General features: G+C 34.5%; 4 protein-coding genes and 1 long non-coding RNA gene across 14 annotated transcripts; 2 read left to right on the forward strand and 3 right to left on the reverse strand.

Annotated features, from left to right (window-relative positions):
* Positions 1–1,148: 1,148 nt before the first annotated feature.
* Positions 1,149–49,104, forward strand: LOC105338325 (polycystin-1). Of its 8 annotated transcripts, none has more exons than XM_066067096.1 (44): positions 1,149–1,298; positions 1,562–1,996; positions 12,837–12,908; positions 13,273–13,344; positions 13,611–13,685; positions 14,195–14,266; positions 14,362–14,433; positions 15,374–15,433; positions 18,130–18,195; positions 18,441–18,512; positions 19,169–19,338; positions 20,494–20,601; positions 24,051–24,758; positions 25,160–25,324; positions 25,554–25,745; positions 26,103–26,483; positions 26,604–26,732; positions 27,533–27,667; positions 27,824–32,994; positions 33,100–33,252; positions 33,818–34,455; positions 34,586–34,889; positions 35,042–36,075; positions 36,217–36,472; positions 36,598–36,793; positions 37,005–37,313; positions 38,430–38,764; positions 38,901–39,053; positions 39,239–39,364; positions 40,169–40,309; positions 40,665–40,780; positions 41,033–41,212; positions 41,346–41,497; positions 41,681–42,024; positions 42,327–42,571; positions 42,771–42,901; positions 43,172–43,349; positions 43,599–43,724; positions 43,874–44,051; positions 44,217–44,504; positions 44,791–44,925; positions 45,152–45,469; positions 45,558–45,740; positions 46,066–49,104. In XM_066067096.1, the coding sequence occupies exons 2-44, from the start codon at positions 1,722–1,724 to the stop codon at positions 46,474–46,476; spliced, it is 14,625 nt and encodes a 4,874-aa protein (XP_065923168.1). In that variant the 5' UTR covers positions 1,149–1,298; positions 1,562–1,721; the 3' UTR covers positions 46,477–49,104. The 8 variants fall into 8 exon arrangements, with proteins under 8 accessions (XP_065923168.1, XP_065923171.1, XP_065923175.1 ...); XM_066067099.1 differs by lacking the exon at positions 20,494–20,601 and adding an exon at positions 22,259–22,348; XM_066067097.1 differs by having other exon boundaries at positions 1,169–1,328.
* Positions 49,105–49,516: 412 nt separating this feature from the next.
* On the reverse strand, positions 49,517–56,947 carry LOC105338324 (mitochondrial dicarboxylate carrier). The gene is made up of 9 exons (XM_011443385.4): positions 56,724–56,947; positions 56,269–56,388; positions 55,199–55,359; positions 54,098–54,139; positions 53,800–53,914; positions 53,210–53,302; positions 52,551–52,631; positions 51,752–51,808; positions 49,517–51,083 (listed from the first exon to the last, which is right to left on the reverse strand). The coding sequence occupies exons 1-9, from the start codon at positions 56,817–56,819 to the stop codon at positions 50,967–50,969; spliced, it is 882 nt and encodes a 293-aa protein (XP_011441687.2). The 5' UTR covers positions 56,820–56,947; the 3' UTR covers positions 49,517–50,966.
* A 17,555-nt stretch (positions 56,948–74,502) lies between these two features.
* On the reverse strand, positions 74,503–86,767 carry LOC105333852 (uncharacterized). The gene is made up of 9 exons (XM_066066384.1): positions 86,255–86,767; positions 84,918–85,145; positions 82,957–83,085; positions 78,284–78,438; positions 78,037–78,136; positions 77,767–77,949; positions 76,383–76,510; positions 75,353–75,449; positions 74,503–75,045 (listed from the first exon to the last, which is right to left on the reverse strand). Exons 1-9 carry the CDS (start codon positions 86,691–86,693, stop codon positions 74,861–74,863), a joined length of 1,644 nt encoding a protein of 547 aa, XP_065922456.1. The 5' UTR covers positions 86,694–86,767; the 3' UTR covers positions 74,503–74,860.
* An 8,696-nt stretch (positions 86,768–95,463) lies between these two features.
* Positions 95,464–99,361, reverse strand: LOC136270190 (uncharacterized). 2 transcript variants are annotated; one of them, XR_010707931.1, is made up of 4 exons: positions 98,988–99,361; positions 98,565–98,692; positions 98,179–98,272; positions 95,464–96,308 (listed from the first exon to the last, which is right to left on the reverse strand). It is a non-coding gene; the product is annotated as an uncharacterized lncRNA (long non-coding RNA). The 2 variants fall into 2 exon arrangements; XR_010707930.1 differs by lacking the exon at positions 98,988–99,361 and having other exon boundaries at positions 98,565–98,816.
* Positions 99,362–103,587: 4,226 nt separating this feature from the next.
* Positions 103,588–123,067, forward strand: LOC105329550 (NACHT domain- and WD repeat-containing protein 1). Of its 2 annotated transcripts, XM_066065950.1 has the most exons (13): positions 103,626–103,689; positions 105,294–105,332; positions 110,917–110,960; positions 111,470–111,531; positions 111,771–111,811; positions 112,318–112,461; positions 114,961–115,163; positions 115,584–115,760; positions 116,242–116,428; positions 116,572–116,720; positions 116,880–120,627; positions 120,766–120,992; positions 121,265–123,067. In XM_066065950.1, exons 2-13 carry the CDS (start codon positions 105,320–105,322, stop codon positions 121,490–121,492), a joined length of 5,223 nt encoding a protein of 1,740 aa, XP_065922022.1. In that variant the 5' UTR covers positions 103,626–103,689; positions 105,294–105,319; the 3' UTR covers positions 121,493–123,067. The 2 variants fall into 2 exon arrangements, with proteins under 2 accessions (XP_065922023.1, XP_065922022.1); XM_066065951.1 differs by lacking the exon at positions 105,294–105,332 and having other exon boundaries at positions 103,588–103,689.
* The last annotated feature ends 1,190 nt before the right edge of the window (positions 123,068–124,257 follow it).

Genomic DNA, 124,257 nt, shown 5'->3' on the forward strand with positions numbered 1-124,257 from the left:
ATTATAGTAAGTTATTGTAATAAAACAGGAAATAATTTTATTTTTAAAAAGAAATAGTTTTAACGTCCGCCGCCTGTGGGTTTTTTTTCGTTCATCATTCAACTTTTATTCAAATACATGCTACAATTAAAGATCATTTATTTTGTAAAATCTGGCTTTTTTTCTACTTTTGATACTTGGTACGCTTTTTTACTGCAGAAAAATAGTACATAACTCATTTGTTTTTTCACCCATTGACGCGACCTTTTACACCTAAATGAACGAAAACGATACTCTTTATTTTCAAAAATATTTTTCAAACCGATTTGAATAGTGACCATATTGACGAAGAAAACGTTATTTTCGACAATTTGATTGTTAAGATTTTTTCTCTCTACAAGAAAGCCATTGACATGATAAAATAGTCGATTAGTTGTTTTTTGTTTTGTTAATAAACATTACATGACAGACTAATGCTGTAATTTGCAACTCAAGATAGGCCAAAATAAACAATTGAATAGGGTAAAGAGCATACCGCGGATAATTATTCTTCCTGTACACAGGTATACATGGAGGGACCTGCATATATCTGGGATATCGTAACAGTGTTGTTTACACATTCATGGGTTCTATCAACAAAGGGTAGATACTGACAATATCTGAACTAACAACTTTTAAGTCACCAGGGTCGAAGTAATCAAGACAGGAAACGATCAATGCGAATGAAAAGGGAGCCAAGGAATTTTACACCATTATGAAATAAACGACAGAGACAGGCCGTTAGTAGGGGATCGATACTATCAGCTTAAACATTCAAACAAAGCGTTTGCACAAACTACTGTTTGCATTGTGTTGAAATAAGTGCGCTTTGTAGCAGACACATATTCAATGTACATGCATTTTCCTTTGGTCAGAGATTTTTTTTTCTATTCTTGCAATATGTTCAGTTTCAATAGAAATCGGGTAAAGGGGGCGACAAACTGGAGGGAATATACCGGTATTCATATATATTTTTAAAGTTTGTGTATTTAGTTATAGAATTTTCTGTTAAGATATGTATGTTAAACAAACATAGGAAAAATGGCCACGTTTCAGAAAGCGAAAACTTTTAAAGACCAACGTACAAGCGTCATATGTTGCTACGCTACGCCAAGCCGAATGAGACATAGCTCTTTAATCTACCTGTGTATGGGAATAAGCCAAAGCCAACAAAGACCAGGTCACGTGATTTAAACATTTCTAATGGAGGATTGAAAAATATTTGAACATGACATTTTAAGGTTTGGATACTAGGTTGTGAACGAGGAATATGGAGAAAGGTATTCTCATTTTTTACTCAGATATTCCAGGTATATTTTCTTGTTAGCTATGATCAGATGCCGTGTGTCGCATTTGAGAGTTAAAATCAATAAACGACACCGGTAAATTTGTCGTACCTAAGTACGGGAGATATTTCTTTAAAGTTCCTCCCCGTTAATCATCTGATGTATTTATTAAATGAACTGGTTCCGGCTTGCAGTGCATGTGTGTGTATTAAGGGAAAACGAAGTTTGCCTTCAAAATATGTGTCGTATATTTTCAGGTTGATTCGTAAGAAAGAGGAACAGGTGAAAATATCCAACAACAAGTGACGGAATGGTTTAGTAAAAAAAATATTGAGAGAAAAAAAGGATATCCAAAACTATGCTGTTTTCCTTGGGAGTTTTAAGGGTATATTTCGATCCTGGTTTAATCACCATAGTATGGTAAAGTGGAATTGTTCTGAGAAGACACTGCGCTATGGTCTATCTCTGCCCTTCGTACACATCATGTTATTGCGGTTTGGAGTCTTTCTGTGCATACTTGGAGCCGTTACCCAAACGGCGGGGGCATGTGCCCCGTGCCCCAGTCTGTGTTCCTGTGCCCTCAGATCCGGCACCACCGACGAGTGCGAGGTGGACTGTCAAGGGAGGGGTCTCAAGTCGTTACCGACGGAAGCGGAACTGCCCGCTTCATCAATGTGGAAAATTGTAAAGCTGTAAGTGTCAGTATCGGTTAGTAGGGAACTATACTAATGTGTACCAGGCATCCGGTTTGATTGTAGTATACCCACAAAAAGATGCCAAAATTGTTAGCAATCAGGATTTTATAGAGGTTTGTCAGACTTCTGTATCAAACTGCCTGACAAAGATTTATTCTGAACAAAATTGTGTTTGCCAAAAGCCTTGTTCTTAAAGAGTTTGCCGTCCAGAAACGGCCACCTCTTTTGGAGCATGTATCTATGAGATAATTGCTTTGGTCTGTGTGTGTGTGGGGGGGGGGGGGGGGGGGTTTAATATCTTTTAATACTGATTTTCATTATGTATGTCTCAAATATACACGGCAGTTGCATATTTATTGAAAAAAAAAATGAAATTAAAAAAAAAAAAAAATAAATGGTCGACTAATTATCATTTCTTGTAAAGTGTCTATTCCCTCTCAAGTCGCCCTCCTAAAAATTAATATCTTTTAAACTTGAATACTCGGAATCGATAGTTAAGTTATATAAACCAAATTGTGGTTTTTTTTTTTAATGTTGTGCCATACAAATATTTATTGTTAGTCCTAAATCTATCAGGCAATTACTAGTTTGTCAATTTTGAACCCAAAAAAGTGATTGAAAAATTATTCTTTGTAAGAGTTACAAGGTATTTCTTATTTTTAATTTTTAAATTCTTTAATCGTCCACCGAAAAAACCAATATTATGTTATTTTCACTGTATACTGAAATCGATAGTTGATTTATTTGTACCACACCAGCTAGAGGTCAATACCTAGAGACCCAAACATTTTCATATATCCTTTTCTAAAATAGTCTTCATTGCTGGTTTTAATATGTATACCGTAACTATTTCAGTTTCTCTTTGGCTATCCCAGATAAATTGAAATTGTTTTGATGTACGTGTAGTATAATCCTGTATGAAACTACATGTCCAAGCTCCAACCTAAGTCTCATTATATTACATAATTATGTATTATGACCAATGAACTTTCGGTTTCTCAAGGGCTTTTTTGAGATTTCCCACAGAAAAATTAATTGATCAATGCATTTTATCAAATATGTGAATAGTCTTTTATTTGACATACTACATGTGTATATATTATTATAAACGGTTTGCCTAAATCACAAATAACGCAAATGTAGGACATGAAAGATAAAATATTTTCACTGTAAGTGGTCACACATGCGCAGAACAAACACAACTCGGTACTATAAAAATATCATTTAATTTTCATTGCCAATAAGCTTGGCTATATAGATTAAACTAATATGACTGTCATCGTTTTTACACCCCATAGAACAATCTAAATCTGCTTACTAGGACATGTAAAGAAAATGTGTCTTAGGGTTTAAAGTTTTCGAAAGTTACATAAACTCTGAACCAATTGCGAGAACCATCCGAAAGCCTTTTGGTCTTAATACAATAGCACATATAATGTAGAATAATGCAGACTACAAGAAAGTCTAGTATTCACTGGGATTAAGTAGCAAGAGTAATTCAGGTATTAACCTCGTTGTATAAATCTCTTTCATTAGTTTTTTGTTCAGCTGTTGGATACAGGATACACATTTTGTGACATGAGGCTTTTTTCAATTCTTGAGATTCACTCAAGACCAGTTCACTGGTATATGAGGCTCAACATAAGTGTATACAATTGAACACAAAAAACAGGCAATGATCGCAAGTACAGTAGTAGAAATAAAAAATTTAAAAAATAGTTAAGTTGTACAATAGGACACACGTTTTAAACAGGCTTTTTAGCTGTAAGTGGTTTTTGTTTTTCAATTTACAATCATAGTTTTCTTGAGACTGTGTATTGTTACAAAACTGTAAACATTGTCCGATAAGCTTAATTTGGTTTTGTTTAGATATGGCCAAGTGAAAGGTTTTTATTGGATGGTTAGTTTTATCTCGAGGTACATGTAATTTAAAAAAGTCTTTTTAACTGCGAACGATAATAAATTTAATTTTATTAAAAATATGGACACTACAGAAAGAAACACCATATTTTTAAGCTATGGCGGATTGTTCAAGCAGCATGGAATAGAAAAATTGACGAAAATGAAGAAAATGGAAGAGAAATCTAATTTTGCAAGACTGTCGTACGAGCACATTGAACAATGATAAATTTTGAAGAGAAAACAAGCCACATCAAGAAATTCAAAATCCTGAATTCTTTTCTCTAAATGAAATAGTGATTTTTCTCTTTTACAATATATATTAATTCGTAAGTAGGACGGTAGTAGTGAGATTGTAAGGTATTCGCTTCATCACTGACAGTTGACAATAGCTAGTCACGAAGTACTCCATTTAATATTTTTGACGGCATTATTCACTGAAATCAGTAGTGTGCACGTCTATTGAGTGCCAATCACGACACTATTTAGTCCCAATTCCGAGCTTAGTATATATCATTAATTAATTAAATTCATTCAGTACTGTTCATTCATTAAATCATCCACGCGGCCTATCTTGTAGATCTCGTTTGGTGTCGTCTGTCTCGTCAGACGTGACGTAACGCGAATACGTTTCAAAAATGGTCGAGGCGAAATTCTTCCAAAGTGTCTACAACTTATGTTACTGTTACAACTTGCATTAGTCTCGGTCCAAAACTGAAATTTTATCGTTCGAAATTTAGCATTGTTATATTGTTCGAAATTTAGCATTGTTACATTTTGTTAGAAATTTGTCTTTGCTATATTTTCAACAAAAATTGAATAATGCACCTGTTTAAGTGCAAAGAAAGTGGGGAGAAAAATAAAATCACCCGAATTCCAAATTTCTCAAAGGAAAAGAACATATTACAAAATGCAAATGAAAATAAATCTCCCAAAAGAAAATGGTGAAAACTAATGTTCATACTAATTTGACCAATATCTTTGATTATTTGTCAAAGAATGAATTCGATAGCTACTGAATTTTCAAGAATATAAACTGAACTGGGACAGTTTACGATTTATAAACCACGATGTGGTTTACAAAAAAGTATCAACTGTTCCAACAAAGTTTGCATTTGTTAAAATATAGCAATTATTAAATGTATTCCTTATTATTCAATTTTTTATCAACAAATTAAAAAATAAAGATATGCAAATTAGAAGTTCTAGGTCAACAATAAGCTTAGACAAAAATGAAATTATAGTCTCAGTCGTTAGAACAAAAGTTTATATGTATTCTCGGAATAATTTTTGAGAACACAGAGCTACTGTGTAACGGGGGAGTAAAGGTACCGAAATGAAGCACTGTACTTTTTTATGAAAATGTTCAAGAATCCAAGTGCCCGCCGTTTGCTAAAAAAAAAATATATCTTTTACTAGAGCACAACCAGGATTTAGTATTTTTAAGTGATGAATAGCAATAAGCTATTAATTTCAATTAACTTTTTTTTCGGGGAATGACTTTAAACGATCTTTTATACACGTGAAAAAAACAGTTCTCTGATATTTTGATGAAAGATTTAACAGGTACGACGACGTATACGTAAAGCAGCCCCAAAGAGACTTTGAAAAGAGGTCCATTATAATTGTATAAAGGTAATAAACATTTAGCAATATAAGTTCGAGTTTTATAACGCGTTAAATAAAAAAGTGATGTCATTAATGAAAAAAAAAGGTGAAGACTGACTCTCTCTCTCTCTCTCTCTCGTTTTTCTATCGCTATTTGGATCCCTCATTATATGAATTCTCACAAATGTCCTTATTCTAGGCCACAGAATTAATAAACTGATCTGAATTGGAAAGGAATGCCTTCAGGTGATTTTCATTACGATTTATGTATGGATTCGGTTTATATTCTGTCTTAATTTCAATTAAAGGACAAGTTGCTTTTTGACGCGATAGCTGAAATAGTTAAATGACTCAGAAGACGTCATTATTTGGTTATTTGCTTCTCAGCCAAATGCAAGAAGACTAGAAAAATTTAAAGTTGAAAATGCATTACACTATTGAATATCAATATATGTATTTCACTCTCTTGTACACTTCGTACAAATTTTTTACATTTTTACATCACCTATTTTTACATTTTTTCTTGCAAGGTTTTCCTGGCAAGTAAAATATCAAAACCGTTAAAAAGGCAAGGAAAACGTCAGATATTAAATGTATTTTGTAAATCAAAGAGGCATTTCTCCCAGTTGCAAGCTGGGAAAAAAAACACGACAGCGCTATGCCATTTGTTGTCCTGTGCGATAATTTTACATCTCATTTTCCAAGACTTTTGACTTCCGGTGAGATTAAGAAAAAGGTTCACATGAAGTCTTGTTATAAATAATCTATTGTGAATAATATTATTATACTTTAAAACGGAAAAACAGAACTCATGTGATATGGAAAGAACATTCATGCACAGTATATATGTATTTTCCAGCGTTTACTTTGAACTCGTTCATTTTTTGTCGCACTTTTTTCATTAATACCACCGCGTACGCACGTTCGAGTCTCTATGTACCCCTGTATAAGAACGGGACTGTTAATCTTATGAAGGCAAATGTACAAATTTCCAATCTTTACAAATCATCCAATGCCAGTCATGATTTATACGCGTGTTTTGGAGCTAGTTTCTAGGGTACTTCGGTAAATATGGATTTTGTTCTCTACAAAAATGTGAAATAAATGAGCATTTTATCTTGCCGTTTGGAGCATATCTTATCGGGTTGTTTGAAACTTGTAAAATGCTCCTGGACGAAGAAAGTATTTGCTATGACTCTTCAATATAGATATTACTACTTATATGGAAGGTGTCCAACAACATTGATCTCAAGGTAGTTTGGAAGTTGCTCTCCAGTTGCTCTGGTCCTGGGTCTCTTCATTTTGCAGTTGCAGTGTAAAAACGTGAAATTAAAATGCTTAAAAATTGGCGTTTTATACAATAAAATATCATCGCATACATGCCAATCTCGCGTTAAAAAGACAGGGGTACTTCGCCCTCTATAAGGATGCGGGTAGCCATTATTCCGGAATTCAGCAGTTGGCCTTACTATATTTATTACGTATGACCACGGTAACTTCCGGTTTTGAGGCAAAATGCCAGACGACACTTCACATGCTACACAGTATAGCCTCATGACAGTATATTGAATCAATGAATGTAAGTTGCGCCAAATGACAAACACTTATAATGTTCCAAATATACTTAATTAAACAATTCAAAAGAAGATGTTGTTAGAGAGAGAGAGAGAGAGAGAGAGACACTATCAGTTTTACGTGACCAAACTATCAGTATTCCCTTCAGACAGTTTAAAACGGACTGGATGAAGGCCAAACCTGTCCACTTTTCAAAAGAAGTTAATGTAGAATAGCAGTATTACATTTGGCAAATATAAACTATAAAAATATGACATGTTAGCACTCGACATTTTTATAGTTTCTTTTTATTCACCTCTTTGCACGAAGCTAAAGGAACAATTGATGTTGACATTTTCGTAGTGAGATATTTCAATTTCTTTTACTTCTTGTTTGTGTTAAATCTTTGAATAGCTATTTGGTTTCATGATTTTAACACATCTTAAATCAGACCAAGGTATATATCTTGTTCAATACATTAAAGTTTAAAACACTCAAAGGAATGATCTCAAATGCTGGACTACTGGACTAGATATGAAGGAAGCTTTTGAGTCAACATCATTATTCATCTGTAAGTCTGGTAAAGTAATGTGCCTTTTCAAAGACAGATTACTAAAATCAGCTTTTTTCCCCTCATATTTTATATTCTTTTAAAATCATGCGTTATTAAATGATCTGTATAGTGAAAACACTTGCAATTCTCTAAAAAGAATTTTTTTTTCTAAAATGATTAAAAAAAATGTTAACAACCACAAACAATTTTTGCTTAGGTGGTATGGGACACCTCCATATTGTGATGTACTTTCTATCGAAATAAACAATTAAAATAATGTATAATTTTACAAATATAATGTTTTATTTCGCAAATTAAATACCTAAGAGGGAAGTGGAAGGGGTTTGAGTGTTTACTATGAATCTGAAAGTCATGAGTTCAAATCATGCTTGGGCTTTTAATTTTTTTTACCTTTCATGAAAAAAAAATTGAAAATAATTTTTTGTCAAATATTGTAAAATTTTAAATAATATCGACAGCTGTTCTATACCCACTTTGATAAAGAATCTTGTTAATATTTATACCATTAACAGAAAGTGCAAAGGTACCCTGTAAGTATGCTACTTTCTACCTCAACTTTGGTCTATATTTTATGAAATGCGCAGGAACAAAGATAGAACTGATTAATAAAAATCTAAATCTTTAGTTGATTTTCTCACTAATATATTTGCATTAAGTCCAAAGTTTGACTCTCTCTTTAAACATGTGGGAAAGCAGAGGGTGTCAAATGTAGACCCTAGATTGCTTATCAATAAGGACTGGAGAGTGACACTCCTCTTTGACAACTAGTGCATAGAAAAAAAGCATGATATTTGTTTTGTATCATTTAGTAAAGACTTTGTTTAAATATAACTAAGTTAACTGGTAAGTTATCATGGTTGATTTCCAGTTAAATTAAGTATATTTTCTATAGTTTTGGATGACATTATCTTCATGATTTTTTATATACTGAAGTGTGAGATAACATGCAGCATATTCTGTATTAAAAGGTATCTGAAAATGAATGGCCTCACAGTAATTTCATTTGAAGTATTTGCTTAAGGAAGAATTATCATGTTAAAAAAAAAAAAACCTTATAAAACTGCTTTACCAAAATTTAGAGTCTATGTAATGGAGATGTTCAAGTTGTATCAATTTCTTAAGCAAAATCAGTGTAATATACTTTAGTTGTATTGCTCAGAGATAAATATATCTGGTGACAAAAGACCCATTATTATTTCAATATTGGAATGACATGTAAACAAATGGGTTGATTTATGGTTTAAACCAAAGCAAGATTTTTGAAGACATTGTATGCTATAGTCTAAACTTCTAGTTATCTGTGTTTTGTGTAATTCTTAAGTCAACAGTTACATGAATATTGGAATTTACCAAACATCTTTGTATATGACTGTTGGCAAACAATTCGTCAAAATGAATTTTATCACTTGCCTACATACAAAGAGCTTTTTTGTGTGTTCAATAGCATGAAGTGATAATATTTTTCAAGAACACTAAATACCCTTAATCCTCACATAAATAAAACCCAAAGACTAAGCCAAAGTGTTCAAAAAACCCAAACAAAAGGAAACTTCAATAGTTTTATGTGTATTAGCCCAGTTTTGTGAAATCGTGTATTACAAGTGTGACCTGGACATAAGATATTCTATTAAAAAAAGAACAAAATCATAGGATGATTATTAACTCATGTTACTTATGTCTACAATTTGTACGAGTTTAATTGTAATCATAACCCGTCATATCACCTTTTAATTCTGTAATGATTTTTTTTTTAAACCAATTAAATGTGTCATCAATGTACAAGATTTGTTATATGGTAGATTGATATTTGTCCTTATAATTACTTTGATTAAAACATATTTTGCAGTGTAACCTACTTTTATACAATTGGATAAATTGGCGGGGATTGCATGGACACAAGTTCTAAAGACTTGATGCAAAATTACATTGGTTTAGTAAAGTTTACTTTTGATGAATTATACTTTAATTTTATCCTGATTTACCAGTAATTTTTAGTTATATAAAAAAAATGATGTACTTTGGAAATAATTTGCAAATCTTGTAACTTTTTTAGATATCTTGAACTTTAAATTGTAATACTGGTAACATATTCTCTTTATTATTAAAAATAATACTGCATATATTTTAAGATCTGAATGAAACAATTGACTTTGCAATTTACATGATTTATGCAATTAAGTTATTGAATGGTTCTACATGTAAATTATAGTAAGTTTTAATATTCCATTTTCATACAGTTGCAACTTATGTTTTACGTAGGTGTCCATGACCCCCCTACCCTTTTTTAAAAAATTAAAATTATTATATGAAACTTCATATTTAATATACAGAGAAATGTATTATAATTCATTAAATTCATATAGTATTACCCTTAAGTTCAACACATAGGAGACATCCAAAGCTAGCTGGAAAGGCCACAGAATTAAGTTGCAATTCCAATCTCATATTTACCCGTAATCTTTACTAGCAAAAATTTATGTCACATTTTTGTACTATAGCCTTGATGTAATCTTAAAGGATATGATAGAATTATGGGTATAGATGAAGTTCTATGCTTTCTAACTTTCTTTTCTCACACATTGCAGAAACCAAAAAAGACCAGAGAAGTTGGTCTAATTTAAAGGATAAATATTATTAACTACTGTATTTGCTTTCAAGAAATGATGTTTACATTTTTCAACCTTTCACACAAAATGTGGACAGACTTTTACTTTTAATGCCTTTGATCAGCCTGAAGGCTTGTCGTATATGCTATTTGATTACTGTACTTTTCCAAGCAGTCATTCACATTTTCGGTACCATTTTAATTTTTCTCACATGCAACTGATTTGTACAAATAATTTGATGGACTGATTGTCTCCATATTTTTAATTGGAGTTTTGTATGATTATTAAAATTTTTAAAATTTAGATAGTGATGTATATTGTAAACGGAGGTTAATTTTCTTTAAAAATCTTGTTTGTTGATATTTATGGGGGTTTTTAACGACAACGGTTAAATGAATTGATTTAAAAAGGCTTTGAAAAGGTGCAGATATATTGTACTTTAACAGTCTTAAAAACGAAAATGCTTTTGAATAAGATTGCATGCAGTCATGCAGCCAATAAAAATAAAATTATTTAACATACTGAAAGTAAACTCAATAGGCTTTGATTTCAAATCATCTACTTTAGTTCAGCAATGCTTTATCTGTATAATTTATTGCTTGAGCAGATTTTTAATACCCATTTGCATTGACAAAGAGTTGCTGGACAGAACTACAAATTTCTGGTTTAACATATTAATTACTGTGTATTAACTGCTTGCGGTTCTTGTTAAATCAATGAAAGCATGCATTAACTTATTCTTTGATCTCCACAAAATTGAAATGAAATATTTTTTCCCAAATGTCACTATCATTTTATTCTGCAATAAATTCTAAATTTCCATATAACCATCTCTGAGCACCTTTGGTCAATAAATCAATGTTATCATTGAAATAATTATCAGTCAATGTGATATTTCCTTAACACTTAATGCTGGTAACCCACCACACTTTACAAAGCAAGCAATATTGACACATTTGTAATAAAGCTCCAAGGTTATAATCCTTGAGAGGGAAAGAACTGGACTGTGGTTCATTTAAAATTGGACCAGATTGAATATTCCTCAAGACTTCCTGAAAACTGCATTAGCAGAAAAAAATCATGCAATGTCATACCTGGGAGATAATTTTTAACTGACATATCCAAAAATGGGGGTATCAAACAATACTTTTTAAAGGAAAAGTTATGTCAATTGATTTTATGAAAATGAAAGACAGTAATTGAACAGTTATAAATCCTTCATTTTTTATCTGGTTTTGTATATATGGTTGGAGCTTTTAAAAGACATGTTTTAATGGTTTGGTATATTGAAGGTCAATGCATTGAAGTGATTGAAAGAAGTGGAGTAGGTTATCATTTAATGATGGGAAGATTTTTAATTGCTAAAGCTTTACTCAAAGTTGCAAAAGTGGCCATGCAATGGAATTCAGTTAATAATGAGATTTAATGGCCTCTATGATTAAGCAGTTTCTTTTTCATGTTCAAGTCACAGCTTGATTTATTTAGTAAAATATTGATTGACTTGTAGTATTCAAGTATAGTATATTATTATTTGACGTTGCAATTTATTGAAAGACATGAAATACAGAAATATATTGTGTATTTACCATTTTTCTACCTCAGTGATCAGAAATTCAAAATGATGATGTATAATAGCTGGTTTAATTTTTCGGTATATCCACGGGTTTTTTCCATGTCACAAAATTTGCAAAAATGAAGAAAACATGTTATTTTTTTTATTTGCATCAGTCAGTTTTTGCAATTTGAAAAGTTTCTGAAGGCAAATGATATCAGAAATCATTTCTGTGTAGTGCATTTTTTGTGATATGAAAGTGATTCTGAAAAAAGCAAAATTAAGTTAATCGCAAAAATAAGTGGATATACAGTATCATCATATTTACTAATACTAATTAATATCATCTGTCAATTTTCTTATTTATACTTGTTTTTAACGAGGACACATGCCAAATTGCCGTATATCATTATTTTTCTTCAATTTTTCATGAAAAGCACTATACGCAAAGTCTAAGAAAAAAGTTTTGTACATCATTCTAAGATTGATTCATAAAATAAAACAACTATTAGAGCACATGCTAAATATTTTTATGATAAAATACAGTTACTTCAAAACTTACATGCACAGGAATGGTTTAATTAACTGTATTTTCAATATAAGTATTGAAGCGAATCTGAATGTAAATGATTTGTACACTGGCTCAAACTCTGTTAACTAATCTATGTGATGGTTATAAATAATTTGAGCTAACACAAATCTCACAACGGTACTGTGACATCCCCTGCATATTTTAGCATGTTGAATTATAGCAAGGTCAGCCACATGTACTTGCATTATATATGAAATGTGTATTGATGACGTAGAACAGTTAAACATTGCGTCATAAGTGATTTTTTCATAGATTTTTGTGATTGTGATGAAATATTGAGAATTTGATGTTTGTAACAATCACTCCTATTAGGTGCGTGATATACCTGCACAAGCGAAATTGGTTTGTCCTTCTGAATATATTGTGTCAACATCATGACAATGTCATGTGTAAATGTAAATTGAAATTGCATTGGAAAAGTTTGTTTAATATGTCTGTATTTTGAATTTCAGAGTTATGACAAATAATGACATTAAGGAAGTGCCAAGGAGTAACATAAGTTTTTTGACGAACCTGCTAGACTTGTAAGTTTTAACATTTTGATTTCATAAAATGCAAATTGATATAGACAGAAAGTTGAACCTACTATGATGGTTTCTGCAAAAAAGATCTTGTTGATAATAGATAAAGAAAGCAAATGGAAATATCTTAAAATTTATTAACTTGGTATTGAGGAAAAATAATTAATTGGAAAACATAAATAATGTATATCAACATAAAGATACCCTTACAGTATTGGTATTGTACCTGTATTTCTCCTTTTATGTACTGGAAGTTTAATTTTCATATCAACACAAGTGTGTGAAACTGAAACTTTGACATGTTTGAAGTATCAAATGATATATTCTATGATATTTATAATACATTATGTATTTTGATTATTTGCAGAAGTCTGCAGGGGAATAATATTAGTTCGATAGAAGTCGGTACATTCAATGATCTTACAGACCTCATCACGCTGTAAGTATTGTTTTAAAAAGGAGCAATTGCTTTTTCTCTTGGTCATAATTAATACGTGATTGGTAGATGTATTGAATTGAACAGATTTAAATTTTATTTGATTGATGATAAACAGTCAATAGTCAAACACAAACTGAAGTTGTAAAGAATTATTGCCCTTTCTTATATGCATACTTGTGCTTAAAAATTCATAGAAGTAAAGATATTGATTTATTCTGATTTCAATATAAATATTATTATTTTTGCTATGTTCTTGTCTTTTCCAGAGATTTATCATCCAATCATATCTCTGAGTTCTCCAACAACATCTTCAAATCATCTCTTAACACCATCAAACACCTGTGAGTACTCAGTGAAATATGTTTTGTGCAGTAGTCTTTGTTTTTTATAATGTCAACTGTGATTAAGATTGACTAACGTGTACATGTCATTGAGGAGGGTGGATGGTCAACCAATTTATCATCATGCTGGTCTACCTAATATTTAAAGTTATGATTTCTTAAGCTATAAACTTTTATTTAGTAAAGAAAAAAATCAGCTATACATTTTATCTTTAAAATTTTGGTATTTATCTATATATTTCATATACTGGTAGATCTCTTCTTGTAAAGAAGACCAATATGGTCTAAAAATGGCCACAGCCATCAGCCCTCTTAAACATGTTAATAAACAAATAACAAATGCTCAATTTGTACAAATACAGAGTGTATATGTTGCAACTATTGTGGTATTTGTGATTGCTGAAAAGCAGTGTATGCCGATTAATATGATCCAGATGTCTGGCTTTAATGTTTAGTTTGTATTATGTTGAAGTGATGATGTCAGTTAACACTCATTTTGCTCATTCTAGAAACATCAGCCATTTAGAATTAACAAGTCTCAAAGAAAATTTCTTAAAAGAATTATGGCACATTGAAACAATGTAAGTATTGCAAATGATTCATGCTTGGGCTTTTTTGTTGATTTTATGTTCTAACTGCTATGATGTTATAATAATCACGTGGTGTGTGTTTTCAGTGATGTGAGTTACAACAAGATTGACACCCTCTCAACCAATATGTTCAGACAAAACATAGTTCTAAAGAAATTGTAAGTATCAAACCTCACTCAAAACTGGGTGCTTTCTATCAGTTTGAAATTGGTGTTCAAAATTAGATGCTTTGACTGTAAAGAGATTTGAAGTCCCTCTGATGTGTGTTATGTTTGTAGACAGTGATTACCATAGAGATTGTGTGCTCAATGATTTAAAAAGTTTTGTTGTTATTAGCATATCAATAATTCAAAGGTCAATTATTAAGAATAAACCAATTTCTTGAATTATGATAAGTAAGCTGTATATACTTGGATTTTTTTTTTTACTTTGAAAGTAATTTTTCATTACAATTAATTTCCAGAGTCACTGAATAGATAAAGAATATGTAATTTTTTGTGGATTTATTTTAAAACTACTGTAAATGACACTGAAGCAGACCCACTTTTCACAGCAGCAAGATATGTAGGCACATAATGTTCAGTAGGGTGTGCAGCCTTAATGATCTCTCTGCTATGATATCATCAGCTTACTGACATGCAGTAGTGTATTATATGCAAAACCACACAACAGCAATTATAGACTAGATAGAACTGCAGTACCAAAGCATACTAATTGGTGTGCAGCAAATCTTTATCATTTCTCTTGACTCCAGTGCAGTTATATAGAGAAATAACCCCCAAATTATTTTTTCTCATGTATCAAATGATTATGCAACAAAGTCATCTGCAAATTTCATATCATATTGCCTTGTGTGTGAAACTGACCTAAAAAATGTGATTCAGGGTTGCCAGTGGAGCAGATATGTCAAGTGTAAATAAAATATACTGTGTTAAGTCCAGGCATGTGCCCATTTGCACACAGTAAAGTTAGCCAAATAGCAGCAACACTGAAACTCATGCTCTTGTGCAGCAGTATACCCTTCTACCCTTCCTCCCCAAGTTATGTTCTCATTTGCCTGAACTAAGCTGTTATTTGACCATGCCATATAATTTCCAGCATAATCAGTAACAATGATTTGAGTTCACTGGATTTGGACGACCAGAGAGTATTGTATATGTAAGTAACTACACCTATTGGTCTCCCCTTTATCTTTGATTTTTTTCCTTCTCTTTTTTCATTTGCTTTGTAGATGTCTGATGTATATTTTCATTAGAATATGCATTTTCTGCTTTTTATGAATCTTATTAGCTGTTGTCATTAATTTCTGATAAGTACTGAATATTGTAGTGGAAATTGAGAAAAAGATTTATGATAGTCTTTGGAATTTTACACTCATTGCACTGGTAAATACCGGTATATATGTTGTATTTACATGTATTTAAAGAAAGAAGCCATGAAGATGGGCAGCATGAACAAACATTCAGTTGAAATGTCAGATTATGTCTCAATTTTATGATAATAATAATTTTTTTTTTTTAGAGAGAGGTGCAATTGCAATTGATATTCTGATATGTTTTAAGCTCAAAATTCACCTTGATAGTATTGGTCTAATTAATTACTACATACTAAGTGATTGGTTCTGTAATTTCTCTTACAAATTTGATGAATGAAGCACATGAAATCAGGGAAGTTTCATTTTCTATTTGCTCCTTGACCTCTTATGACCTGACACAAATATTTTCTGATATGATTGGTCTTCATTTTTACATCCATCAGCATTCACTTCAAGTTTTTGGTTTCATTATGTTTGCTAGAAGACTTCCTGTGTTTCTGTACTTTTTCATGATGGTACACACTAATTAAAAAATTAGAATTACCTTTTCATGTATCTATATGCATTTAAAATTAATTTAGAATTAATCATGAATGGGAATAGCATACATGTATGTGAAGCTTACATGTTAAAATACCAAAATAGTCTCTTTCATTTCCCTGGCCTTGATCTTTATTAAGAAAGTCAAATTACTTCATGTCCAGATATACTTTATTGTCCAGTTGTACTCTCTTCATGAGATTAATATGGAGCAATATCTACTGAACTTTTCAAATAATCTTCACTAGATATTGATGTTTTTTTTCTCCTTTGCTTTGAATGGTGTTGGAATATTTATGCTTAGGATCAAATTGTTCGTCGATATCATTATTATATGTAATTCTATTTCTTGTGTTCATTTGTATACATTCACTACTTCTTTTATTTTTTTTCTTAAGTCCACTTTGGGGGTTTAGTAATTTTATGAATTTAGACACCAATAGATAGAATATTAATTTTTAATGATTTCTTTTGATATTATAGTGTAGAGTAGAATGAATAAATTTTGTACAGTCTCATGCTGTTTTTTATATTTTAATGTTCTAATATGTATGTACAGTTGAACTTCGGTATCTCGAACACCAATATCTCGAATACCATGGATATGTCAAAGTGATTTTTAGGTCCCAAACATTTAAACTTTCAAGTATTTTACTCTTGATATCTTGAAAACTCAGAAATCTCGAAGTTTTTAACCAGTCCCATCTAGTTCGAGATAACAAGGTTTGACTGTATATGAAATGGGCAGTGAATGTTTTAAGCCAAGTAAATTGTACACGCAGTGTTTATCTGAACATCATTATGTAATTCATTAAGATCTAGCTTTGAGATTTTTTGTATTATCATGAAATTATTTAATTTTGTGGGGGCCAATTTTCAGGGATTGTGAGTTTTTTGCTTATTTGTGGGAATGTGATTTCATTGATCATTGATTGTTTTCAGTTTCATTAGGAAAGCTAAATCATTTATAATTGCTTTTCATTGAGGATGTAAATTTGTGGCTAAGTGCTGCACTTAAATACCACGAAAATTGAGCCTTCACGAAACCTAATGATTTCATAGTAATATGCTTTTTCCACTTACCATGACTTTAAGAAAATTAATAAACATGTACAATTGAATTTCCTGATGAGAGCTGTTGCATTTCTTCCACTAGTCAGAGCTGCATGCATGCATGCAATGTATTTTTTGCACACTTAAGGTAGTACAAAACACAGTTAATCTCATATCTTCTTAAAATAAATTCATATAAATTAGGAACTATATGTTCTGGGTTTTTTTGTACTCACAGAATATTTTACCAAGTTATTGATAAAATATATTACCTCTATACACAACATACTTAAACATAGCAATCATTTGTAGTATCATAAAATTGATATAACTTTTGACATTTTTGATGCCGTCTCATCAGTCTGATTATCTACCAGGGTATATCTCATACAATATGTAGGCCAAAATTATGTTCAACTTAATTTATTTATGTTACATACAAAATGAAAACAAATTTTGAAGTTAGACAAGCAAAAAATGAATATGATGATGATATTTGATTACCTGTTGTGTACTACCTTAACGCATGGCATTATACTTAAAAGATGCAGTCTGTTTTGTCTTCTTTTCAGTACATGCAGTCATTATATATTCAGAAATGGATCTATTTCAATACATGTATACAAATTTTTGCCTTTTTTACCTATTAGCTTTGGTGTATATAAATGGTTCTCTATATTACTGACTCGGATAATATGTAACATACCTGGGTGTGTGATTCAGTTTGATTAGATATTACAATTTATTTGCATTTTGTATTTCTCAGTTAAATAGTAAAAAACATATTCATATCATATAAATCAGGAATTTTTTTTTAAAATACAGATGGAAATCTATTTTGCAAAGTAAATGATGAATGCAAAGTAATGTAGTTGAAGGGGAAAGAAAGTTAATTCAACAAAATTTAGGAAATGTTAATTAACATTTTTTAATTGATTTCTTTCAGGGACCTGTCCTACAATAAACTAACCAGTGTTTCAGCTACAAACTTGGTGACTACGTTATTACAGTTGTAAGTACATGTAATAGCTTAATTAGTTTGGAACAGGTGCAAATCTGAAGTGACTTCAACTAATACCTGCATGTTTTTGAGCTTATACTGATCAAGCCCATTGTCAGTTTCTATGTTCATCACAAAACTTCACTCTTTTCTGCAAAATGAATGTTAGAGGGGTTTCTTTGAGTCTCCTATATATAGTATTATCATAACAGGGGACTATAAAATATAACAAAGCCTATAAAATGATTTTACTGCAGGGATCTGACAGGGAACCTGATAACAAGTATGGATCCTGCTGTGCTGGATCAACTGCCAAATCTCCAAAATTTGTAAGTTGTATTGGGCAAATCAATAATTATAATCTCAAGTTCTCTCTCTGTCTCTGTCTCTCTCTCTCTCTCTCTCAAAACCATTACCACAATTTACCATAATTTCAACTCATATAGGCAATAAAATAAACATTTTCATAGGTGTGTTTATCTGCTCGGATGCTAGAATTTTTTTTAAAAAAATTTTTTGGATTTTTAACCAAACAAAATATCATGTTACACAACCAGTGTATGTTTTTAAATTATTATAGTAAAAATAAGTAAAAAATAATTTTATTAAATTCTAAAGTTTTCTTTGCCTCTTTTACCTTCATTTCTCTCTAAGAATTTACAAATTAAATCTATTGATCACAGCCACTAGGTCTTAAATGATTATGAATTATTGGTTAAGGATGGTATCCAGTAAAACTGCTGAATGATTTAGAAATGGTGTGACATGGAGCACTGTAAAGCAATGTTTTTCTCACATTTGCACAAAATGCAAGATTGCTCTTTAGAAGCATGTAATGATGTAAAAGCACAAAGGTATATGGTTTAGATCAGCTTTATGAATGAATTATTGAAGTAACAGTTGTTGCTCAAGACATATCAGAGAGAATTCCTTTCTATTTTTGACAAAAATAAAATGACTGTCACATTTGCTTTACGAATTGTAGAAGTTTGGGAGGAAACCCATGGGAGTGTACCTGTAGTCTCAAAGTGTTTTACGAAAAGCTCATCGAGTTGGAGACTTCCTCTGGCCTTGTTCTAGTCGACAAAGAGAATATCAGGTGCAGCAATATGATGGATGTGCCAATGTTTAATCTGAACAGTACTGCCCATTGGTGTAAGTACTCAGCGCTGTTTGATGTATTGTATTGTACACTACACACAGAAGATCACCTAGTAACTTTACAAGAATTTGTTATTGTTCTCACAGATACAAGTCTTTTTTTTTTTTTTTTTTTTTTTTTTACTTTTTTGGATAATTTTTTATTAATGAGTTTACTATTTGCATTTTGATACTGATTTAGATAAAGATTGAGTATGGGATTCCTTGAATTATTTTCAGTCAATAAAAATTAATTTCTATATTATTGAGAATATTGATCTATATTAATTTTACAAACTATTAGACTTATACATGTATAATTAATTAGCCTATGAGTTTTATCAATCGAAAAGTACTATTGGGAAAATCTTCAATTTATTCTCCAGTTTTGATTTTCTTTGGGGATGGGATAGGAAGGGGAAAATTTCAAGGTTATCCATATTTTCAATTTTTTTTAACCTTTTTTATTTTTATTTTATGTTCTTTCTAAATGCCATACTAAAATTGCATGTTGGCATCAATTTGCCATGCTTAATCTTTCTTGGTAATTTTTGTATTTTAGAATTCATATTACACATGAATGAATATATTTTGTTTAAATTAGATATGTTTTTTTTTTAATTTCTATTTCTTTGTTTTAATTTTTTAAATAGAAATTTGCTTATCCTGAAATGCTTGATCTTTATTAGGATAGTCACTGTATATACATTAACTGAGCAATTGCAATTAATATAATTTTGTACTTTCTCATTTGAATTGTATTTGAAATTATGTAAATTTCTAGCATGTCTTTGCAAGACAAAGCAAAATCCTGCATCATGCCTGGCCAAAATTAGATTAAGACGCGCCCCTGGTAAGAAGGTGTAGGGCGGTTTTGTTCTGTGACCATTTCAACCCCTGCTGCTTTTATTTCTATCTATTTCTGATACATAAGCCCCAAGTAGAAGTTAAAACTCCATTCCTCTTGTGTGCTTTTCTCAAATTAACAGGGGTAACAAATCATCCATTTTAGTATAGATATGTATTCTCCAAAATTACTTTGATAGTCCCCATAAACTTTCACAAGGACAAAGCATTCATAGGCAGATAGAAAAGTATATTAAGTTAAAGGAAAATATACCAATATGGAAATCATAATTATTTAATCTTTATTTTCTGTACCCATTCTAGTGTCAAATTGTCAGTACACATTGCGTTATGTTCCTCAACGTCGGCGAAAATTCCGGAAAATCATCCAAAAATATTTAGTAATGCATGCTAGAAAAAAGCGTTCAAAGGGTAAGACTAAAACATGGACTAATGCAGGGACAGGAGAGGTATTGGGATTTCAATCTACCACACTTGTAATTCTTGTGTTAACACTTCCCCCTCCCCAAATATCCCAAAGTTTTGTTGTTTTTATTTTGTGTTACATCCAAACATTTCATGATTTATTTTCTAACAACTTTGTTTGTGGAAACATATGTTTAAACAGTCAATTATCAAATTTTTGCAGGAATTTGTAAAAGTACACCAATTCATGCACTGATTTATACTGAAATTGCCTGAAAATTGTATTAAACATGTCAATTTTGTTTTTATCCTGAAATTTTCTCACAGTATGAATAAATAAATATTAATGACAAGTTGAAAAGTTATTATGCAAAATAATTGAAAAGTGTGGTAGACTTGAAATGCACTAATTGACCTTTGCATGGGCACAGGTTATTGTGGCACAAAGGAGCCATTTTCACACTGATTTTAGGAGTAATAATCATGGTCCATCATGTATTAAAAAAAATCAATATTTTATTGGTGTGAAAATGGTTTTGTTAAATGTGAGGGGCAGGTCTATATACTTACATGGGTGGTTGATAAAAACCTAGGATAGTTTACAGCAGAGGTAAATATCAGCTATATTGAAACACATTGTGATTGTACATATATTTTGTGAGTGGTAAAGGAAATAAACATGTATGAGTGTTGAAATATATACGTGTTTAGCTTAAAACTTAAAAATTAAAGTGAATTTAACCTGGAAAGATAGGTATACACATTTACCAGTGTGTCTTATTGAAAAGGTGGTGGAGATCGATGTACAAATGAATTATATCTAGTATAACATAACATAAAAAATGAAATTCTTGATTCAAACAGGTTTTATAGACATATCTTTTAAGTTGATGTATAGAAAAGATTGCATGAATAGCTGTTTAAGGAATATTTTATCACTTTACTAGCAATTTAAGCAAAATGCTCAAACTACATGTATATAAATACATGTTCTGTGGTTTCATTGTTATGAAGGATGTTGTTGATGTAGAGATGATTCACGGAATATACATTCCAAATGTTCAACAAATTATGAAACATTATAAGAAATAATTGTTTTGACTATTGTCAATAAATTTCATAATTAATCTTGACACTTAAGTAAAACTAAATCCTTGAAAATATGAATGAAACCACAATGTAACTTTTGTAACAAGTCTACTGACAATTTAATGCATGTATTAATAATAATTGTGCATATTCTAACTGCAAAATTAACATTAAATATAAGCGGATTTTTTGCAAAAGCGCAGCACTGTGAAGCAATCAAATAAATTTACACAGCTTGAACTAAATCAGCGTGCGCAAATTTCAGTTCATACACTAAGAATAACATTTAATGATTTTAATATCAATTTCATTCAACTAAGCTATACATCATAAAATATGCATTTGTTATGATGCAGCTATTTTATCATCTAATACTGAAGAAAATGTATAATATCTGCATGCTTTCAATGTCTTTGTCTGTAAAGTCCAACTCCTCCCCCAGTGTCCTACTGTGGATACTAGTACATTATACATGTATCCTCCTTCCTCCCAATCAACCCTGTCACATCTGTGCTTCAACTGAAATTTCATTGTTGTCTAACCCAGTGTGCTTTTATATTTAATACGTTAACAGTGGTGGAGTGCAGACATGCTAAGTCCAAAAGAGACACCAGGAAACCTCCGTGTAGCTCCACATCACATCACCCCATCCACGGGTGTGTTGGTGAGTCTTCAGTGGAAGTAGTCGGCTAGTCAAGTGTTAATTTCCCCACCTCCCAAACAGATCCAGGAAAGTTCCTGCTGTAATTGTAGTCAAAGAGACTGTTGACTGCCCAAATAAATCAGACTCTTTTTGATTTTTTTGGTTAAGTTTTCATAGTTAGGTCAGTATTACATATATAAACAAAAAGAATGATAATATTCTACTGGACTCTGCCAAGCGATTTTTGGTATTTTTGTCCCAAGTAGATTTTTTTTTCATTTTACTATTATGGTAGATCAGATCTCTGTAATTATTCACTATACTTCATAAAAAAAATATTTTCCTTATTTAAAAAGAATTTCTGATTCATTTTCATACATACTATTTGTAAAATTGCATAAAAAACAAATAATGTTGGCAGTAAGAATCAAGTTCATGAAAAATTGTTTTTGGACTATATTGTTAATTTCCATTGGATATTCTTGTGTATGTTTTCCCCTTCATATTTGTTATTATTTTAACAGTAATTTTTAGAAGTTTTAAATTTCTAATGTAGGTTAGTTTCTATACCCGGCATGTTTCTATGATCCTGATCCCCTGGATCCCAAATCCCAGTTTTGATATTTCTAGAAAGCTTTATCAATGCTATTCCCATGAAACTTGGCTAGCATTCTTACACTGATGGCTATAGATCCATTATTTGCATCTTTATTTTGATAATCATGAAAAATTAATATCACAGTCAGCGTTGCAGTATGATGCATGAGCATGGCTTGCTTGATGCAGCTTTTTGATGCAGCTTTTTAAGTAGCGTAATGCTTTTTGTTGCTTGTAAATAATTTGATAAATATGTTGATTATTTGCATCCTTACTGGGATACATTTAATTGCCAGCTGTAAACAGTATTTGCTTTTTCACATTGCTTCAGTTGTTATTTTGATTGTTAGGGCTGAATAAACAAAATATGAAATATGATTATTAATATGATTATCGATAAATGGTGTCTGTGCATGGACAACCCTGCTGCTTAGCGCCTTTAATTACTAACAAATAACAATCACTAATTCACATTAATTGGGGTGTTCAGTTGTAGGACTAACAAACTGGGATGTTTTGGATTTAGTGAAAATGAACCTGTCGTGTTAAGGGAAAAATCTAAGTTTGCATATTATAGTGATAAACTATCTCCTTAGATAAATTTCAAAGGCAGAAATTATCAAATACTGGTATTGAATTTAAAAAATGCATGCTTCCATTTAAATTCTTGTTGAAAAAAGTCATATAGAACTATATACAGGCATTGCTTTATTGCATTTTGAAGTGAATATTATTTTATTAGTTTACCCTTTTTAAAAAAGGACTATATGATATATAATTTCAAAAATCAAGAAGTCAACATATAGATTTTATTTATAAATTTTTCAGTATTAAATTACATTTTCAGAGATCCAAGAGTTTTTATTTTCAGGAATGAAGATAGATGATGTTGTCTTTTACTTTGTTTATTATTTTCAATTTCAATTATAAATTTTAACAGTAAATCAAATTAGGTATATTTTGTTTGAATTACTGAATCAGATGCTATTTATAATATTTTATTGAAATAAAAATGATCATCAAAATTAAAATTGTAGGGAAAAGCTAAGAGAAATGATATTTTCCTGCAGTTATTTTACAAAGCATTGTTAAAAGATGTATAAATTTTCTATTGTTAATTTTATAGGTCCGGATACCTTTGCTTCCTGCTACAATGACTTGGAGGAAGATAGAAAGGTGCCTGTTTCGTTTTCATCCAGTGCTACTACATCAGTTGTTCAAGACTGCATTGAAAACTGTTTCGACAACAATGCCACTTATGGTGTAATTGCATCAGGAGTGTGTCTGTGTGGGAATGAGTTGATAGGGTATGGAGACTGTTACTGCACCTCAAAAACTTACAGCAGTAACGATAACATACAATGTTCAGGAACCTTAGGTACCATCACCAAGACTTATGCCAGCGATGTGTTCCAGGTTAAGAGTGGACTGAAATTTGATCCTGTAGGGACTATCACGGCTGGCCAGTCATACATGTTCACAGCTCGTGTGAGTCTTCGGACCATCAACTCTTACACTTGGTATTTTGGAGATACTGCCATACCCCAGACAAAGATGGTCTCCCTGCAGTATTGCTCCAATTCCTACACATACTTGTTGCCAGGAACTTACACTCTTACAGTGGGAATTCTCTCCACTCAAGGAGGGTACTCTTCTGGATCTATCACGGTGGATGTAGTCCCCCCAACAGCACTGATAACTCCCTCTATCCAGAGCCCTGCTTATGTTGACTATGAATCTAGTGCATCAGCCATTGCAGCTGTGTTTACCATGGCTCACAAACTGGAGTACAAATGGAGCAGATCTCCAGATGACAACATTACCTCCATTTCAGGTATACCGGTAGTTAAAAATAGATTGTGTTTTTTTAAATTGCTTTGAAGCATTAATATATCAAAAGTGTTTCATTTAATTGAAAATGAAAACTTTAAACCCCTGTTATATGGCTTTTGAATTAATAACAGATACCAGAAATTGATTATTTCCAAATTAACTATATACCGGTACCTGCATAGCAAAAATTATATCTAAGATGGCTAAGTTTGCAATCTATTCATCTTTAAGCTCTAATGTCAAAATAATTGAGCACTTGATAACTAATTATGAATATTTCAGATCATACCATTTTGTTTTCAAGTAAATATATTTTAATTGAAATAGTAATTGCTATCTTTTGTGGATTCAGACAAAGTTATTTTACGTTAGATTTCATTTTGCATACTTGTGTTAATGTAGGTGGTGGATGCAACAGTTTACAAGAGTACCACGGCAGGTGCTTGGCGTTGGCTACTGGTGTACACACCCATACCCAAGGTGTCTCACAGTGCTCACCAGACATGATGTTGTCCATCCATTTTCCTTCAGAACTAACTTATGCTCTCACACAGTTTGGAGGATCAGGTAAACTTTTTGAATGCATTTTATGGACTTGTTTTAAGTAGGAAAAAAGGAAATAATTTTCTGTAGATGGATTGGTAAATGGTGATTCATTTTCAGCATTAACTAAAATGTATTAATTGAAAATATACATTGTACATGTACTTGGGCAGATATTTAAATGTTAAAATGGTAAATCTTCTGTTTTATCAATCTGTACCATAAATAAAAATATATTTTTATTTTTTTACAGTAACTAATGGAATATATTTGGATGCCCAAAAATCAGGAACAGAATACTATTGGAGCTCTGGTGCAAAGGCATACTTCACTACCACAGATGTTACAAATGCAGGCTTGGGAAATTGTGTGTACATATCCAAGCTAACCAATGACCTACAAGGCACAGATTGTAGCAATACATACAATGTCATATGTCAGAGCAGTAAGTTTTGTTTCAGTTTCTAAAATCTTGACATCTAAACCTGTTTAAGTGATATTAGAAATGTACACACTGATATTGAATTATCCCTAAGTTTTTTTTTACAGTAAAACACAGTTATAGTGAACACGCTTATAAAGAATTGACGCTTAAAGCGAAATGATATTTATTCCCAGTGACTTAATTACATGTTGTAAACTTTATGGATATAACGAATTATGCTTACAACGAAGCAAATCGCCTGTCCCTGACACTTCGTAATAAACATGTTTTACTGTATTCAGGATGAATTTATGGTCAATGTTGCATGCCAAACTATTTGTATTGATGGAGGAAACTCACATTGTCTCTTAATTTCAGAACCCAAACAGTGTCACTCTGGAGGCTCTCTATACAGCAGCAATGACCATTGCTACAAGGTGCTGACCACTACCCAGAGCTGGGCCACAGCCGATGCAGCCTGTACAGCCCTTGACCCTACAGCCCACCTAGCCAAGATTGACTCGGCAGCCTTACAAAGCTTCTTGTTAACAAATGTGGTGACATCTGGAGAGGTTTGGACAGGGCTTACAGATAGGAACATGGAGGGTATGTTACAGTGGGCGGATGGTGAAATCTGGTCATCCTACCCCGTAGTAGTGGCCTCAGAGGTGGACTGCTTCAGTATGGATTCGGCTGGAAGCTGGCAATCCAAGAGTTGCACTGTTCAACTGCAAGCTGTATGTGAATACAACAGTCGAGGTAAGATTTATGCATTAGTTGTTAGGTGAAATTTCTTTTACATATTACTTTCCATGTTGTTTAGCCAGTTTTGAATGTGTACCCCTATTTTACAGTATTTCTTTTATTTTCTGTTTCAAGAAGTGGCCAGTGTTCCAACATACGTGGCAGGAACCGCCCACCTGATGACCACACCATATTCACTGACCACATTACAATCCAGTACAACCCCTCATGTGGCAGATAGAAATATCATATATCTATTTCCTGGTACGGCACAGTTTCATCACAAAGAACTGCGAACGCTTACGCCCGTTTCCCGCCTACATTTTACATCCAAATATTTCTGAATTCCTGTCAGATATTCAAAAACAAAGTTTTCTACTAAAAAGTATTATCAAATCCTAATCAATTAATATCAAAATAAAATTTGTAATCAAATTATTAATTTTTAAACAAAAGTTTTGCTAACACGGGGTCTAAAAAAATTTCATTGAAATTGGTCTCTATGAGTGAGGAAAATATTATTTAGCGGCCAATATGTGCATAAAAACTTAATAATAACATATTAATGATATATATTAAAGTAAAATTTCATATTAATTCATATCTGTTAATTAGTTTTCGAAAATTTACAAAGCAAAATTCTTTTTTTGGAATGTATTGCGGTCTGTATACATATGTTCCCCCCCATGAAACAACAAACCCTTTGGTAAAAATATGCGAAATAACAATAATTAATACCCCTCAAAAGGAATTTTTGTTTCACGGGGGGGGGGGGGGGGGGGGGGGGGGGGGAAGATGTTTTAAAAAACATTTCCGTCCGTTATTTTCTGTTATGAAATGAGCTATTTTAACCCAAAATACAAAGTTATCGTTCTTTGTTTGACCAAATCATTTATATTTAATGAAAATATACATAAATGTTTACATTACTTTAATTAGACAACTTTCAAAAAATGACTTTTAGTTAGGCGGCTAGACAATGCTTTCGTTCGCAGTCCTTTACAACTGAGTTTTAACTGATCAGTGAAATGAATGTCTTCTGTAATTTACATTGATTTTTAAAGGACTCTGGATCAATAGAGAGGGAAAGGCTAGGGCATGGAATTTCCGCACCTCTCTTGGAAGAACAGAGACCATTGCTGTTACCTTAATGGTGTTGGAACCAGTTTGTCAGTCTCCAAATTATTTCATGCCTCCAGGTATTTTGACCTTTTTTTTTTCAACTGTTCAGTCTTTCAGCAAATTTACATTGAATATTTGTTTTCAGCAGATTCTAACATGTAAGAGTTATTTTTAAGAAATAGACAAGTTATTATGCTGGCTTGATATGAAATATGAACTGTTTCTTTTGATAGGGTGCAATCAGAATGGAGGTTGGTTTGGATCATGTGTCAATACGGCAACAACTTGTTCTAAGACGTCGTCTTGTGCCAGCAATGAGGATTACTGTTTGATCTATGATTCCTGCATTCCAAAGACTGATCCCTGTACATGTAGCAACAGAGGGTCCACTTACTTACATTGTATCAATACATTTGTTGGCAGCTCTCAACCAAAGTATCGTATAAGGGGACAAACCTATGTCAATCTGCCTCCAGGAGGGGAGGTGGAGTATAGTGTGCCAGCCACAGGGTTTACTGTGTATGAAAATGATGTCTTGGCATTCGCTACAAATGCTTCTGTAGAAGTGATCAAATGCGATTCCAGCACTAGCTCGGATTGGAACCAGAACTATAACGAAATTCCTCAAACTGCTTGGCTGAATGTAAATGATGAGGTAACATTGCAATCATTTTCACCAACCTCACATGTTTGCTATTTCAATTTGATGTACACTTCTGTACAACAGGAGAGTCTGCCGACCACACTGCAGTATTTCACAAATCCTGACAATTACACTTATACTCTTAATGTTCCTACACTGAGTGGAAGCTCTCAGACAGCGACTATCAAGTCTGAGGAAGAAGTGGGAGAAATCACATGGATTAACCCTGCCATGCAGTCCTCAGCTGTCAATGTGTTGGATAACTCAGACACCTATTTTGTGTTTAGAGTAACTAAAGGTACACATCTAATGGCCAACTGGACCAAGGATGGAGTTGTTACCTCAGCTGCTTTTGAGAGTTCCTGTCCATCAGCCATTGCTACCAAGTATCCCACAGAGTGTTCCCAAGCTAACCACCGTCCATATGTCTTTTCTTCCCAGTTGTACAAGTTCCTCAGAAGCACTGGAGTCTCTCAAAATATAACAGTGTTGGTGTACAATGACTTGTCTCTGCAGAAGAGCAAACAAATTACTGTCAATGTGCTGCTACCCTTATCAGGTTTAAGTGTGTATTTGGAAACCCCAACCACTGATAATATCGTTGAAATTGGATCTCCAACCTCATTTGTTACAAACATTACAAATGGCTCACCCACCTCCTACAGCCTGAGTTACAATGGATCCACTGCTGTTTCAACTTCCAGCTCCTCTTCTATATCTTACACCTTCACAAGCAAAGCAGTTTATCAGGTTATGGTAACAGCTACTGATGGACTTACCAATGTCTCTGCAGAAATTAGAGTTAAGGCCAGATACAAAGCTGGAATTCAGGGTCTCTCATTTACAAATCTGGGGAATAATCTGGCTGCCAAATACACATACAATTTTGTGGCCACAGCAACTGCTGTGGTTGGAGCAGTAGTGTCTGTCACCTGGGAACAAGATAATACCACTCTACAGACCTCAAATACAGTCGTTGGGTCATCAGCATTCTCAGCCTCAAGAGACTTTACTTTTGCATCAGCTGGAAATTACTCTGTCTATATTATCATAACTGATGAATTTGATGTGAGTCAAAATGCATCTGTGGATGTGGAAGTAATTGATCCTATTGAAAACTTCTATCTTCAGGCAATCAATGTCTATGTTGAAACAGGAAAGAAAGCCAAGTTTTCACCTAAAATGGATTCAGCCCCACGAACACATGGATTGATCTATTACACCTATAACTATGGTGATGGCAGTGCTCTGGATGAAAATGTTACGACCACAACCAAGCAGCATACATACACTGCAGCAGGAGAATATAATGTGTCCTGTGTGGCTACCAATGGACCAAGTACTGCCTTTGATGCCGTAATTATTTATGTGCAAGACAAAATCAGCAACTTTACAGTGGATGGGGATTTATATGTTCTTCTTGATAGCCAACAAAATTACACAGCTAGTGTGACAGGGGGTACTGGCTTGACATTCATGTTTAGAATTACCAGTTTGTCGTTTGACACAGGATTTACTCCCAACAATGTTTGTTCATACACATTTACTACTGCTGGAACCTACAGCTTGTCAATATCTGCCAGAAATGACATCGACTTCCAAACTATAATATTGGAAATTCATGCAGTGTCTGCTAGCACATTGGTTATCCAATCTCTAACATATGATAGATATGTGGAACAGAACTCTGATGTCAGCTTGAACATGAGCTTGATCCATCATGATGCCAGTCAATTAAATATATCCTGGAACTATGGGGACTCTGTCATAGAGAGTGGTGTAGGTAAATTGTCGGCCACACATAATTACTCCACAGCTGGTGATTACAACATCACAGTCACTGCAACTGATACATCCATTTCCAACACAGTTTCTAAAATAGTACCAATAACAGTGGCTCGAAACATTCAAGGACTGTCAGTGGTTAACAATGGACCAGGCAAGATCAACTCCACAACCGGTGTTACCATTACCATCACTGCAAGTATAACTGATGGAACAAACCAGAAGTTTGTCTGGACATACAACAGTGTGGAATATGACACTGGTTCAACAAACTTCATCCTGCTGAATTTCACATCAGTGGGAACTTACACTGTGTCTGTCAATGTGTCCAACCCCATCAGCTCTGAAACAGCCACCACAAGCTTCAGTGTCCAGGCCATGGTTGAGGATTTGAGTCTTTCCTGTGCTACCTGTGTTGTTGATGGCAATGGTAACTACTTCTTAGAGGCAGCCATTTCTACTTCATTTACAGCTACCTATACAGGTGGTTCAGACTTGATGTTCATTTTCAACTTTGATGGAAGTCCAGCCACTGCTCAGAGTTCCTCCAGTCTCTCCCACACGTACAGAGCAGGGAACCGAACTATGTCCATTATTGCTTATAATGATGTCGACAGCAAAACCATATATGTTCCAATTGCTGCTCAATCTCGAATAACAAGTGTTCAATTTCCGTCTTCTTCTGTAATGCCAACCATTGCTCTGGTGAATGAGACCATGAATTACAGCATGATAGTCACAGGTGGTTCAGATGTGAGATATGTGTGGAAGTACTGTGCCACCTGCCCTGAAATACACACTAAGACACTCAGTATTACCAATCCTGGATACTCTACTGCTGACCACTACCAGCTGAATGGTACAGCCTATAACATGATAAGTGTCAAGTCAGCAACAGTCCAGATCACAGTTGTCAATCAACTGACTAGTGTTGTCTTAGTTTCAGACCTAATAGCAGACAAGTATGCCATCACAGGAACTGCATATACTTTTTATGCACTCCCAAACGTAAACCAACCGCCAAGTTCCAATTCTTACAAGCACTATGTGACTCTTCAAAGTAATTTTTACTCCACCGCACCATCCAGCACAGACCAAAATTTTACACATCCATTTACAGTTCCAGGGGACTATAAACTCAAAGTAGAGGTTGACAATGTTAAATCGAATGCCGATTCAGAAATCTTAATTCACGTGCAAGATCAAGTTTCAACTCCCACTCTGGCTTCCAATGTGTCATCAGCTATTGCCACAGGGTCTGCTGCTCGCTTAACAGTATCAGTAACATCAGGGTCTGACAGAGAATATGAATGGTCAATAGAAGAGAATGGAGTATCTCAAACTTTGCCAAGTGTCTCCAGTGTCATGGATTATCTCTTTTCCACCAAAGGGAACTTCACAATCAGAGTCAATGTTTCGAATATTGTCAGCTGGAAAATAGCAACATACCATCAAGAAGTTATGGATGCCATTGAAAATGTGTCTTTCTCTAATGACATCAACTCAACAACATATCCATATGTTGCAAAAGGAAAAGATGTGACGTTTACTTTGATCATTGGTAAAGGAGATGCTTATACAGTGACATGGAGCATTATTGATTCTACAAACACAATTATAACCACAAGGATTGGGACTACTTTCATTTATGCATTTACATCAGCAGAAACCTACACAGTGCGAATGAAAGTGCAAAATGCTGTCAGTTCTAAGCAGACAGAAATTGTTGTTCATGCACAAGTTCCACTGAACAGTCTAGTGTTAAGCCCAGGAAAGTCTGTTGCTAAAACTTCTGAATCCATTGATCTTGTTGCAGTACATAATACAGATGCAACACATCTCACCTACACCTGGACCATAGAGGGCTCAACCTCAAATACTGTAGGAAACATAAAGGCTTATGCATTTTCATCTGCTGGACGATACACTGTGTCGGTAACAGTCAATAACAGTTTGGGTAGCCTAACTGCAGAGACAGACATAATAGTGCAAGATGTCATCCAGAATCTCTCAGTGTCTGGTTGTGATATAGAAGCTGTAGAAGACACTTCCCTGACAATGCTAGCTACCACAACAGCTGGTACAGATGTGACCTACCAATGGGAAGTCATCAACGGAGCAACCCACACTGGAGCTAACTTTTCTACCATATTCGACACCACAGGAAAATACTCAGTCACTGTCAATGCCAGCAACTTAGTGGATTCTAAAGTTTTTACATGCCAGATGACAATCATTGGTATTATTTCTAACCTGCATATTGATATGAGCCATTCTGTGCTATTTGTCAACTACAGCACACAGTTTGTGGTCGGAGGCAACAATCTGGTCGGTGTGGTGTACAACTGGACTTTTATTGGTCCAGTTACAATAAATTGGATTGCAAATAATAACTTTCTTCTCAAGAAGTTTGCAGATGCAGGACAATACACAGCTACCTTGGTGGTGTCCAATTCAATCAGTCAGGCCTCAAAGAGTGTGGAGTTTGTGATCAAGCCATTGACATGTGACGCTCCAGATGTGGTGGCACTCGGTAATGCAGTACGCACTATTTACAAATCATCACCTTTGGCTTTTGAACTGGATGTGGATATGTATGGATGTATGGATTATACCCTCAAATACACCTGGGAAATCAATTCAGCTTCATCTGCATCCTGCAGTGTCACCCTGACGCCATTTTCAATGCCATCTTCAGTGTTTTCTTCCAGTTCTAGATTATCCATTCCTGGAAAAACATTGCCTTATGGGGATTACTGCATCAAAGTTTCGGCTCAGTATGAGAACACTCCTCTGAAGGTCAACAATGAATACACTGTCACTGTGATTGAGTCTCCTCTTGTTGCCCTCCTTGCTGGTGGTAATGATCTGATCGTGTCCAATCTAAACTCAGTGACGCTTGATGGAACCTCCTCTTACGACAGAGACAATGATAATACACCCCTGACCTATGCCTGGACCTGCTCCATTACCTCTGTGAGTATTTAATAAAAAACATAAATGAATTAATTGATTTTTATCCATGTACAATTTATTTTATTTACCAATTGTTAATATTCTGTCTTCTTTCTTGCTTTTAAGGGAAGTACATCTCCAAGTGCTTGCTCTGATGTGACAGCTTCTACTTCAGGAACGGTCACAATGAACAAAAACAACATGATTGCAGGGCAAAAGTATTCAGTGACTCTGACAGTGTCCTCACTAGGAAGAACATCTGGATCAACCTCTGTAGAGGTAAACATTATAAAGCTTTCTATATTTATTTGTTGTAACTTTCATTTCAGGAAATATGATTTTGTTAATTAGGCTTTTCATGTCCCTGAACAATAAAATGTTGAGCAATTGTATTTGTGTCAAAAGGTATCTTAAGGCTTTGGAATAACATTATTATCATCTTTTACGAATGTTATCATTGGGGTTTAGCCCAGATGATATACAATGGCTTGAGTCATCTAAGTCTGTGTCATGAAAGAACAAAGGTACCTACTGTGGAATCTCTTAATTTTGTTGGAGCAAATTTTCATGGATTGTGGGTTTTTTGCTTATTCGTGGGGATGTAATTTCATGGGTGTCGGTTTTCAGTTTCAATAAGAAGACTCTTTCAAAAATTGTTCGTTAAGGATGTAAATTCGTGGGGGAGGGCTACCATCAAATACCATGAAAATTGAGCCACCATGAATTCTAATGATTCCACAGCAATTGCTTATATACATGTATTATATGCCTTTTTATAATCATTTATCTCTCTTGTAAATTCTTTGAATAGTTTTCTTAAATAATTTGATAATTTTTTTTAAAGGTGGACATAACTGGAAGTGAAGTGCCCTTGGTATCAATACAATGTATCTCCTGTTCTGCTGCAAACCATCATGTGATTCAACCTGGAGATCTGATCATGCTGGCAGGAGCATGTTCTAACTGTGCCTCAGCAACCAGTGTGACCTACACCTGGACTGCAAGCTATGACACTAACACCTTCACTCTAGACTCCACTACAACCTCCACTGGAAATGATAAAATAAATCTGGTCATAAATTCTGGCCAATTGCCAGCAGCCTCAGTGTACACATTCCAACTACAGGTTCAGATGACAGTTTCAGGCTCTGCCTCAACTGGTTACAGTAAACTGAAAGTTGATGGCAATGCAGCACCAAGTGGAGGCTCATGTACTGTGACCCCAACCACTGTCAAATCCTTAGAAGACCCAGTGACCTTCTCCTGCAATAGCTACAGTGATCCAGCCAACCCAACAACAGAGTTGTATTACAGAGTTAAGTCGTACAGTGCGGATGGGAAAGAGTCAGTGGGCCTATACTATGGTAGCTCAAAAACTGACAAGATATTTGTGGCTCCATGGCCAGGAACCTCCAGACACACTGTCCAGATCAAAGTTTTTGTTGAGGATGAACATGGAGCTCAAACTGAGGCCCTTGTCCAGTAAGTATTCACTGCTGTAGAGCTTTCAAGAATATAGGGGAGTGGTAAGGGCTACAATAAAATGAAAGATGAAGACTTGTCAACAAATTTTTCAACCTTGTTTGTTGATATATTTTTTTGATTTTCTCAGGTCTATTGGAGTTACAGCACCGTCTCTCAGCTCTACAACATCAACTGAATATATCTATTCCCTGGCAAACAGCACACTTGCTAACTTGGTGATGGAGAACAATCCAGTTGTGATACTTCAGTACTGCATTGCATTGGTCCACGAGATCAATGAACAGTCACGTCAGGTGACGTCTGCCAATACAAACTTGGAACTGGGACTAAGGACCAAGGTCAGGAATGCCATTACACTGGCAGCCATGGGGCTACCATTAGACTCTATGCATGAAAAAGAACAGACAGCTTTTATCCTTGAGCATCTAACAGTAAGTCGCACTAGTATCTAGAATGGTATTGTTGTAAGTGCTAAGAAAAGACAAATCTAAACTTCCAAAATATTTGAATTTCATTTTACCTGAGTTCAAAGAAAATTGATAATCCTTTTTCAATGATTGAAACTCTGTAAACTTTTTTGCAGAAATATGGCACTGAATTCCAAACTAAAGAATCTCAAGTAATTGCTCTAAACCAAATTGATACCTTGAAATCCTCCATGAGTAGCACTCAGGGTGTTAATGACAATTCACTGTTGACCAATCACCTCATGGCATGTATCTCCAACCTGATGGATGCTGCCAATGCTGGTGTATATGATGCAGACTCTGTGATCAATTCCACCAAGTCTCTGGAAGCCTCACTCATAACATCCTTTAAAGCTAATATAAGTTCAAGTGATACCCAGTCTGCCACGAGATCAGACGAAGAACACAAGAAATTCATTGTCAACAAAGCTTTTGAAAACAGTGAAGAAATTGTCACAGTGAATGTGAGAAATCAAATTTTGGGACAGAATGCTATTGAGGTTGGAGTAAGTGGGATCAAGTTCTATGGACAACGTACCAGAAGCAATGAGCCATCAACTCTGTATCAAACAGGGGGAATAGCTGTACAAGTCAGTAATGATATGCTGGATGGAATCGTTAGCACTGGAACAGAGGTCCTGCAGATAATCATGGGAATATCTCGAAATCCTTTCACCTGGGGCTATTCTACTTCACAAGTCAATTCCAAGATAATGACCATGTCTTTCAAGGACACTTCTGGTGCAAACCTTGCTGTACAAAGCCTGACTGAATCCAGGTCTCTGAAGTTCTATCTCCCAGACAGCTCAACAGCGGGTTACTCCAATATCGATGCTGGTGGATTAATTTCTAATGCTGCTTATGACCCTTCAGAAGGTCTGACCATGGCCACATATGAAATTGAGAAAAGCACACAGAAGAAAATCAACATCAACACTGCAGGAGCCCAATCGGGCCATGCCCTGCACATCCAGCTTAAGATATCATTGGTCAATGACAGCCTGCAGACTCCCTTAGACAAGATAGATTTCTATCTGGGCAAGGGATATGAAGCCACATCTTCAACTTATGAACAGAAAATGACGATAGAATCCTCCCACATGACAACTGGAATGGATCATACAAACTACACCATGTTCATAGACTCCACGTATGTTTATTTTCTCTGGTTTAGTAGATACATGTAAATAAATTATTGATTGTTTGTCTTTGTAGTACAAGAATATTTGTAAGTTAAAGTAGAAGTTTACTTTCTCTGTTATAATCGTTGCATTGAATGACTATGTTTTAGTTCATTTGATCCCTCTGCCTCCTACACAATCACCGTCTACAACGAGGACCAAAACTTTGCCTACAATGTCTCGGCAGCAATATATATGTCATCCTGTGCATATTATGATCCCAGCGGGGACTCTTGGAGTAGGTCAGGCTGCTACCCCACAGCAGAATCCCTGCCCATGTACACCACTTGTACGTGTAACCACTTGACACCTTTTGGAGGGAGCATGTTGGTACCACCAGATGCCATCAGCTTTTCAGACCTTGTTGTGAGTTTGAATCCTCTTATTTACTTTAGTATGCACATGTCTTATTTCAAGATAGATATTTAACATTTCTAAGCAAAAGTGTTGTCTTTTCATTTCCCATGAGATTTTTTGCATTGTATTTTTAGAACCTGGACCTTTCCAATAACCCTGTGGTGTTTATAACCTGTTCTGTCATCTTGGTCATCTATATTGTCGCTGTCATTGTTTGCCGTCGGATGGACAAATATGATCTGGATAGGATTGCCACTGTACCATTGTGTGGAAAAGATGGCTCCTTCAAGTACCAGATAACCGTGGTAACAGGAAAGAGCCGCGGATCAGGTAATCTCACTGAATGGCTCTGTAAATGTATCAGTTTGACATCATTCCTGTGTTTTTGTTTATGTGGGATGAATCAAGTGGAAATTTTTAATTCCATTCTGTTGAATAAAAGTGAAATGTAAATATAATGATAGAACTACACAATGTCATGCTTAGTATTGCTCAAACAATATACATGTACAATGTATAAGAGTGGTGATTGTGTTTGTAGGAACAACAGCCCATGTTGGAATCAAGCTCTACGGAGAATACGGAAAAAGCAAAGAACGACAACTCCACAAAGATGGAGCCTTTCAACGTAACTGTGTCGACTCATTCTTCATTGCAAATGATTCCAACCTGGGAAATGTCCACAAGATCATGATTTGGCATGACAACTACGGTCTTGAACCCAGCTGGCATCTGATCCAAGTCATCATTAGAGACATGCAGACCGAGAAGAAATACTACTTCTTTGGCAACTGTTGGATGACCTTAGAGAAGAAGCAAGGTTACATACAAAAAGAGATCAAGGCAGCAGGTGAATACTTTGACAAAATCCCAGCTTGCTGAGTAGAATTATTGTCAATTTAAGCCAGCTGATGAAAACAGTATGAATGATATATAGTCATAAAATTCAGTTGTACTTAAAGTAGTCCGAGTATCGCTCTACGTCATAATACGGATTTTACAATATTGGTTCAACTTTTACAAAGCGTTTTTGATACCCGGTATTGATTTTGCTCTACATCGCTGTTGTAAACAATGGCAATAATAAGCAATTAGAATGGTAATATATGTATTTTATGAGAGATAGAAATGATCAATGTTGAGAAACTCGATTCTGTTAAAGTAAAATGAAAAACGAAGTTTTGATTAACCAGGATCTCAGGTATGCTTATATCTTCATTGTTTTGTTCCCCCCCCCCCCCCCCCCCCCCCCCCCCCGAATTTCTCTTTTTCTTTTACTAAAACCGGTTTAAATTTAGAGACAGAAGCTATTTCGAATTTAATCAATCGTCAATTAATTAATGTTTAAATGATATCTATTTGTTGACAGATCTAGGCAGAAAACTGTAGCAAAATGTGATTTTTACGGATTTTTTCGTCAGGGTCTACTTGGTTTAGAGCTTATAGCGTGAAAAGTAATCCGTCAACATATAATTTATTTTACCAAATCTTTTTTCTAAGATGTCAATCTATAGAATAAACACCATGATTTTAAGTTTGAGTCCATAAAATAGTAAAAAAAATTACCAAACGCGATACTAGCATTGCATTTTTTGTATTCTATTTTGATACATCAGGTCCATAAAGCGTACTTACTTACAAAAATTTGTGCAAAATTATTGATGAGATATGGCTTAAATAAATATTTATACTCTATTTTGTATGTTCAGTTCTAATTTTCCCAAAATTGGTAATTATTTTTAGGAAAATGGACGTCTGGCAAATTTCATAATTGTCAATAATTTTCGCAAGGGGGTTCACCCGTCTGACAGGTGATAACAAACAAACTAGCATGTAAACATTCATATTTTCTTTTGTATATGTATTGCTAGAATGTATATTTATCATTTAAAGTTAAGCTTTTAATGATTGAGCCCATTTAGTGCCGAGTATAGGACTACCTTAAATTAAGATATGTACTTCACAGGTTCCTCTGAAATCAGAAGATTCTCCCGAATGTTTAGTCATGCAGTATCCAACAGCATGGCTGATCGACACCTGTGGGTGTCCGTCGTAGACCGTCCAGCTAACAGTCGATTCACACGTGTACAGCGGGCCACCGTCTGTGTCACTCTCCTGTACGTGTTCATGGGTGTGAATGCCATGTGGTACGGTGTGCTGAAGACCACCAACACAAGCGACACCAGTCAGGGGATTTCCTCGTTTGGATGGGAGGAAGTAGTCCTAGCATTCCTGTGTAACATTATGGTGTTTCCCTTCAGTCTCCTGTTGATATTTATCTTCAAGAAGAGTAGAACAAAGGTACAGTATTACATGGAAATTTCTTTTGATAGCTATGAGTGTACTTTGATAATAATTTTGTATAATTATAAAGGAAACCATAGGCTTAAGATGATATCACTATGATTAGTGTAAACATGATTATTATCTATTACAGACAACTGAGTTTGACCCTCGACCAATGACAGCTAGGACTATAGAGATTGAGAATGACATTGATGGATCTCAGTACAGCTCATCTTTCCGCTCGGAGTCCCAGAGTGACCTTCTCTCTTGTATGGAGAGAGAGAGCACGATAGACAGTACAATGGTGAGAATGGTTAATAATGTATAGGAATTCCCTTAGAATATCACCGTAAAACCATTGTTTTTTGTGCTTTTCTTAGAGTCTCTATGTCAGTATTGCATTTTCTTAAAAAAAATTCTTTTGTTTTTGCTCTAGAATTGTACATTTTTGAAGCATATATATGAAGATATTATTGATATTATTTGCAGATTCAACCCACCCAGCCATTAAGGAAGACCAAGACACTGAAGACAACTCGTAAAGGGGTGGAGGAAACAGCTGTGAAGGTTCCCCTGCCGGAAGGTGCTGAAGGGGGATACCCAGAAAAGTCAAGGGTAAGGCAACTACTTTAACAAGCTGTCCAATACAAACTGCTAGCTTTCCATGTTGATTTATGGTGAATTTTCTTGTGTCTGTCATCGAGTGGTGATTTGGTATTTGTATAAATGTTGTACAGATGAAATGATATATACTTCCGTTCATGCGATGCATGCACATGTTTTTCATTTATTGAAGATAAGTTACTTATTATTCACTTTTATTTCAATATTTTCATTATTATTTATTAGATGACTCTGGTAAGAAGTTAAGAAAATAAGTATTTATATCCCTTTTAATGATGTACTCAAGATCTCAGTAGAAAATAAATGATCTACATGTACCTGTGATAGCTTAATCGCCTATAAAAGAAGTTGTTAACTTGAATTCTCTTACGGGTAATTAAAGGTAGATTATACAATACCTGTAGATCCTATCTAAATGATTTCATCCTGTTTTGAGCATTAAATCTTAAATCATTACACTGACCAGCATATCAACTATTCTTTAAACTGGCATATGGTCTGTATTGTGTACTATGTTTCTTGCTGAGTGTGTTTCAATGTTGTGGTCTACTAAGAAAATACACAGGGTTTGAAACACTTATCATAATCATGGATCACTCAGCAGAGAGAAAATAAGATATGCGGACTCATGCTTTCCATTTTGTGGTCCATGATAGATGATTTTAGTGTTTCTGATTGTTGTCTTAGCCTGAATGATCTGTGTTTACTAACTGAAACCTCATGAAGTAGGATGCCCACCCCCTAGATTGTTAAGACCCCCTTAGCTCAGTGTACTAATCCCAAAGATCCCAACAGTTACAGTGGAAGAGGACCAATAATCCCAGGATCTGGAACGATCAGTCTATAATGGATAGCTGGCCTGATAGAATCCCAAAGTATAACGACAGACAGACCACACCCAAAATCGGACAACGTAATCCTGAGAAGGAACAAGAAGTAGGGTTTTACTAACAAACTCTCTAGACAGAAATATTCTTTGTTACCTCTCCCCTCTCTTAATTTTTCTGAGTTGGTTTTTTTTTCTCTTTTAATCTTATGTTGGCTGAAAGAAACAATACTAACTTAATTTAATCTGAATTTATATTTTTTCAAAAGAATTAAATTCTAAAATATTTTTAAAATTAAATTAAAATATCGAATGCTTGCATGATTTTTTTTAAATTTAAGAATATTTGAACTGGTAAACACATTATGGAAATAAAAAAAGGAAAATCATAGTTTAAATAATACACAAAATAATTTTCTTTCTTTGCAATTATTATAGCATTGTTTATTAATGTTTACATCATAGGTTCAAGAAGCTGCTGATGATATTCTGAATTATCTGGACTGTGTAGAGCAGGATTTAATGGCTAAAGAATCTAAGAGGGCTCTTCAAGGCGGAGGGGCTGCTAAACCAGTGACCAGGTAATACCTAATTTATACATTTTGTGAATTTTCATTTACATGATCATGTAGTCAAATATTTTTCTTACATTTTTGACAAAATATCTTGTCATTGATGTCATGACATCACAAAACTTTTATTTCCTGGCCTAGTCTAAAATATCATTTATCTTAATCTTGACTTTAAATTTGATGGTCCAAGTAGATGTACTTTATTAAAGTAGAAACGTAGAAAGTTTATGCATTTTGTATGAAATTTAAATTTTCCTTCAGAAAATCCACTTTGCATCACAAGAAAATGGATGATCTGGATGACCTGTTAATTGATGAGGATGTAAAACACAAGCACAAGCCAATCCAGAGACGTGTCTCTACAGTATCCATCAGCTCTGGCAAGCCTCCTAACTCATCCGGATCTCAGAAAAGCTTTAATCCAAGACAGGATCCAAACATGTTAGTCACATTTTAAGTTTAGATTTATTCAAAAACAAGAGAGAGTAAATAAACGGTGGTAATTTGATGATGATTCAAGTGACGCCCCATGTCTTTTCCTTCTTTAATTTTACTTCTTTATTCTATTTAACAGAAGGAAACCTCCATCAGCTGGCAGTAGCAAAGTGTCAAAATGGGTGTCTAAACTCCACACAACATCCACTGGTGTCTCGCTGCCAGAGGTGGAACACATCGGACCCCTGGAACCAGACATGGGCCTGGCACAGAGAAGCGGAACAGAAATTTGTTAGTAACTGTAGTCATGTCAATTCAAACCAGTTTACCTGGGATGTTTATAGTTAGTTCTCATATTAAAAGTCACCTTTTTTCACAACATTTGTAAATGCATGCATTGTAACTAATATTGTTTAGGCAATTGCAAATCATTTGTAAAGTTCAATTAATCATTGAAAGAGGTGTGTTACACAGATAATGATGGCTACAGTGAGATGACAGAAGAGGTGGCAGTGACCAGTAAGAAGACCTGCACTCTACCAGAGAAGTGTATCTACCTGGGACACGTGCTCTGCTTCCTGCTGTCTGGAACCTCCTGTATCCTTGTCATCCTGTATGGCCAGAAGTTTGGGGCAGATATTGCCCTCCAGTGGCTGCTGGCACTGCTGTTTTCCTTCATCTTCTCCTTCCTGTTTATGGAGCCGCTGAAGGCTCTTATCATTGCCCTTTATCTGGCAGCCTGGGAGAAAAAGACAGAGGATACTGATGATGTCATTGACAATGAACCCAAGTTTGACATGTCTAATGAGCTTGTAAAGGTAAATAAAGACAAAAAACATACTAATTCTTAGATCAGACAAAATAAACATACAGTGAAACATGCTTATAAGAAAGTGCAGGGGATGTACGAGTTTGCTTTGTTATAAGCGAAATTCGTTATATCCTTCAAGTTTACAGCATGTAATAAAGTCACGGGGAATAAAAATTACTATGCTGTAAGTGTCAATTCATTATAAGTGTGTTTGCCATAACCATGTTTGACTGTATTTAACAATTTAATGGAGGATGAACTTACAAAGTTACAGTAATAACTTATGGTAATCCACTTTTTACCTTATAGGAGGTGAAATTCAGTCCATTGAGTGGCTTTGCCTTGTTGAAGGCCAAGGAAGATGGGATAAAGATTCAGAGGTTGCGTCTGATGTTTCGGCAGTTTGTGGCCTACATGTTCTATTTGTTGTTAGTGATGGCTCTGTGTTACACTAACTTTACACAGCACACATACAACATGTCACAGGCTGTGGAGAGGAGCTTTGTCAAAACCAACATGCCAGATACCAACAAATCATTCCGAAATATATCCACGTAAGTCAAAACCTGAACTCCATTATCCTTAGGGTACAAAAGAGATATTGTACATCCAAGTGGAGGGTTCAAAAGATAGCTTTTTTAAACAGATCATTATTTTCTGAACAATATTGTTTTCATTTTCATGTATCAAAATTATTCAAAATCTTGGGTTGCTCTGTACTTAATTAAGGATTGTTGTGTTATTTTCCATCAGCATTGGTGAGATTTGGAAATGGACTCAGTCTGTGTTGATCAGCAGCCTCCACTATGACGAGTTTAGCTCCTACACAGAGCTTAACACCTTGCTTGGTGTGGCCAGACTGAGACAGGTCCGAGGACTCAGGGGTAAGGACCAGAAACACCTGTGGAATATCAGTTACTTGCACCTGTCCACACTTTTTAGCAAATAATGCTTTTTGTTTCTTCAAATTTAAGCAAATAAAGCATCTTTTTTTATTTAAACATATTTCTATCTGATAATAATTAGTGGGAAAAGCTAGAACTTAGAATATCCTCTCTCTGTTTTTCTCTCGAGAATGCTCAAGATAATTTTAGTAACCTTACAGTGAATGTACAAGATAATTTTATTAACCCTTTGGCTTCTTGTTTCAACAGAGCCTTGCCCAGTAAAAGACTATCCTCTTCACCCTGGCTTGGAGAGTTTAGCAGGAGTTGGTGACTGTGAGGGAAGTCTGGGATACACGGAGGATAAATATCACTATGGATACATGTGGAACATCACTCAGTCTCAGAATCTCTCCTGGCGATTCCACTCAGACAGCCAGACAGGAAGGTACTGTCCCAATACAACTTGAGTTTGATTATGATGGGAATAGGTTCAGTGCAAATATTAGGCTTTAATAGGTCCAACTTGAGTTTGATTATGATGGGAATAGGTTCAGTGCAAATATTAGGCTTTAATAGGTCCAACGGCTCTTAAATAGCTAGGCAAAATACATGTATATAGTGCACTCAATGTAGAAATATATTGCACAAATAATTCAACTGAGAATTTTACTTGATTATGTCATGTCAATTGCAGTAAAAGGAGAGAGGGCCATGTGTTCTCTTATGGAGGAGGCGGCTATGTTCAGTCTCTTGGCTCCAGCTACAATGAGTCACTGACTACTCTACAAGACTTACAAAGCAAGGACTGGATTGATCTCAGGTACACTGACGAACCAAGGATTGTATGTCTCAGACATAACTTTGATGTCCCAGATATAATACTGATGTCCAGGATATAAGTTTGATGATTTGATTACCAATATATAAATGTAAATATAGAGCTTACAGTTTAGTTCTTCTGAATTTCAGGACCCGGGCTCTTCTCATCGATTTCACCCTGTATAACGCGGCAGAGGATCTGACGACCTTCACCACCCTGATGATAGAGTTCCCCCTGACAGGGGGGATCAACACCACCTTTGATATCCAGACTCACCATCTCCTCAGATTTGTTGACGGAGTTGTGGACCCCCTTATGGTGTGCGAGGTAAATCTTCTGTTTAAATAGTGTTGTATTCACTTTATTGTTTATTGTTCTTGGATTTTTTTGATCGAAATGATTCCAACACCTACAGTTTTTGTGTGAAACAATATTTTGTGTAAAGTAAAAGATTAATGTCAGTATTAGCATTATGATACTGTGGTGTTTCAGGTGATCCTTTTCGCGGTGGTTTTGTACTACCTAGTCCACATAGTGCTCCAGATCCGTCAACTGGGGAAACCCTACTTCTGTGACTTCTGGAACTGGCTGGAAATGTTGACCACTCTGATGGCCATTGTAAGCATTGGACTGTACATCGGCTGTGTGGTGACCGCCACCGATACCTTCTCCACCTTTCTGAACAATCAGAGAGCCTTCACTAACTTTGAGAGGGTGGCTGACATCCACACAGCTGCTAGGTATCTACATGCCTGGCTGCTCTTCTTCCTTATGTTTAAGGTAAGTAGTTTGTGCTATATTTTACTGTTGGTCAATAATACTCGGATGCAATTTTTTGCATTTAGATTTCAGAATAGGTCCATTCATATTTCGTGATTTTACATGCATCTTGCAGTTTATGACTTAAATTTTAAAAGAGGATGATTCATCTGTATTAAATACTTGTCATGTTTTAGATGATAAAAGGCGAAAAAAAAAAACACCCTGCTTAAAAAAATTGTTTCACTGTATATAAATTTGCAAACACTGTACAGATTTGATTTTTATGTGAATATTTGGTTTTTAGGTGGTAAAGCAAATCCGGTTTATCAAGTTCCTTCACAAGTTTGAGAAGACACTAAATATTGCCTTCCCAAAATTAATGGGAGTCATGCTCATCTTTGGCATCCTTTATCTGAATCATGGAATGATTGCATACTTGGTAATATATATTTTTATAATTAAGACAAGTTTTTTTGAATAATTTTATAAACAGACCATTACTAGTATATCACTTTGTATGAAACAAAGTGGGTATTGTACATTTCAGTCTTCAAAGAATTCAAGAGATGATTTTGAAATACTAGTTAAGAAAGATGGCTTTATATAAGTATTTAAATAAATCAGTGTACATGTGTGTATATTATATGGTATATGTATTTCTATAGTTCCTGGGAAATCACATGGATGGATTTGAGGACTACTGGACCACTTTGATGACCCTGCTAGGAATGATCAGAGGGACCTTCAACTTCTTCCCTCTACTGGCCATGGACACCATCTTTACTCACTGTCTCTTCTATTCCTTTTACATCTTCACATACGGGCTGACCATTGCTCTCATAATTGCTGTGTTGAACGACTCTTACAAAACAGTCAAATCACAAATGTTTTATAAAAGCACTCTGGACCTTCAGGATTATGAGATGATTGATTTCATGATGAAGAGGTTTAAACTCTGGGCTGGGTTTGAAAAACCCAAAGAGGTAAGATCTGTAACTATTTTCTGAATATTAAGTCTGCACATTATTATTGTCGTTCATAATACTTAATATCCAACGCAACTATTAACAGAAGACCAGAAGAGTACGTTTTGAAGGGCAGCGCTCAGTATCAGACAGATGTTCGACTAGTCATTCTAACCGTTCGTACAGCGAGCTGGAGGAACCAGCCCTCCCTGTACCGGCCAAGTCCTCCATGTCAGCGGCGGCTCTCTTGTCCTCCAAGTGGGAGGATCTCCTTAAGACAATGAAAAGGGTCAGTAAATACAAATGATACAGAATATTTATTACCCAAAATTGATGTGATTTTAGATACATATATATTTACTGTGAACTAACTTCTATTCTTGCCAACCACTTTAATTCACACTTTACCATTATCCAAATGGTTTACAATCAAGCCTTATTAAATAACCTTTACCATATTAAAAAATACGAAGACATTAAAGTATTGGTTGAAGGTGGTAAAGAGGCTCAAACATACGAATTTATCATGTCTGTGCATGGGATGAAAAGAAGGTTCTCATGAAAGTGTGTATTGCCTTAATCATGAGCATTATGCATTTTATGAACATTTGTAGGTGGAGTTTTTGGATGAGAAGGAGGACGAGATGATTGCCAAAACACAAAAAGAAGTGGACGAATGGGACTTCCAGAGTCGCATTAAGAATTATGAATCTGAGAGACAAGGTCTGCTTCAGTGGAAACAGACACCTAGTGGTGACAGAGGCAGGCCTGTCACAAAAACACCCCACAGGACAATGACCCAGAAAAGTCTGCCCGCAAAAACTGAGCTTCAGCCCTCTAGTAGTGCTAGTGGACCGGTAAAGCCGGCGGTGCCTACGAAGAGTGGCCGGCGCCCTCTCAGTGACGGTGGGCGGATAGCCTCCGAAAATGTGTCAGAGGCACGGCCACTGGGCTCACGGGAGAGAAAGTCTATTTACAACTTTTTCAAAAGTATAAAGCCCTCTAAGTCTGCGTGGAATAATTAAACAATTAGTGATGTGAAAATAAATTCAGTGCTCCATTGTGTTCAAATAATTGGACAGAACTGTGGTTCATAGTGATATATTGATGAAATGGATAGGACCATGATAAATTTTCAAAGGATGACAGTCATTAAATACCACTTCAGGGATTCATTTTTAGTTATCATATCATGTAGATTCATTTCATTGTCATTGGACTTAATGAACATTGCATATCCAGTGCTAATATATTGGTTCACAATAGAATACCTATAGGGTATACATGTATATGTCTCAATAAAATGCCAAATAATGAAATGAGAGGAAGAAAAGACTTTCTGAAGAGTTGGATAGAAAAATGGGAATATTGTTGAGGATTATGTGTACAACATGCTGCAAAGTTTCTGTGAAAAAAAACCCATAAAACATAAATATTCAATTATGCCTTCCAGTTTGAAAGGCAATACAGAAGTGCCAACTTTTCTTTGATAAAACAAGAGGTGATAAAATGTTTTTATTTACTTTATGCATTAGTTTAATCTTATATGAGTTGTACAAGCCAGTTTTTGTTTGGTAGATTTTTAATGTTATAGAATAATGAAACCATATAGACAATCAGTCATATATTCTTGAAATCAAAATGATCAATATTTTCTGTAGTTGATTATATACACTCCTTAACACACTGCTGCTGTTTGGGGATTAAGGGTTAATTTGTAATCTTTGAATAAGATAAATATATGAAATGTATGCTTTCTGTTGCAAATAATCAGCAATATTCAAATTCATTCTTACTATTCCAACATCTAGATTCACCATCTCCTGTACATGTTTTTGTCAACGGCATACAAAGAGTTTGTTCTTGAAATGATGACTATTTTTGTATTCAGATGCTGGTGCTCTTTTTGTTCTTTCAACAAATCATTTTTCTCAGTAAAGCTTTTCATTGATGTACGTTTTGAGTTATGCCCAAGTGGTCAATTGTTGTGAAATTTTAGATTTTCCTCAAATTGTAGAGTTCTTAGAAATGGTCTTTTGCAAACTAAATGTGATAATTGACAATCCATGTAATAAGTATGAAAAAGTACCGGTAATTAACACCAACAAATATTCTCTTTTATCGTTAACATTGTGCTTTAATTTTCTTGATTTCAAAAACTAGCAATGAAACTCAATAGTACATACTGAAACAATAATGTTGCCAAATTTATGTTAATTCTATTGTACATGAATATTACTGTGCCAAAAGTAAAAACTAAAAGGGATGTACTTAAATCTACCAGTATGATATAAGAAATTACCAGAGGGTAAATGCGGTGAAACTTATCAACAAAAAGAAAGCAAAATATTGTACATATATATTAAACTGACTTTTTTCACCTTTTCAAAATTAATTTCATTATTATTTTATATTATTTTACCAATGAACCGTCCACATTGTTGACATACTTAAATGTATGAAATTTTTATTTTCTTCAAAATATGCATTCAGGTTAATTTACGATATGTGATATATGCAGTATTATTTATCAACATACATGTATTTGTTATGAATTTTTATATATTGTTGACCAATTTTTATGGGAAACATAGTATTTTTATTTTAGTATGAAGAGTATATATATAAAAGCTTATGTGCTAGCGGAAATGAGTGAAATGTTGCCAGTTTGTTTACACTTTAAATGTGCAACTGTTTTCTCCAACATGTGATAGAAAGTGATTTTGTTTACATTTATGAATATAATTCAGACAGTAGAACTAGGGCTCTTTTGTCATTTTAGACCTTTATCTTATGTTGCACCTACTTCCATTTGTTATCAACTTATATATACAACCCACTGACAAAGGTGTACATATAGGGTTCTTCTATACAGGATCTGATCCAATCCAACATTCCAATTATCCAACGTTAAGTTTGCTCAGGCCACATCCTGATTTTTGGAGACCTTTGATCATCACAGACAAACGGTTAATCAGACAACTTGGACATTCTGACAAAAGTTGTTTCCCCTGTGTATGTTGGATTGGACAGATATCTACTTTTTATATTTTTTAAATAAAAATGGCCTTACTAACCAAAATTTTTGCTCAATAAAAAATGTTCAATGATGTACTTACAATATTTTTCAAAATTCAAGTTCATTGTTAATAGATTCTAAAAAAAAAAAGATAATTTTAATATATATCATGTTGCTTTAAATCTAGCATTTCAGAATGCACATATATATATATTTATTCTGACAGAATTATCATGGACAAAATGTTGATTTTTCTTTAATGTTAAGTTTTCATTTATAAAAAGTGCTAATCATTATCTTATTTTCATGGAATTTGGTGCCTATTACACATTGAAAGCAACAATTCATCATGTAAAAGTGCCTTTTGAGTAATAGTACTTGTACCAGTAGTTTATTGTGAACTTTCATGACATTTTTGTCCTTGGACTACTTAATTTGTTCATGCCCACTTTTATGTTTTTTTTAATTATATTTTAAATCCAGTCTCTATTATATTGTTGATTTGCACATTGTCTGTTAATGTTATATCTTGTTTTTGTATATAAGAGTGATTTATCTTCTAGGTGCCTTTCTAGCGTCACCATTTCTACTGTATCTGACGAGTGTCATTAAAGCGTGCTGCTTCTTGACTGATGCATCTTGTTTTGTTGTTTATTTAGCAAGTTGGTTAAGAAAACAATTCATATCAACCCAAGGAAGTTAGGGACACTTTTGAGATATTTAGTAGTACATGTAGTTTTGAAATGTAAAAAATTAGCAATTTTTGGGTCTTTTTTCAAATAGAAACAAAATCAGAGAATTTTACACTATAATAAACAAATCACTGCTTATAAATGCTTATTTGAGTGGCATCATTGATAAAAAAAAACTATTGGACAATAATGACCAATATCAAGATTTGAAATTGTACCGGTAAAAGAAGAAAACATTAGTATGCAATGGGCAGTCAATTTCGCCTTGTCAAATATATTTCTTTCAGATCACTACTGATATTCTTTTATAACAAACTTGGCTGTGTTTGTCACGCAAAAAAATTTAAATACACAGAAGATAAAATATTTTATTGACGACAAGAAAAATTAACAAATTCATTGCCCTCAAGAAGAAACATAACAAAAAGCTATGAATATAGATTAAATTATTACATACAGTGCCTTTAAGACCAGCACTATATAGTATAATTTTAGACAAAGTTATTATTTGGTATAAATGAAATATTTAAAACACAGTTTTAAAATTTTGATTTGAAAAAAAAATCTGGATATTAATAAAAATTAATCAAATCTCGCTGATTGTTTTCAATACATATACTCTTCAATTAACCTTCATGCTCACTGATATTAAGTTTAATAAATAAATGATCTATGTTACAATGGACTTCCATCACATGCTTTGATTTCCCTGTACATGTACCTAATATCATACACATGTACAGGATAAAACAGATGTAGTTGTGATTATGCAACAATAGACATGTTTCTTGTTTTAAAAAAATATATATATAATCTGGTTATTTAAATAAGCAAATTGTTAAGTGTGTATATCAACATATTTTTTTTGATAATAAACTCCATAGTCTATGATAACCATATAGAAAAAATCATTTGTTTTAAATTGATAATTAGTTTTTCTCTCCTCCTACATTCCCTATGCAAGGCAAGCTTTATAAAGCAATATTATGCCTGAACAATTGAACAAGACAATATAAATCAAATTACCAATACTCAAATAAGCAATCACTGATTCTTTATAACTCCAAACTATATTCAACTATACACATGTATACTATAACTCAAATTACAATGTTCATCTAGTGGCAATACGTCATTAGTATACAGAATAAGGAAAATCTCTCAATATAGTTTCATCTAAAAATTCAATATCTTGTAAAATCGGTATATAAAACCAAATAAAAATAAAACTATACCCACAGAATTGTAAGAACTGTATTGACTCATATCATAATGGAATTTTCTTCTAAATCTATGTTTGTTCTTCTAGTTTTAAATTAGGTTTTCCTTTATGGTCCTACATATAGATCAATACTGATCTTCATGGCACAAGTAAAACATATCAATAAAAATCATCACTTGAAAACATGGTATAGCTTACAGCTATTAAAAAATATTCTGTTCTGGATTTCAGCACAAATGTTCCTCCCTTTGATTAAAATAAAAAATGCTACGTTGTGGTAATTAGTATTTTGTTTCAAATTAATATTTTCACCAGTCAACAATGAATCAATATAAAAATAAGCAGAATTATGAGGTAAAAAGCATTAGAAACAGTCTTTAATTTTAAACATTTCCAAAAAAAAAAATTAAATGCAAATTTAAAAAAAATTCAAGATAGCTAAAATTTAAAGCCAAATAAACATTCCACATCACAGATGTTCATAAAAATTTCAAAGTATATCCATTAAAAAAATCAAACAAAGTGTATACATAAATTGTAGATAAAGTGACAATTTAGGAATGCATTTTTAAATATGCAATGCTATTCTTTTTTGGCTAAGTCTTCTTTGAAATCACCAAAGTTCAACCTCAGCTGCTCAAAGAAGATGAATGTGAACACAGTATGGGGACCCAGCCGCACAAAAGCAGGAATAAATCCCTAGAAAAAAGAGACAAAAAAACTGTACATGAAATCCTAACCAATAAAAGCAGATTTGAGAAAAAAATCTCTGGAAAAAAGCAATGTATGAAAAAATTGTACGAAATCCTTGATGAACATCTCTGGAAGAAATAATAAACAGTATAGCAGATTCTAAACAGATCAAAAACAGTGAACAAAATCAATAAGATATCACAGAAAAAATTAAGCAAATATCCTAGCCAAGAAAAACGATAAACAAGGTATAAACTCAGGAAAAGCAGTGAACGAGATAACTGTCTCCTGAATACCACTGCCCATAAACAGAACAGTCTTATATTGGCACTCAAGCCCCATTTTTGAGCATTTTTGAATAGATTTACAATCCCTATACAGATGCATACATCAACAATATAAATGTATAAAGGAGAGATAAAATTTAGTTAAAGCATTAAATCAGCATTATTTGTTTATGCTCCCCTTCCCCACAGAGGAATCACACCTTTAATTTGGGTAGAAAGCAGTAATCACCCCTTAAAATATGTGGGGGGTTTTTTCTTCAAAATTGATGTTCACGATTATTGCTGGAACCACAGTACATGTATTACAAAAAATCATTCTATCAAATATTGTAAGGGAACAAAAATGTTAATTGTTAGATATACATTTACATGTATCAAATGACATACCTTGAAAAATCCTATGGGGCCATTTTTTGCTATATCCATTGCACAGGCAGAAACCCCCTGTAAAACAAAATTCAAGTGGTAAAATACTGTAAAAGCAGAAATATTTGATGAGGTTTTAATTTCTTTATTTTCGTTGGCATTTTAAATCAACAAAATCTGTGACGAATTTTTTACCCAAGTATTTATAATAAGTACAGACTTAATATGTGATGTATACATTTTAGAGATTATGAAATGACAAAATTAAATGTCAACGAAATTTTGTTTGGTTAAAAAACAACGAAATTTGAACCCAATGAAAATATGTGCTTCTACATTATGCTTCATAACTTTTTCTTGTCTATTGAAAGTCAGATATCTGAGATATATGTTCTATGCACAAATTATTTATTTTTTAGAATGATCAGACCATATCCTGTGTACCCCATCTATTTCACACACTGTGTATTCTTATACATGTACCACTGTATCACAACAAGAAATTCATCAACCAAATTACACAATAAAGTCATCCTGTATATGTATTTGTCATATATATTATGCAAACCCTGCTTAAACCTTGCCCTATACTGAAACAGAGGCTTTTTAAAGCACTTGATTCTGTTAACAATCATACTCCTTATTTCAGTCATTCTCACAATAATTTTTTTTAACACATCATAACCTTGTCACCCTTTTCAATTACTTAGATAAATGTTGAAATGAAGCAGATTTTAATACAGTATCTCAAATTAACTTTTTTTCTTTTTTTCTGTTGAACGTGACAAATATAAATTTATGAAAACACTAAATGACTCACTGCATATGTTCCTGGTTTAGCATTCATCATTCTTGTTTTCATTACATCCAATGGCTGGGTCAAAAGTGTTGCTAAACACCCCTGAATTAAAATGCAAGATCAAAACATCTATTACTTGACAGATTCTCTTTAATTTAACTACCATTTTATCTGGTAAACTAATAACTACAAATTTCTGTTTTGTGATTTAAGATTACAAAGTTGTAATTACAAAAAAAGGTTACAAAATAAGTTTTGTTCTGTTTCTCAGACACTGTCACATCTGGTCAAATGATGCCATACATAGTGTATTGCAGTGTATTGAAAAGGGGAATAATACATGTTTTGCAGTTTAAGGTATAGGCATGAAAATTTTGTTTTTTTTTCCTTTGCGAATCTTGCAATAATAATTTTTCTTTCAAATATATTTTATCCTTCTCTGGGCCATGGCTAGAGAAAATGTCTGCCTGCCTGCCACACCATAATTTAGCCAGAGAAACTGTAGATTAATTTATATGATCTAAACAAATGAATTTGCATGTGTAAAATGGAGTTATTACTACTTATGGAGTGAATAACTAGCACAGCTTACTTATCGAAAGAAATAGCTGAATGTATTATGTGAAGTTAATAATAACTACATGCATCAGTAGGGATTGCCTAATGTAAATTTCACTTACAGCCAAAGTACTACAGGTAAGATGGAGAACTATATTGTCTTCAAATACCCCCGTCAACATCATCAGTTGTTTAATCTGGTCATAGCCTGCCAACTACAAACAGATCAAAGTAAGATGATTTCTACAAAATATAACAGTACAAACAAAGGCTTCTCTTGAATTTAAAAAAAGGTTTATACAGTATAAGGTGTATATGTGTCAGACTTAAACAGTCACAAGTCATCGTTATAATACCGGTAACTTATTATTACTTACATGTATTAGGTTTGTTACTGCAGAAATATGTAGGGTTGTCAAAATCCAAATATATTGAGGTGAGGCATAGCTGAGCCTTTATTGTACTTTATCGGCTCAACATTTTTCTTCGGATAGGCAGTAACAAACTAATGAGTGTTTTGTTGACGAAATAGATTTTTTGTATATTAATAAACTGAAGACAGAAATTTTATGAAAAAGGTTACATTCACCATGTTGCCATCTATCATTTGCTACTTGCCAACTATAGATTAATAGACTGCAATCATTTGACACATTTTGTCCAATGATGCTGTAACATTTTTGTCAAACAGAGTCAAACAAATTATTCGTACCTGGCCCACAGTGACAAGAACTGCTCTTGAGCTGGCCATAGTTGCCCCTCCAAACAATTGGGGTACACCTTCATTCCTGTAAACCTTCCACAATCCATCAAACGCATGTTTGTAGCTAAAATGATAAAACAACATTGAATTAAGCATATTGTATCAAGGACCAACAGAGATTCTTTACTACATGTAAGTCAAAGATATTTATCAAACAATTCTTTTTTACAGTCCTACAGTATTTGACATTCATCAAACAGTCATATAATAATAACCATAGAAACAAAAGCTTGTGTTGACATCTTACTTGCGCCGCTGATCTGGAGGCAACTTGACATCATTCTGCATTCTATTAAAAATATGAACAATATGAGTACTGTGGAATCATTAAAATTCATGGGGGCCAATTTTCATGGATTACTGAAATTTTATAGGTTCATGGGGACGTAATTTCATGTATTTTCTAATAACTACAAAAGGAAATATGACTTAAAACCCTTATGTCATTAACTCGTGGAGGATGTTAATTTGTGGTTGAGAGGTACCCATGCACAAATTCCACGAAAATTTAGCCACCACAAAATCTAATGATTCCACAGTAGGTATATACACTTATGCTAATTAATTAATACAGGCTACTGTAATACTCATTCCTACATGAATATTTAATGTTTGTGATGGGATGTATCTTTATAGCCATTTTATTCATGAACTTTCATGAGAGGATAAAAAAAACACACAATGACTTGGATAAAAAAAAACCCATGCATCATAGCATTGGCAGAAATCTACAGCCAGAATCACATAAGAGCTGATTGATTGACCTTTTTTGTTCTTAAAAAAATTAATTATTCTCAAATAACCAATGAAAACCTGCAATATAAATGCATAGGCATGAGCACAGTCAATGGGTTCTCTTTCACAAAAGCATGTAGGAATCAATTAAAAAATGTGACTTGTCACATTTATATATTAATTCATGAATAATAATATACAATGGTCAAACGCCAATATTCCATGAGGAAAAAATTAACATTTTGTGTGTGATTTGATTCAATGCATTTGTATGCTATTCATGAAAGCATCTGCTTTTTTATTGATTTTTTTCAAACCCATTAATGTTGTAAAATCATCAGCATATACGCGAGCTCAATTTCAATATTGTGGATTTTGAAGGTTCAACTAACCTAAAAATTTCAAACATCCTCAACAATAAAATCACAATATTTATTAATAAAATACACAGTTATCACTTTATATTTTAGAATCCATCTGCAACAACCTGCACAGAAATTTACTGAATACAAAAATTAATCTCATGAACTTAACTGACTTCTGACCACGATTTTGCATCATGGCATTTAATAAAATAATTATCACAGCTTGTTATTGTTATTTAAATTCTCACCTGACATTGACCAGATCAGCCGGAGTTCCCACTAGCCCCCCAGTTGCACCAGAGACAGCCGCAGTCAAGACTTTCTGATAGAATGGCATAGTACCTCCATCTTGTGTCAGATTTTTCTTCACTGTTTCATACATGGCAAACCTCGTCATTGAATATGTAAGCTGAGTAAAACAGTGCAGAGATTTTGAACTGTTAGAATATTAATGTTGCCTGATATTATATTTTAAATTCGATCAACATACAAGCTAAAATTATGGAAGAGGATCACATTTACTGCTAATTATAATTTTGATAACAAGATGTTTATATACACATAAATTAAACATTAACACAAACACACAGTGCAGGAAAATCTTATTTACATAAAGATATAAACTTCCATCCTCTAGCTCTAAAGTCATTTGTCTCAGTTGAAAAATAAGGAAACATTTCAATGTATTGCAAATGCAGAGAACTACCGTTGGTAATTTCAGCGAATTTGTAGTACATTAAGATATTTATGAACCGATCGCAATAGGGAGATGATTGCAAATAGTTTCTTTATGAGTATCACCACTAAAGTCAGGCTGATGTAATATCAGTCCAAGTAAAATCAACAATGGCAGCAACATGTACATGTACATTGTTTATTACTAGGTAGGGGTACCAATTTTTATTATCAGAAATATATAACGCCTGTGATTTAGCCATTAAATTCTTTTTACCTCATATCTTATCTATCAATTATCCCCCCTTTGCACTGTTCACATTGAGCACATTTTACTGTGCAACTGATATATAATAACAAGCTAGTTCAAGCCATCTGAATTTTGCTCTCAGGCTGCCACTCCAAAACATGAAGTTCAACAATGAGGTCAGATTTTTTATCAGCATTCATGCAAAAACAGATAACACTACAGGTGCTGAACAAAAGTCCATTTCTAGTTCAAACAAAAACTCTATTTTGGTATTGTCAGATTTTGGTAAAATGTATTTCTACACATACATTCCATGATGGGTGCATAATAATTTCCTTTATTATCCAAATAATGCGAGAAATGAGAAAAGATGTTGAATAGCGTATCAGGTACCTGTCTACATATCGAAGCAGAGAGACCATTATATAGCCCAAGTACTCCATCGGTCTTCAGAATTCGTACAACGAGTGTTGTTGCCTTCACTTTCTCAAGTTGTTGAGTTTGGAGGTGTACCTTAATAAAACATGTATTGGTAAACGTTTAGCTGGTGTCAACAACAAAAATAATGTGCTCTGTCATTTTGACACTAGCCTTGTCAAATTATCCTCTCAATAATAATAAATCATACAATACATCAACAGAACTTTACAAGTCAAAATGATTTCGCTCTGAAAGTCTTCCTTATCATTAGGCTATAAGAATAGCGTCAACCAAAAAATATTTTGTTTGCATGCATCTTAATTCTGTCATTTATTATGATAAGAAATAAAACATTTAATCAGTTAGATGTTGCACTTTATTATTAAAATTTGTTTTTTTAATTCTATACACATTAAAACTGCACGCACCTTCAGTAAATCAAGGGGATGGGTACAGCAAGCTGCCATTGCACTTGCAATTCCTCCGAAATACCACCTTCCAACTCTTTTAGTGTTGTCCGTCATTATGATTTATGCCTTCCTTGTTTTAGATTTATTTATCACGTCTGCAAATTATGTTTTGTTTGCACACATTTACACGTATCATATCATTTTTGCCATCACGTTGACGTGTAGAATAGGCTACTTTTTATATACCATAACCAGGCACTATAACCAGAATATGCGCATGCGTGAACCAACTTTCCATCGGGATCGGTAAACGATTTGGAGGAAATTCGAAAGCTATTTGGAGGAACTTCGAACTGATATATGTGCAATATTTAAAAATGCGATTTTTATATGAAAACTTCATCAGAAGTGATAAAAATGTTATGTACATTAGATTTTAAACTTAAATAAATAATTGAGAGAACAATTAAAAGCAGTGTTACAGGAAAACAACAGGCATTTAGCATCGAAGGGGGGGGGGGGGTGGTGGAGTGGTGCAGGGACAGGGGGACGGGACTGCCCCCCCCCCCCTCCAGCACACGTTTTCTCGCAGCAAACATTTTTCTTGAATTTACTTATAAAAAAGTAAATTAACATACAGTTGCCCCCCCCAATGTTTTTGGGACCATGTAAAAACTTAAATGAAAGGGAGGAAATAAACTGTGAAATTGAAGTTAAAGGTACACTTAGCACCCTACCCCCACGGATTAGGATTTTCAATTTTATTAAATTATGGGGGTTTTTTTGCTAGTCAAGATTGGATAAGTCTGTCCCCACCCCACTTTGCTACGATGCTACGTGCCTGAACAAAATATCATGGTTTCATTACATACATGTATGCTAGTATAAAGACTTTATGTAAACCAATATTATCTCGTGCATTGTGTCTTTCACAAGGTTCTACAAACACTTTAGTCCAAAATAAATAAAAATCCAAGGCTAGAAGTAGGAGAGAGGAAAATATCTATTTTGCTTTTCTTTTTCTGAGGCCTGAGCTATTTGGGGGGGGGGGGGGTATTAGGGGTCAACAGGTCACTGACCCCTTGTCCATGACCTATCACCAGGGTCTGTATACAGATAACCAGGGTCAGTATACCCATCACCATGGTCTCCAGGGTCAGAGTACTTATCACCAGAGTTGGTGTGCTGATCACCAGAGTCTGTACACCCATCACCAGAGTCTGTACACCCATCACCAGGGTCTGTATACCCATCACCAGGGTCAGAGTACCTATCACCAGGGTCTGTATACCTATCACCAGGGTCAGAGTACGTATCACCAGAGTCAGTATACCCATCACCAGAGTCTGTACACCCATCACCAGAGTCTGTATACCCATCATCAGGGTCAGTATACCTATCATCAGGGTCAGAGTACCTATCACCAGGGTCTGTATACCTATCACCAGGGTCAGAGTACGTATCACCAGAGTCAGTATACCCATCACCAGAGTCTGTACACCAATCACCAGAGTCTTTACACCCATCACCAGGGTCTGTATACCCATCATCAGGGTCAGAGTTCCCATCACCAGGGTCTCCATACCTATCACCAGGGTCATAGTACGTATCACCAGAGTCAGTATACCCATCACCAGAGTCTGTACACCCATCACCAGAGTCTGTACACCCATCACCAGGGTCTGTATACCCATCACCAGAATCAGAATACCCATCACCAGGGTCAGAGTACCTATCACCAGGGTCTGTATACCTATCACCAGGGTCAGAGTACGTATCACCAGAGTCAGTATACCCATCACCAGAGTCTGTACACCCATCACCAGAGTCTGTACACCCATCACAAGGGTCTGTATACCCATCACCAGGGTCAGAGTACCCATCACCAGGGTCTCCATACCTATCACCAGGGTCATAGTACGTATCACCAGAGTCAGTATACCCATCACCAGAGTCTGAACACTCATCACCAGAGTCTGTACACCCATCACCAGGGTCTGTACACCCATCACAAGGGTCTGTATACCCATCACCAGGGTCAGAGTACCCATCACCAGGGTCTGTATACCTATCACCAGGGTCAGAGTACGTATCACCAGAGTCAGTATACCCATCACCAGAGTCTGTACACCCATCACCAGAGTCTGTACACCCATCACAAGGGTCTGTATACCCATCATCAGGGTCAGAGTTCCCATCACCAGGGTCTCCATTCCTATCACCAGGGTCATAGTACGTATCACCAGAGTCAGTGTACCCATCACCAGAGTCTGTACACCCATCACCAGAGTCTGTACACCCATCATCAGGGTCTGTATACCCATCACCAGGGTCAGTATACCCATCACCAGGGTCAGAGTACCTATCACCAGGGTCTGTATACTTATCACCAGGGTCAGAGTACGTATCACCAGAGTCAGTATACCTATCACCAGAGTCTGTACACCCATCACCAGAGTCTTTACACCCATTACCAGGGTCTGTATACCCATCACTAGGGTCAGTATACCTATCACCTGGTGATAGGTATACTGACCCTAGTGATGGGTATACAGACCCTGGTGATGGATGTAAAGACTCTGGTGTACGTATCACCAGAGTAAGTATACCCATCACTAGAGTCTGTACACCCATCACCAGAGTCTGTACACCCATCACAAGGGTCTGTATACCCATCACCAGGGTCAGTATAACTATCACCAGGGTCAGAGTACGTATCACAAGAGTCTGTACACCCATAACCAGGGTCAGTATACCCATCACCAGAGTCTGTACACCCATCACCAGAGTCTGTACACCCATCACCAGAATCTGTACACCCATCACCAGGGTCTGTATACCCATAATTAGGGTCAGTATACCTATCACCAGGATCAGAGTACCTATCACCAGGGTCTGTATACCTATCGCCAGGGTCAGAGTACGTATCACCAGAGTAAGTATATCCATCACCAGAGTCTGTACACCCATCACCAGAGTCTGTACACCCATCACCAGGGTCAGTATACCTATCACCAGGGTCAGAGTACCCATCACCAGGGTCAGTATACCTATCACCAGGGTCAGAGTACCCATCACCAGGGTCTCCATACCTATCACCAGGGTCAGAGTACGTATCACCAGAGTCAGTATACCCATCACCAGAGTCTGTACACCAATCACCAGAGTCTGTACACCCATCACCAGGGTCTGTTTACCCATCACCAGGGTCAGAGTACCCATCACCAGGGTCTCCATACCTATCACCAGGGTCAGTATACCTATCACCAGAGTCAGAGTACGTATCACCAGAGTCTGTGCACCCATAACAAGGGTCTGTACACCCATCACCAGAGTCTGTACACCCATCACCAGGGTCTGTTTACCCATCACCAGGGTCAGAGTACCCATCACCAGGGTCTCAATACTTATACCCAGGGTCATTATACCCATCACTAGAGTTTGTGTGCCCAACACCGGGGTCTGTACAACCATAACCAGGGTCAGAATACCCATCACCAGAATCTCCATACCTCTCACCAGAATCAGAGTACGTATCACTAGAGTATGTGTGCATATCACCAGGATCAGAATACACATAACCAAGGTCAGTATACCCATCACCAGGGTCTCCATACCAATCACCAGGGTAAGTGTACGTATCACGTCTGTGTGTTCACCAGGGTCGGTACACCCATAAACAGGGTCAGTATGACTATCAAAAGGGTCTCATTACCTATCACCAGGGTCAGACTCCGTATCACCAGAGTCTGTGTATATCATCAGGGTCAGTAAACACATAACCAGGTCAGTAAACGTATTACTAGGTCTGTAAACCTAACACCAGGGTCATTATACCCATCACTAGAGTTTGTGTGCCCATCACCAGGGTCTGAACATCCATAACCAGGGTCAGTATACCCATCCCCAGGGTTTCCATACCTATCACCAGGGTCAGAGTACGTATCACCAGAGTGTGCGTGCTCATCACCAGGGACTGTATACATATAACCAGGGTCAGTATATGTATCACCAGGGTCTGTAAATCCATCACCAGTGTCAGAGTACGTAATACCAGAGTCTGTAAATCCATCACCAGGGTCACAGTACATATCACCAAGCCCTGTGAACCCATCACCAGGGACTGAATACGTATCACCAGGGTCTGTAAATCTATCAGCAGGGTCATTATACCTATCATTACTGTCTGCGTGCCCATCACCACGGTGTAAACACTAATAACCAGTGTCAGTATACCCATCAAAAGATCTCAGGTCCGAACAAGGTCAGTGTTCGTATCACCCGGGTCAGTATACCCACTACCAGGGTCAATATACCAATCATAAGGTCAGAGTTCGTATCATCAGGGTCTGTAAACCTATCATCGATATCAGTATACCTATCAACAGGGTCTGTGTGAACATCACCAGGGTCTTTATACACATAATCAGGGTCAGAATACGTATCAACAGGGTTTGTAAACATATCACCAGAGTCTGTAAACTAGAGTTTGTGTGCCTATCAACAAATTCTGTATGCCGTTAACGAGGGCAAGTATACCCATCACCAATGGGTCTCAATACCTATCACCAAGGTCAGAGTTCGTATCACCAGAGTCCGTGAGCTCAAAACCAGAGTCTGTATACACATAACCAGGGTCAGTATACGTATCACCAAGGTCTGTAAATCTATTACCTGGATCAGAGTACACATCACAAACCACTGTGTATCCATCACTAGGGTCTGAATACGTATCACCAGGGTTTGTAAATCTATCAGCAGGGTCACAATACCCATCATTAGTGTCTGTGTGCCCATCACCAGAGTCTGTATGCCCATAACCAGGACCAGCATACCTATCACCAGGGTCTGTACACCCATAACCAGGGCCAATATACCCATTACCAGGGTCTCCATACGTAAACCAGGGTCAGAGTACGTATTACCAGAGTCTGTACACTTAAAACCGGGACCAGTATGCCCATCACCAGGCTCTCAGTACCTAACACTAGGGTCAGTGTACGTATTACCAGGGTCCGTGTGCCCATCACCAGGGTCAGTTTACCCATTTCCAGGGTCAGAGTACGTATCACCAGAACTGTAAACCTATCACCTGGGTCATTATACCTTTTACTAGGGTCAGTGTTCGTAGCACTAGGGTCTGTGTGCCCATTATCATGCTCTGTATATCCATAACCAAGGTCAGTTTACCCATCACCAGGGTCTAAATACTTATCACCAGGGATAGTTTACGAATCAATAGGGTCTGTGTGCCCATCATTAGGGTCAGTATATCTATCACAACAGTCAGTGCACTTATCATCAGGGTTTGTACATCCATTACCTTGGTCATTAGACTTTCACCATGATAAGTGTACCTATTACCTATCACCAGAGATAATTTACCTAACGGTCGTGTCAGTGTACGCATCACGAGGGTCTGTGTGCTCATCTCCAAGGTCAGTATACCTATCACAAGAGTCAGTACATTTATCACCAGTATATCTATCACATTCTCTATCACCAGGGTCAGTATACCTATCGACAGAGTCAGTGTACGTATCACAAGGGTCTGTAGCCAATAACAGGAACACTTTACTTATCAACAGGGTCAGTATTACCTGACTCAGGTAATGGATGTAAAAACCTTGATGATATGTGCACTGACTGTTGTGATAGGTATACTGACCCTGGTAATGGGCACAAAGACCCAATTGATGCGTACACTATCCTGGTGAAAGGTATTAAGACGCTGGTTATGGGTATACTGGCCCTGGTTATGAGTGTACAGACTCTGGTGATGGGCACACAAATTCTGGTGAGACGTACTCTGACCCTGGTAATAGGTATGAAGACCCTTGTGATGGGTTTACTGACCCTGGTTATGGGTGTTCAGACCCTGGTGATGGGCACACAAACTCTAGTGATGGGTATAATGACCCTGGTAATAGGTATTAAAACCCTGGTGATGGGTATACTGACTATGGTTATGAGCACACAGACTCTGGTGATACGTACTCTGACCCTGGTGATATGTATGGAGACCTTGGTGATGGGTATAATGACCATGGTTATTGGTGTACAGACTCTAGTGATGAGCACACAGACTCTGGTGATACGTACTCTGACCCTGGTGATAGGTATGGAGACCCTGGTGATGGGTATAGTGACCCTGGCTATGGGTGTACAGACCCTAGTGAACACACAGACGTGATACGTACACTTACCCTGGTGATTGGTATGGAGACCCTGTGTATACTGACCCTGGTTATGTGTATTCTGATCCTGGTGATATGCACACATGGGTTTAATGACCCTGGGGATAGGTATTGAGACCCTGGTGATGGGTATACTGACTTTGGTTACGGATGTTCAGACCCTGGTGATGAGCACACACACTCTGGTGATACATACTCTGGTCCTGGTGATAAGTATGGAGACCCTAGTGATGGGTATAATGACCCTGATTATGGGTGTACAGACCCTGCTGATGGGTATAATGACCCTGGTTATGGGTGCACAGACTCTGGTGATGAGCACACAGACTCTGGTGATACGTACTCTGACTCTGGTGATAGGTATGGAGACCCTGGTGATGGGTATTCTGAGCCTGGTTATGGGTGTACAGACCCCGGTGATGGGCACACAAACTCTAGTGATGGGTTTAATGACCCTGGGGGTAGGTATTGAGACCCTGGTGATGGGTATACTGACTTTGGTTACGGATGTTCAGACCCTGGTGATGAGCACACACATTCTGGTGATACAAACTCTGGCCCTGGTGATAAGTATGGAGACCCTGCTGATGGGTATAATGACCCTGATTATGGGTGTACAGACCCTGGTGATGGGTATACAGACCCTGGTGATGGGTGTACAGACTCTGGTGATGGGTGTACAGACTCTGGTGATGGGTGTACAGACTCTGGTGATGGGTATACCTACTCTGGTGATACGTACTCTGACCCAAGTGGTAGGTATGGAGACCCTGGTGATGGGTACTTTGGCCCTGGTGATAGGTATACTGACCCTGGTGATGGGTATACAGACCCTGGTGATGGGTGTACAGACTCTGGTGATTGGTGTACAGACTCTGGTGATGGGTGAACAGACTCTGGTGATGGGTATACTGACTCTGGTGATACGTACTCTGACCCTGGTGATAGGTATACAGACCCTGGTGATAGGTACTCTGACCTTGGTGATAGGTATTCTGACCCTGGTGATGGGTATACAGACCCTGGTGATGGGTGTACAGACTTTAGTGATGGGTGTACAGACTCTGGTGATGGGTGTACAGACTCTGGTGATGGGTATACTGACTCTGGTGATGCGTACTCTGACCCTGGTGATAGGTATGGAGACCCTGGTGATGGGTACTCTGACCCTGGTGATGGGTATACATACCCTGGTGATGGGTGTACAGACCTTGGTGATGGGTATACATACCCTGGTGATAGGTGTACAGACTCTGGTGATGGATATACTGACTCTGGTGATACGTACTCTGATCCTGGTGATAGGTATACAGACCCTGGTGATAGGTACTCTGACCCTTGTGATAGGTATACTGACCCTGGTGATGGGTATACAGACCCTTGTGATGGGTGTGCAGACTCTGGTGATGGGTGTACAGACTCTGGTGATGGGTGTACAGACTCTGGTGATGGGTATACTGACTCTGGTGATGGGTATACTGACTCTGGTGATAGGTATACTGACCCTGGTGATGGGTATACAGACCCTGGTGATGGGTGTACAGACTCTGGTGGTGGGTGTACAGACTCTGGTGATGGGTATACTGACTCTGGTGATGGGTATACTGACTCTGGTGATAGGTATACAGACCCTGTTGATAGGTACTCTGACCCTGGTGATGGGTTTACAGACCCTGGTGATGGGTGTACAGACTCTAATAATGGGTGTACAGACTCTGGTGATGGGTACACTGACTCTGATGATACGTACTCTGACCCTGGTGAGGTTTACAGACCCTGGTGATAGGTACTCTGACCCTGGTGATAGGTATACTGAGTCTGGTGATGGGTGTACAGACTCTGGTGATGGGTGTTACATACTCTGGTGATCAGCACACCAACTCTGGTGTTACGTACTCTGACCCTGGAGACCATGGTGATGGGTATACTGACCCTGGTTATGTGTATACAGACCCTGGTGATAGGTCATGGACAAGGGGTCAGTGACCTGTTTACCCCTAATACCCCCCCCCCCCCCAATAGCTCAGGCCTGAGAAAAAGAAAAGCAAAATAGATATTTTCCTCTCTCCTACTTCTAGCCTTAAATTTTTATTTATTTTGGACTAAAGTGTTTGTAGAACCTTGTGAAAGACACAATGCACGAGATAATATTGGTTTACATAAAGTCTTTATACTAGCATACATGTATGTAATGAAACCATAATTTTTGTTCAGGCACGTACGTAGCATCGTAGCAAAGTGGGGTGGGGACAGACTCATCCAATCTTGACTTGCAAAAAAAAACAACAACCCAAAAATAATTTAATAAAATTGAAAATCCTAATCCGTGGGGGTAGGGTGCTAAGTGTACCTTTAACTTCAATTTCACAGTTTATTTCCTCCCTTTCATTTAAGTTTTTACATGGTCCCAAAAACATTGGGGGGGGGGGGCAACTGTATGTTAATTTACTTTTTCATAAGTAAATTCAAGAAAAATGTTTGCTGCGAGAAAACGTGTGCTGGAGGGGGTGGGGGTGGGGGGCAGTCCCGTCCCCCTGTCCCTGCACCACTCCACCCCCCCCCCCCCTTCGATGCTAAGTGCCTGTTGTTTTCCTGTAACACTGCTTTTTATTGTTCTCTCAATTATTTATTTAAGTTTAAAATCTAATGTATATAAAATTTTTATCACTTCTGATGACGTTTTCATATAAAAATCGCATTTTTAAATATTGCACATATATCAGTTCGAAGTTCCTCCAAATAGCTTTCGAATTTCCTCCAAATCGTTTACCGATCCCGATGGAAAGTTGGTTCACGCATGCGCACATCCTGGTTATAGCGCCTGGTTATGGTATATAAAATGTAGCCTATTCTATACCTCTCACGTTCCAAGGTTGAACTGAAAGTTTTGCACAATCGGAAATCCTCAGATGCCATCAAGTCGAGAGAGACATCCGAGAAGTTCCGATTTAAATGTTGCATTGAAATTTTTATCTCCTATCGATAGAGAGTTATTATAAACGGGGTCGTTTCAAAACATGTCGTTTTGACTCGTGCGTCTTTGCGACACTCAGTCACAACATAATAATTATTATTTGAAAAATTATAGAGCCATTTTGTTATATATCTTTTTTTTCAAGACCGATTGACCCAAATCAGAACCTTCGAAAAAAAATATCATATAATAATTTAATTTGTCTTAGAAACATAAATAACGTTTCTGTGTTGATCATTAAATCCACTAGAAAAATCAGCATATAGAAAGTTTTTAAAGAGGAAATTCTAATGTGGTATAGGATATCTGACGATATGTCGATTAAATAAGATAAAATATTATATGATCGATATTATACCGAGCGCAGCAAGAGGCGGGCGAAGCCCGCCTCGCGAAGCGAGGATTAATGGTAACACGTACATATAAGAAAATCAGTGAAAAATGAATGTTGAATCAGGGGTACTAAGGCCAAAAAAAATTTCTTCCAGCCCTGGGCGCCGCCATATTGGCAGCCATTTTGTTTTTAAAAAGTTAGTTCGATCATTAATTGACTGGTTCTTATCGATGTTTATTGCCCCTAAACTCGATTAAATAAGTTCCAGTGTTTCAATAGAAGTTAATTTGAATTAAAAGAAATTATAAAGGAAACCAGATAAGTTTCAATAGTGCTTAAATCAAGAAACACGACTTGTTCTATGTATGTCTTATCAAATTATCAGATGGAAAATAAAAACATTAACGCCAAGAAACTGATCTTTTAGATACTGAACAAAATATGCAATTTTATTACAGCGGTATTCATATGAATTAAATTGAAGAACATTAAAAGAAGAACTAAAAAAATTCGGAACTCTACGTAACTCCCTTCGGCTATTTCCGATGACAAACTTGAACGTCTGAAATATGACGTCATAATGTAGACTGAGCACGCGACGTTTAGTTTAACTTTTAATGGTATGAGTAGGCAACCATGCAGGCGGATCCTACTGTGTGCGTTTTGAATAGATTTTATCATACAAACATAGGTAATCACAGATTACAAAGCTCAGCGAGACGAGACATCACCCTCATGAGACTTCACCTTTATGAGACCACCTTTATCATATTAAATGAAAATCATACTTTATGATCTTGGATATTCCTGGATTCTGTTTTGACACAATATCGTATATCATCTGTTAAAAAATTGTATGATAATCATATGTTCATAGGTTAATCAATACAATAATATAAAATTAAATATTGCATACTATCATATTTACAACATATATCATATAATACAATAAAATATCATAATAAACAATGATGAGATATGATATTGTAATGTATGATATGACATTGTATTGTGTTAATATACGTTATTGTATTTGATCACATAATACAATATCATAATATATAAAACAATATAGTATTATATTACAATATCATATTACATAATACATCATAACATTGAAACATATGATATTATATTGTATAATATAGTATGATATTGTATGATACTGTATCATTTTTGAAACATAATATGATATTGTATCATATGATACAATATAATCAAATGATACAATATTATGTGATAAACTAAAATATATAATACAACATTATATAATAGATATTGTATCATATGATACAATAATATATTTTACAATATCATACAATACAATTTCATGTGATGTGATATTATATCATATTATAAACCAATGTCATATTATACAATATCGTATGATACGATATTATATATAATTACAGTATCATATTATACAATTTCATGTGATATAATTCTATATTATAAAAACTAATATCATATAATACAATATCGTATGATTCAATATTATAGAATATACAATATTGAATCATAGGATACAATATTATATTTTGCAATATCTTATGTAATAGTATCATGTGATAAAATAATAAATTAATAATAATACAATATAATATTATACAATATTGTATCATAATATACAATACTATACATAATGATATCATGTTACAATATCATAACATAAAATTTAAAAAAAATTGATACAATATTTTATCGTATCATATAACTTTTTATAATATTACATATGATATTGTATTGTATCATATTAAACAATATTGTTTCATACCATACAATACTATATCATAGGAATCATGTTATATCATTTATTAACAAACACATCTATCTATCGAGCAGGTTTGAGCGAGGTAGGAGATTTCTTTAGCATCCTTGATAATGGAGATCAGGCTCTGCATCTGAAGCAACCTCTGCGTTTCATTTATAATATAGTTAAATCAACTATGCAAGCTATCATCTATAAAACATGTGACCTGTTCCAAAAAAACTAAACCTCATCCAGCATCTGAAACCTATGGCTCAGATTCAGCATTCAAGCCCGTCAGGTGCATCAGTATACATAAGATGCATCTCCATGCAAGTTTGGTGAAGTTCAGACCAGTAAAAACTAAGATATCATCATCAGAGGGCACTAGCAATTAAAACCTTAACCTGCTCCAGCATCCGCAACCTATGGCTCAGATTCAACATCCATGCCTGTCAGGTGCATCTGTATCATAAGTCACACCATCCATTCAAGTTTGGTGAAGTTAGGAATTGTAATAACTAAGATATATTTTTTAGCATCCTTGATAATGGAGATCAAGCTTTGCATCTGAAGCTTCCTCTGTGATTCATTCATATTAAAGTTTAATCAACTATGCAAGTTTGAAATAGTACTATTAAACATGTGACCTGTTCCAAAAAACTTAACTATATCCAGCATCTGAAACCTATGGCTCAGACTCAGCATTCAAGCCCGTCAGCTGCATCAGTATCATAAGACGCACCATCCATGGAAATCTGGTGTAGTTAGGACAAGTAATAACTAAGATATAATCATCAGAGGGCACCTGTTTCAAAAACTTTAACCAGCTCTAAAAACCTTAACCTCCTCCAACATCCGAAACCTATGGCTCAGATTCAGCATTCAAGCCTGTCTGGTGCATCAGTATCATAAGACACACCATCCATGGAAGTCTGGTGAAGTTAGGACAAGTAATAACTAAGATATAATCATCAGAGGGCACCTGCAACAAAAACTTTAACCAGCTCTAAAAACCTTAACCTCCTTCAGCATCTGTAACCTATAGCTCAGATTCAGCATCCAAGCCTGCCTGGTGCATCAGTATCATAAGACACACCATCCATGCAAGTTTGGTGAAGTACGGACCTGCAGTAACTTAGATATTGCTATCAAAGGGCACCTGCAACAAAAACTTTAACCTGCTCCAAAAACCTTAACCTCCTCCAGCATCCGAAACCTATAGCTCAGATTCAGCACTCAAGCCTGTCTGGTGCATCAGTATCATAAGACACACCATCCATGCAAGTTTGGTGAAGTACGGACCTGCAGTAACTTAGATATTGCTATCAAAGGGCACCTGCAACAAAAACTTTACCCTGCTCCAACAACCTTAACCTCCTCCAGCATATGAAATATAGGACTCAGATTCAGCATCCAAGTCTTTCAAGTCCATAAGTAGGTCCAGATGCATCATCCATGCAAGTTTGGTGAAGATAGGACAAGTAATAGCTTAGATACAGGACCTGCAACAAAAACTTTAACCAGGTCCGGACGCCGACGCCGACGCCGACACCGACGCCGACGCCGACGCCGAGGGTATAGCATAAGCTCCCCCTGACTTCGTCTCGGTGAGCTAAAAATCAAACTGCATAATGTTAAATCTGTGCTCGGTCCAACGGTCACACCGTTTACATATTATATTTATAGCGAGCGCAGCTCGCCGGCGCGCAGCGCCGGCGCGAAGCGAGCTCTACCGGCAAGGCGTGTGTGAACAGAATATTTCGGACTATTTGCACATTCATTCAACAGATTTTTTTGGCGTCAGTAAATCGGACCAGTAATGCCTTGTTTTAATCGTCCCAGTAGTTCCCTGTAATTATGGTTTCCCATTTTCACACTCTCACGAGAACAAGTACATGCATTGTTACTGCGGACACAACGCAAATTCCATTACATAAGACTAACGGAGTTATCGTCCGTTCGAGTGACGTCACAATGGATTTCTTACACATTGATCCGACAGAATTTTTCGGAGTCAGTAAATTTCGACCCACAATGCAATTCCTCAATGTCGGTCTGGATACCATCTCGCGAGAATCAAAGTAAAACTTTTGAGAAACAGATAAATTGTGTACCGGTAATTTTTAAGTAAACAAAACAGTATTTTTCGCGTAGTTTTTTTTCAGTATGTTTTCAAAGAGACAGACGACACTTGATCGACGTAAACTTTGACGTCACAATAAGGGGAAACTACTCTAAGTAGTTATTGTAAATCTGCTGAAATATAAATACCAAAATCTTCTCAAAATCTTGCAGAGCTAACGAATTGGGACATTTCTTCAGAGATAGGAAACAGCTGTAACTTGCTCTCATTTGGATGAATACACACATTTATTTTAATCACTATATTTACGGTAATTTCCAGGAACGTTTTTTAAAAGGGGGCGTGGCAACATCATTCAAAAAATTTTCACAAGCAAAAAAAAAAAAAAATCAGGAAAATTCTAATCGGGGTGAGGAATGGGGAGTGCGTAGTATGCCTTTGGCTCTTTAGCTGCTCAAAAGTGTCTTTATTTTCACTACTATTTATTACATGCTCCCGGGGGATCCATTTTCCTTATATGATCAACATTTTTTTTAATACGTAAATTTGATTTTTTTTAAACGGGGGAGGGGGACTCTGTGATAAGTCAATTTTTATATGTAAGTTTAACAAAAATGTCTGCTGCAAGAAAATAGGAAATAAACTGCAATGTACATTATGTTAAAATCTTTATTATTCAACAACATTTTATCTAAGATGAATTTTACACTTGTGTGCGACCAGTATATAAATAAATAAAAAATCTTATGAATTATGAATAATGAAAATTTACTGGAAAAAATAGGTATGTTTATCTTATTTTGCATTCAAATTCATTTACTTTACATCACTACTTTTATTTTTATTGATTTATCATAATTCATTTTTTGATCACCTGCTGCGCTCGCCCCAACGGTCGCACCGTAATACATATTACTTTTACAATGTTTTACCAAAAGCTGATCAATACGTTTTAAAAATGGTTGAAAGGTAAAAATGTTAAAATCCCCATTGGGATTATAATTCATGACTTACAGATTAGTAGTAAACCCCCTAACACATTGCGCTACGTTGTTAGATGACAATTATTTATAAAATTACACTTGGTTTTATTGTTTATTTCGATAAAGTAAGTCGATCACAACACGGAGGTGTCCCATATGATAGTACCACCTTTATTCACTGGGTATTAAAATCAACCGATCTTTTGGGGTGTGGGATGCGACTCGTTGGTGATTTTACTATGACCTTTATAAATTTTTGTGAAAATATCTTAATTTAGACTGTTATTTATTTTTTTAATTTTGCCCTACCGACACAATTTTTTTTTTTTGGAAAAAAGTCTTGAAAAACTATTAAACTATGGCATACGTGTATTACACTACGAGTATGAGTATAACGTCAGGTGCCTGCATGTGTGCATGCCAAACACATACATGTGTCAATTGCAAATGCTGCAAAATCACCGACAAGAATTCGGTCGGTAATGGGGATCACGTGCATATGTCTCCGTAACTAAAAGTTCACCCAAATTTATTACTGTTGTAAAGTGCAATCTTTCCCCTCGGTAAAATGGCTATAGAGCAGTACATGTAGTTCCCTCCGAAAAAAAGGCTATATTTTCCCTTACGGAAAGAATGCTAATTTGCTATACATGTAATGGTGTTTTCCCAATTTTATTGCAAGGTTACCCCCGCAGAGAGCCTACGTAACAATAATTTGCAATATCTGAAAAGACATTGATTTTTGAAGGTTAATAAATGCCTATAGTTCCTCTCAAAAACTACTTGGCAAACCTTGACAAAATGTGGTGTGTATCTTTTTAAAAAAGGGGGAGTTTGAATAATTATACATGTATTGCAGCGCTGCATTTTGTTGCTACATAATCGCTGCAAGATTTGTTGAAAAAGCGTGGCCCTCACGACCGCGAGCTTGGTGGCCTTGGGGCATATCAGCCATACATATATGGCTATGGGGATTTCAAAAATGATTTTCGCAGATTTTGAGGAAAGCTTAAGTTCTATGAAGTAAATGAAAAGCATATCATTACAAAAAATATATAATGAATTAAGTTACAATCAGTGGTTAAGAATAAGTTATAAGTTAACTAAACTAGAAAAAGTTAAGTCACCAATTGGACATACATGTAGAATACCCGTGATTCGAATCGTCGCATTCCACATCTTAAATATTTAAGGAAGCGTATTATTGCCAAGTTGTATTTTGTTTTCTTTAAAATTCAAACTTAAAAGTTGAATTTCTAGCTTAAAAGTTGTGATCACCAAATAAAAAGCTAATTTTTCAAATTTTACAGTTTGATCTCCCAATTTAAATTTTTAGAATTTCCAACTTCACTCTTGGAATTTCCAATATTTTTATCTTGGAAACTCCTACTTTAAAGTTGAATTTTCCGACTTTAATCTTGGATTTTCAAACATTAAAGTGAACTTTAATCTTGGAATTTCCAACTTTAATTTTCTAATAATATTACGATAAGTTTCTGGATTTCAGACGAATGTCTTCAATAAAACAAGTCATCTTTATCAACGCCATGCAGATAATGACACAATCAAATATACTAATTACACGGCCTTTGTTTTGATTTTAATTATCTTTAGGTATGCTTCTTTTTGATACTACATTTGATTAACTACACTCTTTAATTTTACTTACTAAGATAACGTTGGTTTGATTCATAGTTACATGTACATATATTTCGATACACGGTATCTGATACTGTATACATGTACATACGATTTAATCTTATTTTATATAAAACTTCTAGTTCAGACAGACATAAATTAATTATAGTTCAATTATAGCACAATTGTTCTATGTTATAATGTATGTTGTTATATTTACAAATATGTTCATGTAAGAAATACATTTTGTAAATTAAAACTAAAATGTTGGAAATTCTAAGACTTAAGTTGGAAATTCCAGTTTTAAAGTTTAAGTTTTAAAGAAAAAAAATCCTACTTTGGCACTAATAAGCTTCCGCGCTTATTTAATCACGTAAGTTGATTGTTACTTAAGTTAACTTGATACTTGTAGAATAAGGCCGTTTTGTTTTGTTTATTTTTTTGCACTGTACCTCCTTCCAATACTATTTACAATATTAATCTATTATACAAAAATCCATGGCAATATATATGTATATATATATATATATATATATATATATATTATATATAATTATTTTATTACTCATAGTATACCTTGACTACAGGAGAGAACATAAATAGGCATTGTGCCTGCTGTTCAATCCATTTCAATGTATTTATATACTTGAATAAAATACTTATTAAATTAAAATTAAAAATTAATAAGGCCGGCCTTTTCTGCTTTTTTATCCATGTACGTTACCAAGGCAAGAGGGCTTGGCTCCACTACACAGGAATTGTATCCAAACAATTATAAACACACGTTTCTATTTCAAATTAATATAATTTTATTACTGATATTTATTTCAAAGAGGTGCCATAATAGCAAAGGACAATAAAACATAATTTAGTTTATTTTCCATATATATAATACATGTATATTCAGGTAAATTTTGTCAGTTATCTGAAAAGACCAAACTTCCGAGCTATAGTTGTTGTGGGCACAAGTCCTCTCTTTATGCCGATCGACATACAGGTAACGATAACGAGTGTGTGATGTTGGATCATACATATACCTCACGGGACCATGTGGACGGCTTGTTGAGTTAACGTTGGATGATTATTTCGATCAGTGTCTGTGATTATTCTTCGTATCATGATCACGGTGTCCTCATGTCCATGCAAATTGTCCGCATTTTTGGTCCAAGTCATGCAACTTAGATTATTAGCACCGGGACAATATTCTCCATTCAGATTGGACGTTGAACACGAGTTGTACCACCACCCACCTCTCAACTGATCAGCACAGCTACCATTGGGATATCGATCATTGTCCTTATCAATTGTTGAGAAACGCATGCCCTTCGCTCGATACTGTTCATATATAGTTCCCCCGAGTGCATCCACAATATTATAAAACAGTAAATACATGTAACTATAACAAATGGCAATGATCCATTACGAATTTACATAATATTACTCTATATACTAAACTATATTGTTATACTTTCATGTTAAATACTGAAATCTGATTGGTTGAGACGCAGTTAATAATATTTACTATTACCCTCAGCGTTAGCAACGCACTTGGCAACGGGTAATATTAAAAAATGTTACATGCGCGAAAATTATGCGCGTACGGTTCGCTGTAGAATTCACGTTATTCCTATATAAAAGCAGTAAAATTTTCTTAAAAATTTTAAAAAAGACATTCAGTATAACAAAATAAATAGTGCCTGTTTGGGAGGATAACAGTTGAAATTGACACCCCTCGAAAACCATTGTCAACCTCCGCTTCGCGTCGGTTGACAATGGTTTTCTCGGGGTGTCAATTTCAACTGTTACCCTCCCAAACAGGCACTATTTATATACTAGTGTTCTTTAGACGTTGTCATTTTATCTGTCGTTGTAACTATCATGGACATTAATTCGTAAAAGGGTCCCAGAAATGAAACAGTTCTCTGGCACCAGAATTGGTGACTTCATTAGTTTTCTTTTAAAAGCCTTTTTGTAATAATAATGATAATGATGATAATGTATTTTTTTGTTGTTGATGTATCATATATTTTAAATACAATTTACGTTGATGAGTTCGAAACTTAGATTAGCACCAAAATATATTGTACATTATAACATCAATTATTGTATGTGAAACTTCGTTTTGTATGTTGTTTGTGTTCGTTAAATTTTATTTACTACTTCGTATCACAAAGTCACTATAAACCTGCAGTATTTTCAACAACATTTACCAATATTGCTACTGCTTGTAATAAAACTGTCGTATGTCATCATAAATTTCGCCGACTCATTAGAAACCCGGAAATTGCTGTACTCGGCCGATTTGATAGAACCTCTAATCTCCGATAGCTGGATCCGTAGTGTGTTATTGCAGGACGTCAAATAATGCAGCGCATTGTTCCCTACAATTTAAAACATCTGGTCAATACACCTGGAATGTATGTAATCGAAAACGCTGCTCATAATTCAAAATTCATGTATTCATAATTCATAAATACGCTGCTCATGCTGATTGGATAGTATAACATATTGAATGGACAAAATTTACATCTTTCTATGAAAAAGTTGATATATGTACACCTCTTACCTGTACATAGGATTGGGCATTTCGATTATTTAGCGCTGTTTTGGACAGCTTTTGAAAAAATAGATTTAATATCAAATGACAAGTGAGTGAGTGATTAGCGCGTGATTTGTTTGGTAACTTACCAATCCAGTAATTGCCTGTTACCTCTCCAAAACCAGCTTTGTATTCTGTCCAACTCCGAGTAAAGTTAACGCTGGCATTCTTTCTATTCTGAACTACCTTAAATTTCACACATAATAATTCAATTGTACATTACATTGAAAAAAAATGCATTGTTTTCAATAAAGTCTTTGATGTTTGTCGGGTCACAAATCTTTGGACTTAGAAGATATATTTTATTGACACACCATCCCTTCCTCTCAAAGGAAGATTGATCTTGAAAATATTAAAAGTTTTCCAACTGTCTATCTTTTTCGTAGTCGTCGTAAACTTTTTCTTCTCCAGAACCACTGGACCCGCTTTAACATAACTTAACACAAAATTAAAGTGCGTTTATTTATATTACAACCAAACATGGAGCCTTGTTTAGAGGAGATTTTAAAAATTTTATACATATAGAGAAAAATCTTTTTGGAGAATACGTTGACGGCATGATTTGTGAAAGTAACGCGGAAGCAGGTTACATATGTAGTACATGTATATATAATCTTAAACATTTTATTGAAGCATATAGAAGCTTTAATTTGTGTAATTAAAATTAATGGAAATTAGTATGACGAAGTACTAGAAATTAATTCATATCATTTCTGCTTTAGGAATGGGGTGGCGTATTACAATAATTAATTCTGGGGAAAAGGGACACATTCTACATAAAAAAATAAACTCTTCAGAAAGAAATGAACGCTCAACCCTTTAAAATTAATGTAACAAAGGCTATTACAAAAGTTGGCATTTAGTAATATCAAATGCCTTAGAGTCAAAAAGGGTCCACTAGAGGGGAAGGTCGAATTTAAACAGGAAATTTGTGAGCGTCCTTTAAAAAGACTATAATTTCTAAGACTAATATAGAGAAGCAAACCACTGAAGCTAATAAATAAATACCAGAGATTGGTCACATTGGGGGAGGTGTGTAGGGTGTGGAATCCATCTGATCAAAATATACTAAAGCCAATAGTTAGCTGTAAACAATAAAATTATATTGAAGAGATTTACCGTCCATCCACCTTCAGTTGTCATTTTACAAAAAGCACGGACAACAGTTCTGTTGTCCGGAGAGATGTAGTGAGGTCCACTCTCTCTGACATTGTATTTGTCATACAGCTCCGTGCAGTCTTGGGGCACTAGAAGGATAATGCATTACAAGTTTATGATAAATAGAATCTAAAAAATGTTTGTTTGCGTGAAATTTAGACATGTCATTGAATTGTACTAGGGTTTGATATAGCAATATTATTGGACTAAAAGACATCGTTGGTAAGGTGAGCGATCTGGCCCTTGGGAACTCTGCGCAGATATACAAATCTGCAGCTACATGTAGGTTTAATTAAACAATGAAACGCTAGCTATGCTTAATTTAACAATGAAATGCTGTGTTTGGTGTTTTGTAAAATTGTCATAAATTTTAAGTTTAAGAAAAAAACTTAATCCTGTGCCTACTTACGGAAAGCCCATGGCCAATGAGCTCATTCTCGTAGGTAAAAAAAATATTTCTTTCGCGAATAAACACGAAACATACGGAAATAAACGCTTTAGTTTCGCGAATAAACGCAAAACTTTCGCGATAGAACGCGAAACTTTCGCGAATTTACGCGTAACTTTAGTGTAAATTTTACCCTTATTAAGAACAATGATTGAAAACAAACACGTTTATTCGTGAAACCAACGTGTTTATTCGCGAAAGTTATGCTTTTTTGCAAAAGCTAGGCGTTTATTCGCGAATGTTAAGCGTTTATTCGCGAAAAAAAATTTTACCTACGAAAATGAGCTCAGTTGGCTTTCATACCTACTCACATGCTTCAATCGAAATTACCCTCCTCCCTCACTTATGGTACCATATATTTTCAAAACCTTTTAGGGGGTTAAATTAGCTCCCTCTCCCACTACTTTTAGTCCTTTTCTGACTTGTAGGAGTCTTGGAAAAACTAGAAATTTCTCAATTTTTTAGTTTTCTTCAACAAATATTTTACAGACTGTAACCTAATTATCTATCCTTAGAAAAGATGTGTGTCCTTTACCCACGGATGCTACATGTCAAATTTGATTGAAAATAGCCAAAAGGTTGAATTGTGAAAGAAAAAATCTAACGCCGAAGATTACTACTATAATCGCTGGAAAATCTTGTACCTGAAGAGTTCAGGAACCTACAGCTCTATTGAGCGAAGAAAACACCATATTTGAGCCTAATGGTCTTGTATATAACGATCATTTTCAACTTGTGAATTTTTGCCGAAAGAAAACAAATTTTATGTAAATTTTAAGTTTATAGCTTGATGTATAATATGTAACAGAGCTTACAGAAGATTGCAATAAATCAATATACTAAAATAATATAAATCCATCTGTTATTGCACTATTTATTGTTAAAAAAAACCCCTACCTTTGCACTGAATTTTAGCATTCAATGTCCACTTTCCCCGTTCTGTACAAACGGCACGACTCGGATCTCCGGGAAATTCCACGTAGCTCATACATTGGAGTTTAGCTCGAGCCCCGACTTGACTGTCCACATAATGCAGCATTTCAGTGTGGGGCAACGATCTCGAGGGCCTTCCCGCGCAATCTTACATACAAACAAATGTTTTTAACGTAGCTTTCCTTAGCTTCGATCATCTCAAAATGGATAACAAAGACTAGATAACATACTTACCCAATATTTCACACAATGGTTCTTTTGTTTCAGGGTTTAAGGAGCACGTCTCATTTTTTTCACATTTGATATAGTATTCCTCACATTTCCCTTCTAATGCCTACACAAAAATAAAGTTATGAAAATATCAATCTAATTAAAATTAGGTTGAAATTACCATCGTTGCCAAACTTATTTCATAACAATTAAGATTTTTTTTTCAGTTATCATCTGGATGAAAAAAATGACTTAAAATGTCCCTTCTTACATATCGGTTTAAAACTTCCCCTCTGGTTGCCTGATGACACCCGCCGATGTCTCTCTTGGGGATATTGTCTTTAGGGTACAGCATACAGATCAGGGTTCGGCGGTCGTACCGAAGAGCCTGACATCGGGGTCTCCTCTTACACTCACGGACACAATCTACGAACGAGCGATCGAATAATAATATATATCCTTCCGAAGTGCCCTCAAAACACTTGCCTAGATTTGTTTCAGGTGTATATAAACCCGCAACACTACTCAGAAAGTTTATGTTTTGCAACGACAGTACCAAAATCTTGACCGATTCAGATGACAGCATTATGTCAAGTGTGCGCAGTCACTCGGTAGTTATATATTATCAATTTGTCAAAATGATGATAAAAAAAGATCGCTGGAATTTTTAATAATAATTAAAGAAGTAATGGTCATACTTCGAGTATTTAGATCGAATTGCAATCATAGAGCATTGCAGTCGGTAGTAATCAAAGGTTGCTTAGCGATAACAGCTGCTCTACTTATTTTTTTAAATATTTTATTCTACACGTCTCTTCTTTCTTAAATTACAAAAAGGAAAGGGAAAACCTTTTATGAAACTATATACATTTTACCAACAAAAAAAAAATACAAATGCCATGCGATTTTACGGGCTGTGATTGCTGTGTCAAAAAATCGATGTTTCAAAAATGTCAAAAGTGTTAGATTACTTAACTAACATTCAAGAGAATATTATTACTAATTTATTTCCCGGTAGTAGTAGTCAACTTAACAAAACTTCCTAAGTGATAACATACTAACTTTTAGAAGTTTTTTAATATTAAATCTTTAGTTAATTGTTAGAATTCAATCAACTGACAATATTTGCACCAACCAATCAACATCTCTTGAAACTATTCAAATTAATGACCTTCATGTATAGTTTGAATCCATTAAGTTCAAAGACACTCAGCATAATATTAACCGCCATTTATTCATCCCTTTGAGATGAAAATGGAAAAATAAAATTTGAAAATTTTAAGTCCAATTGTGTCTAAGTCCCTGTAAGTTTAATGAAAAATAAAGCAAAACCTTCTTCTTCAGGGTCACCCAATCGTTGGAAAGAAGGGAGAAGGGTTATCAATTGCCGAACATCTATCTTATTCCATACAACCGTTAGTTAAATACTCCAAAATTGCATGAACCTCCAACATAGTTCTAATCAGTTATATTAATTAAAAATGCAAATTCAAGAAGTTGACAAAATTTTCAAACTTTCCAGTGAACATAAGATTATGATCCTCAATTGCTCTTCTGGCATATCTTCCATGACTTTACAGTTTACATCTTCCTATCATTATTGAGCACTGCATTACTGTCGACAGGTTTTTTCACATGATTCTGTCTGTGATACAAATTTAACCAAATTCACATTAAATCTATTTAAGGAAAAGTGTTACATAAAAGTTTCTAAAATTATTAACAATGGCAACAATGTCCATCAAAATCAAATCTGATATACAGATTAGTGGAGTTACACATCAATTAAAAATTACCGGTAAGAGAAAAGGAAAATTAAATTAAAAACTTTATTGAGTGTTTAGAACAATAAACATGTACATAGCACCTTCCTGCTAACTCCCAAAGAATAAAACAAACTGGGAAATGCAAATGAGATTATTATGAATTCATGTTTGGAAGTAATTGAACTCCAAGCAAAAGAGCTTTAAATGATGGCAGCGATTCTCTCTGAACAAAAGGAAAACCCTGAACACCATATTTAAGTTCATTAACATACAACTCAAATTTTTCTTTTGCCCTTTCTTTGAAATCGGCTTGAATTTTCTTCCTTTCAATGCCCATCTCTCTGATAAGTGCATCTGTCCCCTCACAAAAAATTCTATGATGTAAAACCATCCAAAGAATAATAATGGATGCAATTTCCAGAGAGTTTGATGGGTAAGGCTGAAATATTGGCAGAGGAACACTGCACATCAAAATGTCATTGACAGCATCGTACATAATGATTCTAAATTCTTGTGGAGAAATCAAGATATTTGGAATCAACAAATTTGGAAACTCTGGAAGTCTTTTTCTTTGTAGAAAGGAAAATACAATTGTTTGAGCAACTGCTCGATTCTCAGCACTTGTCTTTGATTGAAAAAGTTTGGCGTCAGAAATAGTTTTTCCTCCAGATGAGCTACATTCATAGTCATCATCGCAATCTGAAAAAAAAACCAAAAACTAAATTACTAAAAAAAGTCTTGATCTACATTAAGTACTTGTATGTGTAGCAGATTTTTAACTTTCTTACACCAAATTTTTTAAACAATTAAGATAATCTGATTAGATAATATAGGATCTCTCACGTTTTGTGATGGTGTATGATTTTACCCAACGAGTTATGCGTTTTCTATTCCAGAGGCTTGAGGAGGGGATAGAAAACACACGAGTTGGATAAAAATCATAAATAGATCGCAGATCATGAGAGATTCTTTTTATCACATGTTTTACCACGTATTTGGATAAATCTCAATCTTTTCTGTAAAAATTATTAATAATTGTGAGCTGCAGAACACATTTACCTCAAGACGTCAACAACTTTACCCATGGAAAAAAGTTGTTTGAAGTTTAACAAACAAACATTTCCTTTTTTGAAAACATTTTTATCGATTCATGAAAAAAAATAAAACAGCATTAAATGTTTCCCATTTAAAAAGCATCATATTTTAATCGAATTAATTTTTTTTTTTCATTCTATGTCAATCAATCGCCTAAACCTACATAATGTTTAATTATGACGTCACTTTTGGTAAGAATACACAGTGTAAAATCAACTAGAACTGTCCTAATGGGACTAATACCCCCGCACGGTTTGGAACACACACAAAAAAAAAAAAAAATTCTGGAATTGTGAAAAAAAATTACCGGTAGTTAGAAAAATTAAAATCAAAATTGTCAGAATTTCGCTGTAAATACACATTTATAACAGTAATACATTTACAAATTTATGTATTTGATGATATTTTTTTTAATTTGTTTTAAAGAAAAACCAACAAAATGACAATAACCCCTCCCTTTGCAGTAAATGAATATACCAGTAGCTAAGCAATGCTCTTCTGTTGATAAAACTTTGAATATCTTTCTAATAAGAGTCCTAACAGATGCAATTAGTTGTTTCAGATTTTCCTTACTTTCTCCTATGGTACAATGAAACTCCATATCAGAAAATTGATCCCATAGGACTATGGTTTTCTTTGATGAGCTTGTTAAATTTAATAAACTCCCAAAACATTACCATAATTACCATACTTCATGTATGTAAAAATATGTAAAAAAGAAAATTTAATATTACAAACAATTTTAAAATTGCCAAAACACTACAATCATATCAGTAATTTTGAATTTCATTTAAATTAATGCCCTACAGGGTCACTTCATCAATTTACTTGACTTATAAATTTAAACAACTTCTAAAAATAGTTACCATAACTTCTTTATTAATAATGATATTATTTATTTCCTTATAATGAAAGAAACTTTTGGTTTACATGAAACAATTTAAAAATAGCCTCAAAACCACCGCCCATTTTACAGATTATCAATTTTCCCTAAACACATGCTCCATCTAAACAATGGCTCAGTCAGATAATGGCCCCCTTGGGACAAATGAATTCAGCCACACTTGTCTTTGATGTTCTTATTAGCTCCTAAGAATTTATCATTCACAAACAAAAATTTTGCATTGTCAGTTGATAGAATACTTATAAAAATTAAATTTAGTTAGGACATAAAGACAAAAAACCTCCATCTGGATGTATTTATATAAATATATTTTTTAGAGTGTTTTAAACCTATCAATTAATTAATAAAATCTGTAAGGATTACCTCCCTTACTTTTCAACATCAGTGTACAATTCATAGAATAAGGAAAACGAAAACTGTCATAAAATCATTAAATCTTGTCTGATCTTAAAAAAATTGCAGGTGCGCATCTTCAGATGGTGATCAACATATGTACAAATTTTCAGACTGTTCCATGCAGTAGTAAAAAATTCTATAGGGGGACAAAGTTGCATCTACAGACAGACGGACAGACAGATGGACAGGGTGAAACCAATATACCCCCCTAAACTTCGTTTGCGGGGATATAAAAATTAATTGCAAGTGATATATCCATAATATATTGAGCTGAGCATGTGATGAATGAAAATAATAACTACATGTAGATGATATAATAGATTTTTTTTCAATTAGTAATCTTGCCTCAAAGAATATGATATATGTACTATAATAAGTCCCTGATTCTTCTCTTATTTCTTGGATACATTTTACAGACAAACAGATTTGTGCAAAGAGGAAATGAAATATGACATGGACAAGGATATGAATCAAATATGCCTTTGACCTTGAGCTGTGAACTGGAGAATAGGTTCAAGGTCACTGCACATTCCATTCTCACAAGCACTCTATGTACAAAGTTAAAGCCCAACCGGGCCAAGAGAAAAGAACATTATTTAGAAAAAATGAAACTGGACAAATAAATGGACACAAAATTTGACAAACATTTTGACAACTATCTGGCACCTGCATGTACTATATATTAATAATTAGAAAAAAAATTGGTTGTAGGTGACCTTTAGGCAAATTCTTTAAAAAAAACTTAGTGAACACTTTTAGTTTTCTATTATAAAAATTGTGTACCATCATCAGAGCAAGTGAGTGTTGCCGACTCCTGGCTTTCATTAATGTGAGTAGTACTGATAGTATCAGGTACTCCATCATGGGGAGATAACACTATGTCAGCAAATCCATGCCAGCCCTCTTCGTGACCTGTAAAACAAAACAATAATCATCTAGTTCTTAGCAGCTGTAATGCAGTCCTTTTCTCCCTTACGTGGATAATGTAGGGAAAAAGTGTCCGTAGGCCTAAAAATTCACCCAAATATAGATGCAATACTTTACCAGTGGCATAGCTAGACCAGAAACGAAGTGCATACTTAAAATGGCAGGGGGTCTGGGGGCCGCCATGAGCCCCCCAGTGTGTCCAGGGCGAAGCCTGGTGGGGGCCCAGGGGGCGAAGGCCCCGGAAGCTCATGGATTCTGATGATTTTTAACACTAAAAATCATCACAGAAATTGAAAGGAATGCTTACTATTTAAGCATATTTTTAGGCAGTTAAAATTGTTTTGGTTATAGTTTAAGCATAAAATAAAATCTAAGTATGGACCTCTATACTTGAATTCTTTTTTCAATTTTTTTTTTCATTTATTTTTTTACTGAGTTTTCTTCCTTTTCACCCCCAAATGATGTGCATGCTCAGGCATATAAGCATACATGGTAGCTACGCCACTGATTACAATTGGTACATAAGATTTTATAATCTTTGAAAATATCTTTATTTTTCTATATTAATAATTTTTTTTTTTTTTTTTTTTTTTAATTTTTTTTTAAAGGCCCACGGGCCACATAGCTCACCTGAGCAATAATAGGCATGATAAAATCAGCTTAATGGAGTCTGATACAAACTATCTGGACAATGTGGTATAATACATGTAGTTCTTGTATAAATAAAAATCCATTATCCCTTAATATTCTTATATTTATAATCAAGTCCCATTTTCTAACAGGATGACTTTATATCACATGTTGAGTATTGCAGTTTTCAAAAAGATCCAGAGCAATTGTTTATATACAAAAACCTACATCAAACTCTGAACCCATAGTGAGGCCCAAGAATCTTCCAGGAGCCAAAGTCTAAACAATGTTAAAGAATCAGCAACATGTAAAAATGCTTGCATACAAGTAAAACCATACTGTAGAAGCAGAAATATTTGTTGAGGATTTAATTTCGTTATTTTCATTGGCAGTATAAATCATAGAAATTTTATCTGTGACTAATCTTTAACCCAAGTATTATCAAATACAGAGTTGATACATTATAGAGATTATGATATGACGAAATTATATGTCCACAAAATTTTATTTGGTTAAAAAAACAACGAAATTTTAACACATAAAAATATGTGCTTCTACAGTATTAATAACATTTCAGTTTTTGTGATTAATTAAAATGTTTTCCTTTGTACTACTGGATCCCTAATGTGGCCCCACCCTACTCCTCAAGATTTTGATTTTAACGAATTTGAATCTACACATCTGAGGTTGTTTTCATATAAGTTACAGCTTTTCTAGTCAATTGGTTTTTTAGAAAAAGATTTTTCTCTGTATATTCTTAGGTAAAAATTTGTCCCCCTCCCACGTTTTGTGACACCATCCTATCCCAGGGGATCATGTTTTGAACAAACTTGAATCTTCACTACCTGACGTTGCTTCCACACAAGTTTCAACTTTCCTGGCTGATTGGTTTCTGAGAAGAAGATTTTTAAAGATCTATTCTATATATTCCTATGTCAAAATTCAACCCCCATTGTGGCCCAACCCTACACCTGGGGGTCATGATTTTCACAACTTTGAATTTACACTACCAGAGGATGCTCATACATAAGTTTCAGCTTTCCTAATCAAATAGTTCTTGAGAAGAAGATTTTTAAATATTTAACTCTATATATTCCTATGTAAAAATTCAACTCCCCATTGTGGCCCCACGGTACCCGCTCAGGTGAGCTAAAAAAAAGATTAAATTCTTTCGAAACAAAACATACCAATTCCAGTGCTTCCAAACATAGGATCACTTTCACAAAACTCATATCCACGTCTGCATTTCCCTTTTCTTTTCACCTTTTCATCAACAACATATGATTTACCAGGAGCTAGCTTTCCCAAAAGATGCTCTGCTAATGTAACTGCAATTTCTGTTCCCGAAAACCCTTTTTTATCCGTTTCGCTTTGATGTCCTCGCAAGCCTTTGTTTAGACATTTTTCATGTTGATCTGAAATAATACTATAACACTTTCTAAATATCCAACATGCATATACCTGTACATATACAGTACATATGATTAAATGATAAAATCTCCATTGGTTGATGACATTCTTAATAAAACATACATACATGCAACCAAGCTTTCAAATTAATGAAGATATCAAAAAATCATTTCTGGATTTTAATGAGCTATGTGCATTTCTGACAGATGTAATGACGACAATGATGTTTGGAAAACAGCTGATTTTTTATACGAATATATATCAATATAATGTAAAGAATGATGTGAAAAACAGCCCCAAAGAAAATGACAAAATAATAAAATTTGGGACTTTTGTTTCATTTTGCATGTGATCACTAAGTTTTCCCTTAACTGGTGAGATTTTGGCAATAAACAATGTAATGTGATATGTAAACAAGTCTTGTCCAGTCTGATTTATTAGAAATAAAGACAGACCAGACGGAGATTCAAAATCCTGATTGACAGGTGTGTTAGTTAGACCAGATCCTGCCTCTGCTTTCAGAGTTTGCTTCTGAAATCAGGGTTTGGTCAATGTGTCTGCTCTCAGTCTGCTCTGCGTTAACTTTGGGTTTACTTGTAGTTAACTCTTGGTCTACCTTAGCAGACCTGGAGTAAACCCTGAGTGAACCCAGAAAGCAGATCCAATTTTTAGTTGGGGTCTATTTTTTATATCTGTTAGATTGGGTCTGGTTGGTGCTGTATACTAGTATATCATCTATAATTTTACTAGCCCCCCCCCCCCCCCCCCATTGTATTGTAATTTATTTTCAATCATTGCATCATGTGAGTTAAGGAAAAAAAAAAGAAACAAACCAGAACAAAATTCAAAGATAGTGGGTCTTCAGAATCATCAAAAATGCTACGATTATCAAAAGGTATTCACACTAATCAAAATGTGTCCCTTTTTTAACTCTCATTTTAAAAAAAAGGACATCATGGAAGATATTTTTATAATTCAACTTGTCAAAAGGGATCACTGACATATGTTTTAGGATAATAAAAACTCACTTGGACAGTAAACATGGTTAAAGCCCACTTAAGCTCCACTCTGTTCAGGTGAGCTAAAAATAAACTATTTGTACATGAACACTTACCTTTTTCCTTAAAAAAATTGTCTAAGATTTTTATTGCAGCGATTTCCTGTCGGTCCAGTTCCCGTCTATTATTTTTCACATCACTTAAAAGCATAACCCCTCGACTAAAGAGTTGACTGAACTCCAAAATTAAAGCCAAATTGTTTTCATTCCTTACAGTTTTAACATGGCAGTTTGCTTCGGTGAAACTGTGACTTTCTGATGCATTGCAAAGTGGTCCAAGTTTGAGAAATCCAAACTTAGCAAAACTAAATGAATTCGAATTGGACACATACGTGAAGATTCGTTCGTCGAGTTCACTTGCCAAGATTCGTTCTGTTGACTGTTGAGGTGTTCTCACAGTCACAGCTTGACAGTCAGCGTTGGCGGCACTTCCAAATTTACTACGTTTGGAAGTTGAGGGTCCGCCGTCCTCATCTAGTTCATCCCGTTCTGACATACTCGTGACACTCAGTTTCAGTTTGATTTGATACTCATCATACTGGTCAGTGGACAGCGGACTGAGCGCTAGTTTAACTTAGCTTATAAGCGGTAACCAGGCCTTTCGCTCCTAAGACATTTCGACCATAATTATTTTCTAGTGACAGCATTATTCAAAATGTTTATTTCTTTCCCAATATGGCAATTTAAATTTACAAATATTAAAAAGTAAATTATTTCAATTTTACGAAGATAAGGAATGCTAAATGAGTTTTGTTGCGCACTAAAAATTGAAAACAAAAATTAGGGGTTTTTTTTCCTGAAGAAAGAGCTAGAGCCACGAAGCATCAAAAATTGCCCTATCAATAAATATTACCATATTTTGGTAAAATATAGGGTGGAATCTTAGCTTTTCATAACTGTTTTTCTTTTTTCGATATCTATCATACTTTTTTATTAACGGAGTTTACAATATGGCATTGTTTTGATGAAAAATGTAGAACATACGTCATTTTTGTTAAGTAACGTCATGAAATGATAAAACTACGTATGACTTGAATCTAATAAAATAAACAAAAAACAAATAACATTATCATGTAGACATTATAATTAATTTATGAAAATAAATTTATTGATGAAAATACCATGAAAAGCTTATTTACAATAAAGTTTAAAAAATATTACAGGGACCAGTGCTGAAGGTCAATAAAACGGCGGTAATTTAAATATGTCGGTGTCATAAAAGGTTTTTTTTCTGCAATTTGAAACTGCATGAAGTAATGCTGATGATGCGCAGTGTATAACTGAGGATTAATCATTGAATTCTACCAATGTAATCACAAATAATTAAAAATAAATATATAAATATGACAGAGATACGGTAATTGAATTTAATAGAGATGTATGTAATCTCGAATTTTAATGCATTACTGTAACAATCTGTGTACATTATTCTGCATGATTATTTTACTTGTTTCAAGGCTTCGATATTTTCAGCCAATCCTGGCGCTTTACAGCAGTTAGATGCCAGGGTTCAGTCCTTTGAAATGTTTTACTTTCCCATTTTCCCTTGGTCTCACCGTGCGTTCATGTGCGCTCACCGTGCGTTCACTTGCGCCAGCTCTCCGCTCCGCTCCCGCTCATCGTTCACAAAACGCCCACCGTGCGTTCACAAAGATTTCGCCTTGCGCTCACTGCGTTCGTTTAGTGTTCACTTATTGTTTAGTCAGATAATATTATATTTAGGCTTATAACAATACAAACATGTAGTTTATTGTTATTATTTCCTGATTACCAACGAAACACAATGTAACAATACCTCCCGGGACACTCCGAATAAATCGTTCATCTTGCGTTCACATAGAGGACATATATCGTTCACCGTTCACTTTGCGCTTGCGTTTGCGCTCTGCTTACGCTCACAGTTCACCGTTCATAAGCGCTATCTAAATTCGGCTCAGCGTGCACTCACCGTTCGTTTAGAGTGCACTCACTGTGTGCTCACCTTTCACGAACTGTTCAAGTGAAAAATAAAACCTTTTAGCGACTGTGTATATGTAATGGATATACTAGTATGGCGAAAGCAGTTTCGAGGCCCGTTATAGGACCGAGAACTGTGATATTTTTTCATACAGAAGTGTTTGAGGCATATATAGTACTTAAATCACTCCATTGAATATCATTGTTGATTCCTGAGACAGTCCAATTTTAAAGAATAAGAGTATTGTAACCACTGGTAATGGTCTGATATTAAGAAGCTCTGTAATATATCGGACTGTCATAAGTAAAATTCTTGACTGCTGGAACAAGGGCATGACATTACAGCAGTGTTTTAATGTTCATTAATTAAATGAAAAAAGAATATCGATTTCTTTAAAAATATTTTTATGAGTTTATTATTCTTTATAAATGCCATAACGTCTATTCATTAACATTTCATTTTTTCTAGTGATATTCATGTCTTTTGAGAATTGTTACAAGTGATAAGCTATCCGTAAATGTCTTAAGAATTAAGATCATATTTCAGAGAGAGAGAGAGAGAAAGAGAGAGAGAGAATGTGGGTTTACTATTTTGAAGCGAAGATAGGTTAAAATGAACATTTTTATTTAAAACATCAAACAGTAGCACATAAATAATGTCGTTAAATTGTCTTGAAAAGTCGAATTGATAGCAAGCATGTAGAATTTGTGTTATCATATATATAGATTTGTAATGAACTCGGCCGTGCATCGATTTTTTAGAGGGTAGGGAAGGGGGGGGGGTTGAATGGAAACAAATACTGTTTTAAATCTCTCTGTACGCATCGTTGTTTTTTTTTAAAGAAAGGGCCCGGCAATCTGAATTTTTTCTATATGCCATACAAGAAAAACTTTGATGAGATTTAATACGCATAAAATGATCGAAGATAATTTCAATCGAGAATTTTATAGGCAAAAAAATAAGTCACCGATGTGCACACATTTAGGGTGATTTTTTATTTTATTGGACAAATTATCAACAAAGACATCGCAATTGGGATTAGACTTCTATATAGTGAACATGCTGATAATGTATTCTAAGCTGTGTATACCAAAAGCCGTCTTTATCGAAACGGACACAATCGAACTTTTAAGAAAGGAGTGTAACTGCATGTAACGGTTCACCGGAAATACATTGACCACGCAACGAATCAACACTGATCAACAGGTGGCTGATAAAGAAAAGACATATGCATTGGCAAAATGTTTTTATGCTAGGAACGATGGCTTAATATTCAATTACAGATGTACTTACGAATTAAATAATCAGGTTTTTTGACGGAATAAGTTAAGTTTATCATATATGTACATGTTTACACGTGATGTCGACTGTCTTTCTCCCGCGGTATTCAGGAACAAGTACTTGTGTGAAAAACAATCGCTTGCATCTTTCCTTTCGTTTAATGCATTTCACCGTTTGACAAAAATCCCACAACTGGCTACTTATACATGCTATTGATTATTATACATAAAGGTATAGGAATATATATTTACTTACGTACGTACAATGTTAACTTTGCCATAATTTAGTTTTTCCCTGTTTGTTAACAATGTTCATGTATCTAATGTATTCATGTATTCTACTGCCCTTGAATAATACCGTGGTACATAGAAATAATGCTTTTTAAAAATGCAGACTTTACTGGTAAATTTTATTGGCAAAATACTGAAAGAACTCAATATTCCATGTACAGATTCAACTGACGTCGCAAACGTCAAACTATGACGTCATTGATGATGCACGATGTAAGCATGAATACACAGTATAAAATTACTAGATAAAACATGTTAAATTTCAGTTTATATGCATTTCTTCCTCAAATATTTAATAAAATGATGATTTTGTAAATAATCAGAAATAATTCTTTATCATTATTAATTAAATTCTGCTATTTCAATAAAAAGGAAGCAAATAATTTCCCTAAAATAAAGTGGTCTGTTTTATTTTCTGATGCTAACATTTTCAAAATTTGTAAAATACATATTGGCCACACTTGAGTACCTCTACGAAATTTTGCAGGCAGAAGCATTTATGCAATATCTCTCAGTTTTAAAAGTTTCAAAGAGGTACTCAAGTGTGGCCACATTCAAATTTTGGAAAAACTGCAGTAAAATCTACAATTTTCAGCTATTTTTAACAATCATTGTATGTTTGGTGATGCGCATGTGCTAAACGGTGGGGCTGAAGTGAAAAATTCCATATGCATAGAAGCAGAATATTGTGCCCTACATTATAAGTAATTACAATTTGTATTGTTTCAAACTTGAGTTTTGTGAAAATTTTAAGGCACATTTTGATGCTTCGTGGCTCTAGCTCTTTTAACGTTACTGAACAAAATGATCTCTTTTACCGGACAAATATGGCAGACGCTGGGGCAAAGGATGTCAGTAGAAATAACATACAAAAAACAATTCAGTCATCGGTGATAGTTCTATTTCTGCATTAATTAATACATGTACAACACTTGAAGAGTGACCTTCCCGCTTTTAACTCGCGTAAAAGATAAGAATTAAATGATACATTTTGTGTGTCCATGTTCTTCTTCTTTTAAACATTAGGCCCTATAAAAAAAACATAAATGGGCCTGTAATGTTACAATCTAATTAATTTCCCCCCTTCCCCTAGGAAAGGTCCTACTTGGAGTCCCTCTCGGGTTTTACTCTTTTTTGCCCATGCATGAGCATACATCTAGAATATCTCTTTGTTTACCAGTCGGCCATCTGAAAGTAGTACATGTATGACCGTATCACTAAATTATTTTGTTACATATAAGTAATGGTAATAAGTCGAAAACTGTCCATTCTTTTAGCTATTGTTCACTCCGATCGAGTCAGGAAATCTGAATCAAAATCTTAAAAAACAATAATTTGCATAAACCATCAATTCTCTTTGATTTTAAATCTTTTACTGTGAATGAATGAGTGAATGAATGAATGAATGAATGAATAAATATTTCTTTCCTCAAACCATATCAATGGTACACGAGTTCCACAAACAAGAGGCCCATGGACCACATCGCTCACCTGAGCAACAATAGACATGATAAAATCAGCTTTATGGAGTCATAATACAAAATATCTGGACAATGTGGTATAATACATGTAGATCCTATACAAAAAAATCTGTTTCCCCCTGGATATTCTTATATTAATAATCAAGTTCCTTTTCTAACAGGATCATTTTATAGTCATGTCACATTCAGCATTGCAGTTCTCAAAACGACATTTAACAATTGTTTATACACAGGATATAAACCTGAACCCCTTGTAAGACCAAATAATCGTCCAGGGGCCAAAGTTTAAACAATTTTAAAGAATCAACAATATATGAAAATGCTTGCATATAAGTAAAAGCATATATAATAACATTTCAGTTTTTGTGAATAATCAAAATGTTTTCCTTTGTACAACTGAATCCCCAATGTGGTACCACACTTCTCCTAAAGATTGTGATTTGAACAAATTTGAATCTACACTTTCTGAAGTTGCTATCTTAAAGTTAAATCTTTTCTAAGCAATTTTTTCTAAGAAAAAGATTTAAAGAATTTTTTTTATATATTCCTATGTAAAAATTCGCCCCTCCCATTGTGGCCCACCCTACCCCCGAGGGTTATGATTTTCACAATTTCATATCTCACTACCTGACAATGCTTCCAAACAAGTGTCAGCTTTCCTGCCCAAATGATTCTTGAGAAGAAGATTTTTAAAGATTTACTCTATACATGTATATTCTTATTTTAAAATTTGACCCACCCCATTGTGGCCCCACCCTAACCCCAAGGGTCAGGATTTTCACAACCTTGAATTTACACCAGCTAAGGATGCTTCCACATAAGTATCAACTTTCCTACCCAAATGGTTATTTTTAAAGATTTTCTTTATATATTTTTATGTAAAAAGTCCACCCCCATTGTGGCCCACCCTACCTTGGCCTACTCCCGAGGGTCAGAATATTCACAACTTTTAATCTACACTACCCGAGTATGCTTCCACACAAGTTTCAGCTTTCCTTGCTGATTGCTTTCTGAGAAGAAGATTTTTAAAGATTTACTATATATACATGTATTCATATGTAAATATGCAACCCCCAGTTGTGGCCCCATCCCTACCCCTGGGGTTCATGATTTTCACAACTTTGAATTTTCACTACCCGAGGATGCTTCCTCACAAGTGTCAGCTTTTCTGGCCATATGGTTAGTGAGAAGATGATTTTTGAAAATTTCTCGAAATTTTCAATAATTACTAGTTATCTACCTTTGCAAAACGGCATGGTCCTTAAAAGGTGGCTCGACACACCAATGCATTATTTGATGGATCGATGAAGAATTCTCTTTGAGAAATGATTACTGTGGTTTCATCAATATTCGTTGAATACCAATTTTCGTGGATTTCGTTGTTCAGTTGATCCACGAAATTAAATGTTCATTGAAGTTCAATTTCAACTAACATTTTGTATTGATAGGATCATTGGCCACGAAATTACGTATCCTTGAAACTATGGTTTTCATAAAATCCACGAAAATTGATACCCACGAAAATTAATGAAACCACAGTATTCAAAAATGACACCTGTATCGGCCTCTGATTATTTTATATGAATTTTTTTGTATTTTTTTTATAGAAACCGGAAACATCGTTTTAGCTGCGAACAAGATATATTAGAGCTAAAAATGTGTTATCAATTAATGCACAATACAATTATCTATAAATACATATCAAAAACGGCCAGATAAACTTCGAAATATTTTTGTAAAAAAAATATTTATGAAAATGAAAATAAAGGATTGTAGATATTTTTTAAATCTATGGATAAAAACTGCAGATAAACTGTTACTCGCATTTAACAATTGCTGTACAATCATATTTCAACAAGAAATTGAGACCAAATAGTGAAATTAAAGTATAAATAGAAAATTTTAAAATCGAACCGATCCCGATTGTAATTAAACTGATCCCGAACGAAATCACATAAAGTTAGAATGAATCAAAATTTTGCAAAAATTTCAGGTTGTTTAGCTGTAAAATGGTTTCGTCATTTACAAACTTTATAATTCATATCAATTACTTGGAAAAAAACTGCAGTTTATTTGTAAAATTTCAATTTTAAAATAATTCTGATCGGGATCAGGTTTTTTTCAATCGGGATCGGTTCAAATTTGATAAATAGCAATTTTTCCAAAATTTCGCATTTTCATTTCAATTTCTTTGTAAAATATCATTGTTTAGTAAATAGTTTATGTGACAATATGTTATTTTTAAAATTGTATCCATAGATTAAAAAGATATTAAAGAATTACAATTTTGATTTTCAGAAATATTTTTTTAAATTAAAAAATTAAACACTTGACCAAACGATCTTTGGCATGAATTTATTTATAATTATATTACACATTAATTGACAACAAGTTTTAAGCTCTAATATATTCTGTTTGTCTGCAAAACAGTTTTTCCTATTTCACTGAAAAAATACAACAAAATTCGTATAAAATAACTGAAAGCCGATATTGATCTCTGTTTTGTGGAATCATGTTTTAAAAAATATTCTCTATCGATCCATAAAATAAAATTTTGGTGTGTCGAGGAACCTTAATTTTCACAAATTTAAATTCCCTTCCCCTAATGCTTTGTGCCAAGTTTGGTTGTAATTGGCCCAGTGGTTCTTGAGAAGATGTTGAAAATGTGAAAAGTTTGCAGACAGACAGACGGGCAGACAGACGGACGACAGACAAAATGTGATCAGAATAGCTCACTTGAGCTTTCAGCTCTGGTGAGCTAAAATATTTACGAATGCAGGCGCGTAGCATCGTTTTTGAAATGAGGGGGGGGGGGGGGGGGGAGTCATCCAAAAAATCTTGACAAGCAAGGGGGGGGGGGGGGCAGCTTTACACCTATTTATTTCCTTATTTTCAATTCTATTCTTACATGGATCATATCCAGAAAAGTGAGGGCACTCCATGTTAATTCATTTTTTGTATGAAACTTAAGGAAAATCTTTGCTGCGCAAAAAAAAAGGGGGGGGGGCGGGCCCCCCTGCCCCCTTCCCCCCAACTGATGCTACGTGCCTTTAATGTACAAAAGCAGGGTCAAGTTAGGAAGAGTACAGCTTTTTATTAAATAAATCGATGGTAATTTTTTCTTATAACAAATTTGGACATTTTATTAAAGAATCAATATCTATGGTATTCACAGGATTCCAAAATTTATAAGTGTTGATATTTGATGAGTATTTTTCCTTGGTTAATTTGTTGCGGAGTAAAGAAACTGCCTGACAGTGGTATTTGTCACCTTAAGTGTTTTTATTACGTAATTAATGCAGATTCTATGACATCTTTCTGTTACCCCATCTTCCAATTGATAATTTATGAGTACAAGTTCGGAATTTTGTAATTTTGATTCTTAATCGTTTGGAAGTTTCTTGGATAAATTTCTAGAAAATTCTGTAATTCAAACATTTCAATGGGTGAATTTTCTACATTTCTGAACTAATCTTGTAAAAACTGATTTTAACTGTGAAAACAGATTAGCCAAGAATTTTACGACAGGTAAACACCGAAAAATAGATTCACACCTGTGATAATCAGAATTAATAACACACCTGACAAGTTCGCTATTCAAAATCATGCTGGATACAATACTGGCACATATAGGCAGCATTCGCTTTTGTTATACTTTCATGTTAAATACTGAAATCTGATTGGTTAAGACGCAGTTCATAATCCGTTCTATTACCCTCAGCGTTAGCAACGCACTTAGCAACGGGTAACATTAAAAAACGTTACATGCGCGAAAATTATGCGCGTACGGTTCGCTGTAGAATTCACGTTATTCCTATATAAAAGCAGTAAAATTTTCTTTAAAATTAAGACATTCAGTATAACAAAATAAATAGTGCCTGTTTGGGAGGATAACAGTTGAAATTGACACCCCTCGAAAACCATTCTCAACCTCCGCTTCGCGTCGGTTGACAATGGTTTTCTCGGGGTGTCGCGGAGGTTGACAATGGTTTTCGAGGGGTGTCAATTTCAACTGTTACCCTCCCAAACAGGCACTATTTATATAATATAATTCACAATGGAACATAGAGTGTGAGTGGAATGTTTTAATATATTGATTTTGTTTTTGTTTTTTAAACTCATCTGATAAGTGTTGCAAGAGTATGAAATATAAAATACTTTATAATTTTAATTATTGTTTTAATGATATATCTATTATCCCGGGAAATAATTGGTTATTAACTCTATATATGCTTTTTTTCTCAACAGATTAAGAGCGCATGTAAACATTATTTATTGATAATAAAAACACGCTTATATACAATATGCATGCTAAATATCGCAAATTCATAAGAATACAGTTGTAAAACATTTCATAACGATAACAATATACAGTTAAACTTTAATATATCGAACATTGATATTTCGAATATCATGGATAAGTGAGCTGAAAGTAAACCATTTTCCCTGTGTATTTTTCTTGCTGAATCTTTCTTTAAAATTTGCGGATTTGGACATCTTCCCTTGCTATTAAGTAAGTACCCCAGAGTTGTTAAGCTATCCATCAATAAAAAAAATCAATAAAAAAAATCAGACATAGTTTTTCTAGTAGTTAATATCCATCTGTAAAATTACTGAGTATTTCGTGCTATTTGTCCTCGCAAATGTAGCCAGAAATTGATCTGTCACATAATTTACGTACACTCCTACATTATAGCCTGTCAAATGGAGATTGGTCCATTTAGCTAGGTATTCACGCAGTTAGGGTTTTTCCAAGAGGAGATAACGATATTCTGTATATACCGTGTAAGATATTCTTTTGGTATTCCATTAGATCTATAATGTATTTGTCTTCGTGGTTTAATTTGTTGTTCTTCGTATCATAATAAGGGTTTCCTTGTGTCCATACAAATATTCAGCATTAATTGCCCAAGTCATGCAATTTTGGCCCTTTACACAATATTCTCCATTCAGATTGGACGTTGAACACTTGTTGTACCACCACCCACCTCTCATCTTAGTAGCACAGCTTCCATCTTGATTGCGATCATTGTCCCTATCAATTGTTGAGAATGGCGTATTCTTGGCTTGAAACTGATCTAAAGTTCCCCCCAGTGCATCAACTAATCAAAATAAACACCAGGAATCATGTTAAAGACTTGCTTTAAAATGTATTCCATAAAAAATGGTTAAGTTGACAAGGCAATACATGTAGTTTCACCATTACTAATTAAACGAGATTCATTTCTGCTAACATCATAACAGCCTACCTAGAAGCTCTTTATATACTTTTTTCTCAAAACTTAATGAGGCATCAAATGTACTATAAATACATTCATGTACATGGAATCATACTAAATAGGAGTGACATTGTTCCTTTCTTAAAAAAAAAAAACACAAAAAAAAAAAACTCTTATGAGAAGAAAATCGTCGGCGGTTCACAAAATAATTACTGTATGTTTTTCACATATCATCAAGTTTTTCCTTATATTTTCCGGATTTCAGATACACGTGTATAATCCGTATAGCGTCATTTATCTTTTTATATAATTATCAAAAAGTACAATGCACGCGCTGAATGTTACATGTATTTTCCGTTTAACCTATACAGAGTAATATAAGAAAAAAATATATAAAAGTAGAATATTTATAATATCGCTTACCCGCAGAGATTCTTACAAAATTGTTATATGTCATTCTATAATTTGCCGACTCATCAGACACCCGGAAATTTCTGTACTCTGCCTGTATAGTAGTGCCACCAAAGGGCGTTGTCATGGTAATAATTCGATTAAAGGACAATAATTTTGTTGCTTTGATTTGTTGAAATAATCAGATATTGCACGAACTTAAATTCACATTGGAAAACACATTCTTTTAAACAGAATTCGTTTTTCAAATCATATATTAGTTTTGAACTATGGTGCAGACCTCGTAAGTTGTCAGAATTTGTGTGACTGTCTGAACCTTTTGTATTCTTTAAAATACAATAAGAATGCTCAAATTAAATCAGATTTGATTTACGTTTATTGCATCTAGTCGAAAATATTCATGATAAAAATATATTGTTTAAAAGATCTGAAATAAAGATATTTCAGAAATCCAGAACTTTGTCCAAACTTTTTTTTTACCTTAATTGTGTCACTAGATTGATTTTTACGACTCATTCGTGTAACCAAATCAATTTCATAGTAAATATCGTTGATCCCGTTGTGCACCTCAGTTGAATGCAAATGAATGCGTTATTTTTTTATGATAAAACAGAGCATGCAAGGGAAAGCACGAGAGAAAACATAAAATGTGAACAATTATATCTAATGATATTTTGACCAATTTACAATATATTAACCGATTAAAATACAGTGCAAAACTTTGCAAAGTGCAGAGAGATCTGACAGCGACCCACTGAGGGTCCGTTTATCTATGTTATTGTCAACGAACCTAGAAATCAGAAGTAATTTATTGAAACGATGAACATTTCCTCTCGATATTAATTCTAGCCAGTCAATACTAAAAACAGTATGAAAATATTGACCGGCCAACATTTTTGGATGAGCGAACATTTCAATTATGATTATAAACTATTCGTCTATATATAGTTATAGTGAGAATATACTACTATATTTACATTATATATAGTTATGGTGAGAATATACTACTATATTTACATTCGGAAGCATAATTACTCAACTTTGCTCTGCGTTATCATAAAAAATAATGTAATTTTTCATAATATAACAGGTACGAAGCATCAGAGCCAGGCCCACTTTTTCTCGCAGCAACTAATTTTTTTTAAATTTACATATAAAAAAATTGAATTATCAACCAACTCCCCCACTTTTTTGGGAGCCAGTAAAAAATTGATATGAAAATAAGGAAATTAGGATTGAAATTGAAGTTATATAGTACGCTAGTGAAGCCCTAACAAAGGAAGTGTTCGGCATTACCACGTGATCTGTTTAGTTACTAATACTTACATGTATTATTACTTACCAATCCAATAGTTGCCTGTTACCTCCCCAAAACCAGCCTTATATTCGTTCCAATTTCGAGCGAAGTTACTGTTACTCTGTCTTTTCTGAATAATCTAAATCATCAAAATATTCCATTGTTCATTACATGTACTATCTAAAGTAATTGACGTCATATATATCACACGCAATTTTGCTATTGTTTTCCAGCTCAGATATATATTCGACACATCCCCCACAAACCCTTCAATCCTATAGCCTTGAAAAGAGGCAAATAACGCAAATATATAGCATTAAAGAATTACGGCTGTAAAGAACATTTAGCTCAATCATCATCGATTTCGCACTTAAAATGTCAGGGAATCAAATTATAATCAATGAAAGTACATGTATATTGAAGAGATTTACCGTCCATCCACCTTCAGTTGTCATATTACAAAAAGCACGGACAACAGTTCTGTTGTCCGGAGATATGTAGTGAGGTCCACTCTCTCTGACATTGTACTTGTCATACAGCTCCGTGCAGTCTTGTGGCACTGCAATGATAATTAGAAAATCACAGAAAAATCCTACAGAAATATTCTTAAGATAGTTTGCTATTTAACACCAGATTCTTGATTACATTTGAAAATTCATTCCAAATATATAAATGGAAACATCAATAAAACTGCATAGGACTTTAACAATATACTACATTTAGTAATTAAATCGGTCAAATGTAATTGTTTACAAATTGAGCAATCAATCTGCAGCAAATTTTCTTAAACGACACCCTTTTTGATATTCACATCCCTCATATTTATATATCTATTCTCTGCAACATATACCTACCTCTTTGAGTCTTTGTTCCGTCTTTTAATCATAAAAATGACATTTTCTACTTCAAAACAACATTATTTTACAATGCAGCCACTCATACAAAATTAACCCTTTTTGACTCCAGTGCTTACTCTCATTCCAAAAACAATAGTTTAAAGAACAACAAAAATAATGTAAAAGAGAGCCAGCAATGTGGAATTTTAGGCACAAACAAAGAAAATAATGATGTACTGGTATAAATAGCAGTAAACTTGCAAATCAATTTCATTTTATCAAAAATTATCAAAAATAAATTGAGTTTAATGCAAGCTTGCAGTTTGAACACTTACTCTAACCCTGTTCTAGTGCCAATCACAAAGTGTTTATGAGCAATAAAAAATTGCAAAGAAAAGAATTCAGTCGAAGGGTTATAAGCAAGATACGGCGCTCACAATTCTTTGTTATGTAAATAAGGTTCGTGCTTCGGTATGTTTTTGTATACATTGGTTCAAGATATCAGTAAAAACATTTTTTCAAGCTGATATTCTATCTGCGATATAATTCGATTTGAACATTAATGAAAAAAAAGTTATTAGCCTTTGTCACCTTTTTTTAGTCTAAACCTGGAATTTCCATATCAACATTGAAATGTATTTAAAAACATGATCCGATCTTTGTTTACATAAAAAAGAATTGTAAGCGCTGTATCTCGCTTTAAACTCTACTACTGACACTCATAGTTTCGTTATCTACTGAATCAAACTGAATCAAAAAATTACGGTGTTCCGATGGGGCCACTTCGAACTTCGCACTTCGCACTTTCGCCTTTCGGTCGAAAATGCGAGAGTGCGAAATTGCGATGGCGAAAGTGCGTGAGTGCGACGGTGTAGGAGCGAAAGTGGGAAGATGAGACGACGAAGATGCGAAGGCGAAGGAGCGATACTACTATCGCTCCTTCGCCTTCGCAACTTTGCACTCTCGCCTTCGCAACTTTGCACTTTCACCTTCGCCTTGTTTGATAGCATTCAGAAAGTCTCGGTCGATTACATAGAATTTGATGCAGGCACCGTACTCGCCAAGGTTTTCCGATTAATCCATGATATTATTGGTACGCATGCGCTAGGCCATTGTGCTTACTATGACTGTTTATAAATATTTTAATGTGTATATGTGACATATATGTTTACCAGTGCTGGCTATGCCTAATCATTATATACTCCACATAAAATGTAATGTCCGCCATAACGTATACATATGCATTTCCAGACTCCTATCACTTAACAGCTGTCTGTTTACCGTGGATCAAACACAGTAACATTCTAATTTCATTATGCGACACTCCTTGCTCATGTGTGGATCTAGAGGGGGAGAGGGGGTCCGCCCCCCGGAAAATTCAATATTGATAACTTCACACATGCAGAAAAGGGGAAGAGAGGGTCCGGATCCCATCCCCCAGGAAATTTTATTCTTATTAATTATATATAATAAAATCTCCAAAACATGTCTCTGACCCCCCCCCCCCCCCGCCAAATATGATAATCCATCGACCCCCTCCCCCCCCCCCCCCCCCCCTTAGAAACAGTTATGAATCTGTGCAGGCTGTTGAAAATAAATTCTAAAAACTTCATCGTCTTCCTCAGATGTCCTTTGAAACAGCTAAAATTGTCTTTATACGATAGAGAGTTCCACAATTATAAAAAGGCGAAGGCGAAAGCACGAATATGCGAAGGCGACAGTGCGAAGTTGCGATGGCGAAGGAGCGATATTAGTATCGCTTCTTCGCCTTCGCAACTTCTCACTTTCGGCTTCGCATCTTCGCGCTTCGCCGTTGCATCTTCGCACTTTCGCTCCTTCGCCGACGCAACTTCGCACTCTCGCACCTCGACCTAAAGGCGAAAGCGCGAAGGTTGAAGTGGCCCCATCGGAACACCATACTTCTTCGCCTCCACAACTTCTCACTTTCGCCTTCGCATCTTCGCTCTTCAGCGTCGCATCTTAGCACTTTCGCTCCTTCGCCATCGCACCTTTGCACTTTCGCCTTCGCATCTTCGCGCTTTCGCCCTAAATGCGAAAGTGTGAAGGTCCTAGTGGTCCCATCGGAACACCATAAATAACTTTTGACTAAAATCGTGACCATGTCCCTTTGAGATAAAGCATGGTCATTGACAATACCAAGCCGAGGTATAAAATATTAAATCATAGTCCTGAATGACATGTATAAAATCGTGACCATGCCCCTTTAAAATAAAGCACCGTGATTGACAATATCAAGCCGAGGTATAAAATATTAAACCATAGGAATGACATGCACAAATCTCCTCCCCCCCCCCCTTTTTTTTGGGGGGGGGGGGGGGGTTAAAATATTTATCACTGAAAATATATTGATATTTATCTTTGTAAAAATAGATTACATGAACCATACAACAGTGAAGCGTTAATATTTGATAAAGTTTATGAAAAATGATCGTACCTTCATGACTGCACATGCATCAACTCTTTGAATTTTTATGCATCATGATCTGAACACGACTATAAAAAAATTCTCTGGGGAATTCTTCACTTAGGAACTGCGTTATCCGATGAGGGCAGCGAGAGAGAGAGAGAGAGAGAGAGAGAGAGAGAGAGAGAGAGAGAGAGAGAGAGAGAGAGAGAATGAGAGTTAGTTTTGTATGTAGTTTTCGAAATTACTCTATGAACGGTATAATATTTATCTATTTAAAAACAATAATACGCTCTCTTTTGTGCTAACACAATGTTTAAATGTTCTATGCATAATTCTACAAGTTTTCTGTGAACAAATGTATAGATCTTAGCATTATTTTCTTTTTCATAATCATGCGCAGATCCAGAATTTTTCCCCGGGGTAGGTTCCGAGGTTATTTTCAAAGTGATTTAATAGATTTGAATTTCCGGGGTGGGGCGGGGTATCTATTCTAGAAAGAAAAAAAAAGCATGAAATTGTTACAATAACAACAGAAATTAATATGGAAAAGATATTATAAACATATGGCAATGATTAGTATTTTGAGCCGGGAAGTAAATGACACTGCTCATTCCAACCAAGCTGCAGGTCGTCCATCCGAATTTTTTCAGACCGGGAGCTACAGACCTGCAGCTAATTCCAACCCTGATCTTGTACGTGATATTTCAGATAAAAGGAAATACATGTATCTATAAAAAGTGAACTTAATATTAAAACTCGGATGGTCCATCCGAATTTTTTTTAGACCGGGAGCTACCTACCTGCAGTTAAAAAAAAGTGTATGGTATGGTAAATGTAGTTCTTATTACCGGTAATTTTATAAACGAACGTTTCTGTGATATAAATTCAATTCAATTCAATGGTTTTTTGGCATCACTATGTTGGCATACAGTCAAAATGAAAAAAAGAAAATAATAACATAAAGGCTACAGCATGCAAGACAGTTTTATACAATACTTCTTAGTCCCTGGAACTGTTTTCTCTGCATAAAACATTTATCCAAGTGGATACATACGTTTTGTAGTATTATAATCACATGGATTAACAATTTTTATGGAATCAATACCACAGTACAATTTATCATTGAAAATATCAAAATAATGAAATCGAAGATTGTCATATACAGAACAGTAAAGTACAAAATGTTTTTCATTTTCGACTAATAATTTACAAGCACAGCATAAACGTTTTTCCTTTGGGATAATTGGTTTACAATATCTACCTGTTCCAATGAATGGTGAATGTGCACTTATTCTTAATCTTGTTAGCTGGGATCTTTCATGCTTTTTCAAGGAAAACTTAAGTAATCTTACAACTTGTACTCGTTAGTATTTAATATTTTACTGTAAAAATGAAGTTTTCCCGAGTTAGAGGCATCTTCGCTAGCCAAGGGTTTTCGGTCCACTTTGCTCGTTTATTGGAAGCAAAGTGGACCGGAAACCCTTGGCTAGCGAAGGTGAGTTCTTAAACCTCAAATCCTTATGGAAAATATCTAAAGATGTTAAATTTAGTTTTTGTTTGAGATTTAAAATCTTGTTTTGCCATGAACAGTGATGAAGTATAACTCTTTTTCGAAGCTAACTCCTTGTCTTCTTTAAAAGCTGGTGCTAAAGTGCATTATTATATGTGTTATTTGATTCCATATTTCTTAGTCTGATAGAGTATTTAAACATGTTTTCATAACAAAAATAGTAAAGTCGATAAGAGCCTAGTTCAGCATCGACTGCTAAATTTGATGCTTTTATAAATATATATGATATGTACATGTGCTCAGTAATGTTTCTGTAATAAAACTTAACCCTGTAGAATAATTATTAGTATATTAAGTATCATTATTATAGCTACACTATGGGTAAACATTATCACAGTAAAAACAAGCCATGGGATAGGCGTCGAAACCGGGTGTGTGTGTGTGTGTGTGTGGTGGTGGGGGGAGGGGGGGGGTAAAGCCAACCCTCCCCCCTTTTTTTTGCAAAAATATACATCGCCATAACCCAAATCCATTCTTTTCTTTCTTTTTGCTTTTCAAAGATTTCTGATAAGTCTAGCCCACCCACCCCCTAACACACTTTCAATTCCTTCCGACGCCACTGCAAGCATGGCATGTGCTATGGGTTTGTTTCATGACATTCATGCGCAGACTCGCTAAAATTCTGAGTTGTCGTTCCTGAAGTTCGTCTCTTGGGTAAACAAACTGGGAGACATACTCTTATTTTACAATGCATTGTCAACCTTCTTAGACGAAAATGTCAGGTAATGTTTTACTGAAGAACGGATAAAGTAATTAATCAAATCAATTAAATCTTAAATATATTGAAACCTACATTGTGCATGGCCCGAATTTCTTCACACCAAAGATATTGAAGTTCCTGCGCGCTTTGACAGGAGCCCTATAAAAATAGTAGCATATCAACTGTGCAGTCTCGGAACATAGTACTGAGTTTTCCCAATGTCTAATACATTATTGCTGTGATTTGCAAAAGTTTTCTTGGGGTGTGGCGGGGATGCAAATATTTGGGGATGATGGTGGGGGTGTATAAATATTTACAAATTTCATACTTGTCTGTTCTGGGTTCTAAATTAAAAATAAATGTTACTTCAAATAAGTATTATTAGCGAAGGCCTATTAACAAATAAGACCTTCCCCACAAGTCCATGCTATATAACAATGTCTGTGGCATAATTGCTTTAAAGACAAATATTTACATCTATCTAGTATTATTCCCTCTATTTCTTACAGAAACTTATAGTTACATGTAATTCATAGCTCTACTGGCATGCGACCAGTTCTCGCCGAGTACCATTTCTCGGCAGTACATTGTGACGTCATTTTTCGTCTATAATTTTATGTGTTGATAAAATGACGTCACATTGTACTGGCGAGAAATGGTACTCGGCGAGAACTGGTTGCATGCCAGTATAGAAACAGCCGGACTGCAATTTACACACCTATTTATTGATTGGTCAAAATCTACAGCAGCTGAAACTGACAGGACTGAAATTGACACACCCTGTTACGGATTGGTCGAAACCTACAGCAATCTAAGAAAAAATCACAGACGGCACGAAATAATCATGATGATGTCAGCCTCGAAGTCTCACAGGAGACAATTTGGCTGCATGTTTCTTTAACAGTAATTGAGTGAATTTTACTTACTTTTCATAATCAATTTATTAGAGAGATGTTAATAGATTCATGCGGGTAATGAAGGTAGCGATCATTGCAGAAAAAATTTACATAGCCCGCTATTAACGCGGGTTATGTATTTTTTCTGCAATGTCGCTACCTTCATATCCTGAATGAATCACCAAAGAAAGCATTTTATTGTTTAAATATTTACATTTTTAAATGTCTTTGTGATAACACTATGAATCAATTTTGTAATGTACAGTCCAACAAATTCAAATGACTTGTTGTTGGGATGCAAGCGGGGTTTGCATACTTAATATTTTCATTTTAATCGTACAACTGCTGAAAATTATATTGAGGAATCAATCTGAATATCATGAGGTGACTATTTCGGTCGGAGTCTGATCAAATCTATCATAAAGCTCTTTGGGCTTTATTGGTTTTGATCACACCCTACCAAAATTATTACCTCATATAATACTCAAAGAATGCTTCTTTAATTATATAGCTTATAGAAAGTGTAATATTGTTAAGGATTACTCAATTAAATGGTTAACTGCCGAAAGCTGCAAATATTGGATAGTATCTGCTCAGAAAAGTAAGCAAGAAATCGATTACTAAAAATCATTTGATTTGACAACAATAAAATAATGGGGTTCTTTTGCAAATTGCATGCAACATACAGACAGTATAATATAGTTGACTCATGCTGTATTTATGTTTGTAGAAATCTAAATTATAAAATGAACCAGTATGCCTAAGAAAGGTAAATGATGCACGAAAAAATTGATTCTCTTTGTGATTCCACTTTGGAATTTTCTCTTTTATGAAGTTTTATGAAATTCAATTGTTTTACAAGTGCACACAAAATTTTTATAAAACAATATGCATCTGTGATGGAGGGACAAAATTGATTGCCTGTGTGTCAGATAGCTCAATTAATATCTATAGAAACCAGGGACCAGACTTAAAATTTTACCCAAGCAAACCCTAGTTTGATATACCATATTCTTTTTCCCTTCTTATAACATGAAAGCTGTACCATTCCCCAAGAAGTAAAAAATAAGAAGAATCCCACAGGTGCCATTCCGAAGAATGAAGATCATTTTTTTCCATGTCATTTTTATTCTGTCTCTGCAGCCTTCTGGTTGGTGGTACTGTTCTTCCATGCTCAAACCAGTTAAACATGTATTTACTGGTACATGTATTATGAATGATGTCTCATCCCATTTTGCGTGTGAGAATAGATCAGGCTGAACCTTGTTGTCACAAAGGATGGTATGAACTACTGCACCCAGTAAATTATCAAAAAAAAATTTTTTTTTTGACATTTTTCTCTTTATTTTGCATGTACTTAATCTTGATATATGTAATCTTATAGAATCCCTCTCTTTAATCAAAAGGAAACAATCACTTGAGAGATTTAAATCATTATTGGTGGTAGGGGTACACTGTTTACATTAAATTTCCGTAGACTTTTAGCTCTGCTCGCCTTCACATCTGAAAGCTGTGATTTAAAATACACGAGCCCATTTAGGTACATTTATCTTCTTCAGCTGGTCAATGTATTTGGTATTTGGGGGGTGGCTGCGGTTTGGGGGGGGGGGGGGTGGGGGTGGGGGCTGCAAAGGGGTACGCCTATTGTACGAAAACTCCTCCAACAGTTTTCAAAATAGGAAGTATTTGTTTTGCAGATCAATTGCATATACAATGTATTTTAGAGCTGTGCATATTACTTGGATTATGATTTTTGATAATTTTTTTAGAAAAATACCAGTTGTTGAACTTAGTCATTTTTTTTGCACAATTTTGCATATAGGGTATCCCTATTGTAAGGGTAACTCTTCATTCAGATTAAAGATGGAAAGTTTTTGTTCTGCATATGAATTGTACATACATCAGAGATGTGTATATGACTTGGATTTTGATTTTAATCATTTTAGCCCAAAAAACCAGCTGTTGAACTTGGTCATTTTTTTGCAAATTATTGCATATATGGTGCCCCATTTCTCTAGGTAGTGTTTTTCAATTCAGACAAAATTATATATTATGGATACTGTTCTATCAAAAGCATGGTAGATTTTCTATGAATCATTTTATAAAAAGGGAGGCCATTTTCATCTGTTAAAGGATATCCTCCTTTATCAAATCAGTCCATTTTTGTGTAAACTTAAGCTTGAGTGTGAAAATTGGTCTCAATGAACTGGTTTGTAGTGTAAAAAATTGTTCATTAGTAGGGTCCCGCTGTGCGGGCGCATTATAGTGATCAGTCTGTCTGTCCATCTGTCCATCCTAGAATGCTTGTCCGGAGCATATCTTCTCTCGTCTTGGCCCAATCTGGCTCATACTTCACCCACAGAGAGCCTTTAGATAAAGGGTGTGCAGTGGCCTTAAACTTTGTTTTTAGGTCCAAGGTTAAGGTCACAGCAGAATTATGAACAAAATCCTTGTCCAGAGCTTAACTGCTCTCCCCTTGGTCCAATTTAGCTCATACTTCACTCACAGTGTGTTTATGGTCAAACAGTGTGCAGTGACCTTGAATGAAGTTTGTATGTCAAGGGTCAAGGTCATATCAGACAATGCAAAAATATTTGCATATGTGCTTTCCACTTAGCTCTTTTTGGTTCATCATATTTCACATAAACAGAGCTTATGAATAACAGGTGTGTAGTGACCTTGAACCAATTTTAATAGTCAGATGTGAAGGTCATAGCAGAATTATATGAAAAATCCTTGTTCAGAGCATATCTTCTCTTCATTTGCTCCAATCTGGCTCATACATCACCCACCTGATGCTTTTGATCAAAGGGTATGCAGTGATTTTGAATGATGTTTGTAGATCAAGTGTCAAGGTCATATCACATTAAACAAAAATCCTCTTTTTAAGAGCATATATATACATGTACTCTCCATGTAGCCATTTTTGGCTCATACTTTACTTAAACACAGCTTTTTGGTTAATGGCGTGCAGTGACCTTGAACAGTCAATGTGAAGGTCAAAGCAGATCTCTTTATAATTAGATTTAGATCATGGGTTATTTCCCATTTGGTTAATATGTTCAGATTGAACAAAATTGCCTTAATGTTAAGGGTAATGAGAATGAATTTAAAGTTCTATGCAACTGGAAATTAAAAAAAAAAACAACAGGTCAAGGTCAAAGCAAAATTCCCTGAATTTTTTTTTATCCTATTGTCCACTATATAATTGGGGCCCTTTGAGATGGTCACCATCTCAATGTTGTCTAGTTGTCACAGGTTTAGAGTACGTACAGTATTACAATACTTAAAAGTTATGGTATTACAGTACCGGTTTTTACTTTATGTAACTTTGTTGCCAATTACAAGAGCACAACATATATTATTTTCAGTGTTAGGGTTGATATACCGATACTATAGTGGGTTTATCACTTATATTTGTTTAATATTTATTGATTCATTTGATTGTTAAGTTGTTTCATGACATGATATGTTTTTCGAAGTAAGATATGTGACAATATTATATGCTATTTGAAGAACCATTGTCCACAAATTTATGTGTTCTTAAAACCTGGAATTTTACTCAATTTACCCAAATTGATTCCCATGGATGTTAAAGATCCTTCAGTAATTGTACTTTTTGTTTGTTATATTTCACAAATCATATTAAACTCACTGTCCATAGTAAATCATACCCTTGCCCCTAATAGTGAGAGAAAAAGGTGCATACTGTTTTTTATAAGCAAGGGTTCATGCACAAATATTATCTCTTCTTTTCGTTTGCACAAATTTTTAAAATTTACTCGCATCTTACTGTGTTAGCTCTCAGATCGCCTTGTAATAGTGGACATGGACTCATGGACTTCATTCAAAAAGCTTTTAACAATATTCTTTGTTGATCCACTTATGGGTAATCTGTCTTTAATTAAATGTCCATTGCCAGAAAATTGAACATGAGTGTTCTTCAATATTTCATTGGGAAAGGTTTTCAATAACAGAAAGAAGTATGAAAAAATTAATTACTTTTTCCTTTTTTTTTGAGATCATAATGTTGATGCTTGCATGTACATTCAAATTTAAAATATGCATCTAGACATATTTTTAAATTGAATGTAATGCTCTCATTTATTTTAGAAGTTAAGTTGGCTGTTTGGATGGATTATGAGCTGTTCGTCAAACAAGAACTATGGGAAAGAGACCAGTTATAGACAGCCTGTTTTTTGTGTTGGGGGGGGGGGGGGGGAGGGGGGGTTAATGTTTGTAGACCAAAATAATCATAAAATGTGTATTAATTTAAATCAATTTCAAATCAGATTATCAAATTATTCAAAATAAAATATCTACCGGGTAATGATACTTTTCAAAAAATGTGGTTTGTTCAAGTCAAATGGTGTATTGTAATCCTCTGACTCTCCAAAACCTGATTTCATGGAAAAATTTTCAAACTTTTGGGGCTGCAACTTATGATAGTATTGTGGCAGCAAGTTTATAAAGTCAAATTTCTAATTTATCCTAAGGGTCAACAGAGAGGGGACAACAACTGCCATTTAGAAAAATTTAAAGCATGCAAAATGTGATTGCAACATTTAGAATAAGACATTTGTGATAATATGAATATACTTTTAAAAAAATGATTTTTAGAAATAAGGTACCTTATCAGAAGAATAAAAGCAATATTTTGTACTGTGTTTTGATGGACACTGTACAGTTTTTCTTCCAAATTTCAGTGTTTGTACAGTTTGGGGGTCTTCAATTTTCACATGTATAATGTATTGAATTAAGAAATGAAGATAATCATTTTTCTATTGATCGACGTATCAAAGAAATAATTGACCGGAAAACTTCATTAATGCGCATTTTCTTTGATACATCGTTCAATAGAAAAATTATTGTCCTCATTTCTTATCATTTTATAAAATATTTTCAAATCATAAAATGTGAAGTGTAATTGATCAAAAATGTACCGTAATTAATGTAAATAAAGCGACGCGTGTGAAAATAAAACAACAAAGCAACAATCTTCAAAATGGATGCGCCTTCAGCTGATGCAGAGCTATTGAGCTGAATTTAATGGATTAAACACAAATAGTGAGTTAAAATCTGAACCGGCTGAATTGAAAACGAAAGGAAAATACATGCAATAGCTTGTGATGTTATTCAATTTGCAGAAAGATTCATTAAAACTGATTTTCATGTGAGATCGCTGGAATAAGCAACTTGGCATTATCATGCAAGGAGAGGCGATCATGAACGAAATAGTTGATAGGTCGACAAAGAATAGTATGTATAAGCAACTTTTGAAAACATTTTGGTAACTAGATAGCCAGTGATGTACTTAAATGGTATATCTACCGCTTAAAATGTGCCGAGGGAGTTGATGCTCGATCTACTCATAGCTTTGCTTTACGATGCTTATTCTGATGACTGATCATGTACGTGTGTAAATTTAAAACTCATCGTTACCAAATTTGAACAGCGGTGTTACCGTGAAAGTGTATAGGTTTATATGTTCGTTTTAATTATTCGTGGAAAAGGAACAGCCAGCCTCGCAGTAAATGTTGATTGATCAAGCTGACAAAATCGTGAGAAGACACTTAATTTTCTATTTAGTGAATTAAATAATGTGTATTGTTTATATTTGAAGATTAATTTGTTATATATATAAAGTTGTATTTTGTTTGCTGACAATTTAACAGACACAACTTTACACTTGTTGACAGCTAGTGTTTATTTTGGAAATTCACGTTCTATAAATAGTGTTAAATAAAAACAAATGAGAAAAGTAGATCCGGCCAAAATTTTATTGATGCAGGTATCAAAGAAATTTTTCGACCAATCAGAAGCACCGATATCTCATCAAACGAATAAATATTAAATAATTATGGTATCATAAATAAACAAGCTAGATAGCATTTTAGGTCAGACATGGGCATTGTTGCCTATGCAAGCGATGTGGCTCTGATGGGCCTCTTGCTATTTATGATACAAGTTCAGGTGAAAAAATTATAATCAAAACAAAATAAGACATTTGATCCTTCCACATTGGCTATGCTGGCTGGCTTTGTTAATAATTAATTAACTGAAACACCTTGCACTTCTCTTTTTACTGACTAGCAAATATCTATGCATTTTTTAAACTTAACAACATTGATGTTGATTCACATCGATATATAAATGACTAGAAATGATGAATATTTCATTAGCAGAAATGAAGAATAGTTTTGAACTATTGGGTTGTTTCTGTGATCAAGACTGTGCAACGATTTCTGCATTCATCATTGATGAATTCTGTTTTGAATTTACTCTAGCTGTTAAGTGCTAAATTTTTTCTCCACATTATTAATTTAAAAACTAGTATTTAATTTCTTCTGTAGGAAGACTGAACAAAATGATGGAGAGGCAGTCCTCTTTTGGAGTGGTAAGGGACAGTCTCTTGCTTTTAACTTGAATATGCATGTATTAATATTGCTAAAACAAAATTCCAAATAACTTGACAGAAATGTACTCCTTTACCAATGCCCTCGGGTAAATATACTGGGAATAATTTTTTTTAATGATGATACATCACAATCACATTATCAGCAAAAACATTAATTAAGAGCTGTATTAATTTTTATAACATCCCTACCAATTTTTTTAATCCAATATTTTCATTGTAAAAAGATATGATTATAAACTGTCGGGCTGAGATGTACGTCTTCAAGATTTACAGTAATTAAGGAAAGGAGACAGATTTTTATATCATATACTACTGATATTTGATTTCCTTAAGCTTGATGTTTAAAATTTATTTCCTTGAGTAGCTGACACCCTGTCTGACATGACTTTGTTGTATTTTTATAGCTAGCACATGCACTGTTGTTAATTTTTTGATTTTGATTTTCATTAATAAAGTAAAATTAAAAGACTTAATACCTTTATTTATAGGTTCCCAGTTCCAAATCTTTGGTATCAAAGTCCAGTGTGAACCAAAAAGGAAAATCTAAATCGTATGTTACATATTAAAACCATAATCAAGAAAATTAATTTGAAAATGAATTAAATCATATGCATGTACATAGCAGGGCATAAATATGGTATATGCCAAATTCACAAAAGTGATCGAGCTGCACATAGTTTCATAATTGATAAACTAGTTTTATCAATTGTTAACTATAGTTTACAAACAGTAAACTATACATTGTCCATTGTTACTGTATTTATGCATTGTAAACATTTTTTTTTTAAGACTCCACATTATCTCAGCAAGAGAAAATGAAACCAGTAAAAGTAAGTTAAAGGTTTAGTAATTATGTTGTCAACTTTATTTAAAATATTACTTTCCTGATGTAACACGCTTAAAAAACCAAACACAATTGCAGGTACAAAATTATTTTTCCAGAGGAGTTTGGGGGAGTCCACTTTTACCCTTACCAAAAGCTAAAGTCTTAAACCAGTAGGAGTCTCTTTTTCATATAAAATTGGGTTTATCCAATATTTTTTTCTGAAAGCCCTTTTATGGAATCAGCTAATCCCCAGAAAGTGGGTCCTGAACCAACTTTCTTCAGATTTAGAAATGTTGACAATGTCTAAATTATTATTATTTTTTTTTTTTTTATTGAAAATGCACTTTATACTTATATAATTTGAAAACTAAATGATACAGGACACAGTACAGTAAGTAGTTAACAAAATCTTTATTAATTTTTTTATAAACATGGTTTGCCATCTTCTTCTCTGATTTTGTCTATATTGATAGATGATTTGTAAAATTGGTCTTCCATTTCTTAATTTAGGAGATCCTGGTTTAAGTAAGCAAGATGAAAACTACAGCAAGGAAATTTTGGCCAAATTTGACAAACTGCTGGCTGGAAATACAGACAACCTTCCCCATCTGCCCAGGTCTGTGGTTAGGATATTCATCAGCTCCACTTTCTCTGGTAAGAACTAATAAAAAGGATTAAAGATTAACAACTTGAATTTTGTTAAGCTGCTTTTTAAATAATCAAAAGTTCCACTTAATTTTATGAAAGACAATTAAATTTAGGGTACATGAAATATACCACAAACCAATTCTTACTGGTGACAAATTTACATCTATTTTGTGATCAAACCTTGACAAAACAATTACTGGTAATTTTTTACAACTAAACCTATGTTAATATGTGTAATCTTAAACAATCCATAAGAGACATTAACTGACTTGTTCAAAGTAAGAAGTTTTTGCAATGCACACCACATCTTTTAAGGTAGTCCTATACTCGGCACTAAATGGGCTCAATCATTAAAAGCTTAGCTTTAAATGATAGATATACATTCAAGCAATACATATACAAAAGAAAATATGTATGTTTACATGCTAGTTTGTTTGTTATCACCTTTCAGATGGGTGTACCCCCTTGCAAAAATTATTGACAATGATGAAATTTGCCAGACGTCCGTTTTTCCTAAAAATAATCACCAATTTGGGGGAAATTAGAACTGGGCATACAAAATAGAGTATAAACATTTATTTAAGCCATATCTCATCAATAATTTTGCGCAAATTGTTGTAAGTAAGTACGCTTTATGGACCTGATATATCAAAATAGAATACAAAAAAAATGCGATGCATGTATCGTGTTTGGTCATTTTTTACTATTTTATGGACTCAAACTTAAATTCATGGTGTTTATTCTAAAAAATGACTTCTTAGAAAAAAGATTTGGTAAAATAAATCATATGTTGACGGATTACTTTTCACGCTTTAAGCTCTAAACCAAGTAGACCCTGATGAAAAAATCCGTAAAAATAACATTTTGCTACAGTTATCTGCTTAGATCTGTCAACAATGTTAGATATCATTTAAACATTAATTAATTGACGACTGATTAAATTCATAAAAGCTTCTGTCTCTAAATTTGAACCGGTTTTAGTAAAAGAAAAAGAAAAATTCGGGGGGGGGGGGGGGGGGGGGGGGGAGGGGATCAAAACAAAGAAGATAAAAGCATAACTGAGATCCTGGTTAATCAGAAACTTCGTTTTTTTCTTTTACTTTAACAGAATCGAGTTTCTCAACATTTATCATTTCTATCTCTCATAGAATACATATATTACCGTTCTAATTGCTTATTTTTGCCATTGTTTACAACAGCAATGTAGAGCAAAATCAATACCGGGTATCTAAAACGTTATGTAAAAGTTGAACCAAAATCCGTATTATGACGTAATGCGATACTCGGACTACTTTAACATCTCACTAAATTTCCTTTTAAGCTTAATGTCTTTTTAAATGCCAATATTTCGAATCTCTTCATTTTTTCTCCAGGATGGAACAAATACATGTCAGTCCATTTTTAAAAAAAAGATAATATGAAGAATCATTAGAGATAATTGAAATCTTTGTAATTAAAAAAAAAATGTCTGCAGGTGTATTTTAGATTGTATAAAGTTCAAAATGTTTTGATTGGTACTTTAAAAATTGTACTGCCTAATTCTTTGAATAATCATCTGTCTTTAGAATAGAGATGTATTATCTTAATATTTTGCTTAAAAACTTATTTTAAAATTCTAAAAATTGCACTCTGGACAGATTTTTAAAGATTTTAATGCAAGGTTTAAAATGCGACTACAGGGAGATAACTCCCATATAATTAAAATGTGCTTCTTTTTATCCTATTTCAAAATAATTCTTTTGAGATTAATGGAAACTTTAACATTTTTTAAATATAAATAACTCTGAAAATTTGCCACATATAATGTTCATATTTAAAATGTGATGAAATTGTTAATAATTACATCTTCATCAAAATGGCACTTTGACTTTAAATAGTTGAAAAATTGGTCATGCAAGCAAAATCAATTTATGATTAGAAAGACTTTTGCATATTAAAAAAAATAATATGTAACTTTATTGCAATTTCAAAAAGAACAAAAATTATTGTAAGCCACAAATCTTACTTATGTTTGTAAGGAAGTTTCACATTTGATATACAAGGTTTATATGTGACCTTGTGTTTCTCACAAACATTAAGGTTTTTTAACTGTAAATCTATAGTTTACAAACCATAAACTGAAGTTAATGATTTGTTAACTATTTGTATAACCATGGAATAACTATAGATTTTGCAGATAAATATAGAATTATAGATTCACATCTGAAATTATAATTTACATTCGTTAACTATATCGATAGTTATGAGTTGTTCACCATAGTTTCATAAATCATGAAACCATATTTATTAGATAAACTGTTTTTCAATTTCAATTGTTCAGTGTTAATTATAGTTTACACTTCTGAATGATTTACAGATGTGAAATATTGATTAACATTGTTAATTTCAGTTTACAGTAAACTACAGTTTACAACTTATAAACCTAGTTTATTGACAGTGAAACTATGTTTAACTCTTAAATTTGACTGTTCCAAGATAGCAAAGACATTGCACTGTAATTTTCAGATATGAGAGCGGAAAGAAATATCCTGTCACGTGAAGTTTTCCCCAAGCTGAAGGAGCTTTGTTTGTCAAAGGATCTAGATTTTCAGGTGGTGGATATGAGGTGGGGTGTAACAGAGGACTCCCAGAATGACCATAGTGTGGAGAGGATATGTCTACAGGAAGTGGAGAACTGCCAACAGATGTCACTTGGACCAAACTTTGTGGTACGAAGCTTAACTATTTCAGTATCTCATTGTCATATAACTCTGTAAAAATGTTTTAAAGATAAACTATTTCAGTATCTCATTGTCATATAACTCTGTAAAAGTGTTTTAAAGATAACAATGCTACAAATTAAATGTTCTAATCGTTTAACTATTAACTAAAATTTTTAACAATTTGAACTTTCAAGTTTAAATAACAATGTAATCCCTTGGGTTAGAAAAAGGCCACTTTCTCTGGAGTGGGGTTGAATTTTAGTTTAAAACTAAAGCAAGTAAGCTACCTATATCATTTTTGTTCAGGTAAGCCATGTGGTCTACGTGCCTCTCGTTTTGTTAAAGCATTTGGTAGGTGGTTCCAGGTTGTGATTTTATTTGATAAATACATTTGTTAATTCTTTGAAAACGTTTTATATTTACTAGGCTATTATTGGTGATAGATATGGTTTTCGCCCTGTACCAATAGAAATCAGTGAGAAGGTGTTTGAGACCCTGAAAGAATTTGCGCAGCGAATCACCACGAAACCCCATGCAATCAAACTTATGGAGACTTGGTACAAGTTGGATGAGAATTGTCTTCCTTCAAAGTATATTCTTCAGGTAAAACAAACATTTCATAACAAAAAAATCTTTTTACCATACCATAAACAATTAAATTAAGTTTGTCTGTACCAATTCATTTTCACAGAAATGGTTTACCGGTGTTTACTCTATGCATGTTCTGAATTATCATCAATTATCACTGTCTTGGACAATCTTAATGTTTTCATCATTTAACTAAGTTGCCTAAGAATTTTTGATACATGCCTTTTAATTTTTATCATCTTTTAAATTACAGTCAAACTTCGTTATCTCGAACTAGATGGGACTGTTTAAAAACTTCGAGATATCCAAGTATTCGAGATATCGAGAGTAATACTTAAAAAATAAGTGGTTGGGACTTACAAATCACTTCGAAATATCCATTGTATTCGAGATATCAGTGTTCGAGATATCGAAGTTCAACTGTATATTATTTAATATAATGCTTACGGGTTATTGATTTAAGCTGTTGTTTACTTATGCCAGTACTGTTTTTCAGCCAATCAGATCCCAGTTCTCATTCTTTGGAGACTACTCTCCTGGATGTGATGAACCAAGAGCAAAGCATACCCAGGAATGGGAGAACACATTTGCAGATTTACGAGACATTCTCAAAATGGCAGCATTGTTTGCTCATGGTGCAAAAAAGTTTACAGATGAACAACTTACTGAATTCAATATATCAGGTACCAACCTGTTTTTTTTTTTTAACAACTCATGATTATGAGTATATGATAAAGAAAAAGACTTCATATGGTTTTTGAACCAATTAGGATCTTTCGTATGTAACATAGAAATAAACTTCAAAATGATGATTTTGATTATATAGTTACAGAGATGGAGATAAAGAAAGGAATTTTGGAAGTAAAATGTCCAGACAAGTCTGTTGCAGTGTTTCATAGGGAAATTCAGGGGTTCACAAACTATGATGATAGAATGACAAAACGACATATTGATACCTCTGTAGAAAATGGAATGGTAATCTTTGATAATTCATCTATACTAATGAAAAAATATAATCATGAAGAGTGCTAGATATTGAAACCAACTTAAAAATTAACCATAAATATATAGGGATGGATAAAGAATTATGCAAGGACCAATACATATTGCTTGAACATATTTATATAATTTTAGGCAGTTCCTGATAAAGAAGTGAAATACTTACAAGGAAAACTGGAAGAAAAGTTGAAGCAAAAGGTTGACCAAAAGTACATTCATGAATACAGTATTAATTGGCTGCCAAACGGCATAGACCCAGCAGCTTCTGAAGACCATAAATCCTATCTGGATAAATTTTGTGAGGACTTTTACACAGATCTAAAAAACATGATAGAGGATGCAGATGATGATAGGGATCTGAGGCGCAAAGTTTTTACAAAGACAGGGTTTTATAGTGATTATTCAGAAATTCTGCATCATTTGCATTTCTGTGACTTAAAATGCAGAACATTTTGCGGACAGGAAAACATTTTAGATAGTGTTAAAGCCTATATTTTGGACACTTCAGCCAGAAAGCCATTTGTCATTTATGCTCCATCAGGTCATGGAAAGACTTCAGTTATGGCTATGATCATGCAGAGTCTGCCTGACTGGTTCAAGCAGAAGCCACATGTCAGAATTATCCGATTCTTAGGAACTTCCGCTCTTACCTTAAACATTTATGATGTGTTGCGCAGTGTGTGTGGACAAGTTGCTGATGTTGCAGATCTGATCATGGAACCAGTTGGGTACAGAAATATGAAAAATATTCAAGAATATATACCCAGGTTTTTTAGGAGGGTATCAACTTCCCTGAAGAAGCCTGTTGTTATTCTTCTAGATTCACTAGACCAGTTGTCATCTACACACAATGCCTATGATCTGCAGTGGTTACCAACCACACTGCCTCAAAATTTCAAACTTGTTGTGTCCACTCTTCCAAAAGAGCATGGAATTTTGGACAACCTGAAAGCGATGCTACCTGATGAGAACTGTTATGTAGAGATCCCAAGCCTTCCACGAGAAACTGGTGTTGCAATCATTAACAAATATTTGCTGAAACATAAAAGAAAAGTCACAGAATACCAAGAGAAGCTCTTGATGAGTGCCTTTAGCAGATGTCCTGGTCCATTGTTTTTGAAAATCATATTAGATGAAGCATTGAAATGGAGATCTTACACATTACGTCATGAGTTAGATTTGCAGCGAAATGTACAAGGAGCCATTAATAAACTCTTCGATAATTTGGAAATAAAATTTGGAAAGACCATAACTAGTCATGCTTTGGGTTACATCACCATAGCAAGAGATGGTATATCTGAGAATGAGTTGGAGGATGTTTTGTCCTGTGATGATGAAGCACTAGATGATGTGTATCGTTACCACAATCCACCAGTTGATGGCATTGTTCGAATACCCCCTGTCCTGGCAGCAAGGATTAGATTTGACATCAAAGACTACATTGTTGAAAGAATATCTCATGATAAGTATACCATGAATTGGTACCACAGACAATTCATTGAAACAGCTAGAAATAGATATGCTACTGGATCCCTCGGAGAAAAGCTTCACCGTAATCTTGTGGAGATTTTCATGTCAGAGAATGGAGTGAAAAGAGACATCACTCTCTCCAGAAGAAAGCTGACTGTCACTAATGCAGACAGACAAATTACCCCTCAGCCAGTCACATGTAAGAACAAGAGAATGTTAAGCTGTCTCCCATACCACATCATTCATGCTGGAAAAGCGCTGTCTGAGGAAGTTGCAAAAGAAAATTACTTTTGTAACTTCAAGTGCTTATGCAGTAAATTGTCAGCCTTTGGTGTTGAAACCATGGTAGATGAATTGTATGAGTATCTCGAGAACCAAGAGGATGAAGAAATCAAGAAGCTTAGAAATTTTGTGTCCTTAACAAAAGGAGACTTGTCCAGACCTAGTAGACTAGCTGCTAACATTCTAGCATTTATTAATGTTGATGCTGATGAACCCTTTTTGAAAATGCTTAAAGAGCAAGCTATCAATTGTTTAGAAAATCTTGACACTCCTGGATTGATTCCGCAATACCCTGGCTTGGCTCCCAGGAAAGATCTCACTTCATCCCTCATTCATTCCTACAATGGAATAGCTGAAATAGTATGTAACTGTGCAGACTCTGTTTTGGTCAAAACTTCTCAAAAAGGAAATGAGGAAAATGAGTTTCCATATGAACTCTTCCTTACTGGCACCCAAGACCTCCAGCAAGTAAGCATTCCAGATATCAAAGAGAGAGAGCATTATCCACTCATGGATAAAGCTGGTAAAAATGTCATCTACACTTCAGTTGATTCCATTACACTTCTTCATCTAGTAACTGGGAATAGAGTCACCAAAATGTTCAAAGACATTACTGATGATCCATCTAAAAACCAGATGGTGTGCAAGGAATTAAGCACTGACACTAGTCATTTAGCAGTTTTAATGGATGATGGAGATATAGTTTTACTGAATACGGACAGTTTAATGCAGGTAGACAGATGGAGTTTAAAAGACGAGGTGGAAGATGTAATGGGAGTTCTTTGCACAAAGAGTGACAATCTTCAGGTTCTTGTGTCAGTCAATACTGAGACTGGTGGAGCTCCAAGAAGTGAACTCCAACTGTATAAACCTGGGGATTTGGAACCAAAACGATTTCTGTTCAATTACCCATTGAGCAAAGGTCTAAAGGGACTATCATTCAAGGAATCGTTCTTTACTGCTGTGGCAGTGGATGGAGGTTCAACCAAAATGTTGACTGTTGACATCAATCAAGCAGAGGAAATGGCCCCAATCACACTAGAAGATTCAATAAAGCATATAGTCTTCTCAAAATCTAAGCCAATTGCATGTGCATTGACCAGTTCTGAAAAAGTTGTTGTTTTGAATTTACAGAAAAGTGAGGTTTTGTTTGACGTGTCACCAGACAAACCAGTTTCTTACTTTGGAATCAGCGGAACATACAACTGTTTATTGCTTGGGGATGAGGTAGGAAGTATCCATCTTTACAATGCAAAGACAGGACTCTTCTCCGGGGGCTTTCCTGCCCATTCAGGACCAGTGGAGAAAATGCAAGTATTGGATGATTATTTGGTTTCTCATGGACAGAATGAAATGAAGGTTTGGTCTCTTACAGAAATCCTTGCAGATTTTAGAGATGCACAAAAGAAAAATTTGGGGACAGCTTTCCAAGGTCTTTTAGCATTAAAAACAGCCACCTGTTGTGATCTACATCCAAATAGCTTAGAATTGGTTACAGCATCTAAAGATCAAATGTTAAAAGTTTGGTTGGTGAATGGAGCAAAGTTTTTGAGAGAGTTTGATATTGGAATGGAAGCAAAAAAGATGGTTGTCTGTCCAGATGATAAGTGTTGTCTTGTGGACACTAAGGGAGAGTTAAAAGTGATGTATCTGCTCTCTGGCATAGATGTAGAAATGGATTTACCAAGCCATGTACTAGACTTTGTAATTGGAAAAGATGGTGTTACTCTTTACACCATTGGATTGAAACAAAAAATGTTGATGGTCAGTGTATTGGATATAAAACAGGGGAAAACAAAAAAAACTTTTCCCTTGAAGGGATCCTTAAAATTCGAAACTCTGGATTTGTGTTTGAGTGCTAGTGAAAGGTATCTATGTATCAGATGCAAAATTCTTCCAGCAGAATACAAAGAAATTGAGGCTTCATGGAAGAAGAAAGGTTCCTTCCTTGCCCAAGTTCATCCATATAAGTTTGTAGCTGTGGACTTGCAGCAGGCTACTGGAGGGTTAATGCCATGTATGAGAGAGCTGAGTACTATCCCACACCTTGGTGAAGAAATCCGTGCATACAAGGGAAACATTATGTTGGCAACCACAAGAAGATGGGTTGTATTCTGGGATATACCCACAGGTAAGGAGTAGAAATGCTGAATTCTTAATACATGTATATATATAGACTTTATTTTTAAAAATTTATACTTATTAATCATTATTGTATTTTTGTAAGAAATATTTTCCATTTATTACCTTTTTTTGCATTATATGATAGGCAAATGTGATCAAAAAGTTTGCAAGAACAAGAATTATAGCATGATGTACAGACCATGCTGGTTTGATGAACCCGATGCTGTGAAGGGAACTAGTAAAGCTATGGAAATTAGTAAAAATGGCAGCTTGCTGGCTGTAGGATCAGAGGATGGCTACTTGTTCATATATCACACAGATTCGGGCTACCCGGCTGGACAGAAAGCTCCTGCAACCAAACACTCTGCCTCAGTTAGTTTTAATTAAGAATTTTGTATTGTGCATTAGATAGACAAAACAGTCATAAAGTATTTATATTATACAAGTATAAATGTTTACCAGTAAATCTCATTTACGAAGACTTGCACTTTGTTTCAAGTTTGCCCTTGGATCAGCCCATTTTTTATTTGACAACTGACATTAAAGGGGCATGAAATGAATTCGGAATATGTATTTATTATCTAAATTGTTTATTTTGTCTTCTCTTATGACAATTAGATGTATACTATGTTCCTTTTTTTAAGGTGATCAAAGTTGCCATATCTGGAAACACTAAGTGGGTGGTATCTGCTTGCCAGAACAATACGATCAAGCTGTGGGACACATCGTCAGGGAAGGAAGTCTTCACTTCGCGGGTAGATGCAGAGGTCCAGCACATGAAATTCACCCCTAACTCCAAATATGTGGTCATCCTCACAGGGACAAACCACACACGGGTACTGATATACAGAATCCATACAGGAAGCAGTTAAATATTACCATGCTTGCTTTGGAAAAGTCCTATAGTTTTTCCTTTGCAGTGCACATATTTTAAGTTTAAAAAAAAATTCAAAATGTATCTGTCTACCAGACTTTGTATCTTTACTTCAGTATTTAGATTAGTAATTGCATATATTGATATCTTGAAGATGTATGATTAGTCATAAATAATAATTTTGCAAGTTCATTATATATTGACCACCAAGCAGTATTTGCACTCAGGGCAAATTACAGGAATGCAATTTTTGACAGAAGTAATGTCTTTTGCCTCATGCTGAGCGTATTTTTATATTCCTGTACAAGCTTTCTGGGATATTTTTATGCTTTGTATTGAAGGAGTATTTTCCTTCTGTTTATCACTCCTGTCCTTCTGTCTCTATTTCTATTCATTTCAACATTTGAAACAAAGTTACAAATGAGTGAAGGATTCGACTGTGTCATTATTTTCTGATATTGGCCATTTTCTGTAAACTAAACAACTTTGACCTAGACTAACTGTATGCCCTAATTTTTTTATTCCCCGTTTTCAAGTTAACATTAAATTAAAACGTTTGCTATGATACAAATTATGTAGAAATAATTTCTTAAGTCGTTATCTTTTATTGTTTACAGAAACATATGCAAAGATACATGTTGTTTACATGTGGTACAATTAGACGGGGCTTTCATTTTTAATGGACATATTTCTATTTGTTGTATACTGTCAATATTTTCTGTAATTTTATTTATTTATTTATTTATTCATTGCAATACTAATATTGTTAGTGTTATTATTATATTAATAACTCAAAGTTCAAGATTTACACTATTGAACAAATTATAAAATACCAAGGTTCCTTTGAATAGAACTACTCATTTACCCGTTTGGTTATTCAGTTATCCTATTGCGACCATATGTGATTAACCAACAAATGTTACATGCATTGTATTATAGTACAAAATATTTTCCTATCATCGATTGCCCGAGACAATTTATGGCAAGGTGTTTGTGTCCATGCTCATATTACGGAGCATTGGGTGAAAAGACGCCAAAGAAAGATAAAAAAGTCTAGTGTTTTGAACAATACGTGTAACCATCAAGGATATGTGATTGGTGATCTATATAAGTAACAAAACCACCTGACGTTATAGATTTTTCTCATAATAAACGACTATGCTCCCTACGTATTATAAAAGTGTTTTATTAGATAGGGGGGTATACTTTTATTATGAGGAAATAGCTTGTGAAAACAGCTAACGACGACAAAAAACTTAAAAATAAGAATTATCTTCTGTAAAATTGTTTATTTGTATAATCCTAAACTAATGGTTGGTCGTTTACTAGATCTTTTGTATAAAGATGTATTGTTTGCAGGATTGAATCTATCTTACCAACACACCTCTTGACATGAATTTATTCACACATAATTAATTTAAATTAATTACTTGCGTTTTCAACTTCAGGTACATTTGCACATTGTGGATTGATCTGTTATTTTCTTTCTCTGTTTTAACAGTTTGTTATGTCTTGATTAAGTCAGGAGATTTTTCGGTTTTTTTTCTTATTAAATATATTTGTTTTCATATTATTTCGTGTTTTTTTTTTTTTTTATCTAATTATAAAATGACAATGCATTTGTACAGGTTTTGAAGAGCTTTGATTACTTTTTAATTTAAAGAACAGTTTATTTAGTGATCATATATATGCATACATTAAGAGAAGAACTGTAAAAGATTGAATAGTTTTTACGAGCCATTTTATTTAAATTCAATATATTTATTATAAAGCATATATTTTTAAACCAAAAAATGTTTTAAATATATTTAAAGGTATTCAATTTAATATATTTATTATAAAGAATATAATTTTAAACCATGAAAAGTTAAATTAAAAGGTATACTGTAAAATTATCATTTGGCAGAGTTCATTAAGGTATCAACGTACGTAGGGGTCAAAGGGAATAAGACACGATTTGAGTTTATAATTTAAATTTTTTCCTCTTTAGTATCTAGAACGGTTAATTTGGTCATTCCTGATGCGTCACCAAATTTCAAATATCATTAATCGAGTTACAAGCGAGCGTTCCAGATTATTTGTTTTGTAAGCAGATATTGATTCTTGTTTTGTTTACACATGTTGCAATGTGTTATAATGATAAAAGTACTATTCAAATGTTGTTTTTTCATGTTCAAAAAGTTATTTTGAACAAAATAGGCCACACCAATGTAATTTTTTGTTCGTCGGACATCCAATGAAAAAAGGTACGAGCGGATGAGCGATTAAATAATTATTATATTTTTTGTAAGCGAAATTTTTAGGCGGTGAATAAATAAATCTGAGCGGACAATTATATTTTTTCTACTTGTTTCTGAATTATAAATTAAAATTATATTAAATACGAAAAAAAGAGCAAAAATTGAACAGATAACAGCGCAAAATCGAACAGATAACAGCGCAAAATTTCCTGGATGCGGGAAACGAGTGTGCGGGGTCCGATGAACAAGAATTTATATTGGTGTGACCATAAAACTTTTTTATTTGCCTGTAGTCATTTTGTGTAAGATATGTTTATCTATTTCTTTACAATACATTATTTTGTAATCAAAAACATGACCTGACTCTAGCTCTGTTTACAAAACAAATAATTCCGATTTGAGAATCTACTTTGATTTCCAACACTCAATTTTTTATTAAGCATTACAAATGTTAAATTAGCAAATTTAGAGTTAAATCTTCTTTAGAATAAAACTGGAAAAATAAAACTTGAAAATATTCAGC

This window comes from Magallana gigas, chromosome 7, assembly GCF_963853765.1.
Source record: "Magallana gigas chromosome 7, xbMagGiga1.1, whole genome shotgun sequence".
Classification (NCBI taxonomy): domain Eukaryota; kingdom Metazoa; phylum Mollusca; class Bivalvia; order Ostreida; family Ostreidae; genus Magallana; species Magallana gigas.

What these genes read in the sequence shown, in the direction of transcription:
- LOC105338325 (XM_066067096.1), top strand. Translation starts at nt 1,722, where the DNA reads ATGGTAAAGTGGAATTGTTCTGAGAAGACACTGCGCTATGGTCTATCT. An exon ending in GGACCTGCTCCATTACCTCT is followed by an intron (nt 32,995 to 33,099) that starts GTGAGTATTTAA and finishes CTTGCTTTTAAG; the next exon opens with GGAAGTACATCTCCAAGTGC. An exon ending in GCTGCTAAACCAGTGACCAG is followed by an intron (nt 40,781 to 41,032) that starts GTAATACCTAAT and finishes ATTTTCCTTCAG; the next exon opens with AAAATCCACTTTGCATCACA.
- LOC105338324 (XM_011443385.4), bottom strand. Translation starts at nt 56,819, where the DNA reads ATGACGGACAACACTAAAAGAGTTGGAAGGTGGTATTTCGGAGGAATT. An exon ending in CCTCCAGATCAGCGGCGCAA is followed by an intron (nt 53,915 to 54,097) that starts GTAAGATGTCAA and finishes TTATCATTTTAG; the next exon opens with CTACAAACATGCGTTTGATG. An exon ending in TTACCTGTAGTACTTTGGCT is followed by an intron (nt 52,632 to 53,209) that starts GTAAGTGAAATT and finishes ATTTTAATTCAG; the next exon opens with GGGTGTTTAGCAACACTTTT.
- LOC105333852 (XM_066066384.1), bottom strand. Translation starts at nt 86,693, where the DNA reads ATGTCAGAACGGGATGAACTAGATGAGGACGGCGGACCCTCAACTTCC. An exon ending in TGCTAAAATTCAGTGCAAAG is followed by an intron (nt 76,511 to 77,766) that starts GTAGGGGTTTTT and finishes TTATCCTTCTAG; the next exon opens with TGCCCCAAGACTGCACGGAG. An exon ending in AACAGGCAATTACTGGATTG is followed by an intron (nt 75,046 to 75,352) that starts GTAAGTTACCAA and finishes TTTAAATTGTAG; the next exon opens with GGAACAATGCGCTGCATTAT.
- LOC105329550 (XM_066065950.1), top strand. An exon ending in CACTTGGACCAAACTTTGTG is followed by an intron (nt 115,164 to 115,583) that starts GTACGAAGCTTA and finishes TATATTTACTAG; the next exon opens with GCTATTATTGGTGATAGATA. An exon ending in CCTCTGTAGAAAATGGAATG is followed by an intron (nt 116,721 to 116,879) that starts GTAATCTTTGAT and finishes ATATAATTTTAG; the next exon opens with GCAGTTCCTGATAAAGAAGT.